At 39.1% G+C, this 104944-nt stretch overlaps 1 protein-coding gene across 1 annotated transcript; it reads left to right on the top strand.

The window, feature by feature from the left end:
- Nucleotides 1-34043: 34043 nt before the first annotated feature.
- LOC139727321 (histone-arginine methyltransferase CARMER-like) lies at nt 34044-92097 on the top strand. Its single transcript, XM_071638275.1, has 13 exons — nt 34044-34179; nt 60646-60774; nt 75570-75685; nt 76650-76754; nt 78954-79064; nt 81459-81636; nt 82482-82572; nt 85537-85618; nt 86788-86963; nt 87673-87727; nt 89683-89765; nt 90997-91274; nt 91748-92097. The coding sequence occupies exons 1-13, from the start codon at nt 34047-34049 to the stop codon at nt 92095-92097; spliced, it is 1887 nt and encodes a 628-aa protein (XP_071494376.1). The 5' UTR covers nt 34044-34046.
- Nucleotides 92098-104944: the final 12847 nt, after the last annotated feature.

Raw genomic sequence — 104944 nt, 5'->3', positions numbered from 1 at the left:
CTCTGACATAAAGTCCAATGCTCACTGTATGCGATCTGCGCCTGCCGATCTACAGAGAGCTCTTGTCAGAGTGGGAGCGATCTCCTCCAGTCCGGATGGAAAAGTCGTGTAGTGGTCGCCGAAGGGTCGCATCTGATTGCGCGCCGTTGTGTCGGCAAGGGTGGTGTTTGTAGCAGTCGCAAGGTTTTGGTCATGTTCAAAAATTCGGCTTCCTCTGGCTTTGGTCGAGCACACTCGCAAGTAGAATCGCAGAGTAAGCACATCCAGATAGACCCCCTGGGCAATTACCCCAGTCCCTTCCCCTGATCCTAACCTTAATCCTGATCCTGAACCTAATCCCAATCCTAACCCAAACTCTAACCCTAACCCTAACCTTGATCTTTACTCCAACCTTATCATTAACCATGCAGTATTTAGCAAGGGGGTAATTGTCCTCGGGGGTAATTACCCTGATACGCCTCGAGCGCATGTCGTCCCGACGGGGCTCGTTTCATCAGTGACAAGTTGTCATAAATGTGACAATCTACTGAAATCCTTGCATCTGATTGGCTGAGAACAAATTTGTCATAGAAATGTGGCAGTTGTCACTGATGACAAGTTTTATGACACGGGCCCCCGGATCGCACGTCAGCTGGTGTGTCTGTTGATGTTGACTGTATCCAACTTGACCATTGACCCTTGACAACCCACGAGGACTAACCTTGATCCAACGATTCACAGCCCCCAATATTCTAAAGGACGTTCCACGGCCCCTTGTACACACTAAGAAAATCCGGTTCAGAACTGACCCGGAACCGGGTCCGTTGGGGTCACACTCCGTTCCGGGTCAAAAATGACTTTGAATTTAGTCATGAAGACCCGGAATGGGGTCACCCTTACCCAATACATGACTCTAAATGGGATCATATCTGACCCCATTTCTTGTCATTTCTGTCCCGGAACGGGATGTGTCCCCAATGGACCATTGACCCGGATGTTTAAGAGTGTATCGTATGTAGAGCTTTCCTAAAATTGGGAATAAAAAAGAGAGAGTTAAGGAAGTTCTGTATGTTATTTTTCTAATTCAATAATCAATTAATGGTTTAAAACATACGACAGATTTGTGCACTGAAGTGTAGGAAGAAAACGATGATTTTGTTCATTATTTAACATTTTAACCCTCCCCCTAAAAGTCATTGTCGCCATTTGTATTACAAGAATGGAGTGAATTATGATTAAAAGGATGTATAGGCAGTTTTAAATGATATAATGTCAAAAGGGCAATCTAGCAAAATATAACAGCAGAAATCAGTGGGAGACCTATAAGCTGATGAACAATCCTAACGGTCATGTTGAACTTAAAGGACAAGTTGACCCTCAGAGACATGTGGATTGAGTGAATGCAGCGATATTAATAGAACACAACAGTGAGAGTTTGAGGAAAATCAGATAATCTGGTTAAAAGTTATGAATTTTTAAAGTTTCTGCTTAGTCACTGCTGGATGAGAAGACTACTACAGCTTGTGATGTCACATGTGTACAACGATATAAAGAAAGTATAAAGAAAATTCCAGATATTTTCACTTTTCTCTCATGATAAAAGAACGCTTGACTTCCCTCTTTCAGAAGGCGTGGGGGAAAATATTACCCTTAACATACGTCAGTGACGAGTCGAGGAAATGTGCACCTTTTTCAAAAAAGTAAAATTTTGTGAAATTCTCTTTACAGAGTATATTTTCCTTATATCGTTGTACGCATGTGACATTATACACTCTAGTACTCTTCTCATCCAGCAGTGACTGTTCAAATACTTTAAAAATTCATAACTTTTGAAGGGATTGTCCGATTTTCCCCAAACTTTCACTGATGTGTTCTACAAATATTGCTGTATTCACTCAATCCACATGCATATGAAGGTGGACTTGTCCTTCAAGTTCCATATTGTACACAAACTATGTCTCAACTAAAAGAGTAGAGATAGATTCAAATAAAGTTGGAAAGTCCCAGTGAACTGGCAAATAACATGGTTTTAATGATTGCTATCATGCACTCTTTATTGTTCGCTTGTTTGAAAAATCTCACATAAATTATGATGAGCAAAATGTGCTCTTCCTGGTACAGGTCTGTCGAAACATCACCTCATTGACATGTAGTTTTTTTTTTCTTTAGAAATAGAATCTACACAGGTCTAGACCTATAACTTACTCCTCAAATGTAAAATCTGCGACTTTATGAAAGCTTCAATCGCGTTTCATTGTGTATGGTTACAGTTCGTTACTCCGAAGGTTCGTTATTCCGGAGGTTTGATACTCCGAAAATTAAATAACGTTCTTTAAACCGAAGACACGTTATTCCGAACATAAAAAAGGTTCGTTATTCTCCAGGTTCGTTAATCCGCAAAAAAAAGTTCGTAAATTCGCATGTTTGTTAGTACGCACCTCTTCTTTATTTTTGGATTAGGGAACCCTATTTCATTTTCCAAATTACGAACATTCGGTACAACAAACCTTCATATCAACGCCACGAATGCTCGGATTATCGAACCCTTTTTCAATTTTGGATCAACAAACACCTAGATACTGGGAATTTGTATGTTTAGGAATGATAAACACTCGGAATAACGAACCTTTGGAACAAATTTCATCATTCGTGTCTACACACTATGCAGGACACCAACCAAGCTCTAAACCTTGCAATTACACTTCCAGTCTTCAAATGTTGGAAGTATTTTGTGTGTTAGATATCGCCACTTTTATTTACGTTTGCTTCCAAGTAAGCAACGATAATAAGATGCGACAAAGTCAAATATCAATATGCAGCCAACACATTTTTAAAGTATTAAACCGTTAGACTGCATTCTCGAACAATAAATAAGTAATAACGAGTTGAATTTCATTCTCTTTTAAGACGTGCAAAATTACGAAAAGTATACAACATGATTCTATGTCTGCAAAGTGTGCTTGAATAGATTAATTAGGAGTCACGCATCTCTCACTTTAAAGACACTTTATGTTTCACTCACTTTAGAATCGATTTTATTTCTTCGTGGCGCCACAACTTCCAAATGCATGCCGGTTCTTTAGTGTGAGATGGTATGTATCGCGAACTATATTACTTGACACTGTCATGGTGGATATTATGATTATTGTATATCCGCCATTTGCGGCTTATAGCGTTCCCCCTCCTTGTCGCCACCAGAGTTTTGCATCCCCAAACATCTAATTGACTTGGAGTCTCGATCTATGGCAAATTGCCTTCCTCAACTCTTCTCTTCGTCGACAGAGAGAGGGAGAGAGGCGATATTGCCCATGATCCGATAGTTTCTTCCCGCAGCTGCTGCGACGATTTCTGCAGAATCGGAAATTAAAACCGCATCTGAGATTTCGGCCCTGCACGATCCAGCTAGAGCTTGTGATACCCATCCTATTTCCTCGATTATCGGCTGTTGCGATACCGGACAGTGACCTCGTTTTGGTCCGTCTCCAGCAATAATTAGCGATCGATTGCACATGACCACCGCCCTCGCAGTTTCTGTCGGGTTTTTCCCCTCTCTATCTATCTATCTATCTATATATCTATCTATCTATCTATCTATCTATCTATCTATCTATCTATCATCTATCTATCTCTTCCGTAATGTGTACCTTAAGCGCGACCAGAAGGAAATCGGTGAGGCATGATTTCTCCGGGCAGGCATTTGGAATAATCCCACTGCATTCTAAATACAGCACGTGAAACTGCACTACGTACAGAAAAACAAACATACAAGGTGATGTTCGTTTTTCCGAAGGTTTGTTAGTCCGAAAATGAAACACTGGTCGTTATTCCGAAGATTCGTTAATCTGAAAATGAATGAAGGATCGTTATTCCGGAATAATCTGTGGCGAAGCTCTGTCGAGTAGTTATGAGGGTGGGAAGGGGCTGACATAATTTATCATGACTAGGTGAGCACGCAGGATTCGTTCAAAGGGGATGATCAGTACACGGATGTGTGATTTTTTTTTTTCTGCCTTTGAAGCCTCTCACGATAATTGTTTCTGTGTCTTGCATGGCTCATCCCAGGGCCGGCGGAACGTTTTCAAAAGTGTGGGGGCCCACTTCCGGGTTTCATGAGCTGACAAGCAAAAAAAAAAAAAAAAAAGGTCCTCAGCTCATCTCTCCCCTTCGATTTCCGGGTTTCTTCAGCTGACAAGCCAAAAAAAAAAAGAAGGTCCTTACCTCGTATCTCTCCCCCTTCCATTTTTTTCCGGGTTTTTTCAGCTGACAAGCAAAAAAAAAAAAAAAAAAAAAAAAAGGGGGGGGGGGGGTCTTCAGTGGTAAAATTTATAACCTTACACCGCGCTCACACTTGAAGATCTCTATCTATTTCTATTTAGTGCCACTTAGTACTTCCGGGTTAAAAAAAGTGTGTGGGCCCCAAAGTGATGACATCTTATCTACTAGTATTCCTTTGTATGATGCACAAAAAGTGTGGGGGCCCGAGCCCACACGGCCCCCACGGTTCCGTCTGCCATGCATCCTGATAACGATGTAGAAGAGGGGGATAGGGTGGAGCGAGCTGAGGAAGAGGAGAAAATATCCTCTTTTTTCATCATTAAGAACAATTTCTGATTATGACTGGGGTTTTTTCAGATCGTCAATACTCTCTAAAAAAAAATCGAGTGAAAATATTCACTCCTAAAAGAGTGAAAACAAAAAAGAGTGAATTTAGTGTGAAATTGGAGTGAATTTTGAGTGAAAATGTTCATTTTCACTCATTTTGGAGTGACCTCAGGGATCACTCGAAGATTTTGGAGTGATCCCTGAGGTCACTCTAAAACGAGTGAAAATGAACATTTTCACTCAAAATTCACTCCAATTTCACTCCAAATTCACTCTTTTTTGTATTCACTCTTTTAGGAGTGAATATTTTCACTCGATTTTTTTTTTTTAGAGAGTAAGTATGTGTATCATGGGCGTTTGTGTGTGTTTTATTATACATGTCTGTGCGTGTATGTTTCGTTTGGTTTTTATTTTATTTCCAACACATTATATGATTAAAACATTTGAATACACATATACTAATGATACAACAATGCAATGAAAGACAAACTATGAACAATGATATAATCTTGAATTTCAAGACAAATACAGAAAAGTTGGAAATGGAGGGGACTGCTAAAAAAAAAAACTGAGTTTGGAGTTTGCAGTCCCCTCATTAAAAAAAAAAAAAAAACTGTAGTTTAAAACTGATAAAACGAGACTGTGTTGGCGTGCGTGTGTGTGCTTTTGCGTGTTTTCATGGCGTAATATCACACCATTTTGTTGTTGTTGTTGTTGTTGTCGGCACAACACAGTATTTTGTCACATATAAATGTAGTTTATTTCATGGTCGGATTAACGAGCCTTATTTCATTTTCGGTATAACGAACATCCGGAATAACGGACCAGATTTCATATTCGGATTAACAAACATTCAGGATAACCACAGTTGTGTTGTTTTCAGATTAACAAACCTTATTTCTTTCATTTGTTTTGTTTTTTTTTTGTAACGAACCTTCATTCACTTTCGGATAAACGAACCTTCGGAATAACGAACCTTCTGTCATTTTCAGAGAAAGAAGGGGAAGAAAGAGAGAGAGAAAGCATTTGATTTAAGCAAAGGATTTGAAGAGTATTTCGAAACCTGTGCAATCATTGCGAAATTATTATTGGTAGGATGTGCAAGTAGTATAGTGTAATAGTTAAAGCGTACTCGTTTATTTACATTAAAAAAAAAAATCTTCGCACAAGATGTATACATTACATTTACATGTACATTATAAACACGGAAATGCTTTTGTAAATAATCACCTATCACTGAGTTCCGGTGAAGAAAGTTCTTTTTTTTTTTCTTACAGAAGGAATTAATTAGGAAATTTTATGAGAATATCACTTTCTATTATACAAATCAAGTATCATTTTTAAAAAGCAGGTGTGGGAAAGATTTATCTGTTCATAGATTTAATTTACATTTTTTTTTCCCGAAGCTCAGCAGCTAATGACATTTGAAATATTGCTTCGGATGAGTTTTTTTTTATAACATATTACTCAAAAACATTTTGGCAACTCAATAGCGATCCCTTGATATTGTGGACGTACGCCATCACTCGCTCACATGCATTTTGCGTCGTTATTATGCTGCAATTTTCTCCCATCAGCGACCTGGAAAACATCATGGTTACTATGCTTCCCACTGTGTGTGTGTCAGTGTGTGTGTGTGTTTGTGTGTGCACGCTTGTTTGTATATGTGTGTATGTGTGTAGTCTATGTGTATGTCTTTGCCTGCTGCATGTCACCTCTCATGAAGGACAGTGGGCTCGGGTCCTTCGTACATGACTGTGTGGCCTACATCATACTTCGAAAGCCCCACACACTATATTACAGAAAATCCTTGCAGTGAAGACACACGGATTCATACACACACACACACACACAAACACACACGCACGCACGCACGCACACACGCACACACACACAGAGCGCCCACACCCTACTGGTACACTCTCTAGACACACACTCCCATACCCGCATGATATGCTATACACACGTCAACCACACAACAGAATACCAGTGCCGTGTCGTGTACGTATTCTCTATACCCGGCCTGTCGCCGCGTTTTTGCTCATTATAATTATCCAGAGAAAAACAAGGCAGGGCTGTGCCTCCGTACTGGGGAATGCTGATAAATACCCACGCCTTCTACTACCACTGGCGTGCACTGTTGAAAAGGTAGGATAGTTGGTTGAAATGCTCCTGTACATTTTACCGATTATCTGAGAAATCATCTCATCTTTCCAGTAGCTGCAGATGATAACGCTCAAACTCGAAGACAGGACACCTTTTTCGAATAATCGTCAAAAAGGTATGTTCATTACATTTCCATACTCTTATTGTTCTGCCAGTTATATATTGCGGCGTATGTGTACCCTAGGTTGCTATGTGATGATACAGCAGTATTATAGTTATTCCATCCATGGTTAACGAAGCCATACTCATTATGGCAAACCCTTGTTTTCTGTGATGAACAAAAATATACTCATGTTTGTCACGAATGTTTGTCAGATAAATCTGAGGGTCTTATGAGACATATGAATTCACCAAGAACGTATGAATCACGAAGGGAATATCTAGACATCTGCGCAAGATTTCGGTTCATGAGGAGATTCTATTTCAGTGCGTGGTATATCACCCTGTGTGTGGCATCAGCACACTTCTTACATAACATTTTTTATGAGCATGCAGGGTCATTAGCAGTATAGGCTGTCAAATTTGAGCCTGCATATTTTGTAATAAGTGTGCGTATTGTCGAAGGTGACTTCTAGAGGTATATCGACTAGCCAAAATGAGACAGCTCAAAAATCAATCATTATAACCTACATGTATAACATCTTTCACATTTTGTTCTTGAATTAGCTTATATGATTTTAAAAGAAAGTCTTTTGGGGGAACATTACGAAATACAATTCCAAAAGACTGTCTCATACAAAAATATATAAATGATCCATTATTGAATTTGATTAGCATAAATACAAATGCGCGGATATATTCTTAGCGATGCAATTCGGCGAACAGGGTTTCTGAATTCTGCTGCAAATCAAACACATTAACTGTCTTGCATCTTGAAGTAGGCCTACTTTAAAATTCCAATGTTTAGCCTTAAGACAAGTGGTATTAATCTCTCTCCTTTATTCCAGAGCCCTGTTGCGTTTAAGTTGAAATCAAACACAAGTCTCTGAATACTAAATTCTGATTGGCTGATACCTGACTTATGTTTGATTTTCTGACTTAAAGGTTTGATTACATCGTTTTATGAAACTGGGGCCCTGGTGAACTATAATTGCTGGCATTGCGCATAATATATGGAAAAAAGCATTTTATTATTGACCGTCGTATAGTGTTTAATATCGTATTCTTGCCGGCACGACTTGGATAATGTTACAGATGGAAGAGTAATATTACCACGTTATGATTATTATCACCATCATCATTACATATAGATAATTATCAGTATGATGACGTAATCTCCAGGAACTTCCATTGCCATGACATCAAACTGGCGATTTCAAGCTCCATCTTGTATTCTTATACGATTAGATAAGGTTAATCATAGCAAATTGTGATGATGTTGTGAGTACAGTAACAAAAAAAAAATATGAGTATTAATAATTATATCGTTCCGCACTGTAAGTGCACCCATTAAATCTTTACATTTTGGATCCATTTATGTCTTAACAATTTGTTGGTTTCTTCTCAACACACACACACACACACACACACACACACACACGTATATATGTATATATATATATATATATATATACACTGCAAAAAGTCCGGTGTTAGATAGTGAATACCGAGCTGGTGTTAAATTTTCGGTGCTCATTTATGGTGTTAAATTAACACCTCCGAGTGTCATTTCCAAATTTTAAACTGATTTTTGAAGAGTTTCTTAGTAACTGCACTTCTTGTTGATTTTTAATTTAAACAAGACGATCAAGAATTTTACATTAAAATACTAGATTTTTGAAAAAAATGTGAAAATAAATTTACACCAAAGTAACACCAGCTGGTGTGGTCTCTTATTGAAGCTGGACGGGTGTTAAACCATTGATATTAACACCAACAAATATCAAATCAACACCATGTGGTGTCACTTTTGAATTAACACCAGTACAGTGTCAAAATAACACCAGGTACAGTGTCAAATTAACACCACGAAGTGTCAGGTGAACACTTTTCAACACCATCACAGTGCATTTTTAACACCTGTGGGTGTGGTCCTCTATTGAAGTTTGATCGGTGTTAGATTTAACACCCGTGGTGTTAAATCTAACACCGATGTTTTTACAGTGTATATATGTAAACATATAAGTTGTCCAAGTGTTGGTGTGATAATATCATCAAAAATAAAACTGAAACCAAGTTCACGCTGTATTCACCAACAGTTCATTTCGGCACACTAATAAACTGTTGGTGAATACAGCATGAACTTGGTTTCAGTTTTATTCTACACATATACAACTAGACCTATTTACAATATAAAACTCCGGATCCAGCTTAATTGAGGGAGAGATTAATGTGTAGATATTCAATGTCATCAGCAAAACATAGTGAAATCAATATGATACATTCGCAAACGTTTCGGAGACAAATTGTCTCCCTAAGGTCATGTGTCTCCTTAATAAAGTCATTATGATCATATTAATGTCTCCCTTAAGCTGGATTTATAGTTGTATTATATACCAGAAGTCTGGTAGAATGCGAGTGCTTTGACCAAAACTTTAACGAAATCATCGACCAATGAAATGCAAACTTGGGACATGAAACTAAATTATTATGTTACAGTCATCCTCTACATACTATACACACAGTCAAAATATTGTTAACATTATCGCCCTTTTCCGTCTTTTCAATCACTTTCTTACTCCCATGCATTTCATCCCTGAGGTGCATTTTTCCATAACCATCATGAAATTGCCCTCCATGTGCAACAAGCATAAACGAAGAGTTGATAATGAAGATAATGAAAAGACACACCAAGAACTAGAAAATTACTTGGAGAGCGCAGACAGACCTCCGCCAAACAGCTCATTTTCCACCCATATAATTATTGTGATTTCAACCTTTGTCCTATATTCATTATCACCTGCATTATTAGAACTCTTGACCACCCAAGATATCAATACCCTTAGCATTAGGAATCACGTTGATATCATAAGTAGTTTGATAGCTATTCACGAATTACTCTATAAAACATTTCCCAATCAGAAAGATTCCTAGATCAGACAGTGATCCAGACCACTACCAAAATTTAATAATCTTTTTTTTTTTTTGGCGTGTGCGAGCGTGCGTGTATCAAGATCAAGTTTTCCAGTAAATTTCATCCAAATCCGTACTCAAATTTTTTCGAGGTATTTTGCAAAGAGACAAAGAGACAGACAAACATACAAACCAACGCCGGTAAAAACATAGCCTCCTTGGCGTAGGTAATAAAGATAAGGCTTTCATAATGAATGCAGACTGGGGATCGAGCACATGATGCTATCTTCAGTAGAAAGTAGGTGGTGCCTATACAACAGGATTCGACAATGGCGTTACCACAGCTGCGGGGCATTATGGCGGCGTGCACGAACCGCGCTCGCTCGCCCCACACAATATACCACGCAGTCACCATTGACGAGTCTCCGCCGAATCCCATTGTGCTCCATACTGTACTGTGCGTCCGGGGAGTTGCACTCGTGTGTGCCACAGCTACAGCAGCGTGCACCGAGCCCAGATTTTGATTCACGTTGTCCGCCATGCGTAATATGCCTAATACAGAAGCTGTCTTGTTCATACATTATAAGTCTGAACACGGGTTGATGATTTACATTAGCAAGGGAGTGGTAAAAATTCTGCGGGAGATTTCCCTAAACGCGAGTGTGACTGAGGGTTTTAAGATGTCCAAAATAGCATATGCCAAGCGTTGATATTTTGATGTATTTTCTTACATAATGGTAAAGAATTGCAAATGGGTTTACCCTACGTCAAGGGTGCTGAATTCAAATCTGGTTGAAGCAACTCTTGCATCCCCCAGGGTTTTGAGATATTCAAGATGGCCGCCATAATGATAATATAAAAACTCTGCAGTCACATAGGCCTACTATTGTCTTGCCATCCACATCCTGAGCAGGTCTGCATCGTTCTGGTCGACTTCCACCTGTCATTTTACTTTTCTTGCACATACTTTTCTTTGATTATTTGGCAGGAGTTCCAGAAAGTGCATGTTTGTATAGGTGTTATACATTCTTAGCGCATATTAGGCCTACATGTTTACTCTTACACGTTTTCTGTTATATCTTTTGTGTATCTATGTCACGTAGCTACATTATCTGTAATATTGATGTGTTCACACAACACTTGAAGCATTAAGAGAGACACTGGTAGAATATAAGAATCGTATTATAGGTAACGCATACTTTTTTTCTCTTCTTACACGTTTTTCCCATATGATTCATCTTTGTAGTTTTCTGCATTACAATTAGCTGGCTTCGATGGCTCTTGTGTAGTGTAACACACGCATTGCAGGGCACATCGAGTCCTGCTCCACGAAGATGGTGATTGCAATGAGTGTCTTTCAATAGGACCCAAATGCAATTAGCAGGGATGCAGTAATAAAAGCTTGTCCATTTGCCGAGTGTAATGTGTTCGCGTTGCTATGACACCCGCGTGAAAATTTCATATGCGCGTCTAGTATACCTCGTTGACTCATACCTGACTTTCAATGCGTTGAATCCACCTGCCAATTAAGATAGACTGCCATTAGATCGCCTTCATTTCACAACAGCGTCAGGATACATGGTTTTAACGTATTTTGGGCACCGAACTTGAGACATTACCGAAGCACGAGACATAACAATTATCATTCTCGCATTGCCAACCCTTTGTGTCCCGTAGTATACCCCGATATTTACATATATATATATATATATATATATATATATATATATATACCTGACTTTCAATACGTTGAATCCACCTGCCAATTGAGATAGATTGCTATTAAATCGCCTTCATTTCATATATATATATATATATATATATATATATTATATATACTGTTCGTGTATTCCACTGTTACATAACTACATTCTCTCAACTATTTTCACATCTAAAGCAGATTAGATATTATTCAAGCATTGCCCTAGAACATAAAAAATAATTTTAAAAAAACTGTGCTTGTCAGTTGCTAATTGCTGAACAAGACATCGATGCAACGTAATTAGAACCTGTTATTAACTTCGCTTGATAATTATTATTTCATGAAATGAAAATTTTTCATAACTGCACGCTGGGGTGTCAAATAATTTTCGTACATTTCTCCATGTAAGTCCTAAATAGTAGGAGAGACCCAATGAAGAGTTATGGTTATGAAACGTGGATCCCTCGAAGAAACCTACATGAACAAAATAATTAGAGACGTAATTGAGTGGGCGAGGAAACATTATTATTATTATTATTATTATTATTATTATTATTATTATTATTATCATATTTATTATCATTACTATTATTATCATTATCATTATTTTTATTATCATCATTACTACTACTACTATTCTTATTAATGCGGTTTATTTGGTTTTTAGAAATAACCTTGCAAAATCGTAGCCCGAAGGCTACAACACATTGCAATCATATTTAGATACCTCCAAACTACCAAGCACAAAGAACACATTGAGCTATAAATTACATAACATCCACTGAGGAAATGACAATCAAAATATAAGTACACTGTATATTGCACAAAAAATACCACATATTTTACCAATGCTTCACATGTAAATATTACACATCATTCTTCTTATGAAATATACTTGACTGAATATATATATATATATATATATATATATATATATATATATATATATATTCTAAAGGAAAACCTTAAAAATATATCACTGAACAGACACAAAATAGGAAGAAAATATCAAAGATTCTATTCATATATCACTTTTATTACAACTATGTTTGTTTGTTTGTTTGTTTTTTATTCATTTCCGTCACAATCAATCAAGCTTATAAATACAAATATGAAAAATAATACAATGCTAAGAGCGGCTGGATAAGCCTCACTCAGTAAATATTGCCATCATGGCTTACTGATTTACAAATCATTTACTGCATAAACTACTAATTACACAATTACAAACGAACAAATCAAAAAGAAACGTTCCCCCCCCCCATCCCCAACATAAAAAACTAGCATAATCAACTTTAATTAAGCTCAAGCCCTGCATATAGCATTATACCTGCCTATAATCTGTTACCCGTCTATAATCTGTTGCCTTTTATACTCTGTGTACTTTATACTCTGTTACCTTTTTTTTACTCTGTGTACATAATCTAATAAACATAAAACAAAACTCAAATCGATTAGCCAGTAAGATCAACAATTCTATTCCAAGGAATAAATATAGAAAGAGAAAAACGTGGTTGCTGATTAATAACCCCTATTAAAATTAGGAATTATGCAGACGTAACTACGCATCCACACTCGCACCCACATGCCCACATACTTATAGCACATGACAAGACACATGCACGTACACCCACCCACCTACACACACACACACACACACACACTAACAAACATACACAGAGACACACACAATCCAAATACATGTCATATGTGTGCACGAGTGATAGAATAATAACAAACGGAATAGATCTAGCAAGATTAACATTATGTGCGGGTGACGTTTTATACCTCAACTTCTGTATGTATATATACCTGTTGACAGAAACATGTATGAAGGCTTAATTAATTAACAAAATGATGACAATATTACTGTTCCTCGACCTCTAACCAAAAGCTCATTTCCCATTATATCCATCATTGTCATGTTACATTCTGATACTGAGAGAGAGAGGGGGGATATTAAAAAAAAAACAGAAGAGGAACTTTACGACCTAAAAATCACGAATAGAACATTTAGGCAATTATAAAACAAGATAAGTGCCTCTATATACTTAGCTCTCTCCCTTTCCGATATACCTTTTGTCTATCCAGCTTTTACCCACCCGTATACTGTCATGTCATAGAGATGGGTGTTCGTACGTATATATTATCTATATCTATTCAATTACGAAGGCAGGAAAGCGCAGACACATATATATTCCCCATATACTCATAGAGTAATCATTTTCTGTCATTTCGTCAATGACGTAATAATGTCCACACCACAGGCTTTTCATACTCCAGTAAAGCATGACATCGGCTTTTACAAGATCATATGGTGAGAAGATGAAAACACACTTCGGAATTGCATGTAAAATTTTGCAAATGCATGAAGCATCACAGAACAGTAGTGATGAAATGAGGAACTATGCTGTTTTACATAGTTATAAAGACGAGGTTTTTTATATTGTTTATTTGTTTGTTTGTTTTAGTGTGAGAAATATATTGAAAAACGAAAACGTTACGCGACACCTTTTGGGGGCGGAGGGGGATGAAAGATTTCCTGTCGATCCATTTTGACTTTAAATATGGTACGGTGATCCAATTTCTGCAGATGGTGCATTGTGATAGTACTCATTACTATTATGTATGAAGGGATCTTAATAGCCTTCGATGTTGTCTTAGAGTTGAAAAGTTTAATAGGAACCCAAGAGATTAAAAGGTAAGACATGAGCTTGTTTTTCCCTGAGTTGTATGACGTCGATGGGCAGTTCTGATTTTGACGTGCTTGTAATGAGCCCCATTGGTCATGATGATATACAAGTCTTAGAGATCAGCAATGGCTTTGGCTGAAACTATGGGCCGAATGCATAAAACAAGCAATTGCTTGTAAGCAATTGCTTCAAGCAAAAGCAAAAGCTCGTCTAGCAAAAGGTGTAGCTCAAGCAATTGCTTAAATCCATATGCATAACCTTTTGCTTGTGCCTATACCTTTTGCTTGTCCTGCACAAGCAATTGCTTGCGTTTTCAACAAAAGGAACGTCACGCCTGTGCGAACACAAGAACAAAGGCGAGTGTGACAGCATGTATTTGAAAGGGCGTGTGTGTGCGAAACATTTCCTGACATAGCAATAATGCTATGAATGGCACTCATAAATGCGCACACAGACGTACACACACACGCACTGGCTGATTCCCATCACTGCTTATAGAGATAGCCCGGATCTGCCAGATCTCACGTGGAGAGAGGTCTCCTTGCTCTCAACCGAAGTCAGACATCTACCTGTTTTTCATCACATTTTGCGTGCTGACCACTGGACTTTCCCGTTGTTGAAATGAAAAATATTCTAACACTGCTAAGGAGTAATTTCTTGCAGATTTATACCACTCCTGCACAAGTGTGGTCTTTCTTCCATGAATGTGAAAATGATACTTAAAAGGGAACGTCCAAGTTAAGCAAAAGCTCAAGTTAATTTTGCAGAGCTTGGAAAATCGTAAGCAATTGCTAGCAAGAACAAGCAAAAGGTATGTTTTATGCATACGTTTTTAAGCAAATGCTTGGTCTCTAAGCAATTGCTTGCCGGCAGCAAGCAATTGCTTGTGCTTGCTAGCTAAAGCTTCTGCTTGCAAGCAATTGCTTGTTTTTATGCATACGGATTCGAGTAAAAGGCTAGCACAAGCAATTGCTAGCGTTTATGCATCCGGCCCATTATCTTATCAGCCAAACATTTCTTTAAACATTCCCGTAAAATCATGAAAATTAAATCAAAATTAAAGTAAGCAATCCAAATGTTTTCTATCTTGAGTATTATTACTGACATAAGACTCTTCAGCGCTCAGTGATCTCGAAGATGGATAATGACAAATAATATACTCTACAAAGAGGACTGTATAGTAACGGAAGAAGAAGAAGAAGAAGAAGAGGAAAAAGGAAAAAGAAGAAGAAGAAGAAGAAGAAGAAGAAGAAGAAGAAGAAGAAGAAGAAAATATTAAATGCCTATCGGCACTTAATGCAAAAAAGAAGGCTATGTCAAAGCGCTGCCTCCAGTGTTTTAATGCCAGTAGCCATCAATATTAGGACAAAGCTCTTCGAAATTGAGAGAGTTTGCAACAGAGGCTGAATATCCAGCCTTCGCCTACACTATGATGTAATAAAGAGTCATGGAGAGCTCGTGGACTGCCGTGCTTTGATATATTATTAGAGAATAGAAAGTTACCATAGTATAGTTTCCCTGCCAGGGTATATTTGAAATGAAATATACTCAAATACTAAGTACTTCTTTTGTTGATCTGACCTATCCATCTAATGATTCACTATTCTCAGACTTGCGTTTGCTGGAAGCGGAATATTAAGAAACATATAAGATAGAAACATATACGTATATAGATTAATGTCAGGAGGATGCATATTAAAAGACGTAATATTATACAATAATATCATTTTTTTCTCTCAGGGACGGAGGATGATTTTCAGTAATGTGCTTGTGTGTGTGTGTCTGTGTGTATGTGTGAATGTGTGTGTGTGTGTGTGTAGGCCTATGTGTGTGTGTGCGTGCACCATTTCTCGCGCTGCCTTTTTTTATACATATATATATGATACTTATAGTGCCAAATACGCAAAATTCATACACGCTGTACTGGCTTACAATACCTTCCTCGATGGCAATCATGGAGCAGTCCTCAATGGTTGGGCTTGGATTGGCAGCAGAAACAAAATGTCTCGATGTGTGCAGCGACTACAGTTTAAGTGCAGGGAAAAAATGGATCTGAGATCAGTTTCGAGCGATCATCAAATTATTCAATTCACACTGACAATTTCGCCGCCACCACCCTCACTTTCGTTGCAAGACATGCTATAATAACTATAATCTTTACCACTCATACACACACACGCACACACACATACACGCGCACTATGTAGTTTGTCCTATACAAAATGTATGTACAGGTACAATGTATATGTAAAAACATGTAGGCCTAAATTACATACATGGGCAATAGCTCGAGATGTGCATGAGTTGTGTGTATCATCATATCCAAAAGCCACTCGGCGCTCTGTAGCCGTAAGCAATGCATCATCACAATCAAACATTGCATGTGTGAATGGCACGGTGAATGGCGCCCTTTACCGTATTCGTCGGACGCGATGCGGACAATATACCGCTGGCCCCGAGAGAACCGTGACTCATCAATGGCCTAAGCGAGGCAAGCGTTGTTGGCAAATCTATAACACACAACTGTACGGCATGACCATACTACACTTCATAGTCGCTTTAATGAGGGGCGTATGTCAGGGCTCCCATTTGATTGTTTTTATCTGTTGTTGTTTACTTTTTTTGTGTCGTACTAAGTGTTCAGCTGTGTGGGGATTGTTCCCAATTGTCCTTTTGTAATCTTACTTTTGTGGTGTGTGTGTGTGGGGGGAGGCTTATATGAATCCTTGTATCAGTCTTTATATCGCTCTGACTTTGTATAATTGTCTTCACATATAAGCAGATGAATAATGTCAATCTTTTGCCTGGGTCATTTCTTTATTTCACCGGAATTTTGTCGCCCATAAAGGCCACTGTCACGTTGCTAGTGATACAGGAGTGTTACGGGATATCATTCTTCAACTATCTATGCGCATGCAAGTTCTCATTTCAATACATGATAGGAGCGAAATGATGATTATGTAGTCGATGAAGAATCAATAAGGGAGCAGCCATTAGGGGCGTTTCAAGCACATATAGTGACATTAATTAACCCTTACCCTTTACGTTTGCCAGGCAAGAAATGAAAATCAGGATACTTATCTTTTGTCCTCATCACAGACTCTCCATTCTTTCGGTGGGCATACTCCCAAGAAGAATGACTGGCCTTTATTGAATATTCCTGTCCTATCATTTGCAACAATTTTCAGAAAATATGGTTATCTTGAAATGCCATGACAAGTACACATCGAAAACAGTAAACATGGTGCAAACATCACTAGCTATGAGGCAATTCAGTATACCACATGTTTCTAGCAGGTAAACAGTGTGAAGATTCGAACAAACGCACCCTCAATAATTATTACGCGCAAGCATACTCTACTTCACCAGTAACATTATCTCGCTGCATATCTCCAGTACTTCTCATCCCCTGGGTCTTGATCTTCATCGTATCATAGCACCTATACCATTCTTATAATTTTGCGCGAACAGTTTGTGTTATATGATTTTGTTAGCACTTACAAGTGTCAGCTCTGCTGAAAAAAAGACCTGCGACATTTTTCTTTCATTTTGAAGCAAGGTCGAGACGACACTCATGATTATTCATCTTCAGGCGTTGTGGCCATAATTTTTACCAATGACTCCATCTAAAAAATATCTTGTCTTATTCGGACAGACAGACAGACAGACAGAAATAAAAAGAACAGAGGGAAATAGCAGTCTGTTTTTACATCATACAGCAATAAATAAACCACTGAAAATTCGAGTATGATATTGTGCTTTTAACAACGCAAAAGAAAAAAGAGACAGTATAATCGGCAATATATCATTTTGCTGAATAATATACCTGGAAACAGTAACTTGAGACTTCCTCGTTTGCTATGCGAGCCTATATGCGAACCTATTAGGAACATGGGTAAGTATTGTAGCATACACCAAACAAAACTGAAAACATAATATGCTCACACAAACACACAAACACACACACACACACACACACACACACACACACACACACACACACACACACACACTCATACACAAAATACTTTGCACTTGCATGTTGCTTACAACACAATATGATGAATTTATCACTCCACATTGTATTCGGTTGTGTGGCCCTGCACTTCTTCGAGGCGATCGAGTGATGTAAAAATGCATTAAAGTAAGGAACTTTGAATTGCTTTGGGTATATCATGACCTACATACATGTTAGTCTCTTTTCAGCAGTCGTCAGCACTTGGGTGAGCGTGTGGTTAAAACTTTTCAAAGAAAAAACATCAAATGTCTCAATGGAAATGGTTTGATTCCGCAAGATGTGTCTTTGAAATTTATTCAAAGTGATGATAAATTCTCGTGAAATGGGGAACCAGGTTGAGTTGTCGTATCAAAAAGTTCATGATCGATCAGGACCAAGCTACTAAAAAACAACAACAACAACAACAACCTCTTGGAGACTACCTGCAAACGCGGATGTGCATGATGGTTACATGTATGAGGTGTTGTTGACGGTTTGGGGGTTTTCCCTGTTAAACCACAACTGATACTTCGTTCGACATATTGATGAAAAAGAACGTTAAATCTTAATCAAAATCAGACTCAACTTTATTGAGTTTTCCATGCATAATTATATATGTTCTACTTCTCAAAGTACGAAGGGTAATCAAAATGTATGCACAGTTCATGGTGTCTGAACTCGTGTATATTATCTATGTACGCCGCAAGTTTCGATGAGGCTTTTTAATTCGGTTAATGTGATATACTGTCATTGTTCTCTCTTCTTTTCGCTCCATGTGTTTGTTTTGCAGCTCCTGTCACCAGGCAACACACCCGGACGTCTAAACTTCCACACTGCGGCTTCAACACTGATCAGGGCTCACCCCGTCTCAACACGCCATTCACCCCAGACTCAGGAAGCCTCCGGAAGTCCGTCGGGGTAGCACTCGGGACATTGACCGACTTTGCCAAGTCTATAGGAGCTTAGACGCCAATAGGGTGACACTCGCCCTCCTCTGCCGAGCAGTCACCGCAGCTATCCAGCAGCACACGGGAAGCCATCAGCCAGACAACCCGTCCTTGCCACCATGTCTCAGGTAACGGCCCTCAAGAAGACGGTGGAGCAGCTAAGGTCTGAGGCGAAGATCGAGCGCATCACGGTATCGCAGGCCTGTAACCAACTCCAGGAATACTGTGTGCAACACGAAGCGGACGACTTACTACTAAAGGGCGTCCCGACCAACATCAACCCGTTCAAGGAAAAGCAAAAGTGCACCATCTTGTAGAGGGTGTTGGGTGGTATTCACAATGATGAACCGTAACGGTTTTCCCCATCAGTCCTGTCAAAAAGAAAGAAAGAAAGAAAGAAAGTGAAATTAACCCCTTTTGAAAGAATGCCCGCCTCACCCATTTCCGCCGTCTCACGTACACATAGTATAACATGTCTATTCAAGTTGTGAAGGGAAAATTTTAACACGGCACTGTTAGGGGCCCATGTGGTGTTGAACAAAAGTCAGCTAACGTTCGAACATGTAGCAAAGAGCAAGTAAGAGAAAGACGGCAAATTATGTTAATAGTCATAACCCTACGCCGGAATTCCGACTTCCCTTCGAAAGAGGCATTCATTGTAAATATTCTTTTTTTTTTTTGTTCACCTCCAGATCCAACGTCACAGACGCCTTTAAAGTGAAAAGTGACGTCAGCAGTACACTGGAAATAGAAACAAGATTCTCATGTCTTAAACAATTTCACAAATAACCGGTTAGTCCGGTGTAAAATCGCTCCTTTCCCTTATAGAATAACATGATGGGGTGCGGGAACGTGCCGTAACTGTGGAGGTTGATAATATTTTTGGAAGATTTTACATAAATATTCTTGTTGATCGCCATCGTGAAATCAGTAGGGATATCCCCAAGATATGCCGATGTGGCATTAATCCAGGATGCAGGAAATGGCTTGGAGCCGAGGTTGCCATGCCCACGGTTGCCAATGGTTACTAACCAACGTTTTTGCATCGCAGAAAGAAAACTCCACCTCCAAGCGTCAATAATGTTTCCCCTTTGCGTTGCACTTCATGAGCTTCACCTATAATGGTCACAAAATGCTTTATAATTGCTTAGATATTGTTGATAGAAATGTGAACAAAAGAAGAAAAGAAAAACTTGAATACTTTCCTGTATGACCCTCCTGATATGTTATCGGGTCAGTATCAAACATGTTCATTTTGTGAGGCGTTACTTCATGAAAATATTTTTAAGAGCACCCCCTCCAAGGCAAGTTGTGCAAAATTGCAGATGCATCGCTGTCATCGCGGATATGATAATGTCCCAATGCTTTCTGGAACGCATGCTGGGACGAAGTTTCCGGTATACCGTATCATGCGGGTATGCATGTGTACAAATGCGTTTTATGCTTGATTCTTGACAGAACATGCAGTGAAAACAATCAGTAAAGATTCTGTAAATTTCATTCCCCGTATCTCCATATAATGACCATGTCATTATATTTATCAAACCGTGTTTCTCCCATCCAGTAACCCGTTGGTACCCTCGGGACACTAAATTGTTCACTGCCAACGCGATTGTGTTTTTTGCTGATGGCAGGCGGTTAGTGATTCTTGAAAGCTCTACCCAAGCATCCTAAGACTCCCCTGGGTAGCAAAGGCTGCCCCGCCGTTGTCTCGGCGTGTGCCCCCGTAGACATCCGTGGAAGCGCCATGGCACTAGAGTTACATGGATTCACCACGAGATAAAAGCATTGTTTATAAAGGCAGATTTTGTCATATGTTTTCACTCGATTGTACCGTGGCAGAGCTGTATGACCGATTCCCCCAGCAACTTCGCCTTGTCTAGCTGTTGTTAGTTATTATGTTTCTGTATATTATTATTGTTATGTGCAATATTGCTACTAGGATAACTCTATATATATTGCGAGAGATAGTGTAATTGTAACACCGGTTTTGATTAACGATGTTGTTGTTTTTTGTAGATTGTAGAAACAATTTTAGTAATGTATTGTGCTTTTTTCGTGAGTGTGTGATCCTTACAAAGTATATCAGGTTGAGAAAAGCGTTGATTCAGAGAGGAGGAGCTCCTCCTGTAGCTACTGGTTAAAGGGCCGGACTGTACACAGGCTAATGATAATTTCAGAATTGCTTCGATAATTGTATATCAGCCCTCGATTCTGCAGCATGAACAAGGAATATCTACATTGAAGAGGAACACTTTCATTTTAAGATTTGACTATAGCTGTTGTGGTCTACGTTTCAAAACTGAGAGTCTGATCAGACATATGGGAAGAATATTAAGGGTGATAAAAGTTACGGAAGGAAATTGATTTCCTCAGTTTCGATATTGCTGAAGACTTTTATGACCACATGTCACAGTAAGAATAAACGAGTGATTATAGGATATCGAGGAAAGTAAACTGGCTATCAACAGTGGAATAAAGGAGGGCTATTCATGTACACGTACGTGCGACAACTTTTGACTAAAATCAATGTTTAAAAGAAAAGGTATACGAAAACGTAATGCTAGTGAGAAAACAACAACGTAGTTCTGACGACGTAAGACCAACTGCTTACCTCAGATTGGGTTCAAGTCAACAATCCAGTGTTGATTGCCAAGTAAGTTTGAATCTCAAAAAAAAAAAGCTTTCGCGTTGTATATCAGATCACCTGTCACATATGCGGAGGTTGTGGAGTCGAACTGCTCCGAAGTGTAGCAACTGCATTTGAAATTTGAAGTGACTATTCCATTTACATCTTTCATAGGCTGTAAGTGGTTGATATGTCGCACTGATACGTTTAATAAAAGTGCGATATCTCATTATCCTATCAAAGAATACAGACTTTAAAAAGTCAGACAAGTGAAATCGTTTCCTCTTGGTCTCTGAATGTGACCCCGTAGTGTTATCCTCTTTTTGGCTCTTAGTATCCAGCTAGCACTATGTCATCCATGTATAGAAACGGATACCGCAACAACTCCAGCTATGCGTCTTAATGATTGAATTGATGTCGCCTTAGAAACACTTAGACAGTTAGAATAGCTCGGGATATTTTTGTAGTCTTTCGAGTCGTGAGTTGTACAGACCCCGTACATTGTTACATGGTTATCATAAGGGGGCAAAGGGAACTTCGATCATTACACCTTGCAAACTATAGCGTTTTCTTCTTCTTTTTTTAAAGCGTATCATAGGTGCAAGTAGACGGTTACGAGTTTGGAACTCATCTAATCGTGGCTTTTATACTTAGGAGAAAAGAAAACATGTTACATTTTGCATTTGTTCTTTGAGGTAATCATGGTCAACTTAACAATACTTGTTTAGGCACACTCGATGTTTGCCAATGCGGTCCCCTGTTATATATGACAATGATATCGCAAGAAGAGATTCTGGATATGGTGTTACAAAATAGTGCGGTATAGATGGAATCTTAATTAGAAACGCTTCAATGCAATTACTCACTGGCTGTATAAGAATAAGTGAAATCTACTCTTTCTCAAGCTTTGGATGAAAATCGCATCGACATTCACGTCTATGTTTTCGATTGAAATCTAAAATTGTTATTTTCCGTGTCGTAGTGCTTTGTTATGACTTCTTAATGTAGCCATTGTAAGTTTATACAGAATTTCAAAGCCTTATGACTTGTATGAAATTAAAGGATCCTGATCAAAATTACAGTGAATTGTGTGGAGTTCTTTTCACTATACTTATCTCAAAGGGAATTTTGGTTGAGACGGGAGATTCAGATTTTAACTTTTTGCGAGATTATCAAAAACTTCTAAAATATGAAAAAGCATACACTTCTTCTAAGAATTCAAAGTTTATCTGACGTAAATTGGTTTTGAAATTACGGAGATATCCAAAAACAAGTTAAAAAAAGATGGTCCTGATAACAGGTGGATCACACTTTTTATTCGGACCACTTTGGTTTCTGTTATATCTCAGCCATTTCAAAACCAATTTTCATCAAATAAACTTTGAATTCCTCTTAGAAGTATATGTTCTTTAATATATTTCATAAGAGGTTTCTCATTATCTCACCAAAAAGTTGGAAACCTGAAGCGTTATCTAAACCAAAACTATACCAGCCCTTTAACATGAGAGGAGCGAAGGTAACAGAATGAAATATGTCTGCATGAATTACAAGTTTGACATTTAAACTGAAATCATCTGGTGTAGCTATAGTTCAGTTCAGTTCAGTTTTTATTCACCATCAATTTAGGAGTGTACAATAAAAAGATACACAAAGATACATAACTATATACAAAGTAAACATAAACAAAACAGAAAACAATTAAACTTGATGGTGGGAACCCCGGGAGGAGCAGAGCTTATAGATAGGGGCCCTAGTAATGCCTAGATATTAATATACATGTAAAACAAACAAGCAAAAGAATCAATATACATTTCAAGTTTGTACATTTGGTTTGGTGGGAATGGGAAAGGGAAAAACAGCATGCATATATATATATATATATATATATATATATATATATATATGTATGTATGTATATAGCGTTTTAATGTGGCCAATTGTGTATGATTGTATAGTTATGTGTGTTCACTGTGTAAAGTGGGGGTATGTGCAGATGATTGAGCATTACTAGATGTATCATCATTCCAATAGTCATATATATATATATATATATATATATATTGACATCAAATCTTGCACATTAATAGACGTGGCTGGTGTTGGGTAGCACCCCTTTAATCATCGAGCTTTCGGGCGAAAAGCCCTTCTTCAGGATCTATACAGTCAATGACAACAACGTATAAATAAAATCAACCTAGGTATAAAATCATACTAAACTCAACTAGCATCATATACTATTACTAACTACAATCGCAAAACAAAACTTACTGTGTTGGTGCTGAGTGTGGTCTTGTAGTGTTGTCTGTGTGAAGATTGTGGTCGGGTGTATCTTATATGTATTTGTGTATATGGGGGGGGGGGGGCGTTCCTGTACTAAGGCTCGTTCTCAATAATCAATCAAAAACTACCAATACTCAAAAATTTTCACCATCCAACAATACAGAAAAACTTCCAAATTACCATTACAATTTCTACATATTAATACACCTCTTGTAATACATACAAACATACATATCCGCATACATAATATAATTTATACACATGAATCTATTTATCCAAATACTTACATACTTACAACCACGTTACTTTAACTACAGTTCAACTTTCCCAAAATACATATGCCATTATTACATTACCTATTATATATCTACCTACATTTACATCAATCACTAATTCTATCTAACTAAAAATTATTCTAACCTTCTCAAACAATAACATATTTATCATATACTAACATTCAATTAATCTAACAAATATTGTAATAATCTAAAAAATAACATATTTTTATACACTAACATTCAATTAATCTCCTCTCATCTATCTCTATATAATACACCCTCATACATCTATTCAATACTTTCCCATGATTCAAAAACAAAATATATATACAAACATACATACATACTTACATTTATTTCTACAATTACTCATACATATCTGACAATCAGTAAAAAAAAAGAAAAAAAAGGAAAAAAAGAAAAAAAAGGCATTAAGGTTCTATGTTAATTCCGTTTGGGTGGAGGGTTTTTAACTTGTCAATCCAAAAGGATTCTCGGCGTAATGTTGTCGTGTGTGATTTGCTCTCGATAGCTTCGATGGCTGTAAGTTGTAGGTTGGATAATGAGTGTGAGGGTAGGTCGAAATGTTTGGTGTATGGGAGTGTTTTGTGATGTGGGTTGTGGTAGTTACGTATTTCTGATAGTGTGTTGTTGATTCTTGTGTACAGTGTTGTTTCTGTTTTCCCGACGTACTGTTTATGACAGAGTGAGCATGTTAGGAGGTATATGACGCATGTGGATTTGCAGTTGATGTGTGAGGAGATCTTGAATTGTCTACCTGTGGTTGTGCTTTGGAATGTTGTAGTTTCTACGATGTGTTGGTGAAGGTTACATTTTCGTGAGTTGCAACGGTAGAATCCGTTAGGTTTGTGTGATGGCGTGCTGGGGGAGGGGTCTTTGGCCCGAACTAAGAGGTCTCTTATTGTGCGTCCACGGCGGAAGGAGATGGTAGGGGGTTTGGGGAATAATTCCCGGGTGTTGTCAGATTGTTGTAGAGTCTGGTGGTGTTTGTGTGTGATGTGAGGTAGTTTGGCAGTGGCAGGCGAGTATGTGATTGGAAAGAATATGTCCTGTTTATGTGTGTCGCCTCCCTTTCTGTAGGAGAGAAGTTCATCACGTGGTGTGTGTCTTGCCCGTGTTATCTGGTTGTGGACCATTTGTTTGTTGTAGCCTCGTTGGATGAAATGTTGTGCGAGTTGTTGTAGGTGGTGTTCCAGTGACTCTGTGTTTGAGCATATCCGTGTGACGCGTAGGGCTTGGCTGTAGACAATACCCTTGAAAGAGTGTACTGGGTGACAGGATGTGGGGAGGAGGTATGTGTGGGTGTCAGTGGGTTTGGTGTAAAGTTCTGTGTGAAGTTGTGAGTCCGCGTGTTTGATTGTGACGTCGAGAAAGTGTGTTTGTTCGGGTGAGGAGTCAAACGTGAATTTGATGGTTGGGTGTATGTTGTTCATTTTCTCTTGGAGTGATGCGAGGGAGCGGGGGGAGCCGTTCCATAGGAAGAAGATGTCATCAATGTAGCGTCGCCATGAAGTTTTGAGGAGAGGAGGATTTGTCAACGATAGTATGGCATGTTCTACTTTGCCCATAAAGATGTTGGAACAGCTCAACACTGGAACTTTTTTGATGGTTGTGGCCCGTTTTGGGCCACCAGAATCATCAATTTCAATTCTTAGTGGCCCCGAAAAAAGAAAAATAAAAAAGTAAAATAATTTGACAAGACATTGAAAAAATAAACCATAATAAAATGTTAAGATTTGCAAATGTAGAAGCTTTAAATATATACCACTTATTACTGTGCTTAAGAAGTGCAAAAAATATGAAAAAATTAATAAACCATGGAATGATAATAAACCCTGATGGTTACGTGTAAAATTGCCAGTATGATAAAGGGCTTCAAAATATGCTATATACGTGGTGCAACTAAGTTCACAAAGTCCTACAAATTCAATATTGAATATCATTGTACATCATGACACTTCATAATAATTCATGACAAAGTTATGTTGAACATAGGGGTACGAAAATGTAATTGAATAGATACAATTACAATAGATACAGAGAAAACAAAGTTCAGCCAAATTTGATAGTAAAATTCAGCTTGAATGCAACTTGCAGCTTACTAAAATGCGGTGCAGTTACTGTATGCATCACGCACTGCACCGCCAGTTGTTCTTCTTTTATGTATGAGAAAACACATGAAAACAATACACACTCACGATTATATATATATATATATATATATATATATATACGTATATTTTGTTTTGTTTTTTATCGTCTTGGCAGTATAAAGTAATGATCCATTACTGTTAGCGTACAGCGATAGATATAAAAAAAAGAGATGTACGTAATAATGTATAATGAAAATATAACACGAAGAACTCAAGAGATGAGCAAATGTAGGCTTTGGCTTGTGATACTCACGTTTCCCAGAAGTTCCCTATATCCTATAGATAAAAGTATCTGACGTCAATGACAAAATCCCAGTTGATGAGAAAGATGAAGACAATCATGCAAGCTAAATCACTAGGTTTTAGATATTTGATGCCTTGTGAGGATTCTCCATGTAATCCATCACTTAATTTGCACTGATCATCTTCATCCACAGAGGATTATACATAAATATGAACTTACGTAAATGATTCAAAACTAATCTCTCATGCGTATATACGACTGTCCCGGGACATGTTAAGAATATCGAAAGGGGTAGTATAGAAATACACAAATTCAAAGAAAAAAGTTTTAGTGAGTATAAGACGTGTAACGAAGGAACATGCTAAAAGTAACTGAATGTCCAAGATATTAATTACATCAATTTTGTTGACCTAGGAAAGACACCAATCCTCTTGAATATGAATATCATTGGCAGTGAGGCTTTCTGTCCACCTAATGTGGATTCTCATAAAATCAAAGAAGGATGAGATTCTATAGATATCATAGTGTTTCTCAGAGAGGAAAAGAAATACATTTTATGACGAAGAGCAGGATATAAACGGATATACAAATATGCACACGATATCCCATGTAGGCATGCAGCACAATACAACGTATATGAGATTTCGGTCGTCATGACTGTATAATGTCTTTCGATGGGCAATGCTCGTAGTACCATTATGGCATTATGTATGTTATCATGCTTTTAATGTTTATCTGGGGAGAACCCTCCCCTTTGTATATGACTCCTGTAAATAATATCATATTTCTCACACACATACACACATATTTTTTGTATGCTTATATCGCTCAGAAATATAATCTCCCATGGCTTAATTTGTAAGATCAGAGCTAACTTGAACTAGTTTATCATGTCTGCAATCTACAAGTCAGATATATAGGATAAGTGTTCAATGAATAATCGTAATTTCCACTATAGAAAAGAGTACACCAGTTTATACCAGGTATATGGGATTTACTATAATCTAATGACTGTGCTATTCTTACCACGATAAGGAAGTTTGTCCCGACCCTTGGCTTACTCAGAATTCAATAGCTAATCCCGTAACGAGTCAATTCTTAGTCCATCTAAATTAAGTAGGGGTAGGGTAGAAAAAATCCAAACTTTGTCGTATTCCTCTTTCCTCTAAGGTCATACGAAAGGGGACAAGATCAATATGATGGAGTTTACAGAATCACCAAAAAAACTACAATATACTGTACAATGCTCAAGAAGAATGGAGTATAACGATGATGATGATAATAATGATAATAATAATAATAATAATAATAATAATAATAATAATAATGATAATGATAATAATAATAATAATAATAATAATAATGATAATGATAATAATAATAATAATAATAATAATAATAATGATAATAAACAAACATACTCACACACATACGGCTCTGTGGCATAGTGGATAAGACTTCCGACTCCCGATCGGAGGACCCGAGTTCGAATCCCGCTCAGTGCTTACGTCCTTGGACAAAATGTGTTTACCCACCAAGTCACTCTCGACCCAGGTGTATAAATGGGTACCTGGCAACGCTAGGGTAATGATAATGGCAAGGCCCTCTGGTAGAGCAGTGGCAACACTGAAGAGGCTGCCCCTGGGTAAATAAGACCTTATTATTATTATTATACGCTATACACTGTCACGCATTTACATGAGACAGAGCATGCTTCAATATTGGTGTCAGAAGGAAAAGTGAAAGGAAGAGATTAACCCTTTGTGTGCTTTGAGTATATCAATTAACACAGAAAACTTCACAACTTTGTGCACACTGTGCAAAGTCTGTGGCACGGAAAGGGTTAAGGGGAAGGAAATTGCTCATGGTTAATAAATGTACTATACCGACTGTGACAAAATGACGCTAAGAATGCCATCGAGAAACTACCGTTGGAGCTAAAATGGCTTCATTATTACAACGTATTACGGAATGAGGGAAATTCGTGACACGGAATGAAATCATCATCACACGAAAACTTCAGGTTATAACAACTTTATTCCTCCCTCTTGTTCCTCGGACGGCATGGTCCCAGCGTCACTCAAAATTGAGCCATCTTCCTTTTTTTACATGGGCCCACAGGCTACATCCACTTCATACAAATGCATATTCATAACAAACGTAAGAGTAGTAATAGTATACAAATGATGCACAGGATAGAGTGCGTTAGTGTAGGCGTATAGTGCACTCGAGGGTATTTACAATTGTGAAACATGCACTACATTGTAAATACCCGAGAGTGAGCTACGCCTCCACTAACGCCACGAAATAATCCTGTGCATCATTTGTTTTATAAAATGGGTCGAAAATTCGAAAACTAACAGCATTTATCAGCGTTTTTCACGTACCTTTGTGGGTCAAGACGTCCGAGGATGTTCGTCCCAAACATTTACGCACGTCGCGCTCGGAAATCCCGCACATGTAAGTACTGTACGCATAAGCGTATATGCGTACGCCACATGATTGTTGTGCACAAGAAAGGCCGGCTGGCAGCCCGAACGAGAAGTTGTTTACAGGATTGACAGCGCGTATGGTAGCGCGCGACGCACTTGTAACAACTGATTAAGTGCGCACTGCTAGTGTAAACATTGTGACGTCAGTGACTTCACGCTTTTTTGCAAGGCCGTGCATGATAGTAAAAATTAATGCACGCACACGTGACTCATTTCAGCACTTCCAATTGGCTACATTCTTGAACCCATTTTATAACACTGTATTATGTTGTGTCCAAGGGAAAAGAAACAAGAGATCCAGGGCCCCGTTTCATAAAACTTGTATCAGTGACAAATTGTCAAAGTTGTTATAAGCTACTGAAATCCTTGCATCTGATTGGCTAAGAGCAACTTTGTCACAGAAATGTGGCAGTTTTCACTGATAACAAGTTTTATGAAACGGGACCTAGGTCTCACTTTTTTTCCTTTTTTTTTGTGATTGGAGGGATACACTCTTATGGGAACAGATCTCCACACCCCCATCACCAGAGGCGGATCGGGGGGGGGGGGGGGCACACAGGGCGCCCCCTGTTTTTTTTTTCGATAAAAGAAATTAAAAAAGGAACACCAGCCACGACGTTTATTTTTATTTTTATTTATTTATTTGTGGCACCAGAAAAAAAAAACACTGTGCCCTCCCCCCCCCCCCCTTTACGGAATTCCTGGATCCTGTATCATCACCATGTTACCATCCGAATCAATGGTAAAAGGGGGTCATGGCACTTCCTGCATGGGGTACTGTATAACCTTGCAATTTACCACTCCATGTTTTAAGTTGGCTGAAAGATAAAATACGATCACACGACTGAATGTAAGAAGTTTGTTTCGTCATAGTGTGCCATACGAAGAAAGAAGAATATTTGTCTGTGTGCTTGCAATCAGTATTACTGTTTCGTGATAGCGCTGTGAAACTTTCCAAACTTTCTTATTTAACGTTTGACTGTGTTAAAACAATCACCATTAAAGGGATGGTAAAAGTATTGGTTGAGGTGAGAATTTAGCCTTTAACTTTTTCGAGATATTTAGAAACCACTTTATGGAATGTTAATAAGTCTACAATTCTAAGAAGAACTCAAAGTTTATTCAATGACAATCGGCTTGAAATGGCTGATGGGATGTCCAAAAACAAAGTAAAATAAATTACGACCGTAATAAAAGGTGGGTGCCATCTTTTATGAGGATTGCTTTGGTTTGGATATCTCAGGCATTTCAATACCAATTTTTATCAAATAAACTTTGAATTTCTCTTTGAATTATATTCTCTTTCATATATTTTCATAAGAGGTTTGTCATTACCTCAAAAATCATCATCAAAAAACTTTGAAAACCTCAAACCCATCTCAACCGAAATTGTACCATTCCTTTAAAAATGTAAATATAATAGCATGCCTGTTATGCACTTCAAGAACTTATATTGCTTCATGTATATCGTAATCAATTATATCTGTCTGATCCCTCTCATTTTCTTACTTTCCTCCTCCGTATACTTTAGCTTTAGTCTTAAATGTTGTACTTAATCTCTTTCTCGTGTCTGTGAGTTTTTCCTGCTCACTGTTAATGTCACATCTTACTATATTGTGCACGTCCTGTCCTAAATTTGTCTCCTCTTGTGTGCTATAGTATATTATGTACGTACATCTATTATGTAAATAATTCCTCGTCCATTAATGTGGGTTTTCTTTGTGGGAACCGCGCACCATGTAAGCATACAAGTTTTAGTGGGTCCCTCGATTTTTTTTTTTTTTGCTGATTATGTCTTAAACTTATATTTTCATTGTTATGGCTAGCATATTAAATATTGTTTTAAAACCAAAATGATTACCAAATGATTCTAATGTATCGACATCTCCATTTTCATACCTTGTTAATTTGTGTCCTGTCGAAAAATTAAATAAATTTTGAATTGAATTGAACCACTTTGTTTGATTTCACTAAAGGCGATATTTTTTCTCTCTTTCTTTTTCTCTGTCTCTCTCCCTCTCTCTCTGTCTCTCTCTCTCTCTCTCTCTTTCCTCTCTCTCTTTGTGTCAATGAATATTTTATCAATTGAATGCATATTGAATATGTTATGTTCAATGTGACTTATATTTGTTTATAAACACAGATAAAATCATTATTTTCTGATTCTGATTCTGATTTTATTTCTGAATTTCTTTTTCATACATAAATGAAATACAAAGTCAACTTAACAAACAAATTGAGCACAGTAGAAATTGAATCTGACAGTTAAAACAAATAAATGATTAATTCAAATATTCAACTTTCCCCTGATCCAATTCACATTGAAAATAAACTATTTGTGCAAACATAAGTTACAGTATATCTCTTGCTTTGTCGTGACAAAGCAAGTTACAGTATGTATATCTCTTGCAGTTACAGTATATCTCTTGCTCAAAGGCAAATTAGGCAATTCTTGATGTACAGAAATTCAGGAGATCATCATCATAAGCAATCATTATTATCTGTTTGTAAACAAACGCAATATAATTGTTATGCATACAGGGCAAAACATATAGGACGCGATAAAGCTACGATCTTGAATTCATTCTTAACGATTTAGTGGGTAAAAACGAAGTTATCATAATGCCCGTACTGTGAATCATGTCACCAGCGTCTTCGTGATTGTGCTAAAAGATGAAGATCTAATTGCTGTTGAAAAAAAAAAAGCCATGATCGTAAAAATGATTCAGACAGTGAAACTTTAGAGGTGACTTTATGGATTGATCGTATAAATCATTCTTTCCAATTCACATTAATGTTAAAAAAAACACGTTGGAACGAGTTTATACTATACACACGAGCAAAGTGAAATTTGTTCGTTGATAATTATCTTCATCATGTTCATACAATATAGTTACTGCATATTGTTTCTCTAATAATTTATAGTTGAACATGAATACTGACAGGAACATTGAAGTAGTTAAGTTAACAGTAACAATGAACGTTTGTTATCTTGCAGCTGATTAGACTCTATATTATTGTACATGTATTCAATATTTACTATGGACATTTTGCTAACACATGTATTGTGAATGATACACATTTTGTATTGCTAGTATGTATACTATAGCTGGACCCTGTTTATGAAGAGTTATAATTGATTATTATAGTTGATTTCTATGGTAGGTCTATGGCAGCCTGTGTGGTCGACCGGAAATTTATAATCGATTACATCTTTTGATAAAACGGGGCCCAGTTTTAATACTTATCATGTATTACACCATAGTACAGCAGAATGATAACACAGCATAGGCCTTTAATCGGTTTATAAAGAACGTGACGGCCATTCATACATGCTATTTGATCTCTTGTTTGCAGTCAGATCAATTGAAATATTGCATTGTTGTAACCATCAATCATTTTAGACATTTTATCTCGAAATAAAAAGAAAAAAACCACAAATCATTTACACAGAAATGTGTTGATAAAGTGTATCTGGCAAGTGTGTATGTGTGTGCATCTGTGAGCTGAATGAAAGTGTGTAAACATTATCCACTGAAAATTGGTTTACAGATGTGCATCTGCAATATTTCAAAGTTGTTGTTTTAAGAAACAAAACAGAAAGAATTCAATATAACTTCTTATTTATGATCTGGCTTGCATAAGAGTATATGCTTCTTGTCAATTATTATTTGATTGCATGAATAATGTTTTGGGGTTTTTTTTAATTATGCTTTCTCCATGTGTTCTGCGCTTATAGATCATGTGCCTCTGTTCATATAGCAAGCTTACTTGAATCAATATCATTGCACAATGATCGCAGATTATTTGTCTGTTTTTGTTTCTTCCGGAACGTTATAACGAGTATCTAATATTCTATTCCGGCATGTATTAAACCAGTATACCCCAGAGATAGATTACTTTCTTTTGCTGTTAGCACAACGTGGGTCCTTGTCCTTTTAAAGAGTATACTCTGTTAAAACCAAAATAATCTAAAAGGATACCTAGTGTTGCATTTGTCGTCAGATGACGTGTGTAAAATGTGAAATTATGCTTTTTGTATCGCAAGTTGAATTGAACTCATTCCAATCTGAATTCATTCCTGCCACGCACCATCAAGCAGTGGAATGGACTCTCTCAGGAAGTCGTTGAGGCCAAGTCCATCGACACATTTTGTGTCAAGGGCCTCAAGACGAGAGTAGCTGATCATCTGCAGGCCATTTATTAATGTATTCATTTATTTCTACTTATTTCTGCTTATTTCTGCTTATTAATTACTTTTTTTCAAGTTTACTGAAATTGAGTCCCTTATTTGCAATTGATTTATTACCAATTATCATCAAAGCTAATTATCAAAAATTTCTGCAAAGTGCACTGCCAACCTCTCTACAAAAGTGACAGAATAATCATCTTGTTGATTGTGGTCGCTAACCTAGAAGAAGAAGAAGAAGAAGAAGAAGAAGAAGAAGAAGAAGAAGAAGAAGAAGAAGAAGAAGAAGAAGAAGAAGAAGAAGAAGAAGAGTTGCTGTCGACAACAACTCCCCCCCCCCCAAAAAAAAAAAAAAAATCCACAGTATGAATATTAATATTCTTTATTGTCAGCTAGGTGCCATCACGACGGATACTATCATGGTAAGTACGGTATTGATCATTGTCTCAACGCAGGTGGCGCACTGCAGTTTGCAAATTTAAAGTCGCCTGACTGCATGTGTTCAAGTGTGATAGTTATGCACGTACATACGTCACGTACGTGTGTGTGTGTGTGTGTGTAGTATCTGTGTGTAAATGTATGTATGGGTGGTCGTGTAGTGTGTCTTACGTCTAGGTAGGTTGGCATGCATGCCCTATATGATCAAAGGGAGAGCCGACATCATGGCGGTAGTGATCGAAAATGTCCGTCTAAGTTCATTGTCGGACCAAGGCGACATTTCACAGCAAACGCAGAATATTCTTAAATTACAGATAACTACGCAAGATGCGAAGCCGGTATTTTCACTCTACAACGGTAAGAACGTGTATTTCGAGCAGAATTCCTTTGTTTAAATTCGCTTGTTTTGACATTTTGTGCATGCCTTGCGTTATTCAAGCAAGATCGGGTTTATTGTGTCGTGACCCAGCCCCGCGGGCTCGGGCCGGCCGATAGCCATGGTACGCTTCATGCTGTGCACGCACTAGCTAGGTAATCGAGCTGTGAAATGACAGATTTCAACAAATGGCTGCTAATGTAGAAACCGACACAACACTCTCATCTGTGTATAGAAGCCTAGAGCACTAGACTATAGATCTATGTAAAGTCAGAGCAGGACAGGATCACGACAAAGTATTCACTTCTTCATCCATTTGTAAAACTTATCCTGCATGCAAATGGCAAATGCTACAGTACAGACATTTCTATTCTAACTAGAAAATCCATGCTACTGAATCTCTACACTCTAACAGTTAGTCAGAACAAAGAAGAAAGGTAAAGCTTCAGTGCTGTCTCCATTAATGTTGAGATGGATTGCATAAGTACGTACCATTTAGAATGTAAAATTTAATTCAATGTAACTTGATTGTCTTGATTTCAATTTTATTGTCCATCGTTTGTTGATTGTACACACAGCTGCATAGACCCTCTAGGCTCTGCTGAGTGTAATCAATTGCAATCCCTATAGCTCTGTGTGTTCTGATCTTATGTAGCTCTACTCCAGTATAAAATGCTAAGTTATGATTACATACAAATTACAATGTACATTGTATCTAGGCCTAGGTCACATGTCTTGTGACAAATTGTGTGATAAATGTAAAATTGTAAATGACCTCAGTCAAATGCAACTCAGTCCTTGAAATATGTTATCGAATATTTCTATTTATTGTACCTGACATCCCTATGAAAAAAGAATTACCACTAGTACAGTTGTATGAAGGAGGCCATGATCACATAATCACACTTCTTATCAACGATGTAGATTTGTAAGCTGAGTTTATGCTTGGATTTTATGTACCTCTGCCAAGGAAGGAGGAGGTCACGTTAAGTGCTCATCTGCGTTGGTTTTTCTGTTTGCAAAATAACTCAAAAAGTTGTGTACGGATTAAGATGAAACTCATATTTAAAAAGTCGATATTGACACAAGGAACACCTCATTCAATTTTGGTAGTGATCTTGGAATTTTCAGTTATTGTTCAAGGATTTTTGATGTTTTGGCATGTACAAACTGTAAGTTCAACGAACTTGGGAGTTCAAGCTGCGCGTACTGGAGGTTTACATACGCGTACTGAAGCGCGTGCTCTGCTTTGCTGATGACGTAGACAAAGAGCTTCTGTATTGGGAAATGCCATGCGTGTATGTGTGCAGGGAAGTGAGTTGCTGGTTTGGCGGAGGTGTGCGTTCTCCGAGTGCTTTTCTAGTTGTGTTTGTGCTTCCTGTACTTGTATAGTGTGTTTTATTTCTTTCCTGCTACATTGTAGCACATGCAGATACTTCAAGTTACAACTACAGATAGATCTTCCAGGATAACAACATTTTGTAGCAAAACACTCATTTTGAATAGAATTTTAGATCAATGTATTGATGAATGAACCAAATCCGAGGATTTAACATTGTTTCTAGAAGTGTTTTTTTTTTTGAACAAACTTTGTTTTTCACATTTTCGACAATATAACTTCAATATTGTCACATTCATAGAAAATGGAATAAGTTCTATGATTTTAACTGCATCTGATAATCTCTGCTGCTCAAAAGTTTTCATGGTCTGAAAGGGATGGTATACAATGTAGTTTTGGTTGAGGTGAAGATTCAGCTTTTAACTTTTAGCGAGATACTTAGAAACCACTTAATGATTAAGAGCACACAATTCTAAGAGGAATTCAAACTTCATTTGATAAAAATTGGTTTTGAAATGGCTGAGATATCAAAACACAAAATAAAACAAAGCAATCCTAATAAAAAGTGGGTCCCACCTTGTATTAGGATCACTTTGTTTAAGATATCTCTGCCATTTCAAGACTAATTTTCATCAAATAAACTTTGAAATCCTTTTACAATTACATGTTCTTTCATATTTCATAACAGGTTTCTCATTAAATCTTAAAAAAAAAAAAATCATCATAAAAAAACACTGTAAACCCAAAGCCCCATCTCAACTGAAACTTCACCATTCCTTTAAAGGTACTAGCCCACATTTGTAAACCTGCAGCAATTGGTCTCATAGTTAGCATGGAGTTTGGGTATGATTGCAGTAACACCTGTGCAAAATTTCATTCCAATTAGTCCATTACTTTCATAAAAATAAATGAAAATGCACCGTATGCATGCGTATAACGCTCGCTAGCTCCGGTCCACGTACGTACTACTTGCATGCGATACATGTGTAAGTTACTTGTACATGTACGTACTAGTAGCTAGCCCCGGAGACCGCGCCTTGCGGCGCGGTCCTGGCGGCTACCTCGCAGCTCAGCGGGAGCAAAAATCACTGCCACATTCACGGCGACTTCACAAATAAAGCACGGCTAAATTTCTATCATAAACACAGTGACAATTAATACATTACCTTTTCGACTTGGTTTTTCTCACCCATTTATCTAGAAACTGCAAAATTTTCTACATTTTTTTAGGAGTAATAAGCGGCCTGCCCTAGTGCAACAGTGGAGAGACTTGCTGCTATATCCATTAGTACGCATTACGCATGCTCTCAATGCACTGCACTGCATGCATGCTGTGCACCTGTGCAAGTGATTGTGAGTGTCAGTGAGCATCGATGAGCTGAAGATATTCGCGTTATAAGACAACATTTTCTGCATCATAAGCTAAGAAACGCGTCAAACAGTCGCCGAAATTAATCATTTAGGTTTAATCGACCCATGTAAGTATTCCTAGTAGTTTTTGTTGAAATTTTAAGGAAATATAGCGCCGAAACGGCACCCGTTTTGTACAACTCCTCGATCTGAATGCGAAAACGGCACAGCCCCAACGCTGCACGTTGGGGCTGGTCGCAATTAGTGCGTAGCTAGCCCGCGCTCGTAATTCGATTTTGGGTCGGGTTGACCCGGTTTGAAAATTAATTTTAAAACGATGATTTTCTCTCTTTTATCAAATGGTATAGACAAAGAGCAACAGGTGAGGTATGTTACTGTTATAACTTGTACTTGAAGTCATATTGGACCTGTTTTATGCAGTTTTGATTTTCGTGGGTTTGCAAATGTGGGCTAGTACCTTTAAAGAACCAGTACGATTACACTCTACTACAATGTAAGAGGGATGTACTTTAACGGAAGGAGAAGAAAAAGAACCAGGATATTGACATTCATAGTAATCCTTCACAAGCACAATGACATACAAAAATGTACAATGTACACTGTATGCACAATAACTACACATGACGTACATACCACGTATAGTCTGTGGCCTTTTGTCTTTGCAACATAATGCCATAGAAGAAAAAAAATGTATTTTTTCTCATTCATGTTCTTATTCTGTGCTCCTCAACCAGTGGGCCGTGAAGATCTTGCAGAGGGGTAGTTATGTCAGCCAAAAAATAGAATTGCTAAAAAAAGGATTCGCAATCTATCTTACTCGTTCTTTTAGAAAACAAAACAATTATAGGAGCCATTATTCTAGTTGACCATGGGTTGAAGGGATTTAGGTAAGAAGTGCACTTCAAAATGATTTTATGTATAGTGACCAGAAGACAGTGCACTTATACAGTACAGCCAAACACTGTGTACATTCATTAACATTATTATGGCATTCCACTATAAAGACAACACAAGGGAAATTACATAGAGGAGTACTCTGAGAGCGCACACCTCCGCCAAGCAGCTCTTTTCCACCACTGATCTTGTTCTTCCATAGAGATGCATTGAAAGTGAGTTCCACCCATACATGCATGCTGAAAGTTGCCTGATTTCCCAGTATACGTAGAAGCCTTTTGGTATGTCATCAACCTCCAGCTGCGCGGCGCGCCTCACCCGAGCAGAAACTAGAGCACCCACTGTAGTGTGCGTATGCAAACCTAAAAAATGAGCAGCTTGAACTCCCAAGTTCATTGACCCTACCAGCCAAAATGTGGAAAATCCTTTTTAAAATACACAAAAATTACTGGATTACTACCAAAATTTAATCATCTGTGCCATGTGTCATTCTCAACCTTTCCTGTAAGTTTTATCGAAGTCTGTTCACTACTCTTTGAGTTATTTTGCACACGGACAAACAAACAAACAAACATACACCAAAGAAAACATAGCCTTCTCCGCTGGCAGATAATAATATTCTTGTCTCTCACACTCGATACACAACCTGCAACATCAGCAAGCATCATGGACTACAATGAAGTTTTACTACCTGACTACTACAACTTGTACATAATTGAAAACTTGACCAAATTATTTGCTGATTGTAGAATATGTTTCCATGGCTTTTTATCATGAAGAATTTGATGCCATGCTGGATAACCTTCAAGGAGCTTTATGCTTGATGCTTGTTTACCAGATGAAAGCTTGTAACCAGCGTTGTTTATCTCTAAAAATGTGTAAGAATTCAAACTCTTGTGGATTTTAGTTACAGAGGTATGCTTTTGTAATGAACATGAAAAGATTATAGTGTAGTAACAAGGGATTGGGAGGGTCTAAAACTGCCCTACAATGACCAATTTTTATTATGTAATTAGTTTATTAAATGACTGATTAATTCATTTATCAATATATTTATTATTTGTTTGTTTGTTTGGTTATTTTATGGGGTGTGCAACTCAATATGCACATATTGTAAAGTCTCCATCATGGGAAACCTAGCTCGTCATTAATTTGTTTAATACAGGAACTGTCCCTGTAGTGTTTTTTTTTTTTTGACACTGTAAAAATAGTATCATACTTTGAAACCTCTAGGAAAGTCTACTTTGAAGAATCTACTGTTTGTTTGCCATGTTGAGGGTGTGAACTCAAAGGTGGTTTTCCCTTGTAAATTCAATGTAATATCTCAAAGTTTATTTTCAGAAACAAAGCTGTTGATGATTAAGTCATCTCTAAGAAATTACATTGTGGTTTAGGATGTTTGGGAGGACACGCATAAAGCAGATATCCGTGTGTACCAAAGAAAACATGACACCTTAGGCGTTGTTGCATGTACATCCCTTGCATCATTAGGGTTGGTTTCCTTTAACATCCAATGTACACCGAGATGTAAAATGTAGGTGTTGGAGTTTAGATAGTAAATAAGGGGAGAAAGAGATCGCACAAAAGTGAAACGTGAACAGGACATATGATAACAAATTAAGCACTTTTATGAGTGTAGTCAGCCTTTGTTTGGCGTCATATTTCAGAGCATTTACACTGGTATTTTTATGTGAGATGTGTGTACATTTCTTGATGTTTGTGGTGTGCATTTTGTTTTCTTTCTTTGGAGTATTCTTGTAGAATGACTTCATGAATTAGGAATGAAAATATGTGGAAGCGACAACTTTGGAATGTGAATGCGAATACTTGTTTATTCAATCATGTTGAATCCAGAAACTGCAGCATAATGACCAGCCAAGTGGATGTGTGCTTTGTAGGATTTTGGCATGACAATTTCTTTCTTCTTCTTTTTTTTTTTCTTATTTTATTGTCATTTTGCAAGATGCCTGACAATCAGAGTTGGGTTATATGCTGTCATTGTCAATCAGTTGCTTTCCAGACATCATTTCAGGCTAATGTTTTGTACATTCTCATGTACAATACTGCAGCTTTGGTTAGGCTATAAAAAGAAAGAGGGGGCATGGGGGGAATCCTCCACAGTACATGTATCTCAAAACATTATGTTGGCTCTTTCCTTAATAATCTTCCTTATGCAAACACATAAAAACCATGAATGCGTGTTTATATGCAAACACATTTCATACTTTGCCCTAATTTTGCCAATGTCTCCGCTCTTTTGTTGTTTGTATTGTTATGTGTGCTGTACACTTTTATCACAGTCTTTACATTGTTACGACCAAAATCACTCCGAGAATGATCGCACAAAAGAAACAATCAACTGATGTTCAGGCGGTTTATTAACAGTGATATTGCGGGTACAGACTCGTAATCGGTTTTCACATCAGTACAATAATGATCACTAGAAACAAATATAAGTCAGTAATGGAATCACTTACTCACTAAATCACGAAATCCCTACAGTTTCCTGGTAGTGTCCAAATACGATGCTTGATGCACAAATGAATGATCCGTGATGCACCGATGAATGATTCCTTCGACGTAAATCCAGAGGCACAGGTTACAATAGTCCGCGTTATAAATCCAGGGTATATGTCCACAATAGATCCACCGTATAATGTTCCCAGCGAAATGTGCAGAATCCAACGACCACGTCCAGTCGATGCGTTGAATGATGATTCACTTTATATTGTCCAGCTAGGAATCCAGCCCGTCACAGCTTTGCCGTAGCAATGTCCGTTGACATTAAAATATGGAGTCCAATGAAGGCACATTAATTCTCTGCAGGCAAAATGTCTCCCAGGCCAAGTATCTCCACAAACATAACAGGTCAGCAGGTAACACAGGACTGACTATAACAAGTCGCTTCAGAGCCAGAAGTGACGTAACTCTCAGAGCAGAGGTGTTGGGTACTCTGCCTACTGCAGAATTTCTCTAGCTTATATACTATCTATTCACCCCTTCTAGCACATTCTATAACTCTCTCCAACCTACTAGCCAGTCTAAGTTCCAGGAAACCTGGATGACTCACTGCCTAACTATGTACAAAACATCACTGCCAAGAATAACTACCAATCACATTGGGCTACAGGGACAGTGCCTCACTCAGCCAAATATGTTAGCACTTCCCAGAACTTTCTGGAAAGGGTGAAAGCATTCTAGATTGAGTGAGCTATAATGTATTTCCTGCTACATGCATGTACTGCATAGCCACATTATATACCACCTAGAAAATTCTCCACTGATCTGGTCAGCCTGTATGTACTATATCTATACCATGTAGAATGTTCTCCATGAATCTGGTCAACCTGTGTACATACACATTAAAACAGCCATGCATACAGTACATCATACATATGTACATAACTACTAGTGTGTACATTTGTGACACCATCCCCCATGGGAAAAAGAAAGCCTTGCTGTAGCAAGGGTTTCTTTTACCTTCACAATTTCTCATTATTATTTACAATGAATGTGAGGTAATATCCAAATCAAGCTACAATAATCACATACTATCACATGCCTTTTGGATAGCTGTATTAATTCCATGTTATCTTTTCATGGATACCATTTACAATGATATTGCTTGGATTCTCAGAGCTTATACAATCATATCAAACTGTTTTGCACACATTAATGAATATGCTAAACACATACACTGGAAATGATATGCGGTGAAAACTTTTCACCTTTGATACTCTCTTCATGTTACACTCTTGACAGAGCGTCTGCAATTACATTGTTTTTGCCTGCCACATGTTTGATTTTGAGTGCATATGGCTGCGTCATCATGCTCCATCTGAACAACCTGTTGTTCTTCATTTTGAACCGGTCTAAAAAGACCAAGGGGTTGTGGTCAGTATAGACCGTGATCTCCCCTTTGCTATTTGTCAAGTACACTTCGTATTGCTGGAGGGCAAGGATGAGACTGAGAGCCTCCTTCTCAATTGTGGAGTACTTCTTCTGGTATGCGTTCAATTTTTTGGAGAAGTAGCTAACTGGTCGTTCAGTGCCTTCTTCATCTTCTTGGAGCAAAACCGCTCCCACTCCTACATCGCTAGCATCTATTGCCACCTTGAATGGCTTTGCGAAGTCAGGAGCTGCCAAAACAGGCTCATTAGCAAGGACTGCCTTTAGTTTCTCGAAGGCTCTTTGACACTCATCAGTCCAGGTGTACTTTGCCCTGCCCTTCAGCAGGTTTGTTAGGGGGGTGACTACAGTGCTGAAATTCGGTACAAATTTCCTGTAGAAACCAGCCATGCCCAGAAATCTGAGCAACTCCTTCTTGGATTGGGGGATGGGAAAGCCTAGTATAGCCTCTACCTTTGCTTCTCTTGGCAATACTTGTCCCTGACCGACTACATGCCCGAGATACACCACTTTGGCCTTTGCAAATTCACTCTTTGCCAGATTAATCACCAATCCGGCCTCCTTGAGTCGATCGAAAAGTTGCCGCAAGTGTGTAATGTGTTCCTCCCACGTGTCACTGTACACTAGGATGTCATCAATGTATACTACACAATTGTCAAGTCCAGCAATGATTTGGTTTGTCAGCCGTTGGAAGGTGGCCGGAGCATTTTTCATGCCGAATGGCATTACTTTGCATTGGAACAAGCCATCTGGTGTAGCAAAGGCAGAAATCTCTCTGGCTTTGTCAGTCAAGGGCACTTGCCAGTATCCCTTTAGAAGGTCTATTTTACTGACATATGCAGAATTTCCGACCCTGTCAATGCAGTCTTCTAGTCTGGGAATGGGGAAAGAGTCTGTTTTCGTCACGGCATTCACCTTTCTGTAATCTATACAGAATCTTTGAGACCCATCTGGTTTGGGCACCATGACGATTGGAGAGCTCCAACTGCTTTTACTCGGTTCTATTATGTCATTGTCTAGCATGTATTGAACCTCTTCCCTTACTTTTTGCAGTTTGCTCGGGTTTAGTCTGTAAGGGTTTTGCTTGATAGGGTCAGCATCTCCTACATCGACATCATGTACAGCCAGAGGGGTGCAGCCTGGCTTGTCCTTACACAATTCTTCGTACTCGTGTAACAGACTAGTCACATCTTTCCTCTGATTTTCAGGTAGGTAGTTCAGTGCCTCATCTACTTTCCCTAACATCTCTGAGTTAGACAACCTGGCACTAGAGGGCTCACTTCCATTCTCATCTTGAGCTTCTCCCTCTTCATCTACTTCTTCTACTACCACCTGAGCTACGCCTACCGGCTGACTAGCCTTTCTCTCGTAGTACTCTTTCAGCATGTTTATGTGACACACCCTCTGATCTTTTCGTCTATCTGGCGTACTGATCACATAGTTCACATCATTGAGTTTCTTTTTGACACTGTATGGGCCACTGAACTTGGCTTTCAGTGGTTCACCTTGTATGGGCAGCAGTACAAGAACTTTGTCACCTGGGTTGAAAATTCGGGCTTTGGCATTTTTGTCTGCCTTTCTCTTCATAGAGTCTTGTGACACTTTTAAGTGTTCCCTAGCTACCTCACAAGCCTTTGAAAGCCTTTCACGAAACTTTGACACGTAGTCAAGTAGGTGGACCTCATCATCCTCAGTCATGAATTTCTCTTTGATGAGCTTCAGTGGGCCCCTAACTTCATGACCGTACACCAACTCAAATGGGCTGAAACCCGTCGACTCGTTTGGGGAGTCCCTGGTTGCAAACAGCAGGAAAGGGATGCCCTTATCCCAATCCTCGGGATACTCCTCACAAAATGCCCTAATCATTGTCTTTAGGGTCTGGTGGTAGCGCTCCAACGCACCTTGGGATTGGGGATGATAAGCTGACGACTTCAGCTGCTTCACACCCAAACGATACATCACCTCTTGAAATATGCCTGACATGAAATTTGACCCTTGGTCAGACTGCACTTCCTTGGGCAACCCATACCTAGTGAAAAACTGCACTAGAGCATCTACCACAGTCTTAGCAGTGATATTTCTCAATGGGACAGCCTCTGGAAACCGTGTAGACATATCCATGATTGTCAAGAGGTACTTATGACCTGACCTAGTCCTAGGCAAAGGTCCAACACAGTCCACTAGAACCCGACTGAATGGTTCTTCAAACGCAGGTATCGGAATCAATGGCGCCGGCTTCACTGAATGCTGTGGTTTACCAGCCACCTGACATGTGTGACAAGTCTTGCAAAACTCAGCCACATCCACATTCAACCCTGGCCAATAAAAATGCCTCATGATCCGATCCTTTGTCTTTCTGACGCCTAAATGGCCGCCAACAGGTAACTCGTGAGCAATCCTCAAGATCTCACCGCGGTAACTAGGAGGGACAACAACTTGACGGACCACCGTCCAATCCTCATCAGCTGGCCTATGGGGAGGTCTCCACTTCCTCATCAAAATGCCATCTTTGACATAATAGCACTCAGGGACCTTTTCAGCCTCAGCCTCAGAACATGCCGTCTGAGACAAGCCTTTCAACTCAGAGTCTGCCTGCTGTGCTTCAACCAAGGAAGACTTGCTAAACAGCCCATCACTGTTAGCCTCGGAGCCTAATACAGCAACCCCATCATTCAAATCCTTGAAAAAGGTTTCTGCCAGCCAAACACCGGAATTCTCCTCCACATCAACAGAATCCGCATCATCTTGAACAGCTCTACGAGCCTGAGACCTAGTCACAACACAATCTGGGAAAATCCCAGGAAATTCCTCCTGCAACTGCTCAGTTTCAGCAACCACCACTGGTTTCTCCGAAACAACTGGAGACGCAACCACCTTGTCCCCAGCCAAGTCATTCCCCAACAAGAAGTCAATGCCTGCCATGGGCAACTCAGGAACAACTCCAACAGTAACAGGACCAGAAACTAGGTCACACTTCAAATCCACTCTATACAGTGGCACTGACATATAACTGCCATCAACAGTCTGAATCAAGACTTTTGCATTCACTGCACTATCTGGTGGAAAAGTCATACCACCATCCACCATCAATGACTGAGAGGCCCCCGTATCCCGCAGGATGACCACTGGCTTACCTGCCTCACCAGAAGTACATGGGGTCACCTCACCATCAAACAAAAAGCTACGATAGCTCTCATCCACCTGCTTCAGCCTATCTTTGAATTTGGGAGATTGACTTTCAATGGCCTGTGTTTCACTGAACGGGACACTGTTTTCAGGTAGGACACTTTTTGACATGACAAATCCCAAGTCCTTCTTTGTTTTGTTTTGCAACTTCCAACATTGTGACTTTACATGCCCTGTCTTGTTACAGTGAAAACATTTGATGACATTTGCACTTGTACTGGACCCTTTGTCAGATTGAGGCTTTGGTGCCGATGAAGTTTCAGAACTCGTGCCTTTTTCAGGACCAGCATTCTTTGGATTGCTCGACTGAATTTTGTCTCTCTTATTTCCAGAGAAATTCCTGAAAGGTGGTCTGTTGTCATTTCTGTGGGTCAGCTCATACTCATCAGCCATCAAGGCTGCTTTATGCAAACGTGTCACTTTGTGATCATCCAAATGTGACCTCACACTGAAAGCAACACTCTTTTTGAATTCTTCCAAGAGAACAACCTCACGTAGGTTATCAAAGTCCTGATCCACTTTCAGGGATCTGTACCACCTATCAAACATCATTTCTTTTTCACGAGCAAACTCAACATGTGTCTGGCCTGGTCTGCGGTACGAATTTCTGAACTTGTGTCTGTACGCCTCTGGCACCAACTCATAAGCATTCAACACTGCTTTCTTGACTGTAGCATAGTCACGTGATTGCTCTTCAGAGAGAGATGAGTACACATCGGCTGCTTTGCCGACAAACACACTTTGAAGGAGCAAGGGCCAAAATTCCTGTGGCCAGTTCAAACTGTTAGCCACCTTCTCAAATGACACAAAGTATGCATCAACTCTGGTTTCCTCAAACTTCGGCACCAATCGAATGTTTCTGGCCAAATCAAAATCAGAGGGAGCCCTTTCACGATTTCCAACAGTCTGTGCATGAGTCAATTCTATCTCACGCAACTTCATTTGTTGCTCCATTTCAAATTTTCTCATTTCCATTTGTTCTTTCTCCCTCTCTCTTTCTAATCTCATCTTCTCTTTTTCCAGTTCCATTTCTTTCTCCTTCATTTGCAATTTAGCAAGCTCAAGCCGTGTTTGATCTGAAATTTGAGCTCGATCTGGAGTGTCAATTTCTTCTTTGAGCTCCATGTGGCCAGCTACTAAGTCAAGAATCTCTGCCTTTCTTGCACCTTGTGGAACATCTACATTCAAATGCTGTGCAATAGCAGTCAAATCACATTTGCGTAACCTTTGCAAATCTTTGATGGACAAATCTGTCCTCTGAACAAATGCCTGAACATCCATTGTACTGATTGACATTGTCACAATGTATTACACACAATATACAATTGAACAATCAACTCAGCTGGTATTTTGTCTGTACCAATATTCTGGATTCCGGAACGTTCCAAATTCTAAGTTTTGGCTTAAATTCACTTCCCGGACAAGCCCCCAATTTTGTTACGACCAAAATCACTCCGAGAATGATCGCACAAAAGAAACAATCAACTGATGTTCAGGCGGTTTATTAACAGTGATATTGCGGGTACAGACTCGTAATCGGTTTTCACATCAGTACAATAATGATCACTAGAAACAAATATAAGTCAGTAATGGAATCACTTACTCACTAAATCACGAAATCCCTACAGTTTCCTGGTAGTGTCCAAATACGATGCTTGATGCACAAATGAATGATCCGTGATGCACCGATGAATGATTCCTTCGACGTAAATCCAGAGGCACAGGTTACAATAGTCCGCGTTATAAATCCAGGGTATATGTCCACAATAGATCCACCGTATAATGTTCCCAGCGAAATGTGCAGAATCCAACGACCACGTCCAGTCGATGCGTTGAATGATGATTCACTTTATATTGTCCAGCTAGGAATCCAGCCCGTCACAGCTTTGCCGTAGCAATGTCCGTTGACATTAAAATATGGAGTCCAATGAAGGCACATTAATTCTCTGCAGGCAAAATGTCTCCCAGGCCAAGTATCTCCACAAACATAACAGGTCAGCAGGTAACACAGGACTGACTATAACAAGTCGCTTCAGAGCCAGAAGTGACGTAACTCTCAGAGCAGAGGTGTTGGGTACTCTGCCTACTGCAGAATTTCTCTAGCTTATATACTATCTATTCACCCCTTCTAGCACATTCTATAACTCTCTCCAACCTACTAGCCAGTCTAAGTTCCAGGAAACCTGGATGACTCACTGCCTAACTATGTACAAAACATCACTGCCAAGAATAACTACCAATCACATTGGGCTACAGGGACAGTGCCTCACTCAGCCAAATATGTTAGCACTTCCCAGAACTTTCTGGAAAGGGTGAAAGCATTCTAGATTGAGTGAGCTATAATGTATTTCCTGCTACATGCATGTACTGCATAGCCACATTATATACCACCTAGAAAATTCTCCACTGATCTGGTCAGCCTGTATGTACTATATCTATACCATGTAGAATGTTCTCCATGAATCTGGTCAACCTGTGTACATACACATTAAAACAGCCATGCATACAGTACATCATACATATGTACATAACTACTAGTGTGTACATTTGTGACAACATCAAAATGTTGCTGCCTCTGTCTCCCTTGCCCCCCCGTCCCATAGCTCTGTCAATAATATGAGGGAAAAAAAGACACTTTCCTTGATGACAGACTAATTAACCATCAGTCTCTTTTTACAAAATAGTGTGTTCTACTTAGTGTCTTGTGGGGAGAGGAAATATTCTAGAAAATGTTGGTGTACAGTTTCAAGTTTCTCATCACTGGAATACAGCAATTTCCAATCCGTGTAATATTCTCTGCTACAGTGAATGTATATTATCTGCTGAAAATTGCCACATGTCCAAGATGTTTAAATGGTGCCATGCAGTACTGTAACCTTTATCGTTGGTTTGTAAAAAAAGTATTTGGATGTGGTCCAGAACAGAGTTAGGCCTGTCATTTTCCCAAAATAACAGCTTGTTAATTACACATCACAAGGTTCAATTCATTCAGTTCAGTTTGCAGCCACAGCGTAACATTTCCCAGAGTGAGTGAGGTGTCATCAAGGACGCAAAGATGCGTGGGAGACATTACCTACCTGTCTTTTATGGATTCATTCTTCAGACCTCGACAGTGGGTGGAGTCAGTGTATCCCCCAAATAATGTAACTTCAGAAATGCAGTATTCAAGTATAGTGTTGCATTCAAAGTTAGTAAGAAATAATGTCAAAGAATCTTGTCACTTCAATCATCGAACTTAACCATGGACATCAGTGAGATACTTACAATGTATATCAGTCGCTACCTGCTGAAGGAATTTGATTTGATAAAGACTGAGGGGACTTGCAAAGGAAGGTTTCTTGTTTTATTGCTTCCTACACTTGTTTAGAATACTTAAGAAGTGGAAAAGGAATGGGCATCGTAGCAGACTCTCAAGCACAAACTGGGTAGTACATTGAGAAGAAGTCAGGTTGAGCTCATCACATTCCAATTTGAGGCCAATTACGCCATACCCTTTCAAATTGAAGGGGGAAACTCCCCATTTGGTTCAGGGAAATGAGAAGCTTTGCCAAGGAGGGCTGCTGGTAGTTCTTTCTTTCTAAAATGCATGTAAATATGATACTCTGACATTGCCAACTTGGAGGAGAGTCTGTCAAGAGTGGCTTACACTTGACAGTGGTTCCTGTATTAAAGAACACTCTTGTAGACCAGGTTTAAAGGGGATGGCTCGTAACTGATCAGTTGGAATCAGTGGGAATGCTGGGGGATGATTGTTCCAATCCTTGTGGGATTCATTTAAGAGTACATTATATTTGTTGTGTGAAAATTATTTGCTTCCGAATGGTCTCATATTCAAGTAATGTGCAGTTTAATGTTTCCAGGTTAGCATGCCCGTACAGTGACGGGGCATTAAACTGCACATTACTTGAATATGAGACCGTTCTGAAGCAAATGATTTTCACACAACAATAGATATATAGTATACTGTATACGCCAATATTTTCGCGTACAGATATTTTCGCGAATCACGGTATCGGTGGCATTTTCGCGTGTTGGGCAGTTCCGTAAAGTCGGACGTACATTTCGGACACTTTGAAGGCCTGGATTTTTATTGTCAAAGGGGGCATCTATGTTTCTACAGTTTGTAAGTGTGCAAGTTGTGTAAAGGTGGTAGTACTATAAACTCACTTATTATTATGGTGGTACCTCGTTTCATTATGGAGTTATGTGTTAAAAATACCATGGTGTCGGACGTACGCGCACGAAATGACTTTTTCAACATTGAAGAATCATGTTCAAAAGTCTGTGATGTGTGAGGGCTTACAGTAAAGCTGATACTAGTTTTGATTGCATGAAGGATTACGCTTTATAACATATACCAGCATTATATATAAATCTGTTCCGAAAGTTGTGTAAATCATCAAAGTATGTCGGTGTTGGACGTACATTTTACGGTGTTGGACGTACTCGTGTGAAATTTTCAGAGAGTACATCCGACACCGCTTCAGCACTCCATATTTTCGGAAGTACAAAGAATATTCAAGTACTTACTCATATTTCAGACACATAAGATAATACTCCATGCAGACATATATATTGAACATTCACTGGAATATACTATCTTCATTTCAACCAGTGCACAAAATTGAGAAAATCAGAAACGTACGTCCAACACCAAAATGTAAATTCTTATTTTGAAGAAAAAATGGTGAAATTTTCCTTGTATCAAAAGCATTTGTACTCATAGCAAATTGAATTCATTCAAAAGCAATGATGAACTCTTTTATTTTTTGATTCTTACTTCTTTTTCCAAATGGACATTGATGTAAATTACCCCCAAACAAGTTTGAAAAATCCACAATTTTGAAAATATCTTTTGCATTATCAAAGATTAACAATGGTCAGAACATAATAGAACAAGAGAACAGTCTAATTTGATATCAATCCAACTTCAAAATCTTTGAAAAAAAATCACAGCTCAACATTCAAAATAAAACTTGTGGCCTTAGTGTTTTAAATGCCAAAATACAACAATAAAACTAAGTTATTTGGGATCAATGTAACTGAACTTAATAGGCCTACTATGTACATAATGTACTATACATATTGTACAGCCCTTGTAAAGACCCTAAATCATAAACTCCATGAACAGATAAATTCTACTTATCCATGCTTCAGAAAATGTTTTATATTATATACTGGATGCTATAAAATGCAAATTCAACAAGTTGCAATGTAAGTACATGTATACTCTCCAATGCATTTTGAGAGACACTGCGTGATCAATGTACATGTAATGTTGCCATTTATACAAATTGTAGCTGCCTCCATAGGAGAGATTAGCAAACACCTCCCTATATTCCAGTGATTGATAAAACTCAGTATATTTGAATTGCAACCATAGCACTTACAACTTGTAAGTGTGTGTAGATAGGAGCATCATTATGTATGCATAAGAATTCAAATGTTATATTTTTGACCAACAGTAATAATGAATAACGCTTCAATATTTGTTCAAATTTGAGATGAGTTTAATAGTAAAGCTGAAAGAATTTCCAGAGTATGCAATTACATTACACCTAATATACTACTTAAGGTTACATGTGACTTTATAATACACAGAATATTATGAAGAATGATTTGAACAAGGCTGTTTTTAATACCCCATATGGCATATTGCATGCACATGTACCCAGATTCTACAGTAATAAGATATTTAAAAAAAAGTTTTAATCTTTAACACATTGCACACATGTTTTTCTTTCCACCAATTCTGAAAACAAAAATATTATGATATACTTAGTGGATCATGCCCTTTTCTTTCCTAAGCAGCAACATTCACGTATGTGCTGAATTTCAAGAGAAGAAAGTTTAATAATACAACTTACTAACGTACTTTGTCAGTCTGTGTTTCTAGGGCACCAGTTTTTGACACTATCAAAAGGCAAGTTCACCTTCATTGGAATTGAGAAAACGTGGCAATATCAATAGACCTCTCCACATCAGTGAAAGTTTGAGGAAAATCAGACAATCTATTTAAAAGTTAGGAATTTTTGAAGTTTCAGTGCTGCTATCGCTGGATGGGAAGACTACTACAGCTTATGATGTGTTAAACAAGAAAATATGAAGAAAATTGAACGTGTTTTCACCTTTTTCGCATAATAAAAGAGAACGCTTGACTTGTCTCTCTGAGAAGGAAGACGGAATAATATCACACTTGAAGGGATGGTATACACTTAGTTTTCGTTGAGATGAGGTTCAGGTTTCCAACTTTTTTGTGAGATAACGAGAAACCTTTTACGAAATATTGAAAAGCATTCAATTCTACGAAGAATTTAAGTTTATTTGATGGAAATTTGCTTTGAAATGGCAGAGATATCCAAAAACAAAAATGTATTTTCAATAGTAAAAGGTGGGACCCACCTTTTATTAGGACCAATTTGCTTTTCTTGGTTTTTAGCTCACCTGAGCCAAAGGCTCAAGTGAGCTATTGCGATCGCCCTTCGTCCGGCGTCCGTCGTGCGTCGTGCGTCGTCCGTCGTCCGTCGTCCGTCGTCCGTCGTGCGTAAACTTTTTACATTTTCATCTTCTTCTTGAAAACCCCAAGACCGATTTTCATCAAACTTGGCAGGTAGCATCCCTAGGGGGTTAGGAACTCAATTTGTTAAAATGGGCACCATGACCCACCCAGGGGGCCCCCAGGGGGGCCCAAACCCCCCAAAATTAAGGAATCTTTAAAAATCTTCTTCTCTAGAACCAGAAGTGATAGAGCTAAGTTAATACTATGAGTTAGTACATTGATGACTGCAGTTTCAAGTTTGTTCATGGCAGAATCAGGGATGCCCCCCTTGGGACCCAGGGGAGGGGGGTGGGGAGGGGTTCTAATGGGGCCTAAATTGTACATTTTCATCTTCTTCTTGAGAACCCCATGACCCATTTTCACCAAACTTGGCAGGTAGCATCCCTAGGGGGTTAGGAACTCAATTTGTTAAAATGGGCACCATGCCCCACCCAGGGGGCCCCCAGGGGGCCCCCAGGGGGCCCAAATCCCCCCAAATTAAGGAATCTTTACAAATCTTCTTCTCTAGAACCAGAAGTGATGGAGCTAAGTTAATACTATGAGTTAGTACATTGATGACTGCAGTTTCAAGTTTGTTCATGGCAGAATCAGGGGTGCCCCCCTTGGGACCCAGGGGAGGGAGGTGAGGAGGGGTAAAATGGGGCCTAAATTGTACATTTTTATCTTCTTTTTTTAGAACCCCATGACCCATTTTCACCAAACTTGGCAGGTAGCATCCCTAAGGGGTTAGGATCTCAATTTGTTAAAATGGGCACCATGTCCCACCCAGGGGGCCCCCAGGGGGGCCCAAACCCCCCAAATGAAGGAATCGTTAAAAATTTTCTCTAGAATCAGAAGTTATACAGCTAAGATAATACTATGAGTGAGTACATTAATGACTGTAGTTTCGAGTTTGTTCATAGGAGATCCAGGGGTGCCCCTCTTGGGGGCAGGGGTGGGGGGGGGGGGGTGGTTAGGAAGGTCCAAATGGGGGCCTGAATCGTACATTGTCATCTTCTTCCTGAAAACCTCATGATAGATTTTCGTCAAACTTGGCAGGTAGCATCCTTAGGGGGTCAGGATCTCAATTTATCAAAATGGGCACCATGCCCCACCCAGAGGGCCCCAGGGGGCCCCCAATTCCCCAAATTAAGGAATCTTTAAAAATTTGGGCCCTTATTGTACATTTTCATCTTCTACTTCAGAATGCCTGGTCAAATTTTGGTAGAGCTGTGAATAATTTAGATTAGTGACTGCGTGAAAGGTGAACTTGCGATACTCAGGTGAGCGCTAGACCCGCGGGTCTCTTGTTTGATATCTTAAGCCATTTTTAAAAAAAACAATTTTCATCAAAAAACTTTGAATTTCTTGTACAATTATATGCTCTTTAATATTTCACACACTGTAAGTGGTTTCTAATTATCTCACAAAAAGTTGAAATCTGAATCGCCAATGTCAACCAAAACTATACCATCCCCTTAACATTCATCAGTGACAGGTTGGGAGAATGTGTACTGATAAGAAAAAATTAAATTTTGTGAATTCTCTTTGTATTTTCTTTATATCCTTCCATGCATGTGACATCATAACCAAAGTAGTCTTCTCATCCAGTAGTGACTGCATAGAAACTTCAAAAATCCATACATTTTGAATGGATTGTCCAATTTTCCTCATACTTACACTAATGCCCATGCAAAGAGGTGAACTTGTCCTTTAAAGAACAGATCAATACAATCAATAACTTTCAAATACAAAATGCTGGATTCAAGCAGGGAAGTGAGACTAAAATTTTTTCTCACCTCCCTGATTCAAGGGGCTAGCCATGCAGTAAAGATTTTTGTGTAAAATATTTTAAAGATTGTTTATACAGAAAAAAAAAATCTTCAGCAATTCAAGCTTTTCTGCAAATCAGGTGCTGAATTCTGCTTTCTGTTGAATACTGGTACCCTTAATTGGGGTACTACAATTTAAAAAATCAAAGTATCTAGTTCAGCTTGATCTATTTTTAGCGACACAGACCCTTGTTGCCAGGCATGCTGTAACTCTATTGAACTGCATGCTCCCAATCTCTTTTAAGACTTGAGTGTTCAAAAATCCCTTATGAAATATGTATAGTGCAGTTATTTGCTTTGATTTTATAATGAATTCATTTGCAGAATACTCTATAATGAAGAAAGGTGTAAACTTAGCTGTGCCATGTCTGATAAAACTGAAATTCTAGGAGTTATTGGAGTGACAATATGGTGTCGGACGTACACAGTGTTGGACGTACATTCAAAGTGTACGTCCAACACCATGATATCTCAGTTTTGACAAAGCATACAAGTGACCTTTGATGTTGGTTACATTGCCTATGACAAACTTACTTTGCATCCTAAGTGATATGTTTTATCTCGCTTCAGATTAATGTGAATACTAAAAAATGTATGTTCACGGTGTCGGACGTACATCAGCAAAGTGGTCGAACCTGGGAAAACTGTTACTAAAAAACAAAAAGACTGGGGGTTTTCTTTGATTAATAATTTAAAAGTGTACCTTTCAACCTTATTGGCAAGATATAAGAGGTGTATAGTTTTGAATTCTTCAAGAGATAAATCAAAAGTATATTTTGGTTATTTTTTTACTAAAAATGAGAGGAAAATTAGCCTCTGACTTCAATACCCATAATTCTTAAAATACACATAACAAATTGAAATCGACAATAGTCCATGAAAATATAGTCTATGACGATTGATATGGTATCTTACTTGCAGTGATTTGACGATTTTGAAATTTCGATGTTGAGGTTTACTATTTTACGGAATTGCCCTGTTGTTAAATTCGCGATTGATACTTGTAGTAGTAGTAGGGTCTACTGCCAAGCCCGAGAAACACGTTCAAATACTTGCCAACATACTCGTAACGTTTTTCCATTTGCATTGTGACTTCCCAAACATGACAATTACGGGAACTTGCAGTGAGACACTCACACATGGCATTCACAAGTACCGGTACCTACCAAATGTTGCAATAAAAATAGATGTAAACGACAAAGTTTCAGAGATGTGCTCGTGAAAAATTTACATGCATCCCTTGGCCTCACCCCAACCACGTCGAGCCGGTGTTCGTTCGCGTAGGCAAACGTAGCACGTACTAGTAACTGCGACCAGCAGCCCCATATGCATAGCGTAATGGGGCTGCGGTCTGTAGCATTCAGGATCATGACAGGGTAGTATCGCGGACAAATATCAACTTGAAATCGAACAATTTCTTCAATTTGAAGACTTATCAGTAAAGGTGAAGTGTTGACGACAGGGTTCGTGCAACGTTTGGTCCTGCCAATAGTCCCTTTTTGTTCGAATTGATGATTTAATGTGACTCGGTCCAGAGGAACCTGGGAGAGCTACACTGAGTTGACGGCCAGCGCATGCTCACACAGACATCTGTAAATTTGTGCGCATGTGATTTGTGCACATGCGCTGGCCGTCAATTCAGTGTGGCTCTCAAGCTCTCCCAGGTTCCTCTCGACCGAGCCACACTAAGTCATCAATTCGAACAGAAAGGGACTATTGGCAGAACCAAACGTTGCACGAACCCTGTTGTCAATACTTTAACTTTACTGGTAAGTCTTCAAATTGAAGAAATTTTTCGATTTCAAGTTGATATTCAGGGTTCTCGCCAGGAATTTCTTCACGCTTGTCGGCATTTATGCGCGCTGTTCTGGGGGTGGGTACGGGAGGGGGGATCCCCCTCCCGCGCGAAGCGCGGAAGCCTTCGCTAATGCTCAATACAACACAGATAAATCGCCGCTAAAATGCCACTAAATGCGACATTTTCACGGAGATGTAATGAACGTTGTGAGGAGCATATTCTCACAGAAACAATGCAGAAACTCCATACCTTTTGTTAGCGGCAGTTCCTAAATAATAAATGAAAGAGAAGTAGGTGCCGATGGTGGAGGTTCCGATTTCTTTTAGGCCTTTCCTGTTTCACTGTTATAATAATTAGCCGCCTCTGCATCGCAACAACGCGCGCCGTGTTGCTTTCTCGCCGTCTGCTCGACCACGTGGTAGGCCTATTGCATGCAGATGCGCGAGAAGCGATCGAGAACTTTCGGGACATCGTTGCACTTTCATTTCTGGGTATACTGCGGTAGTTTGGCCGTGACATCAAAGAGATATCATACAAAAATGTAATGATGGTCATTATTCCGAAGGTTTGTTTAATCATAAAATGAAACGATTCATTACTGAGTACTTCGAAGGTTTGTAATCGAAAACAACAACAACACCAAAGGTCGGTACTACAGATGAATGTTCAAAATAAAACTGATTTCGTTCGAAGATTAACAAGCATTTTTTCTTTATTATTTTCCGATCAACGAACCTTCAGAAAGGAATCTATCATCTATCATCGTTATTGTTTCAGAATAACAAACCTTCAGAATAAGAAAACACCCTTTTGGGGCCGTTGTTGTATTCCGAAATTATACTGGCAGAACATTCGAAATAACAAAACTGATTTCGTTTGGATATAAACGAATATTTTCTCCTTTATAATTTTTCTATTAACGATCATTCAGAATTAAGAATGTAGAGTATTATTTTGCCATTATTCTTTCTGAGTAACGAACCTTGAGGGTTAGAAAACTGTAACCGTTTTCATTTCTTCTTTATCGTTTTCCGATTAACGATCGTTCAGAATTAAGAATCTAAAGTATTATATCGTTATTCTTTCTCAGTAACGAACCTTCAGAGTAAAAGAAAACTGTAACCGTTTTGGGGCCGTCGTTTTATTCTGAAATTTCAATGACGGAAACGTTCGAAATAACAAAATTGATTTCATTGTGAAATGAACGGACATTTTTTAAAATCATTTTTGGATTAACGAACCTTCAGAATAAGGAATATAGTATTATTTTTTCATTAATCTGTCGGAGTAACGAACCCTAAGAGTAAGAAAAGTGCAACTGTTTTTTGGGCAGTTTTATTCCAAATTTCACTGGCAAAACGTTCGAAATGACGCACTGATTTCGTTTTGAAATTTACGGACATTTTTCTTTATTCAATTTTCGGTTAACGAACCTTCAGAATAAAGAATCTATTATTATTTCATCATTACTACTTCTGTCGGAATAACAGACCCTTATAGAGTACGAAAACACGCTGTTTTGTGCCGTCGTTTTATTCCGAAATTTCACTGACAGAAACGTTCGAAATAACAAAACTGATTTCGTTGTGAAATGAACGGACATTTTTTCTGATCATTTTTTGGATTAACGAACCTTCAGAATAGGGAATCTAGCATTATTTTATCATTAATCTGTCGGAGCAACGAACCCTCAGAGTAAGAAAACTGCAACTGTTTTGGGGCAGTCGTTTTATTCCAAAATTTCACTGGCAAAACGTTTGAAATGACGCACTGATTTCGTTTTGAAATTTACGGACATTTTTCTTTATTCAATTTTCGGTTAACGAACTTTCACAATAAAGAATCTACAATTTATTATTTCATCATTACTACTTCTGTCGGAATAACAGACCCTTAGAGTACGAAAACACGCTGTTTTGTGCCGTCGTTTTATTCCGAAATTTCACTGGCAGAACGTTCGAAATGACAAAACTGATTTCGTCGTGAAATGAACGGACATATTTTCTTAATCATTCTTGGATTAACAAACCTTCAGAATAAAGAATCTAGCATCATTTTATCATTAATCTGGCGGAGTAACGAAAAAAAAAATGAATCCTGGTGGCGATAACTGATGCTGGTGTAGAGAAAAACAAAGACAGCTCGCTCAAAAGATGCTTCCTTCTTTGCAGATTATTTTCTCCCCAGTCATTCCTATCGTTCTCCTCCCATGAACCCCTGCCATGCACGGACGATGAACAAAACAAAATGTTACCGATGCTGCAATGAAAAAAAAAAAGAAAGAAACACTCCCTCAAAGCAAATTATCTACACTTTTCAAGTTGAACAAATTGATGTTCGTAATGAAGAATAAAAAAAAAAGCACGACCTCAAGCAGTGGGGAAACTTGATATCATGGCTTGTGGAAATTTCCATGATATTTCCACGAAAGCCAGGTGTCAGATAAAGAATGTCGCGCGTACTGCCACCTTGCTTCAGTGGTCGTAAATAGCGTGTACATAGCATGTAAACCAACTGGGAACATTGATGAATGATCATCATTTATTTTCTGCCCATGAAGGCCCCGTAACCCACCTTTTAACAAACCAAGCCAGAAGCACGTGGAGCATTACGTATACGTTGAACTTGAAAGACCATCATGACAGAATTACTATAAATTTCGGCCCGGAGAAGGAAAATGGAATATTCACGAATGACGTTTACAAATCCATAGAAATTGAAAAGGCTAAAATGGAACGCATGGCTTTTTAGATTTAAAAAAATAACCCACTGAAACTACCAAAACCTAAATAACAATTTGCATTTGCTTACTCCATCGCACGTTCTTTTTTTCTTTTCTTTTTTTAACGAAAAATGGAGTTAATTTTCTCTCTGCGGCAATGCTTTGAACGCATCTAATTTTGCGTCATTGCCGATGGCCAGCTTCCTAAAGAATTGATACGAATCCTTTCAAATATACGAAACAGTCTAAAGATCCTGGATCCTGGCGGTGAATTTCGGTGGTATTATAAATCCTGCTCACTATCAAAATTTAATCATCTGTTCCTTGCGCCATTTTACCAACCAACTGTTCCTGAAAATTTCATCCTAATCTATTCCCAAATTTTGACTTATTTTGCGAATAGAGAGACAGACAGGCAGACAAACTAACAAACAAACCAAAGCAGCCAAAAAAAAGAAAAGAAAATACAACCTTTGGCGGAGGGGGGCATGCATTTCATATCGTTTGTTTTTGCGTAACCCGACAACAAGCGTGACAACAAGCGAGCACGTGTCAGCCTTCCTCAGCCTCGCTGGGCCTCCGACCCTCTCTTCCCGTCCTCTCTCTCCCTCTCACAATACACTGTAGCGTTGTACACGCAGGCGGCTGGATAAGTGGCCGGCTGGGTGCTTGTGCATGTGTGTGTGGATCCCAAATCAGAGCGCATGTGAGTGAGCAAGTGTGTGATGTGTTGTGTATCAGCAGGGAGGTGAGACCTCCCTGGTATCAGCTAGTACGTCGCTCTGTTGAGCCGCGTTGTTGTGATCGGTGCGGTGACTGCGTGGGTAAATTTTTGCGCTTGTATAAGTATGTAAACTGCAGCTGCTTTCAACATCTAGCTTCTTTTCTAGCCAGATAATAAAGACTGAAAAAGGCGAGAAATTGGTCCGAACTTAGCTCGTCAAGCAAGTTACCCTTGTCGGCAAGTTCACGCGTGGTGTTACCCTTGTCGGCAAGTTTTACCCTTGTCGGCAATTGCTTCTTCAAACCGCACGCTTGTCGGGGCCGACAAGGGTGATATACGCTGGCGAGATCCCTGATATTTGTCCGCGATACTACCCTGTCATGATCCTAAATGCTACAGACCGCAGCCCCATTACGCTATGCGTATGGGGCTGCTGCGCTGGTTGCAGTTACGTAGCACTGAGATTGCACATGTTTAGCATCGTACTGCACTTCCATCGTAGTGTACCTGGTACGTACAGTACTAGCCGGTGTAACAGCCGCGTTGATCTGGCCAGCGTTGGATGCATATTTTTGTCATCAATTTGTATACAAGGTATGACGGGGTAATATTTTCACGTGTTTTTAATTTCGCGATCAGCCCGAAGCTCGCGAAATTCGCGAAAATAAAACCCTCGCGAAAATAACCGCATATACAGTACTCTTAAATGAGTCCCACAAGGATTGGAACAATCATCCCCCAGCATCCTCACTGATTCCCACTGATCAGTTACTAGCCATCCCCTTTAAGGAGTAGGACAGACACCTACAGCCCCCCCCCCCCCCCCAACTGTACAATGTACACACACACACATGTACATGTACACACTCGCATGCACATGGTACTTTATATTGTGAGTTTAAAGACATCAGGTCCTGGTTTGGGGATATAAACTTCAAAAAACCCACACACACCTAGCCTGTTCTAATGCGTGATGACTCAGAAATACATTTGTACTCTGGAAGTATTGTTTGCATGAGATTGTGCATATCTATTCATGAATAGTTAAATGCAGGACAAAGTTCCGTAGTGTAGGATGCAATATTTAATAACTTGTTATCCACAGGGTCAGACCCCAATCTCAATGAACCAGCGAAACTGCTGATATGTTCGCTGTTTTCGTGCGCAATAATGGTCGTTAGTACTAGTACCAATATTCATCCACTCTGTCTACCTCCAGCTGCTGTAATCAGATAAGTGCAGCCTCTGTACGGGAGCTTTATTGATTATATTCCAAACGAAGAAGTAAGGCCCCCTTTCTGCTAAGCGTGACTACTATGACAAAGTAGACCTGTTTGGTTTTGGCGCTGTGTTTTATGTTAATGTTTATTTCAGCCATTGTATATAGAAGGCTTCAGTATGCCAAACAATGTACAAAAATGCACTGACATGGCATTGTAGCTGACACATTACATATAATCCATTGAGTCACCTTTTCCCCCTTATTTTTGAAGTCTCCCCCCCCCCCCCCCCCAATTATGGCTGATACAGGTTACAGTGTTTTCTTAATACCGAGTGCAGTAGGTCTGTGGGCAATGGAACTTCCCATCCCAGTTTCTACCACTGAGACATTCGTGTAATCATGCCTAGTATAATCTATCAGTCTGTATACGAGCCAATTATTCAGCCCAAAAGTAATAATAGTGTAGGAAATGTTGGAGTATACAAATGAACTCACTGCTGTTATTATTACTATGTGTACTATGTGTTTATTATTATAAGAAATAGTAATAACTGGCATAGTACAACTGTATATTAGTAGTGGTGGTGGTGGTGGTGGTAGTAGTAGTTAGTAGTTATAAGTACTTCTACTATTACTACTACTACTACTAGTACTATCCATACTTCTACTACTGTACGTAGAATCTGTGGCACATATGAAATCAGCATCAATTTTATCTGGCAACAGCAATTCTGAACTTCATATCATTTATTTCATACACACGTTATACAAGTCTCATACATTACCACACTTCCCAGTCATAAATTATTTTGTGCATTATTTGTCTGTATGGTAAATTCACTACTTGCCTTCTCGTATACAGCAATTTTGTTTTATTTATTTGTTGTTGTTGTTGTTTTTTTTAATGTGTAGGTAACCAGCAGGTATTAACCTTTGACCTGGGCAATGAAGAAACCCAGACGATATGCAGGGCCACCAAGCTGGCGTACCTGGTCAACATCAGGGGCAATGGCATCTTACTGCACTTCACAACAGACTTTGGTGAGTTTTTGTTATCGATGGCTAACAGGTATGTGATTTCTGACAAAAAGAAAAGTGGATCTTTGTCAGGCAGTGGAAAAAAAAAGACAAAAAAGAAAAGTTTGGAAGGGGAGAGACTGTCATTGACAAAAATTTTACACTAGAAATGAAATTTGTACTTACAGCTGTATACAACAGTCTGAATTATGTGATGTTTTCACTGAGATTGATTAAGCTTCTCACATATAACATGAGTTGAAGTGTGGTTAATGCCACTGGGTTGTGTGCCCTACACTATAGTCCTAATTCACAGACAAATTCATGCATCACAATTCATTTGCATAAACTGGGCCCTTGTGTCATTAATAAGCTATAAACATGTATAATGCATTTTTGCTGGCTCCGTGTGTACTTGTAGCTTGACTTTGCATGCGTCGGGCACCAAATTTTGTACCTAGAGGACTTACTGCAAAAGGAACGTCACTGATACTGCCATACGGGAAACCCCAAAGTCAGTTGCCCACTGCTCATGGCAGAAGGTACTAGCGCTCATTACCATCACAGTATAAAAGTCCTTTGTGTGGCAAGCCCATTTGTTGCTTGCACTAGTGATCAACAAGCCCTCTTTTGAATGAGATGCCATTTGTGAGGCGCTAGCAGTGTATGGGGTCCATCTAATGTCTAGCGCCAATACTAAATGTCAGGGAGATATGCATAGGTGAAAGAAGCCTCTGGTGAGCTCTTGGGTTTCGTTTGGGGGGGGGGGGGGGGGGGGGGGGGGGGGGGGGGGGGGGAGGGGGGGCGGGAGTGCTCTTCGGGTACCGAAAGTTAACGTGTTTCTTGCGTCATGAAAGTGGCACGTTATTCACAGAGGCTCTGTCAGATGTGAAATGTCAAGTAATGAGGACACGTGTATGTTGCATCGGAGAGAATCTAGAAGACAAAAATACACAGACTTTGCTTCTAGCAAGTCATTACTGCCCAAGCAGTGAAATGTCTCGGGCAGTTATATAGTAAACTAAGTACACGCGTCTGGGATATCAGTGTCAGCTGAGTGGAAACTTTGGAACAAAGTCTGTTCGTCTTTAGAATTTGCCATTCTTAAAGGTGTTGTTGTTGTTATCATTAAAATGAAGAACATTTCATGACAGATTCTTGACGAATTTGTATTAATAATTTGTTTCAGCAGCATTCTGAGTGCAAGCAGACAAGTTCACTGAAGCTGTGATAGAGAATGACTTTATGGTGTATATCATTTATCTCAGGTTAAATACCATAGAATACAGTGTATCAGTGTCCACGGTTAACAGTAACTTGAAACATACATTGTAGATTGATCTAAGTTATACAGTACTTGAATGTTGCATCACTGCCCTGGTGATAAAAGCATGTACTACTCTCCTAACCAATGGTTTCTACAAATTCTAATAGAGATTCCACTTAACTTCAGACATAGGATGTATTGAATGCAGTGTTCTTTCTTATGACGTCATACAGTGTACAACTGTAGTTCATAGAATGACTGGAAAATGTGTATCATAATTACCTGAAATAGCACAATACCCACTGTGCATTTAATGGAGGCAAAATGTGTAGTCTCAAGCAACCATATGTCATCCACATACATGTTACATGTACAGTAAATTCAATACATGTTGCTGCATATCATGATGTACACTGTATGTACTACTAATAAAAATTAAAAAAAATGCTGAAGAAAATGAATCTTTTTTGGCATGACAGTGTAAATCATGATAGACTGAGGCATCACATTTACAAAGGTATTTTACGTTCAGACATAAAACAGGAAATTCCAAAATCTTGTGTACAAACTGCATTGTGTTAATGGCAAGTTGTTACAGGTAGGTGATGGCAGCATCAAGCTAGGGTGGACCCTCTTGGTAGAGCAGAGTCAGCACTTTTCTTCTTCTTCTTCTTCTTCTTCTTCTTCTTCTTCTTCTTCTTCTTTGTCTTTTTTGTCTTCTTCTTCATTGCCCATCATCATCATCATCATCTCACTCATTTGCCTATTCATAGTTACTGTTCAAGAAGTGCCTTGCAAATATTTCAGAACTTTGTCTTTGTTTTTAGTTTTTGTGTTTTGTGAATGTGTTATTGCATACTTTGCACAAATTAAAAGTCTGCAGTGCCTGTGTACAACCATTGTTGTATAAACACAGTGAGTCTGTTTCGAGAATGAAGCACATAAATTATAATCAGTGCATTTGTCTTTTATCCCTCTGTCAGGTGGTGGAGTTGGCAGCATTTTGTTGCTAGCTCCTCACTCCATTCATTCATCCATCATGTGTGAATTATTCATTTGTCATCGCAATAGCTAGAGAATGTATCGAGGGACGTGTTCTGTAATCCTGCATGCGGAGTAGCCACATACGAAATGCTGTAAACACCATATGTTTCACGGCGGTGTAATTTCCACAAATTTTCGAGGCGACCGATGTTCACAAAATTAACCGCCATTAAAATACTGCTCCTTATCACACAAACATATCATCTTTGAGGTGATAAATCAGTAATTTGCTTCTAGAAAAAGGTATCGATCTGCTATCTTTGTAATACACACATAGCACTTACTTTTTCAGTCATTCACTGCAGCTCTCAATCACAGATTAAACGACATCCAAATTTTTGTGCAAGTCCAAATTTGCAAAGTAAATTGCAGTTTGTGACGGGGAACTGGGTACACGTGTAGGTATAATGCATGTAGTACAATGTACATTGTAGTTACCTGGTCTAAATGTCATCAGCCATACCTTTACATGTCGGGTAAAAAAAAAAGCTGTGGAAAGGTAAGGTACAGTACTTGTTTGATCCTAGGGTACACCTTCAGAAGGTCAGGAGCAGATCCTGATAATCATTAACTTACTTTTTAACTGCAATGAAAAGTCATCATCTTGCGAGTGGTATGACAGAGCTACATACACTGTATTTACAGAAATTATTGTGAATTTGATAGGTCTGTGATTTAGAAATCAAAATGCTATTGCTGTGTTTACAGACAATTCTATGATAAGTTTAGAAAATTGACAACACAATCTTTATATGTTGTACAAAAGATATTAATGACTGCTAGAATTTTTTTTTTTTTTTTTGGGGGGGGGGAGGGGGAGAGGTGGAGGAAGGGAGATTTGTAGTATTATGGCATCAATTTAAAGTTGTTGAAATGTACCCTTTTCTAGTCACATGCAAATTATTCTACAATTGAGCAGTGTGTCAGAGCTACATGTACTGCATAGGATTTCATCCAGAACAAAAGCAGCTTTTTCCAATCATCCATGTACTCACAGCTGCTACAAACTACAGTACATGGTATGGGTTTATCACACAAAATATCATCAGTGGATGTTGACACGTAAAGATGTATGATAAAATCTGACTTAAAAGTTACCCTTTTCTGTTCAAGTACAAATTGTTCTACAGACGTGTCACAGCTATCAACTTTTTCATAGCCATTGATCCAGTACAAAAGCATCTTCTTTTAAGCATTATAGTCACAGCTACAGCAAACAGTACAGTGGTTAATGCAAATTTTGTTATCAGTGGATGTGCGTGTTGACATCATGATATTGGCGGTTTTTATGCCTCCAGTGTCCTTTGATAGTCACATGTCTGGTTGTTGTTCGTTTGTCAACATATCCTGGTTCATGTGTTGTACTGCACTTACTTGTTTGTCCAGTGTCAGTCAGTATATTTAGTCTGTATAGACTTAACACTGGATGGGGAATTTGTGTGATGTGCATTAAAGTTTGATAAAGAGCATCGGTTTCTCTTTCGTAATCTTACAACACACAAATTACACTACTGCTTGTACATGTTTGTACGTGCAAAATATGCAGAAGACTTCTGAAGAAATCTGTGTTAGTTCTGTGGAAACTATCTATTTGTGAAAACCTATCTATGTGCTTTCATATCAAATTTCCTTTCCAGTATGTGTGTTAAAAAAAAAAGTGAAATTCTACTCCATGTTTAAGTTGACCTCAGCTGTGTTATTGAGGCATACATGTAGTAGCCCTTAAATTTCAACATGGTAGAACTTTGTGTCCCAAATTGAGATCATTGTAAAGAGAAATGCACATCCTTGTTTCGAAATGTTCACACCCTCACTCAAAATAGTATTATAAGCTCTGTCAGTCATGCGGACACTTGCGTAATAGTACAAATGCAGACTACAATGTATATTAGGCAATGCTGCCATCACCTTTTTTGATAAGTTCTTTATCCATTTAGATGTGCAAATAAAGCATTACGCGGGGTTCCCACTATCACGATTGGCGCCACGATTGAAATCGTGGTCTTAATCGTGCAGCAAGCGTGATGGTCTTATCAGATTGTATCAGATCTTAAGGTCAATCGTGGCAATCGCGTTAATCATAGGAAAATTTTGGACGGTTCAAAAATTTTCTACGATTAATACGATTACTTTTTGATCGTGATCATCGCATCAGATTGTCTAGGATCGTATCCAAACGCAGCAAATCTCGTCTAATCGTGCTTCTTAATCGAGTGGATCGGGATCAACTTTTCCACTTCACTTCCGCTTATTATTATCATCATTATTTGCCCATTTGCCCTTATTTTACTCATAGATTAATTTATTTTGTATTCTGATAGGTGGTAACCTGCATCTTTAGATTATTATTTCCAAACGGTAAATTGTATGACGGTGTGGGGTTTAATTGTCGTAATTTTTAAGGTACATTATCAAAATCATTTTTTAATGATTTCATAAAATGAAAGTTGTATTACAGATTTTTAGATGTTTTCATACATTATGTTAATGATGTTTTCATTAATGAGTTGTTATTACCATTATACAGACACACAAAACAGGATATGGGATAACTTTTGTAACGAAAGCAAAAAATGAGCAAAAATAAAATGGCAATTGTGTGTCTGCACGTATTAACTAACGTCAGTACAAAGATGAGAATAATTTAATGAATCGTGCTTTAATGGGTACATATCAAAGGCAAATGGTTAATTTTTAAAAGTATATTACAGAGTATTTTTTGGGGGGAGGGGGTGCAGTATCCTGCTGTTTGTGTATTGTACATAGTAATTAAGAGTTGTTGTTTCATCAGCCATCGTTTGACCCCTTTGCATCTATTTTGACACTTTTTAATGTCTTTTTTTGTATGTTTGGTAGAGCATAATTTTAGAGGAAAATGGTTATTTTCAACTGTCATTATTACTGCAAATGTAAAAGTGACCATTGTCGTGGATGTGAGATCACCCGTATGATTATGACAATGAAGATAACTCTTATTATTTTTCACAGTTAGTTATTTAATAAGTGTAGCAATATACCCCTGCGAAGTAATTTTGCGTAAAACCTCCTTTTTTGTTAGAAAGTGACATCATTTTGATTAGGGAGTCACTTTTCAGTTATGTGCGTGTATCACTTATGTTAAACATTGTTAAGTAAAACACTAAATCAAGCCGAATAAACCAAACTTTAATAACCCATGAGATAACGACATTTTGAAATAAAAAGGCATGATACATACCCTTTGCGAATATGAAATCGAACACATAAGCAATACTATCCATGGCGGCCAACTTTCTTATATCGAGCTTATATAACACATAATACAATGTTACATAACATTCAAAATGATCCCATCCTCTTTCTTAGCTTCCATTTCTAATTATTTTCTTCAAGTATTGGAGAGAAAAGTCATTTTGTCTTGCTGGGGTTTTTTTTCTGGGTAAGAGGGGTAATCATCTCATCTTATGTATTTGGGTTCGTTATTTTATTCTTTTTTTGTGAGGGGGAGGGTGAGCATGTCGATTTAATAATCTATTAATTTCTTTACGTTTAATGTTAGACGAGGGAATATCTGAGGTTATGGCTGGCCTGGGTGCTACTTTACGCTCTCTGATAACATAATCGTCATTAGCAATACTGCAAAGGTTACGTTGTCATCATCGTCAACCTGTCGAGCCTTGCCATCATCAATGGTTGTGGATAAAATTAATAGGCCTAATCACTCTGCATAATTTGAGGGAAACAATGAAATCCATCGTCAGCCGGACTATAATATTCCCATTCGGGTCCAATCGTGACTTAAATGGGGGTTGCTTGTGATCCCGATCGTAAAAGATATCGCATCTTTTCTCAGCAGCCCGTATTGGTTCGCGGTATTCGTATTGAAACGTATCAGTACGTTGCTGCACGTACCAGATCGGGGATCCTGATCGTAATGGTCATGTTAGATCGGTACCAATCGTGAACTCAATCAGGACAATCCTGTCGGATCATATTTGAACGGCAGACTATCGTGACAGATCGTATCGCTTGAAATAGACCAATCGTGACCATATCGCATCCAAGCGTACCAACCCGTATTGACTCGCATAACCACAAAAAGGGATGCAAGTCCAACCCGGCGAACTATCGGCCAATCTCACTCACTGCAATCCTGTCCAAATTATGCGAGCATGTGGTGCATTGTGCTGTCATCCATCACCTCATTGAACACAACATCTTGTCAGACGCACAACACGGCTTCAGAAAGCGAAGATCCTGTGAAACCCAGCTCATCCTCACCATCAATGACCTTGCAAAAGGGCTCAACGACAAGGAACAGATAGATTGCATACTGTTAGACTTTGCGAAAGCATTCGACAAAGTCTCTCACCGGCGACTTCTACTCAAAGCAGACTACTATGGCATACGCGGCACTACTCTCAGATGGGTCAAAAGCTTCCTGAGCGACCGCACCCAACAAGTCGTACTTGAGGGCCAGATCAGTCAGGAGATCAAGGTTACATCCGGAGTACCGCAGGGCAGTGCCCTAGGCCCACTCCTTTTCTTGATCTACATCAACGATCTACCAGACAGCGTTGAGCACTCGACAACACGCCTTTTCGCTGATGACTGCCTGCTCTACAGGCGCATTAGGTCAGCCCAAGATTGTACCAATCTTCAGGAAGACTTAGACCGGCTACAGGAATGGGAGAGCAAATGGAAGATGGAATTTCACCCTTCTAAATGCCAGATCCTTCGCGTGACCAACAAGAGGAAGCAAGTTACTGGCCAGTATAACATCCATGGGCATGATCTCGAAGTGGTGAGTTCCGCAAAATACCTCGGCCTCCACATTGACTGCAAGCTTAACTTCAACTCTCACGTTGATACCACAGTGAAGAAGGCTAACTCTGTTACTGGCTTCTTACGTCGTAACTTCAAACACTGTAACCGTCACATCAAGCAGGCCACTTACTTCACATATGTCCGACCAGTGGTGGAATATGCAGCAACAGCATGGGACCCACACACTCAGCGGAACATCAACAAGATCGAGATGGTCCAGCGAAGGTGTGCCCGCTATGTGACAGGTGACTTCAACCAAACATCCAGTGTGACAGCCATGCTTAACAACCTGCAGTGGCATTCCTTACGGGACAGACGCCTTCACAGCCGCCTGGCTATGTTGTATCGCATCCGCTTCAACCTTGTTGACATCGCTTGGCAGTCCTACCTCAGCGAATGGACATCAGCCACTAGAGGACACGGCTCTCGACTGCAGACGATCCAATGTAGCAATCAGGCGTACGCTTCTTCCTTCTTCCCAAGGACCTGTAAGGACTGTCGTATCCAAACGTGAAATTTCAGACGAGTTCAACAAATTTTCCACGATCAGTTACGAATGTCCAATCGTGGCGTTCGCAATGGATCGCACGATAGTGGGAACCCCGCTTTACCAGTATGGGGATCTTATTTCTGGAATAATAGCAGCATCTACAGCTGTGTGATCCACTTTGTAGCAATCAAAACCACATCATTCCTAGGTTTTACTGATTGCAAAAAGATTTGAAAAGAGTGCACACAAGATTGTCTAGTAGAATACATGACAGACTAAAAAAATTGTTTTGATTTCCAACCTGAACATCAGTTTATGCCACTTTCTGAGCTCCATTTTAATAGACATACAATGTAGTAGGACCATTCATCACATTCTTATATAATAGAAGGCTAAAGCAGCCACTTTTGAGTCTAATACTGAGCCAACAAAGCATTACAGGAGGATTGGACGACAGAGAGCGCAGGCATCCCTCCACCAAGTAGCACTATTCCCAAATTATAAAGAATCCTTCAAAAAAATCAAAACAATTCCTAGATCCGGACAATGATCTGGATCACTACTGAACTTATAATCATCTGTTGCTTGTGTCATTTTCAAGTTTTCCTGAAATTCATCCATTTCCATTCATATCTTTATTGGATTATTTTGCAAAGAAACAGATACACAACAAACGAACCAATGTCGGCAAAAACTTGCAATGTAACCTCTTTGGGGGAGGTAAATCAGAAAGTGTCCATCTCTACCTTTTTCTTTGCACTCTTTACATCGATCCATGTTTTCAATTCAACACAAGCTGGTGGCCACTGTAATCAACTCTTGTCATGACTGTTGTATTTATGGGAAGCCATTTGGCATTTACAAGCTGTTGATCCCCAGGGGCACTGCACCTGCTGGTATCTTAGCTACATGTAGATATCCATGCATGGATGACATACAAAATATCATGCCACTTTTCTCCACGGTTTTAGATTTGCATCTGTGATGAATACACACTGTTCTGTGTATTCATTTGCCATGATATAGTGGTGCAGAATTTTCTTACAAGTATTACTATTATTACTATTATTATTATTATTGTTATTATTATTATTGATATTATTAAATAGTATTATTATTATTATTATTTTTATCATTTTTAGAATTCCACTCAAGAATTGTTCTAGTTTGTAAATATCGGTCAAATATCACAATGATAACACAATTACTTGAAATGGTGCCAATATAGGCTTTAATTAAATCACCAATAGACCCATCTTCATCATGCATACCACTATACATACATACACCTAAATGGTCTGTGGTTTCAGGACATATAAAGAACTATTGTTTTTTGTTTTGTTTTTTTCATGGGGGGAGGGGATTCCCAAGACTACTGGAAAGAATTGTCGCAATGCAGATTGCATGTATTTTGTGTATATGCTATTAAAGGTCATCCATGTCTGCGTGAAATCTGTTTTAGATTATAAACTGACCAAACAAATTTATTCCCACCATTTACAAGCTGCCAGTTCATTGTAGGGTTGAAATGCTACTTATACATAATGTAGATGTGCAATATTAAAGTACAATTTATCTTTCACCTTGAAAAGCTTTGAAATCTTTGTTTGAGTGCATGGCGTAACTGGTATTTGTCAAGGAAATTTTCAACATAAAGAAGTCACTTGGTATGAAACCACTACATACAGTTGTACTTCGAAAGAGAAACAGAATGATAACTTATTTGCATAAAACTGTAGATCCGTTTCTTTCGGAAGTCACTGCTTATGTTTCGCTGCTCGCAGTGAAAATGGATATCTCATTAGAGGAAGATTTGCTTTGTAGACAGTAACTTTCATAGAATGCACACACTGATACACTTATGTGGGACTACATGAGTACTGTGCTAGGTGAATGTGTTTGTTGAGTTATTTTCCCAATAGTTCATGGCCCAAAAGTGATATACCCCCAATCGGGAAATCAAAGCAATCGACTCGCTGAAGGTCAAATGTTCTTTACGGACAAGCTGTCCACTTTACCCTTCTCTGGAAATAAATGTAACCTTCAATCTCATTGGCTGCATTCTCAATAAATGACAGTGATGCTTTGCTGCACTTGTGTATGCCAAAACAATTTAGGAGTGCCCCAGGGTTTCTATTCACACTGCATCAGGCACACATGTGCACATGTGTTAACTGTCTTGTTCATGCTATGAACTTTCCGGACAGCCTCATTTATTAAAGACTTAAATCAGTACACAGTATCTGCATACAAAATACATTGTACATGTAGGTGGTGGAGACTAGTGGTGGACTGAATCCATGGGCTATTGGTAATGGGGATACTGTGTCTACCATATTTTTGGCAGGTATTAAATGCTACTCCAAGAAGACATGATTGTGGTATTGGTTGTTTTGTATTCAGACATTACGAATGGAGGCAAAAGGCGCCTGAGCTCGTGATCAGGCCCCTATAGCCCTTTTTACACTTGTGTTTCTTAACCCCAAACTTTCTCTGACCCAGGACTATCGTTAGTCCCGTACCAATTTTTTCAGCTTTTTACACTGGCCAATAATAGTCCCGTACTATCTCTTGTCCGGGGCTAAGGAGAAAACTGACCTTTTTACACTCATATTTCTTAGCCCCGGACTTTCCAAACCACATGAATATTCATGATTACGCTGTGTACTGAACACGTACGCGCGCGCACCGGCAGCACTTGATTACCTCGTTTCTGATTATTCAGTGAGGGTCGGACTTCGTCTCCGTCGCTTAGCCCAGGATTATTTTTTCGTTCTGTTTACACTCACTTGCTTGGCACCGCAATTGTGGTGCTAACCCTGCTATTTTGCAGGGCCAGATAGTACCGGACTATCGGTGGGGCTAGCCCACTTTGGCAAAAAAGAGTGTAAACAGAAAGTGGGCTATTGTCCCGTACCAACGGTGGGGCTAAGGCCCCCCCCCCCCCCTTAGCCCCACCGTTGGTACGGGACTAAGCGAAAATTTACAAGTGTAGAAAGCCCTTATGACCACATTTTACTCCTCCGGCTCGCTATTTACAGACTGTATTGGATTTCTTCCAAGCAGTTTCCAGCAGCTTTAAAAAAAAAAAAAAGACATTAAAAAGAAGACTCTACATTTTGTCTTGCTGACTACAATTTGTATTAATGACCAAAATCCAATTCTGCTATGAGGGCTGCATATCTTGCTTGTACTTTAAAATACAGTTGTACATAAATGATTGCACCATCATTTTTGTGTAGAGGTCCATTTGCTCTGTACAGTGTACATGTAGTCTGTGTGTGGAGTATTTAATGTTTCACTTCTCTAACAGATATTTTTGAAAGTGGCATACGTATCATGTACATGAGTAGTCGCCATTTCATAATGATAATGATAATGATAATAATAATAGTAATAATGATAATAATAATAATAATAATCGTAATGATAATCGTAATAATAATAATAATGATGATAATCATCATCATCATCATAATACAATATGTAATTTGTACAGTACTTTACTAATGATAATGAGATTTAAGATAGACATACAAATTACAGTTCTTCATTGTCTCTGAATGGATAATGAGATGTACCATGTTAAAAATTTTAGAGAGAAGACAGTGTGTCAGTCACGTGAGAACACCACAATTTTTTGCATGGTATTTTGTGGCATGATTCACACCCAAATCTTGCATGCATATTTTGTGCAAAGTTTTGATTATCACCCTGAAATACCACGGTATTTAGCAGTGTATTTCGGGAGGCATTTTGCGGTGTGTTTACTTTCGCATTTACAAAATACATGTACCACGCCGTATTTCACTGTAAGTGTCAATAGCTCTAGAGCCTCAAAGAGAGTATTTAAACCTGAGTTGCTGGCTGACAGTACCCTGACAGTCCCGTTGAGCCCCCCCCCCCCCCCCCCCCCAAAAAAAAAAAAAGGAAAATAAAACCAAGGAGCTTCATGGTAAAACCTGACCAGCTGACTGAGGTTGCATTTATCAACTCCCTTCTGGCACAGAATTTAGGTTTCCAATCAACTTTCAGGGAGTTTTGGGCTGTTGAGACTTGATAAAACGCAAAGCTGTTGTGATTCATGGGGTTAGAAACGCATAATTCTGAAATGCCAAAAAAAAAAGTGCAATCGCAAATGCGTTTGAGCCAGAAATGCATTTCTGTTGGGTTGATAGATGCAAAGTCATTTTGAAATTCATTTATAGCTTGGACATGCCCACGCCAACCATTGCCAACTACACATCTCTATGCTCCTTGGGTCAAACTGTGCAATGGAGCTGTGAAGTGGCAAGGCCTCCCAATTGACTCACAACTGAGTTGACAAACACAACAACTGGAGAAACTTGATCCGAGAAAGGTGTTTGCAAACATGTTTTGATTGTGGTTATTGAAACGCACTTCAAACGTTGGAATGTTAATAAAGGCAGCCTGATGCCCTCTCAACATAGAGTGTCACTCTATTTTGATTTTGTAAAGGCAGCATGGAATTCGAAGATATCATTTTCATTTAGATCTAATGGAAGACAAGAAAACTTTAGAACTTGAGAGTTAGCTTGTTCTCACAAGACAGTAAAATTGGTCACAAGTATTCTGTGCAGATTGGATGAGACGGTAACTTCATTACTCCATAACTCTCCTGGGAAAGGTTTAAACCAAACAATATATAAAGTTATAAACATGTGATTTTTCAATGATTTGATAGCCACATGTACAATTCCTTATCTCTTAAAAGCAGTTATTGGAAAGACGACACCTTGTTTATCTACTAAATGATTTTATATGAGGTGTATGATTTTCATCTAAAGTATTCATTAAAACAAAAAATTCAGTGAAAATTTATTTGCAGGTTAGTCATTTCGTCAGCATCATAGTGTTATAAATGAAACCATAGAACTTTGAAATTCCATAATTTTCTAAAAATCTATCTTTCTGACTGTGGTGAATCTTGTATTATTTGTTTTTCTCTCTTTATTTATTGTTTTCTAATCTTTTTACAAACGTCACATGGAGTTTCTTTTTCATTGAGCCATGATAACCAGGGCAGGCTAGTAGAGTATCAGTTCGGTTGACTGTGGATGACAACTGGCCTGAAGGTTTCCATTTGACTGTGTCATCATCAGACGGGTGACCGTCGTATTGACCCCTTGACCTTTTGATGCATTCTTTCATGTGCTGCATGTGTGTGCGTCATAGAAATATGCGTGGCTATAGAAATGTGTGCATAGGTGGTTCAGATTACATGCCCGAGTGGTTTAGACTTTCATCAAAGTACAATCTAGATGCATTATAGCTGAAATTCAACTGTACATGTATGTACAAACAGTAGAACAATGTTGTTGTACCTGTTCAGGTATTTTGTGTCACGCTCAAGTGTATTTTAAGTACTCCATCGTGTTCACAAGGAAAGTGCAAAAAATGCAAAGTCTGTAAAAGTTTAAATTTTTGCGCATTTCGTGTGACCAGAAGCTAGCACAAAAATAAAAGCTTGCGAATACAATTATTTGTGCATCATGAATTTTACCACTGTGTCACGTCGTGATTCTGAAGCAGAACGCGAAAAATTACTAGAGTAAAAACATTGATTTTTAGAGTACATCTTGTTTGTGTCACTCTGTTTCATCTTGATTCGATGAGCCATTGTACAACAGCAGTATACATAGTATTAAAGCCATTTAGCTTATGTGCATATTTCCCAAATGACCCCCCCCCCCCTCCACATGGCTTTTATAAGGTTCCTCACCAGTTTTCAAAGCAACATAAATGCATAAGTTAGCCCCGACATAACAATTTATGGAATTCACATTCAAACAAAGAGTGCACTTGTGTAGATCAGGTGACCAGAATAGAGCTGTCATCAGTTAATACTTGGGAAAGTACCATTTCATTCACTGTTTTGTTTTGAATGCATTAGAAACTTCTTGCCAAATGCTAAACTTTTAAAGAGCTTGTGGCTGTCGAGTACATACACATTGGATTGGCTTGCTAGCACCATTTGTAAGGATTACTTGAATAATCATTACATCACCGATGCTTATCTCGGTGAATTTAAAAACCAGCATTCCCCGTTATCACAAATGACCTTTTTCTCCTCATGCGCAAAGTGTATTAAACTACATACGAAGTGGCTGATTGCACAGTGAGGATGATTATGAATTGGATCTTTGCCCATACTGCCCTGATGGGTGTTGATGTTGGTACACTCATAATAGACTTTTAGAAATTTCACAGCGAGTTTGTGTTTTTGATTGTGTAGCACTAGCGGGCTCAACGGGTGTCTTCAAAATTTGTTATTTTGTGAGGAAAGGTTTCTTGTGGAGAGATTTAAAAGTATAACTTTCAAGTATAGACTTGTCAGTGAGAGGCACCGTGCAGCACCTTAAAACAAATGCCTCATGATTGACATTTATTGAAGAAGGATCAAAGTGGTATGAATGGGGAGCTTGAATGAGCGATTTACTCTGCTCCCATCCGTCAATGTTCTTCAATGATTTGGGATTGACGTGGGTAGTTCATTTTGAAGCCCACAACTTAATAAAGGCTTTAGTTGGAATGAATTATGCATGTCTGTGTAATCTTCCCAAGATCACCATCAGAGTCGGAGAAATGAAATAACTTTATGTGTTAATATTGCTCCCCCACCCTCTGAAATAGAAAAGAAAAACAAGTTTAACAAATATTTAAAGAAATTTTTCCTTGTAGTCATGTAATTATGGAAAACTTGTATCGTTTGATTTTATATACAGCCTGTAGGTGAGAGATTTGGCAAAATACATTTGTAGCAAGACAAGTAGGATTGAGGACTGAAATATTGAAACCATTTTTTGGATGACATCAAATCATGAAAATGTTTTCTCCAGTAGGAACTGTGACACAGCCATCTTGGCCTTCAGGACACTTTTAACAGTGACAATACAAATTATGCACACAGAGATGTATAATTTGTTTTGTAAGCTGCAAAGGTCACGCTCTGATTTTTTTCTTTTATAATTTCTTGGGATTTACTTAGATTCTACTTATTTTGGTGTGTCTGATGTAAAAGGATTATACTTGTAGTATTGATATATATGGCATATCATGTATAGAGTTTTGATGGAAATGTCTTTCAAGGAATGGTGTTGTAAACAGCAAGGGAGCATGTTGCAGCATTTATTTGCTGGAATTTATGTCGTTTTGAACGAAAATTTGATTTTGTTTTCTCACCATATGCAGAGGTCACAAGATTTGAGAAGATTTTGGAAGGAGCAAGGTTCAATCAGAAACAGGCAGGAAAGAAGTCGGTATTCTCTGAGCGAACAGACGATGCATCAGCTGTACAGTATTTTCAGGTAGGGCGCTTCCCTTTTCACTACTTCAAGAGTGGCTAGCCACCATTCTCTGTTCACATTGTATGAGTATTTGTGAGTTTGTGTACATGTGTATACATGTGTACATACGTTGGGATTGGTTATCAGTACAATGTAAGGGAGAGAGTGGGGCGGGGGAGAGATTTTCATTTAAGTAATTGAAGTGCAATTCATTCACTCATTTCAGGTATTTATATTTGAGTCACAAAAGCAAAAGTAATTACACTAAAAACTAAGAGTGAATGATGATTTTTTTTTCAAAGAATGGTGTGATTTGATTACATTCTTACCTCTTACCATACTGCTTGTGTCATTAGTTCATTGCAGTTTACCAAATAAAAGGATATTTAATGCACCATTTGATGATGTGAATGAAATCAACAAGAAATCAAGGGTGGGAGGTGAAATATGTATATTTGTTTACTTTGGTCATGTCATATATCAGTATCACTCTAATCTTGAATTTAGTTTCTACTGATAGTTTTAAGATTAAGATGTACTAACTAAGTTGCAAATAAAATGCAGTCACTGGAATCTAGAAACATTGACAGTATTGATTTAGTGTGTCTCTGTACTTCACAACAGTTCTTCGGTTCTTGTGTGTAATTGGTAACCCAAAGTATTTCATGCATTGTGATTGATACACTGACTAGCGTATTCCCGAGAAACACTCGCGGTAACTTAAAGAGCTCGTCTGCAGCTATTCCTTCATGCTGTATTCAGGATCTCACATCCCTGAAGAATGCAGCAAGTCATGATCTCAGTCTTTTGAGGACTTAACTGAGGAAGAGACAGACAGACACACAGACACACACACACTCACACAGACACACAAACGTTAGAGAAAAATCACAGCGAGAGCGAGAAAGAACAATAGTATTTAGCATTCTTACATGATTTGGTTCTCATTGTTCCTACCCCAATTTTGTTTTTCTTCAAAATTCAGTTCTACGGCTACCTGTCTCAGCAGCAGAACATGATGCAGGACTACATACGCACGTCAACCTACCAGAAGGCTATGTTAACAAATCATGAAGACTTCAAGGACAAGGTACTGTATGTCTGATATACGTGTAGTGCAATTCTTGTTGCAAAAATTGCTATCAAAATTCGGTCGTGATCGGGATTGCATCTTCATGATTTGTCATTCTCACTGTAAAAAAAAAAAAAAAGTTGAAACTCATAGGTTGCGATTATTTGCGAGGAGCTGACCTGCAGATGTATGTGATTGATAGTATGCTTGCTACATCACAATCCCAATTGGGCCAAAACGGCGACCAAATTTCATTGTCGGGCCACCAAAAGAAAAAGTTAGTGTCGAGCCTTGCTAGTGTACATCTGTAATATATAGCGCCTGTGAATGCTTTTTAAACAGATGTATGGCATCATACAAATGCTGTGAATCGTCATGTAATGTATTGGCTTGTGTGTTTGTTTGTGTGCATACATGCTGTATGTGTGTGTGTGATTTTGATATCGAGCAAAATTTGAATGAAGAATATGGAAAAAGTATGTGGTGTATGTGTTTGTCAAACTGACTTCTGGAGTATCAGTGAGATACAATGATTTTTCAGCAATAATTTTTGTGCTCCAAGTTTGGTTTAGTTTTTCTGATGTCTGACCCCCCTCAGACCTTTACATGCATTTTTGTGTCAGCTGAAAAAAGAAAAATTCCGTTTTCAATCAGTTTTCTCCTTTAGCAGACAATGTGGTCACCGAGATAGTTGATGCATCCCACACTTGCTGTTATGTGAATGGAAGAAATATAAAGTTGATGTTGCCATTCCATGTCTAAGAAGTCAAGTTTTGATTCACAATTGAAATGAAGCACCCCAAGCTATCAATGACTTGTCATTGATAGTGATATGACTTTTGCTTCTGTGACAATTGCTGTGGTCTTATTTTTCTGAGGACTTAGGGTTAGAGTTGTGACAGGGGTTTAGGTTTAGTTTGATGTGAGGATTAGGGTTAGGGTTCCTGTGATAAGGGTTTTAATTAGTTTGATGTGAGGATAGGGTTAGGGTTGGGGTTAGGGTTAGGGTTATGTTTGTGGTTAGGTAGGTTTTATGTTTGGCCTAGCGTGCAGATTTTTTTATTGTCACTGGAACAAATGTCATAGAACTGTCACTGATATACTATTGTTCCATTTTGACACTTACGTTTGAAATTCGTCAAAACAGAATTACTGAATAGATTGATGAATTGATAAATAGATGATATTGATAACAGTGATAACAATGATGATGATGATTGCAGTGATGATGGTGATGGTAATGATGATGATGAAGATAATGCACATACGATGACAATAATGCACATTTATAGTTGTAGCTCAAGGAGTCCATGTAATAGTTTTTACTTCAGTGAGATGTTATTAGTGAGCTTTAAATCTGCAATGCTAACAGCAAGACGATGCAGCCTCCCAGGTTGAACAATAAAAACGGCTGCCTAGCGCATGTCCAAAACACCATTTTTAGCCTAATAGCATCGTCCATAGCATTTATGTTGCAGATATAAGGCTCGCTTTTAGAGACTGTGTGCAGAATTCCATTTTTCATCTTTCCTAGACATTTTTTTCTGTGGCTTTGGCTCAAAGTCCTTATGGCTAGTGGTACGTAGGACACAGGCACTCGAGTTCGCAGATGTCTCCAAGTCTGCTTGTAAAAAGCAGAAATGAGCTTGAAGGGTGCCAAGGGAGAACACATCCTAATTTGCAAATTTTCTTCTTTTTTTTTTCTTTTTTGTTGTTGTTGAGGGATTGGGGGGGGGGGGGTACAAAGTGCAGGTCAAGGCACGCACATTTTAAAGAAACACCTTACTTGTGCAATTTTAACATTTTGCCCTTGGGACATTTGTTTCATTGCAAGGTTTCCCCATACTAAGAAGTTGGTAAAAAAAATCTTTTGGATAACCTATGCCATCTGCCATAGGTTATCCAAAAGATGTCTGGTTTACATGAAGTCCCACATGTGCATTGCTGATGAGCACTCTTTGTTGAACTTATGGATTAATTGCTTGATTTTGGATCTTGATTGGAAACCAGTGTAAGTCTGTGATTTCATCACACTGCACGTATGAATGTGTGTGTGTGTGTGTGGGGGGGGGGGGGTTAGTGATAAAAGTCACAAGCAGTGCCGTTATCAATGTATTGAAACATATGTTTATACCAATACGATATCCCTCGTGTTCTAGTCTTACTGTAAGATATTGATGGTTTTAAAAAATATGCATCCATCTCACTGTGTTGCAGGTCGTACTAGACATCGGTGCTGGCTCGGGAATCTTGTCGTTCTTTGCCATCCAAGCAGGGGCGCGCAAAGTCTACGCCATCGAGGCGAGCTCAATAGCAGAGCAAGCCAAGGTGAGTCTGAGTCTGAATGCAAGACTAGACATGTAGCCTCAATGCAAGACTAGTCATGTAACCTCTACACACAACTGACCTCATCATGGGTATGTCCAGGAATTGTTTGTGCTGTTTCACTTGTTGACCTCGAGTGTCTTGTGTTGTTGTTGATGTGGAAGCTGCTTTCACCCACAGAAATTCAATAATGAGTGCACAATGTGCAACTAATCGGTTTAATCGCTCATTGGGATCCAGTATAGAGAGTTTTGCGATAACTCACCAGATTGTCAGAGATGCACACTACTAGGTATTCATATGATTACAGTCACAGAACATAGTATACTAGGGATCTCACTATCAAGAAAAGGTAATTCAATTCACCAGGGCCCCATTTCATAAAAGATGTTAGGGTGGCAACTTTTTGCTAGAATAGCAACTTCCCATAGCAACAGCCAATCAGGAAGCTGGATTCCTGTCATTGCCCTGACAATTGCCATTCTAGCAAGAGTTGCTGTCATAACAATTTTTTATGAAACGGAACCCCGATCTCAATTGCAGTGCGTGAGAGAATATGAGTGCAGTGTTATCAGAGGGAGATATGCTAATCCTATCTCTTTCTTTAAAAGATTTGCAGTTTGTTGAATATTATACAAGTTATTTAAAAAGATAATTTAAGTTTGATTTGAAGGGATTCTTGGCAATGGAAAATACAGACTCTGTCAAGTGTTTTGATTTGGACATGTACAAGAATGTGGGCTTGCTGTGCAAGTATGTTTGGTATATATTCTACAAACTGCATCTTCCCATGAAACAAAGTGAAGATGTTGAGTGCATGTAGCAGCCCATAAACATATAATGCAGCCATACATAGATTTCATTATTTCTTACCTCCCATGCAAAGTGGTCTGCACAATGCTACTGCTACTACATTCGTAAGTCTTCATTTCTGAGATATTAAAATATGCACGCAAAAAACAAGGGGAAGGAAAGAAAAAAGACTTTCTCTAAGACAAGTTCTGCAGCAGCTGATGTATATTTACGTCGCTACTTTTGCAACCTGCATTCTATTTGCAATGGTTTCTGTAACTAACACTAACCCAGATTTGTTTTGTTTCTTTATACTGATATTTTTTATCTGTCGTTTCCTTTTCAGATTCGTCCAACCTACGCCGTTGCATCTTCTTTGGGCTAATGGTTTTTCTTTTCTCTCGCACTCTCCCCCCATTGTCCATTCATCCACACTAAATCCTTGTTTTCTTTGTTTGTTGTTCTTTCTTTGGTTTCTCTCTTAGAGTGAGAAACCCATCCTGTGATTGGTTAGTGCAGCACGTCACCGTGGCGATAAAGCGATGACACACTACTACTGCTCACTGAGTTCTATCAATGTGTTGTGTAACATTCACCTCAACCTAGCCCTCCAATACCTCAGCGCTGGGTGTTTTCCCCCTCTAGCCTAAACACCTCGCCACAAGCGCCTGTCACCGTGCGAAGCGGTGGTGTTGAGATGAACGTGGCCGGTCAGTAAGTACTGTGTAGGCAAGGGGCCTGGCGCGAGCATTGCTGGTCACTGACTGTGCCCTTGACTGCTAATTTTTGAAGAACTTGCAACTGTCCAAAAATTTGTTCTACATGCAGAGTTACAATAGAATGCATGCATGTGCAATGTCAGCAAAGCTGATACTGTAACACTATTCTTTGGATTATCTTTACGTTAATTTTATCACTGTATGCATCAAACAAATGTTCAAGGCTGCTTTCCTATGGAAATGTTTTGAATCTGTTCATTATTCCAGATCTCTTCTCTCTGCAGGTCACACCAGCAATGTTGTCTTCTTCCCTTGCCTACGCCCCAAGAATTTATATTGCATTCTCACAAATTTGAAAAAAAAAAAGAAGAAGAAATGAGATGAATTCATATTTTTGTTGTCACAGTAAATACTCTCTCTTTCTCACAGGAGTGGAAATGCTTTCTTCCCAGTGCATCAACCAGCTGTCGAGTTATTTGGGAACTCACAGACTGACTGGAGATTGAAATGTGCAGTTGCAGATCACGTGACAACGTCATATGACTTGCATCAAGGAGGTGTACGTCACTGTGCCCTCATAGCTGAACGTCCATTAACAATTTTCTCTCTATTTGATGGAGTTACAGTGGACACCTCAAAACAGTGTATCAATGCACTGCACTTCCAATGTGCAAGAAAAAGCATTCCAAATTTCCTCCCGCAATGCATATTTTCATCTAATGTTACTCTGCCCTTTACGTTTAGTGGAGTATGCACTTTATAATCAACAAACTGTAAGCCTGTATGAACTGTGAACAGAGTTGCCACGTTCACTGTGTCACTCCTTCTTTCGTTCAAACCTTAATCGCTCACCCATGCCGCTCATCCCTTTTTGAATCCTCCACAGCAACTCGTCAAAGCCAACAATCTTGCTAACCGCGTCTTTGTGATCCCGGGGAAGGTTGAAGAGGTGTCGGTACCCGAGCAGGTGGACCTGATAGTCTCGGAGCCCATGGGGTACATGCTGTTCAACGAGCGGATGCTGGAGAGCTACCTCCATGCCAAGAAGTGGCTCAAACCGGGAGGTGAGTGCACCCCCTGCTTCCCCCGCTTCCCTCGCTCCCCCCCCCCCCCTTCCCTTCATAAGCCAGAACTGGAGGATGATTTGAGTATAGTGAGGGTATTCATTCCCATTATCTGCAGATGTATCATCACCATTTATTGATACTGATACATCTGTTATTGTGATACTGATACAACCGTCATGCAGCTGTCATTGTGGCATCAGCAGCCTTATCATCACTAGGTATGGTCCTAGGCATCAACATCTCCATTCATGTAATTCAATAATCCCAAATGTGATTTGTTGTAATCATCTCTATCTGAAATTTCAAGATCATATTCAATATGATCATATTGATATCGCTATCCTCCACATCAGGGAAGCAATGTCTTTATTGTTGTCCTTCCGTTATCAAGTCATGGCAGCTTTTCCTTTTTCTTGGGATGGCGCTTATCTGTTCTGACACTGTTACGCCATTCTCTACACTTTATTTTCCAGTGATGTCTTCTTTCACTACTTCATCCTTGGTAACTGGCCACAAATTTTGTTTGTTTGTTGTTGTTTTTTGTGAATGTAGAGCTCCTCACAAAACAAGGACTTGTATATTCATGGCAGTTCTAGCATGGTTAAAGATACTAATACCATTAGTGATGTGAGTAAGATTCAGCATTATAACTGATTTGATAGATGGATGAGTGCACAGCTCTCTATACACTGATAGCAAATTTCTCATGACATTGAGGGTGAGATTCGTCACATTCATGCAAAGTTCTTGCAGTTACTCATACATTGTATGTCAACAGTGTTCTGGCAAAGAAATCTGCAAGCTGGCATTTTGATATTTACTGTTTCTCATGTCTCTTGTAGGCAAGATGTTCCCTACCCAGGGTGATGTCCACATAGCACCTTTCAGTGACGATGCTCTCTACATGGAACAGTTCACGAAAGCCAACTTCTGGTAAGGGGAGGTGGTTTTTTTATTCAAATCTGTGACCACACTGTAAGACAGTTTGGTATTCAAACCAGATACTGAATGCCTTAAAATGCCCAGCCAACCAAAATTGGGCAAATTCAACAAACAAAAGTTGTCAGTTGTATGATACTTTGATATTGATGAGTACCGTGATACTGACTCATGACCCTGCCATGCCAAGGAGGTAGGAGACACTAAAAATCTGCCAAGGAGGATATCTTTTTTTTATTCTTTCTTTTGTTTCTGTCAATAATATAACTTGAAAAGTTGAGAACGGGTTTCGAAAAAAATATCAGGATAAGTCTTTTGGGATAAAAGTAAGAAGTGGTTAGTTTTTGGTGGTGATCCAAATTATGATACCGAACCAGGATTTTACTAAAGGATGCATTCGCAGTCGTATAGGGTCAATGACTCTGATCTTGGCAGAGGTTTGCTTTTTCCTAGTACTTCTAGTTTCTTTGTTTGTTTATGTGTTTGTCTGTTTCGATATTACTCAAAAAGTTATGACAGGATTTCTGTGAAATTTTCAGGATAGGTTCATTGAGGTAAAAAGAAGCTGATTAGCTTTTGGTTGTGATCTGAATCATAAACCCCATTACCGGATGTATTTTGAAAGGATGCGCACTCAGTTTTCTGGTGGTAGTGCTAGCGACTCTATGGCCTCAGCAAAGGTTTGTGCTCTCTGAGTGCTCCTAGTTTTGTATTATCTTGTGGAGAGCAGCAATGTAATTCAGCCAGGAATATTTCTCCCTCATTATCAGCTCACAAATGACCATTCTTATAACAATCTATGTAATGAAAATGAAAATGAAAATGATAATAATAATAATAATAATAGTAATGATAATAATAATGATAATAATAATAATAATAATGATGATGATGATGATAATAATAATAATAATAACAACATCAACAATGATAATGATAATTATAATGATGGAGTCTTTTAATGCGCCATGTCCGTCACACAGTGACACTCCTGGAGCAGAAAGGTGAGATCTCTTTTGTTCATTTCCTCCTTTGGAAAGAGCCATGGTTGAAAGAAACACACGAGAGTGACTGGAACAAAGAGGTTTGAAGTTCTTTCTTGAAAAGAGGGAATATGGTCTCCATTCTCAAGTTTCACAGGCAAGGAGTTCCAGACAGAAGAAGCAGACTACATGTCAAAACAATTTTTTCTTCCAGGAATACAAATCAGAGGGTTGCTATCATGTTGTTACTTCCTTTCTCACTTTCGAGGAAATTAATCTTTTGATTGTAAAGACTTTTCCAACTCCGATGGAAATTGAAATAAAACTCCCGAAAGGAGGATATGAAAAACTGTAATATCAGACCAATGAGGGTACCCAGAGTTGATATGGATATGCTTGTACAGTTTTCGAATTTCACTGGTCTTTGTTTTGCCACACACAACATGATATACAGTTAAACTCGCCTAAGTCGACATCGCATATGTCGAATAATCGCGCAAGTCGATGATTTTAAAAAGTCCCGATTTTTCCCCATTGACTTACGTGTAATAATTCACTCACAAGTCGAATTTTATAAGTCGAATACTCGCCTAAGTCGATGAAATTCCAAGAACACTTTCACGGAAAAACCATTAAATTCACTGTGCCTAAGTCGAATAAGATTTTATTGTGCAATAAATCACTGTCAAAATCAGGAGACGCCAGTTTTTGTTTACATAAGAACTATCCCAACCAGACAGGTGACAAAAAAAATGATCTACAGTATCAAAATTCAAAGCGATCGCATGCGATTGTTGAACTCTCTTCGTGTTTGGAGGTCCGCTGGTACAGCCCTGTCGCGCTAGCGCTACGTACGTACGTACAGCGACTGGGCTGTGCCAAAGTGTGCATATAGTTGTGCGTACAGCGACTGGGCTGTGTATAGTCTGTGTATGTTTGCAGTCTGCGCTGTGCAGTGGATGGATGAAGCTGCTGAGTTTTCAAAGCGGAAAGTAGGGGGAAAGTTACGGGCACGGGTAAATCAGAAGTACACCTCTACACGCATTTCAAGCCACGGTATGGTAAACTGGAATCAATCACTGCTCAAATATCGTTCATATTCACTTCCCCAAGGTTTAACAAGGGTGTAAAGTAATCGGACCTGTGCCAATGCTAATGCACTGTCCATGCAAAGTTAGCCGCGGCCCTGCCGGGCAACCCGTGCTGCGGCACACCTCTCCAACTCTCGGCTCCAGAGTAGACAACATACATGTACGAATGTACATGTGGTGTGACTGTTGTTAAGTCGATTTTTTCGACTTACGCACAAGTCGAAACTCGCCTAAGTCGATGTGTTTTGCTCAGTCCCGAGAAGATCGACTTATGCGAGTTTAACTGTATTGTGATATTCAATGACTGCCTTAGTCTACACCAAGCCTTTTCACTGCATTTCTGTTTACTTCCTTCAACTCTTAGTCGTGATAAAATGTGACAGTTGCAATAAGCGAGACACTTGTGTTTTACCATGCTTTATTGACATTGTGAGAGAAGTATCTTTATAGTGCAGCACATACCTGCCAACTGTTCTCATTTAATAGAAATATTCCTGTTTCTTAGGAAAAAATAAGCTTCATCGAACCATGTGTTCCTATTTTTGTCAACACCTGCATACAGTGATGTACATTGTATGGGGGAAGGGTGAAAATTCCTATTTTTGCATTATTTTCTCCCAGTTATTCCTACTTTATTTTGCTGAATTCTAGGGTTAGCAGATATTGTATGATGTGGGTGATATCAACGTTGTACTTGAAAACACTGGATGTTGTGCAGTTTTGCTGTGACTTTGATGGCCATGTAGTATAGAAATTATTACAGAAGATTGTCATGTTCCTTGAGTGGAATGTTCACATCCAAAATACCCCTTGCCTTGTTTGTTCAACTGAGTTGGACATTCAGTTTGAAAGTGTGTGGTGTTCCTGTCTGTTTGTCTCTTCAGGTACCAGCAGTCATTTCATGGTGTGGACCTCACGTGCCTAAGAGAGACAGCACTGCAAGAATTCCTCAGGCAACCCATTGTGGTGAGAAATGTAGCACTGTCCAGCTTCACTCCAAGATATCCACTCAATATTTCTGCAAAGTAGGAACAGTCTCTATGTTCCTACTTTGAAAAAGAATTCATATATTAGATATGGCAATATGTGAAGAAGTGCTCATTTCTTTTTTCTTTTTTTGTTTACAATTTCTAGTCACCCTGAAGTCAACTGAGCTAGGCAGCAGCTAGAAAAAAATGGGAAATCATAGGTTATAGGATATGTTTAAAGAATTATGTCATGATATTTTTTTTCACAACTTTTGATACCACAAAAATTAAAAAACGCCCTTTTAACATAGTGATGGTTCAAAATGAGAAATTGTTGAACTTTGGTGACTGAGCTATATGATGATGTTCAAATGCATGAAAAATACTCCAGCATGCTAAGTTTTGACGTCACTATCAAGAGAATTATTATCAAATATCACCAAGCTAATAAACTGTTATTTAATTGAAAGTCTTATCATTTATTGTCTATGGAAATAGTGACTTTGGTAAATTTGGTTTCACACCGATTTTCACATGTTAGAAGCATTTACTGATAATATCAGCCTCCATTTCTATAGCCTCATATTTACACAATATCAGAGACTCTCTTTGACAGCATGTAGAACCATGCAACTTGGATTTCTCAAAGTGGACACACTGCTAGACAGTGCATTTGAAAGGGTATTTGTCAGGCATAACAAGAGTCATTGATAAGGTCTGTATGATATGCTTGTCAATCTACCGTGAATACATGCAAGCAAACCTGTCTGTAGCAGCCACTCTGGGGAAGCAGAAAAATTGGCCTTTACAGACATATTGGCGGCCATTTTTCACCGAAATTCTGTGATGATGGCAGCGTTCGTCAAGTGCTTACCATGAGCAGGAACTCTAACAAGCAATTTTCTCCGTGGGGAGGGGGTTATCTTGTGATCGCATAAGGCAGATGGCCGCTAGGATAGATTTGACTGTATGTTGTTCATGCCATCTAGGTTGCACCAAATTTTGTCAGTGCACAGAGAAATCTAGCCCATTTTCCTTTTTTGCTCTCACCATGCCAAAAATTAAAACCTCTGAAGTTGGGAAGTGGGGTAAAATCATAGCTACTATGTGAAAAAAGGGATTGTGAATGTCCATGCTGTATTCATCTTGTTCCTTTTCTCTGTGTAGGATACCTTTGATATCAAGATCTGCCTGGCGAGGTCCTTCAAGTACACAGTGGACTTCTTGACCGTCAGTGAAAGTGACCTTCACCGGATCGAGATTCCCTTACAATTCAAGACGCATCAGTCTGGAGCGGTGCACGGTCTGGCCTTCTGGTTCGATGTTGCCTTCCACGGGTCATTGTGAGTACCTTGGAGGATGGGGGCAGGCGATGAGATTTCACTTTTATTCAATCTCCTGTTTCTTTTAAATCTTTTGCATTTCTAGAGTGATGCCTTGAAAGCAGATGTGTCTCAAGACCAAACTTTAACATTTTAAAAACTGATACACTTTTTGTAGATGAAAATTTCCTGTACATAGCTCTTCCCTTATAAGTCCTTTTTAATTTACATTGTCTTCAGAAAGAGTGTTATGGTTTCATTTCAATTTTACTCACCCAAATACTCAGAATGTGTGAAAACTTTATATTCAAGCATGCTAATATTCTAAGCGGCATTCTCGTAGTTCCCAATTGTCTGTACATTTTGGTTGCTGAGATGAAATCTGCTTGTGAGATAAGAGAGGTCAGAGATAAAACATAAATGTTCACATATACCTGCATTTGGAGAGTTTGAGTGCAAAAACAGAGATATTGGTTTTAGCAATTTGAGATATTTTATATTCAGTCTGCTAAAAAAAAAAAAAAAAAAAATAAGAAGTATGTGATAATTCTAATAATATCTTCAAAAATATGTCTTCTTATGAAATGTGTGCATTATCGCTGAGAAGATTTTATTTTTCTCTGCTTGATGATGACCTTGCTGTAAAAAAAATAGAAATACTGTTTATCAGTTTTAGTATTCAAACTCTTCATTTATTCATGGCATTGTGTGTCTGTCTTCACTCCTGCAGACAATCTGTATGGCTCTCTACAGCACCCACTGAACCTCTTACACACTGGTATCAGGTAAGCACACACACTCCTCCTCCTCCTCCACTTCTTCCTCCTCTTCCTTCTCCTCCTCCTCCTCCTTCTCCCCTTCTCCTCCACCTCCTCCTTCTCCTCCCTCATCCCTCCTCCTCCTTCTCCTCCTCCTCCTTCTCCTCCTCCTCCTCCTCCTTCTCCCCCTTCTCCCCCTTCTCCTCCACCTCCTCCTTCTCCTCCCTCCTCCCTCCTCCCTCCTCCTTCTCCTCCACCTCCTCCTCCTTCTCCTCCCTCCTCCTCCTCCTCCTCCCCCTCCTCCTCCTCCTCCTCCCCCTCCTCCTTCTCCTCCTCCTCTTCTCCATCCTCCTCCCCCTCCTCCTTCTCCTCCTCCTCTTCTTCATCCTCTTCCTCCCCCTCCTCTTCTTCTCTCCTCCCCCTCCTCCTCCTCACCCTCCTCCTCCTCCCTCCTTCTCCTCCTCCTCTTCTTCCTCTTCCTTCTTCCTCCACCTCCTCCTTCTCCTCCCTCCTCCCTCCTTCTCCTCCTCCTCCTCTCCCCTCCTCCTTCTCCTCCTCCTCTTCTTCCTCCTCCTTACCCTCCTCCTCCTCCCTCCTCCTTCTCCTCCTCCTCTTCTTCATCCTCCTCCCCCTCCTCCTCTTCTCTCCTCCTTCTCCTCCTTCTCCCCCTCCTCTTTTTCCTCCCCCTCCTCCTTCTCCCTCCTCCTTCTCCTCCTCCTCCTTCTCCTCTTCCTCCTCCTTCTCCTCCTCCTCTTCTTCCTCCTCCTCGTCCTCCTCCCCCTCCCTCTTCCTTCTCCTCCTCCTCTTCCTCCTCCTCCTCCTCCTCCTCCTCCTTCTCCTCCTCTTCTTCCTCCTCCTCATCCTCCTCCCCCTCCCTCTTCCTTCTCCTCCTCCTCTTCCTCCTCCTCCTCCTCCTCCTCCTCCTCCTCCTCCTCCTTCTCCTCCTCCTCCTCCTCCTCCCCCCTCCTCCTTCTCCTCCTCCTTCTCCTCCTCCTCCTCCTCCTCCTCTCTCCCCCTTCTCCTCCTTCTCCTCCTCCTCTTCCCCTCTTCCTCCTTCTCACCCTTCTCCTCCTCCTCCTTCTCCTCCCTCCTCCTTCTTCTCCTCCTCCCTCCTCCTTCTCCTCCTCCTCCTCCCCTTCCTCCCCCTCCTCCGTCTCCCCCTCCTCCTCCTCCTCCTCCTCCTACTTCTCCCCGTCCTGGGTATGTAGTTGGACCACTTCACTGGCATAGCACCCTGCTCTTTGTGATGAATGAATGAAATAGGATCTTCTACGTGCTTAAGTCATGACTCTAACTCACGGGACCTTCATTTAAGCACACATAGATTGTAGAGTACCTCGTAAGCGTTCATCTGCTACTCCAGTGAGCTCATGTACTTATATATTTGAAGCATATTAGTCAGAAATGTATATAGGTTGCGTCGCGGCATGCATTGTAGAGTACCACATATTCAATGCTATGAGTTGCTTTGACTAGGGACTAATACAACATATGATGAGAGTGGGAATTTCTGTCATCGTACTTACTGATTCTTCTAAACCATTCCAGGCATGTCTTTACGGGTACATTTTCTCTCACTGTACATGTGCAAGTCCCTTTGAGCTGCCAGAAAATTCATATACTTTCCATTGATTGTCAAAGTGGCTGCTTAATTTCACAACATGTTTTCTTTTTCAAACTGAGGTACTGTGCACTGTTACTATGCATGAAGGAGAACTGAGACCTCTTTCTGAAGTCAGTTTGATGTAGTGCTCGTCATGTCATCAAGGAATATTGCCACTACGGAAATCAAAACTAAAAAAAAGACCCAGATGTAATTATCGACATTTACATACATTTCTTTTTATATGTAATTGATGGATAACTACCATGTATGTGTTGGATGTAAGGTGTAGATTAATTGTTGCATTCTTTGCATGACCTTTTTTATCAATGTATGTACCTTGATTTTAAACCCATGATTTTTGTGACTGACTTTGCAGGTACGGTGTCTGCTGAGGTCACCCATATATGTCACAAAGGGTCAGAGGTTAACAGGAAAGGTCATACTCATTGCCAATGCAAGGTAAAGTATCTCCATGGGGACAACGGTGGGGCAAATGCCATATTGTACGACTATCAGTTTTTATTCAAGGTTTATGACAGTGTCTTCATAAAATGACATGTTAGTTTGTGGTTTCAATGCAAATTATGTCAACATAGTCAGATTGGCCTAGACTGTAAGTTTAATTTAAGGGCTAAATACCGTATGGGCCATATTTTTAATGGATCTAATTTTTCATGAATCAGAACTTCCTGACAGTTATAGGAGTTCTTAAATTTGTGATTGTGGAGTACAGAAATGAATGGGGAAATGTATGTGTGCACGTCACGTTCTTGTCCAGATCAGTGTTAATAATTTTGCTTCTTGGATTTCATGGATAGCTCGCAAAATATATGGCATGTACAGAAGAACCCTATGTCTTGAAAGGCAGCAGCTTTCTTTGTGCTAAAAAGTCATAGATGTACCCATAGTGTTATTAATCTGATTTTAATAAAGAGCTTGCCTTTTACAGCTGTTTTTTTCATGAGAAGTATGTGTAAGTGTGTGTGTATGAGTTCAGGCATTCAATGTATCGTGAGTAACCCTTAATTACTCACATGAGAGCAAATACCAAACATCACATCATGTGTGGCCCAATATGATCCACCGGGATCAATCAACGCCACTTTGTTTGTATGTTTTAGGGCACCCATTCTTCTCTGTGAAGAGGCAAATATTTTTGTTGTTGTTGGTTACGAAGGTGATTTGTAAGTCTGCCTGTGAGAAAACTCCAGTCGTAAGCACAGTACACTGAAGAAGTAATCAAAGGCTACCCTGAAAATGAGAATTAATAGACAACTCAGACCCCTGCCCGCTAGTGTTATGCTTTTTTTGTTGTTGTTAGTGGCTTTTGGGCGTCACGAGGTTATTTTTTGCAAATGCAGACCTCCGTGGGCTGTACTAGTCAATTTGCTTCAGCAGTGAGGCATACAGCTGTACGTATTAGTGGGAGGGAAACAAAGAACCTTATCCCAATATAGAAAGACATCTATCGTCAGTTACCATGGCAACAAGGAAAGTGTCACCATCGTAGCTGCAACCAGTGAAAATTGCAAGTTGTGATTATATTTGCAAGTAGTACATGCAACAATATACATTTTGCCATTACTGAAGAGTTTATTAACAACAGTTGCTAGTGCTAGTACAGTAAATGAGAGCTGAGCGCTTGACCAGACACGGTCATAATTTCCTGACCTTTCCTTGACCCCTACAGGCAGAGCTATGACATAGACCTGGAGCTGGAGTCGCCCAGCTCGGGGGTGAAGTCCACCAACCGGCTGGACCTCAAGAACCCCCTCTTCCACTACACCGGTCAGCAGGTGATGGTACCGGCCGGCAGCCACACCGCCTCGCCCTCCGAGAGCTACTGGAACCAGCTGGGCGGGGCCACCAATGGCATGGACACCACTGGCACCTCCACGCTGGGCAATGGCTACAGCAACGGTCAGATCCTCAACACGGGGGTTGTCCAGTCCAATCTAGTACCTATTGGTGAGTAGTGGTCAAAAGTGGATAGCCCATTTTAAAAAAAAAAAGAATGTGGAAATAATGTATACTTACGACGGGTAGAAATAACAATATAAAAGTAAAAGCCAGGAAGATATTTGCTGTAGACGCGATATAAATATTTGTAATTATATAAACTATTATTTTGTTCTGTGCAATAGGGCCAAAAGTTGAGTATGCATTGTAGAATTTCATCTTCACATTTGCTTGTAAACCAACATCTTTTCTCTTTGATGAGAAAAAAAAAAGTTGCACAGAAGTTGTTCAAAACGTAAATGATGGTTGTACTTTTGTTTTTGTTTTTTTGGTACAGGATAGCTATCATTGCAACATCATGCTAGGCATATCTCGTGTGAAAGGTGTTGATGTGACCACCTTCATGAACTCTGCAATTTATGAATATTCATCTGAGAACAAAACTTGCAGTGACATGTTAGCCTTTTATCCCACCCTCACAGCCAACACAGATCCCATCGCCCACAGTACTGTGCTCCCGGGGGGCCTCACGCAGCGCCAGTACACCGTCCCCATCCCTTCCTCCGTGGGCCAGGCCATGACGTCGCTATGCTTCGGCAACTCCTCCTCTACCACCTCCAATCAGTACCACCAGGCCGGCAGCAACCAGCCGGGCCAGCCCCAGCACCACCAGCAGCAGACGGGTGCCAGTCAGCCGCACATGTCCCAGGCCCGGCACGGCACGGGCGGCGGCCGCAGCCACATGATGGTAGATCAGCTGGGCGGGGGGATGTACGGCGGGGGGCGGGGGCAGCAGCAGCAGCACACCAAATACGGGACACAAATGAACTAATTCATGTAGAGCTCGCGGGAGGGAGGGAAGGGGGAAAGGGAAGATTGGATGGAAAGAAGGTTGGATGGAGGAAAGGTTGGATGGAGAGAAGGTTGGATGGCATTACTAGATAGATGTACAGATACCATGATAGAAAAACAACAACATGCAGATTTGGCTTTAGGAGAGTTCCTTTGAGAATGAAAGAGGAGTTCAGGCAGAGGGGTGAGCAAGGAGGAGGGGTATGATGGTAGTGTGTTATGACGTATTGATCATCCATTTGTGTGTGTCTGTATATGTCTGCATGTGTGTGTGTGTGTGTGTAGGTGTGTGTGTTTGTGTGTGTGTGTGTGTGTGTGTGTGCGTGCGAGTGTGTGTAACGAGTGCTATTTAGGATGACCATGCTTGTCACAAAAGGCCCAGTTGATGAGCCGATCCCTGTTGGATTATCAGGCGGTGCAATTCATCGCAGAAATGAGAAGCAAACATCTGGCCTGGACTCTAGCTATCAGCCAAGCAAAGATCATGGGTATGGAGAAAATGCATTGATATCCTGTGGTTGTGACCAATCTCTTCTGATTATGCAACTGGTGTGTTGCAGAGATGTGCCAAACGTGATTGCTGTCAGGAACCTGTGGTTGCATCTGCTTAGTGACCCCTGAAGCTCTCTGCCATTGATGATTTCAGAGGGTAGTGTTGCATGAAAAGTTATCGCTTATGACCTACACAAATCAGCTGTAAAAGTATGAACTGGATTTTGATTGACAGAAAATGTCATGGCATATTTTCCACAATTTTCATGTGCAGTCTCAAACATGACTCTCTGTGCAACGGCTTGGATGAATGGAATGTAAACAAACTTTGAGTCTTATTTTGAGGATGCTTTGATCGCCCCCAGTATCCCCAAAAGATGGGCTTTGTAGTGAGAGAAAGAGTGATGATTGATTGGAGGAGGAGTTTGGCTCCCGGAGTAACGTGATGCTGTCAGAATCAAGATGCAGGGATGAGAGGAAAGGAGATTTCTATATCGGGCCAGTAGGCAGATCAACCTTTGCGGATGAATCAGAAATTAATGATGCGTTACCATGGAAACATCCATAGTGGGTGGAGAAAGGGCGGAGGGCAGGGCAGGTAGAGAAGGATGGCGGAGGATTGTGTTACAGGGAAAGGGCCACTACCACCTTTTTGTCACTGCTCACACAGGTCATCGGCAGAATCATTACAGTAGCATCATTTCCTGTAGAGACGATTTCTAGATGCACAGGAGTCGTTGTGCCACCTTTATATGGGAGCAGTCAGATCTCGGGGTCATGTACAGATATTCCAAGTACAAATTTACATATGTAGAAACCAGCCTGTTGCTATATTATCCACTTTTTCAGAATTTTATTCATTTTTAAATTTTTTTCTTCGCTTTTCTTCTTAGATTGTCGTGACACTTGTTGGTCATGAGCGGCCCTTTGTAAGATAGCTGCACCTTATTTTGTTGTTGTCAAAGTGTTTATAACAAAGAGCTTTGCAGCACCGAAGTGAATTGAGTACCGTGTACTACCAGCTGTTGCTAGAAGGTGGGGTTATTTTTTATGCCTTCTGTGTCTTTGGTTTGTCCTTTACTAAATGTTTTTATTCTATTTACCAACTTTCACATGAAAAGAGGGTTTACTGCATGCATTCTTCTTTGTAACAATTGCAATCATTGGGTAATCACCATTTGGATATGAACCCAATTTTTTGCCCAGTGATTAACTAGAATGTGTAACATTTATTTATATTTCTGAGATGTCGAGTTACACATTGTGTTATTAGGTAGCTCATTGGGTTACAAATCACATCCAGAATGCAGACTGTATGGACAGGTATTGAATGGCTGTACAGAATTTTTACATGAATATTCAAATGTGCTCAAAGTTACACGATGCCAATTCACTGATCTCCTGCCATATTTGCAGAATTTCACTCAATCTTTACTTCTTGCAATGGTTCTATTTGAGCTCACGGTTTATGTGTTGTATGCAAGTTGAGAGCTTACACCAAATATTTGGATTTGATGTGCACGAATGCTCCCGAAAATTGTGTTAAAGAAATACATTTGTTGGCCTACATCAACACTGCTTCAAGCAAACTTGTCAAATGTTGATTCCAATTGATCTTTGATGTTTTACACTCATGAAATTTATTCGTGATGAAGGTGGTTTGATTTTGGAAAATCAACAGACGACAAGATGAGACAAGTTTTGAGAGTTACAGGCCTTTTATTGCCATAAATTAACTTGGGGATTACTTGAAACAGTTTTGTATTTATTCCCTGAACATCCAGGAAAAAAAAAAGAGAAAAAAATTGGGAAAATGAAAGAAGAAATATATCGCATATCATGTATTCAACTTCTGTGCTGTAGGATGTGTACCCTGCAACAAACAAAAGTGTATTTTACCATCTGTGATGGTCATTTAATTGTGTCTCTAACTAGACACATATCTATGTCACTCTCCTTTATTTTGTCCTTACTTTCTCCTTTTATCTTCCAAACCTTTGGCAAGTTTTTAAGAGGTGTGAGGACGCAGGTATTACTCATAATGTAGACCACCTTTTTAATCGTTGACTTGACACGCACAGCTTAGATGCTGTAGAATTATGAAACTTTGTAGCGTATGAATTATAAACACCGTAGCGAGTATTCATTTATGGTACATATAGATCTCTTTCTAAGTTGTGTACATATAGTTGGAGCCTGCTCTTAGGCCCTGTAGCTGTTCATTCTTCAGGCAGTCCCGTTTAAATGTACCTTGTTCAGGATGCGGTCAGTGTATGGTATTTCATTTTTAATATCGTCCAACTTTTTCATCTTGTTATTTGTGTGCCGTTTTGAGGCCTCTTGAGAATAAAATGCCTTCCATCCCCTTTGATTTCTCCCTGTTTTTAATAAGATATAAAACAGTGTTAAAAAATGTGCAAAATGAAATTCAAACACTCAAGTCAAGTTTTTAATATTGTGTGTAAACATAGTAAAAAATGTGAGTTATTCATCAAAAGAGTGACACTGAGTGAGTCTCTAGACCGGGAGATCATCCTCGAACCAAAACACATTAGGAAATTACCATGCCATCATCATTAATTATGTCCTGGAAAACAAAACAAAACAGAAGATTTCTTGAGTAATGACTTCATAACCCTGTGAAGACTATTTCTAACATCCACTGGATTTAATGTCCAGGCTACACACAACATCTTACTAGCATCGAACAAGTTTTTTCAGTCAATAGCCATCCCTGTCCCTTAATGACATGCGTTTTTTTATGTTTTTGGAGAATGTCAGATATCTCACTGTCATGTGCAAGTTTCACATAGCATTCTCTTCCTCCAAAAATTTCCCCCCGTTTTCATTTCAAGTGGCATCTGGTGTCGACAAGAAGCATGTGTTGAATTTGGTTGCTTGAGACGGTGCGAGTTAAAGTTTTCCTTGAATATTTCGTTTTCAGACTTTGTGAGAGCTGGCAGCATTGTTTAGCCACTGTAACGCTGGAAGCGAGTGATGTCCATGTGAAATGTTAGTGTAAAAAAACTTTGAATTGAAGAGTTCCATGTGTATGGCACTTAAACTCCAGAAATCCTATTACAGTCTACCAAACATATTGTTTCTATGGAAACCCTTCCCTCCTTCCATCTTCCAGCCCAGTCCAATTTCAAGAAATGAAGACGGCAATTCCTATTTCTGTCAAAGATATGCCAGGGTATTTTATAGATGACATGAACTACTTTAGGAGTTGCAAAATTCATAGAGAGAAAATTATGCTACCCCATCATGCCCTTTATTTAGTAAATCTACAGTGAGCCCCAAATAGAATACTGGTAATGTTTTGTCACAGGGTGAAGACTGAGACTATTGAATGTAGTAACACTTAATCTATTCTCGTCATACTTTGGGTCAGAAGAGACAAACAAAATAGACTTGTGTCATCAGTTATTTCATTCAAGTCACAAACACACCAGTGAATGTCGTGGTGGTGTGTGATAATCTGCTGTAGAGATTGTAATGCTGTCAAAAATGTTTTTCTGGCCACACACACACACACACAAAACTCCAACACCTTTGTTTAAAAGATGAAGGAGTTTGTTACTAGTTAGCATGCTGCCAGCAGACACTGCATATTAGGCGAGGACCAAGGAATTTGTCTGTAAAGACATTCGCAAAAAACATTGAGGATACTGTACTGCTGCCCAGTTGTAACGGAGAGAACAGGCAGATTTTTTCTTCTATTCTGCCATTATTGGCAGAGTCTGCGCTTGTTCATGTAGATAACTCAGAGGTGTTGATATAATTTATGCCCCCCACCGTGAACTGGTGCCACGGGTGTGCAAGTGCCATCAGAATTAGCTTCATTTCTCACCATTTCTGTGATGTAATTGCCACATTTTTTTCTGTCTCGTGTTCCATGTTGACTTGTACTGCTATTTGTCGACTAGCGAAGTAGAACTCTTTGTCTTGTGTTTTCATACTAATAAAGCCATCATTCAATGCACATCATATCACAAGGTGTCCGCCTATTGTATTGGGTTGTTGCACACTGGGTGATTTCAAGTTCGGTGCTAGCGTTAGTGCTAGTGCTATCTCAGCACTAACACCGGCGATAAAACCGAACTTGAAATCACGTCGGTGTTGGGAGTTGACCTCAAAATTATGACGTATTTCCGGTAGTTGGTGCTGGGCTCGGTGTTGAATGTCGTCTGCTGAACCGAGCTCCGCCGTTTGTGTTAGCGATTTACGTGCTTTTTCGCCATTGACTAACACTAGCCCCTAGGGATTATCATTTTCGTCATTTCAAGTTCGGTGCTGGTGTTAGCATTGCCGTACGAGACTCTTATGTACGTCCATAAGTAGTTGCACGTTTTACGTGCAAAGTCTATGCTAATGCAGTGGTCGCCCACGTAACGTACACGAACACTCTCGACATGGCTTTCTAAATCCGAGCCTGGGAGCAAATTTAAGATAGTTGTATTTAGGGGAGTGGATGAAATTTGTGGAATTTTAATCTGTCTTCCTCACTATGTCTCTAAAACTGAGCAATTTTGTCTACATCTTTTAATATTTTACTGTAATCACGCGCAATCACTTTTTTTCGTCGCGCAATTACCGCGGAGCTCGCGGTGCTGTGATTCCAACACCTAGTGCTGGTGATCGATAATTTTGATCGGTATCGCCTCGTTAATCTGACCGTCGGTGTTGGAGCTCGATTTAACGCTGTTATTTGGGGGCTAGCACTAGCACTAGCACTAGCACCGAACTTGAAATCACCCATTTAATCAATGAACACTTCATTTTTCATGCATCACAAATGTATCTTTACAGTGTATGTTGATATAGGGGAACCTCAAAGGGATGGTACAGTTTAGGTTGAGATAGGGCTTGAGGTTTCTAACGTCTTTTGATGATGATTTTGTAAGATACTATTGAGAAAGATCTTATGAAATGTAAACGAGCATATAATTGTAAGAGGATTTCAAAGTTGATTTGCTGAAAATCGGTTTTAAAATCGCTGAGATAGCCAAAACAAGGCAATCCTAATTAATATTTTGTTTTTGGATATCTTGGCCATTTCAAAACTGATTTCCATCAAATAAACATTAAACTTCTCTTAGAATTGTGGCATTTTAGTATATTGAAAAAGAGTTGAAAGCTGAATTCTCACCTCAACCAATACTATACCATCCCTTTTATATAACAAGGACCTAAAGCTATCTAACATATAAACTATCTGACCTCTTTGTTATGAGGTTTTTGCACACTTAATTGTGGAACACTTCATTTTTCATGCATCACAAATCTTTAAATTAATACACGGGAGCCTCGTTATAAAGAGGACCTAAAAACCACGGCAATTACCTTGCTATGTCAGGTTTCTTACTATGTCAGGATACAAAAACAAAGAAATGTTAAGAGTTGGGACCTGCAAACTCACCTCGTTCTAGGAGGTCTGTATTTTTTATCTGACCTCTTTAACACAACGTCACTCTGTCATTTGTTGTAAAGTTTCAGTTAAGCTGGGAATTGTCATTTATTTTTTTTCCAGATATAAGTATCTTGTATTATATTCACCTCACTACTAATTCCCTTTATTCAACAAAAAGAACAAGCAGAGAAAAAAATTGATTAAAAAAAAGGTTTTATGACTTTTAAAATCTTCACCCTCTAGGGTGACAGAAGTGTTATTTTCATTAGGTAGTTGGGGTATACACTTTTCCAGAAAGTGTTTTAGGTTGTTTAAGCTTGATATTTGTTGAAGAAAAGAGGGGAAGAGCATAGTTCTGAGGTTCTAACTTGTTCAGAGGGGAGGAGATTTGTGTTATAGAGGTAGTGTGTTTGTGTGTGTGAATAGATGGGTGTGGTTTGACAGTCGGAGGGTTAATAAACTCAGAATTTCTATGTCACTGAGTACATGCAGGTTGTCTCTGGTACCAAACCATTTTAAGGGGGCCGGTGTTTGGATTTTAAGATAGGTTTACCAGAGTGTCCAATGGAGAAATTGATGATGATGATGGTGATGATGATGATGATGATGATGATGATGGTGATGATGGTGATGGTGATGATGGTGAATGGTGATGATGGCAGAGACTCCAACTCTCCCGTTTTCGACGGGAGATCTCCCGCCGAAAACCCATATTTGCAAAATCTCCCGTTCTCCCGTTTGAGATTTAATTTCTCCCGCCCTGGCTCTTTGTCTCCCGTTGGAAAGGATTTCTTACTTATTTCTATCGTATGTTGAAAAAGTAAGCCGTAGATAGCACCAGAGAGCATCTAGAACCATGGGAATTTCGCGCTTCGCACACATCAAGTTGGAGTCTCCCGTTTGCTAAGGGTTTCAGGCGGGAGAATCTCCAGATCAGAAGGTGCTTGGGGTTGGAGTCTCTGTGATGGTGATGATGGTGATGATGGTGATGTTGGTGATGATGATGACGATGAGGATGATGATATGATGTTGATTGTGATCATGGTGATTATGATAATAATTGGTGACCGTGATGATGATTCAACAGGACACTCATGTAGCATTAAAGGGAGCATATAGTTTCGGTTGAGACCTAACTTCAGATTTCTAACATTTTTTGGTGACATAATGAGAAACCTCTCATGAAATATGATTGAGCGTGTAATTCAAAGAGGGATTCAACATTTATTTGATGAAAATCGGTTTTGAAATGGCTGAGATCCAAAACAGAGCATTCCTAATAAAAGGTGGGACCCATCTTTTATTAGGATTGCTTTGTTTTACTTTCCTTTTGGATGTCTCAGCTATTCCAAAACCGATTTTCATCTAATGAACTTTGATTTCCTCTGAAAATGGTATGCTCTGTACTATTTCATAAGTGGTTTTTTTTTTTGGTATCTTGCAAAAAGTTAAAAGCCCAATCCTCATCGCCACCAATACTGTACTATCCCTGTAAAAGAGTAGCGTAATATTAGCAATACTGCAGAATTATGACAACTACAGTGTATACCATCACATTGATAAGAAATACATATTAAAGAAAGAATATTTGTCATAGTAAAATAATACACTATGCTACATCATTGAGCACAGATAATCTGATTTGAGTTTAAAGGGGATGGCTTGTAACCGATCAGTGGGAATCAGTGGGAATGCTGAGGGATGATTGCTCCAATCCTTGTGGGATTCATTTAAGAGTACATTATATATCTACTGTTGAGTGAAAATTATTTGCACTATATTTGAGGTAAGTTGACATCACCAGATGAATAATTTTTGTGCCTTTTTCTTTTGTTTTTCTCACTTTTGTCTCATTTCTCTCAGCATTGTGAATAGGGTATTACAAGACAGTTAGAGTGGGTAACCCCTTTGTTTTCTTCTGGAACCATAGAACAATTTGGAGAGTAGGTACTGGGTAAGTGACAGAAAGCCAAGTTATGCACCGGCTGTTAACAAGGGGTAATAATCTCATCTCATCCTAATCCTAGATGTTCTGTGAAGTATACGCTCATAGACGTGATTACAATAGCAACAAAGAAAGCATGGTCCGTGCTGTCAACCTAAAAGTCGTAGTCACACTGGTAAAAGACCGAGAAATTTATAGATCACAAAGTCTTCACGATCTTGGTCGTCTGTTCACACTGGCAACCAAACTTTTCTATCTTTGGAACGAGTAGTTTGGCTCACTGGCTCGCATGTGCAAAGAAGAAGGAAGAGTATAGTATGCAGTCCAATGGCTAGTGATTGTGATATAACAATGGATACCTGTACATTACAATAGTTGTGCGCTTCTTAGGCACTGCCCAAACACAGAGGATGGATTGTTCACGTGGCAAAGATCGTATTTCAGTTTCTAGCGTTCACACTGGCAAAAGATCAAGAGGTTTGGCGGGGGTCCGGGAAACATCCCCAGTTTGAGTGGGAAGTTTCGCAAGAAGTTTCACAGGAAGTTTTGGCCACACTGGCAAAAAGATAGCAATTCTAAACTTCTCAATCTTTTGCCAGTGTGACCACAGCTAAAGTGACTTATAAGACACTAAATTTGTACAAGTGAGAGTAAAAAATAAATGAATGTATTGTAGATAGAATTCATCCCCCTTGGATAACTAAAAAGTATGCTGAAAAGTACATCTTGCTTGAATTACTAAATTTTGACAATGAAGTTATCTCAGGAATACGTGTCACCACAAGCTGCATATGAATGTAATTTTTCCCTTCCTTGCCAGTATGAATGTCTAGATTTAAAAAAATGTGAAAGATGCAATACTGCTGGACTTAAACAGAAACAGAAGACAGCATGTCAGTAAATAACTATTTGATCTATAAACTGAAAGCATGTTGAGTGTTCAAATCAATGAAATTCTTGCATTTTTTTAATGCAACTGATTGACAAATTGGCCTACATGGACATAAATATTTAATCACCAAATTAATCAGTGTTTTCGTATTGACTATGATAAAAAAAATATCATGGTGATGGGCAATGGATAAGATGCCTGTCTGGTGATCAGGGGGTTGCTTGTTTGAATCCAGCCCAACCTTGTATGCTCATGAATTTGTATCATGGCTACTACTAAAACACTGATTGATTCAGTGCTTATGTACATGTATGTTGATGTAAGGCAAATTGTCATGATCTGTTGCAATATTGAGTGTTGTTGTTGCAAGGAGGAAAATATCTTCCATAAAAATGGCCAAATAAAAGGAGTGAAGATGTAGACAGATATTAACAGCACCATAGCCAGTAAGATTGTAAGAAATTTGTCCAGCACAAGTGCATCAAATAAATATACTGGTTAGTGTTCCTCAGTTGTCATGTTGCACAATGTTGCTGCTCATTTTCTCAAAGGCTTCCACCATCAAGGATTTTACAATCTCACAAGAGCACTAGAGAAAAAGAAGGCAATTCAGATTGTCTTTACTCCCTTCTGTTGCTACAGTTCCTAGCTTGCAAAGAGTTCATACCTTGAGAATTTGTCTCATCTCAAACAGACCAATAACTTCTACTGTAGTTTCATTTTACAAAAGAAGATGACATCAAATAGTTCTTTTTTTTTAATGCTTTTTTCATCCTTAATATAGATTTTCCTTCTGGTTGAATCATCCATCAAACAAATTGAAATGGATTAGATTTCTTGAAACGGTTTAGATATCATGTAGCTGTGATATTTGTTTTGAATTTACCAGTTATCCATGCAAATGTTTTCCAAGTCTGTCTCCATAGGACTGGTCAAAGGAACCATGATGTACATGTACTAATAACTGACTCATAATTGTACTTTGGTCATATGTATCACTTACTTTTATTTAGTGTCTGTATTTTTCTGGTGTCTAAATTGCTGCATGATCTTCAAGTTCATGAACATAATACCTCAATTTCACAAACAACAACATACAATGTGTAAAACATCCAGATACACTATGTGTACATACAGTATTTTTCAGAATATTGGCATGTTTGTCTGGAACTGTTTGACTTCGAAAGTAATGTTTTTGTAACTGATATATTGCAGCACTTTCTGGTCATGTTATGGTTTGTTGTATTTACTTACTGCACTGCATATACACTGACAGTATATTATATAATGTGTTCACAAAATTGATTTTTCAACATGTTAATCATAACCATGGCTACACTGTGTGAAGGAGATTAATGGCAAGTAGTCTTTATACAAGTCTTTATTGTTGTCATGTATTCACGCCTTCGATATGTTGCATGCCTTTCTTTATTTTGTTTGCACTCGATATGAAGAGATACACATATTATTCTGATGTAGAACACGTTACCTCAAGAAGTCCTTGTGTTCTGTGTCACCTCCAAAAATTGTTGACTTCTCTGTATCTATACATGTATAATAAATACACAGAAGTCAAGTACAGGTTATACTGTATGCAATGAAGCAACAAAGGTGTTAGCCAATAACTGAATGAAGGAAAAGTGCAAAATAAATGTATCAAGGTAAAAAATGAGAAAAATAGTGAGTAAAACAGAAGTGGAATTTCATAATGTACCTGCCCTGCAAACCTTTGTCTAGCTAACTATTGTATGTAATTGAAGCTTCTGCAATAAAAAGATTACCTGGTTTGTGCAAAGTTTTGCCCATTTTGATACTTTGAAGCATCTTTTGTTAGCTAATTTTGATTTGGTAATGTTGTGTCTTTCATTGATCATTACTCATCAAACTCTTGTCTCCTGTATCACTTCCATCCTCCTCCGAAAATTCACATTTATTGATTGATATATATATATATATATATATACTGTAAACGTCAATATTTTCGCGCGATTAATTTTTCGCGCTGAGCGGCTTGAAAACGTATTCGCGGGTTCTTAAATTCGCGCTCCGCAGCAGGTTACTTTACTGTAGTACACATTCACTGCTTTCATCCAAAGCCTCTGCTACATAGCTTGCTATGCCAGCGTACGACAAGCGACGTAGCGAGCGGCTCGACTGCGAGTACAAGCACTCAAATACGTAGTACAGCTGTGACTCTAGTACCGTAGTCACGGGGGACTGTAGCATCGATGCGTGCGGTGCACACATGCATGCTACAGTATACAGCAATCTAGGGTATCGTCTCTTCGCACAGTACTAGTAGCGTAAACATGCCTGTACATTGTACTACGTAGCAGTATCATCGATGAAGCGCACACAATTCATCCCGTTCAAAATGTGCGTAGAAAATTGTGAAGATATATTCGCGCGTTTTTGAATTCGCGCTAGCCGAGTGTAGCGCAAAATCCGCGAAAATTAATGTACCGCGAAAATTTCCACGTTTACAGTATATATATATATATATATATATATACGTATATATATATATAGAGAGAGAGAGAGAGAGAGAGAGGGAGAAGGAGGGAGGGAGAGAGAGATAGATAGATATGTTCACATACTGTATATTCACATATATTAACAAGTCCCTTCAGAGGCAGCACTTTCCAACTCTGGCCAACTGGACAAAGGTTTCAAGTCATCTCACGGTTAACTGATGAGGGCATATTAGTCCCATTCACACAGCCACTAATCATCACATTTATTTGCCTTGCGATTCAAACTGCGACACAAACACCGGTTTTTAATGTGTGTGGACATAATAATTAAATTGTGACTTTTAGTGAGATTCAAATAAAAATTTGCACACCACTAAAAGTGCAACATTTCCAAAATAGTTGTGATTATTTGCGGTTCAAAGTGTATGAACGCTGTGAAGAATTGCACCATTTTTTTGCTATCCCAAAATGCAAGATGCGTGCGGTCAGTCGGGTCAAAGTCAGGTCAAACACCAAGACTCATGCATGCACAGTTTGGCCTCACTCAAACTGGTGCGATTTGGATCGCAATTTTTCCTTCATGAACTGGTGTGATTTGGATTGCAATGTTTCCTCCATGAATACACTGTAGGTGCAATTTGAGTCATAAGTTCTTTTCCTGTGTAGCTGTGAACAAGAGTGCAAAAAAAAAAGCACAATTTGAATCTTAATGTATGCAAAGTATGCAATGTTACAGCTATTCAGCCATGGGAAGAAAAGATCCAAATATGACAAATAGTGACAAACAGTTTCTCTTACAACATTTACACCTATCAAAGACATTTGAGAGATATTGGTTTGCTTATCAAGAATATCATTACCCAAACCTCACCATTCAATGCCTATCAGCAGTGACAAAAATTAAGGAACAATTGTAAGTTGTGTTGTTGGAAGGTTGGCTCTTGCATGATAGGATGCTAAGTCACAGTTTGTGGTACATTGCATGTATCAGTCCTCACAAGGACGATACAGTATTAGTAGTCTCTCTTAGTCTACTTCTGCAAAGAACTGAGAAATGCATAAGATCGCTAAATCACCACAATCAAATTTCGATATAAGTTCCCCCTATGGAAACCAAATAAAGTGAGTGTTTCATTTGAAATGGTATACAGTAGTAAAAAGCAAATTTATAACATGATTCTTGACTGGTGGAATTGGCATCATATGATATTCACTGCATGTTATTCAGATGTAGTTTGTGCATGGTCATGCGACATAACTCTGACTTTGTGTGGGGAATAAATTTTATGAATACACTTCATTTACTACGACAAACAGAATACAAATAATGAACGTTTATGAGTGCAATGGACAGAATATTTCATGAGGTGAAAGATGAAATTATCCATTCAACAAGGCGCAGGCGAGTTGAATGGATCAAAGATTTCATCTTTAACCGAATGAAATATTTCACCCATTTCACAAATGAAAAACATTTATTATTTGTTTTAAATAACGCCTAAAAATCAACCAATGTCATTTGATGTTTTATGAATTTAGAAACCGAGAGAATATGCAAGATCTGTGATCGAGAGAATGCTCACTGAGCGGTATATGCATGCTTGATCACAT

Source organism: Diadema antillarum, unplaced genomic scaffold (genome assembly GCF_040938485.1).
Source record: "Diadema antillarum isolate AM-2024a unplaced genomic scaffold, OU_Dant_1.0 seq00000126_RagTag, whole genome shotgun sequence".
Lineage (NCBI taxonomy): Eukaryota > Metazoa > Echinodermata > Echinoidea > Diadematoida > Diadematidae > Diadema > Diadema antillarum.
The sequence above is the reverse complement of the archived record's forward strand: the minus strand, read 5'-3'. Positions and strand labels throughout refer to the sequence as shown.

Excerpts from the sequence above, each read along its gene's own strand:
- LOC139727321 (XM_071638275.1), top strand. The coding sequence starts at position 34,047 with ATGGCGGTAGTGATCGAAAATGTCCGTCTAAGTTCATTGTCGGACCAA. Across the intron at positions 76,755-78,953 it reads ATGAAGACTTCAAGGACAAG|GTCGTACTAGACATCGGTGC; the intron begins GTACTGTATGTC and ends ACTGTGTTGCAG. Across the intron at positions 86,964-87,672 it reads GTTGCCTTCCACGGGTCATT|ACAATCTGTATGGCTCTCTA; the intron begins GTGAGTACCTTG and ends TCACTCCTGCAG.